Raw genomic sequence first — 144,179 nt, 5'->3', positions numbered from 1 at the left:
CTGGACAAAAAGCTGAAATCTCTTGTGGTTTCTCTGGAGAGTAACTCACTTTTCATGTACACCAAGGAGTTTCCTTAGGCTGTGGGTCAACAGAAATCTGCTTTTCAACTTCAAGACAGCTAAAAAAGCCAGGGATTGGGGAGAAGCAAAATATTTCTGAAAAGCAAAGGAGAAAAATTGATTTACCCATTACACTTCTGTCATTTGGTCATTGCCTGAATATCTCTGACTGGAAATCACAAAACGGAATCATTTTCATGATACCAAGGGAAAATGCAGTACCAAAGAGCATTATTTTGTGTTTTGCCATTGTTACTTTAATATAAATATATGGATTGGCATGGAAGGTGCTCAGAAGATTCTCTGTCCATAGCTAAGAGTAGAGTCTTAGTTATTGACAGAATGCATTTTGTTGATTCCGAACAGATACATTTCTATAATTTCAAAGGAGTTTAATCCCTCCTGCAAAAGGCTCTTCCCCAGCCTACTCAGTGTCTTCAAGACCTCCAAGGATGAGGCATCCTTCTTTTTTAGGTCCCATAAGTTAATCAAGGAAACTTGCTCTTACAACTTTTTTTAATAAAGGTTTTCATTCCTGTTGTTGTAAAATGTACTGTAGCAGTTTATTCTTTAGTCTGTTTTTCTCTTACAGCCTAAATAACTCTGTCATTCACATTGAAGTTTTGCAAACTTGGTAACTTTTAGAGTATTTACTGTTCTGCCTTGAGAGAGGACACAGATTTCATTCACAAAATGATATATCATCTTCTAGCTGGCACTTAGTCTTTTTTATAATACATATTTCTTTTAGAGAAGATGTGTAAATGCTGACATAACCTTCAGGTTTTGGATAATTTGGGTGTGGGTACTGGTGATGGTGTGAGGAGGAAGGGGTAGTAAAGTCAAAGGGAATGGTTTCCATTGATGTTAGAAGGCTTTACTTTCATCAACTCTGCTTTCAGTTAAAGCTTTTTTCCCAGGGGGTGTATGACCTTCTGTGTGCTGCTAAACAGCTGCATTGCAGTGCTAGGTCCCGGGTCTGCCTTCCTTGGGATGGACTGCTTGTGCCCTCAGTTTCAATGGAATGGCTTGTCTCTCTTTCCTGGGTGTTCCATAACATTGTAACACGAAAATGCCCTCAAGGCATCCTAAACTTTGCCAATACTAAGAGAAAAGAGGAAGGAGAAATTTGGTTCCTCTAAGTAGAACTAAAAGAGATGTGGATGCTTTTGCAGTGTTTCTGTGTTACTGTTGTCATTCTCTATGTCTAAAGTATCTTCCTGTACTTTAAAGAATAGCAGCACCTGGAATATTTTTTCCAGACTTGTAAATCTCCTTACAATTACTTCACTGACTTTTTTCCCTATATTTACCCATGACTTCCAGACAATATTTTTAGCTTGTTCTCAAGCTCACATTGATGTCTCTATGTGAATTAACTGATTAAAGTCTGTCATTCAGAATAAATATTTGGTTTAGGCTTACCTTTTCCCATCCTGCCAGTTTTTACAAACTGCAGCTTGTGTTTTGTCAGCTAAAGAACATAACTCCAAAAGAAAAAAAAAAAAAAAAAAAAAAAGAATGGAAATGAAATTATACCTCCAGTAAAAAAAAAAAAGTCATTTTCTAAAGTTCTAGTTATGCTTTGGTGTGCATATTTGCAGGGTGTTTGGGCAGTAGGACAAGCCAAGATCTGCAGATTAGCCAGCAACAGCTGCTTACACCAGCAAGGCTGGCTTGTGGGAAGTGTGCTTGTCCTTGGCTGAGAGAAGAATCACCACAGAATAGTTTGGGTTGAAAGGAACCTTAAAGATAATCTAATTCCAGCCCCTCTAGTTTGGGCAGTGATACCTTCCACTAGAGAAGGTTTCTCAGAGCTCCATCCAGCCTGGCCTTGAACACTTCCTGAGATGGGACAGTCACATCTCTGGGCACCCCGTGCCAGTGCCTCATCACTCTCATAGGGAAGAATTTTTTTCCTAATATCCTGCTAAGCCTGCCCTCTGTCAATTTAAAGTCATCACCTCTTGCCTGTCACTGCAGACCCTTTTAAATAGTCCCTCCCCACTGTCTTGTCGGCCCCTCCTGGTACTGGGAGGCCACAACTGTGTCATCCCTCAGCCTTCTCTTCTCCACAATGGCAGCGGTGCTCCATCCCACCAATAATTTGGTGGCCTCCTTTGGACTCACTAAAGCAGATCCATGTCCTTTTTGTGCTGGAAATTGGTGACAAACTGACTTGTTTCCCTTTGGAATGTATTTCATGCTGCTCACTATTTCTATGTCCTCCTGATTCCCAGCAGCCTTAGTGGTGTTCGCATGGTGTCCCCAAGCAGAGATTCAGCTGGCTTTGTGGGGTGCACATCAACTCTAAATCATATGCACTGAAGTACCTTCTGCAGAATGAGACATAAAGGAGGGCAGATTTTGCCTTCTGTGACTTTACACAGTTTATACACAGCCTTTTCTGTGGTGAGCTATAAGTAACAACAAAAAAAAAACCACAGAATGGAGCTGAAGCATATGAAAGACCTTATCACATTAAGTCATAATGAAGTGCAAAAATGTACATAGCATCTTGTTTGCCACTAAAGGGTATTGAAGGAGGCTCTTCTTCGTTTTTCATTCCTTCTCTGATCCCTCATTCCCACTAGGTGTTGGAGAGTCTGAATTAACTCTTCATAAACCTGTTTCCTTGCCTGGATAAAAGTGGTTGGGCAGTTGGCAGTCAGGTGGGAAAGGAATGACCTCTGTTCCCCTTTGGAACAGAGATCCTTCACAATGCACCATCAACTTGCAAGTCTTTTTTGGCTGTGGTTTTTTTTTTTTCCCTGCAGGGCTTTAAACACTTTTATGTTGGTGGGATATTTTTTTTTTCTTTTTTTCCTCTCAAGTCCTTGAGCTTGTAACTCACCTATCTGGACAATATTACCTTTGCCTACAATTTTACTTTTCTTACCTTGGACAGGTCTGCTTGATTTGTTTTTCACAGTTTATTCTCCCAACTCAGCAATTTTCTCAGAAGTTGGAGTCAAGGTTACAGAGCTGTGCTGTATCAGCTGGCCTTGGATTACACACAGCTGAACCCTTGAGATTACTGCTAGCAAAATGAAGACAAGAAGTTAATACAGCTTACTTCTAGTAAAAACCCCAGACAGTTAGGGATGAAGAATCAGAGACTGTTTCTTTCCTAGTCATGTAGCATCAAAATTCTAGTCTGATTAAATCTAGGTAATTTGAAGAAGTATCTTTTAATAAATTAGTCCTGAAAAGCAAAATAGGCCTGAGGTAATTGCTGTCTGATCCTTGATCTAGTGCCTGTTGGTGATGCTTGAAAAAGATTCTTGCCTTGCTCAGAGCTGAGGGGGGGTGCATAGAGTGGGACAGAGAAGTGATAATCATGGAGTCATGAGGATCCCAGTGTCATGGTTGTTTTCTCTAGGAACAATATCTCCTTAAGAACTGAAATGGATTATGCTATTCTTTTAAACTCTCAAGCTGTTTGCTAAATCTAGGCTAAGATACAAAGGGACCTGCAGCAATGTTTAGACACAGACAAATCCTCAGATTAATTTACAGAATGTAGCTAATTACACTGACAGCTTTCTTGCTTGCTTTTTTTCCTGTAGCTTCTGTTTGCAGTAGTCTGTGGCTAATAAAACTGTCAATTTTCTTTTACTTCAATAAAAGGTCACCCCCTGACAACAGCCCTGTGCCTCCTAACAGCTACTGCCTTTATTAATATTTTAAATGTACACAGTGATATTTCCAAAAGGTCAGACTTTTAAAAGACATAAAATGTCATCCCTAATTCTTTTCCCTCCCAGCCTAATTCTCTGCCTCCTCTTCCCCATCCACCATTTATATGTTCTATTTTAGGTACAGTATTTAGCATGGCTTGTGTTAAATCAGATAAACATCAAGTGTTTCCCTCTTGCAGGACTACAGTGAGGCAAAGGATAAATTTGTCACTGATTCACAGTCCAACAAGTTGTGTATGTGGATTCCAGTTCTGGCTGTAGCATAGATTCCCTTGAGTTAAATGAGTAATTTGTTCTGTCAATTCCTGATTTAAGAATGCATTTAAGCCAGTACCTACCTTCAGGCAGGTAGGGTCAAGAGGGTATCAAGGCTTCAGCTGTGAATAAGAGCTTAAACTTTTTCCTCCCTGAGGCTTCTCTTCTTCCCATCTAACAGGCAGTCTACAAAATGGAGAAAGTAATACTTCTAACCTCAGCTCTCTTTAGATGGCAATCTCTCTATTCAGAGTCAGGTTTTCCAAGTATATTTATCTAAACAGCAGCCTGCTCTGCCTGAAAGAGAATTGAGAAGAGAAAGCATGAACTTGTCTACTGGCCAGATCAGAAAATGGTCTCTTTTTCCATGAGAAATATGATTATTCAGGCCACAGAATGTCATTTGTTGCATCCTCTGCCCAGAGACAGGATTTAACAAGTCTCTAATTCCTGGCAAAAGCTTGATCATGCTGTTACTTTTTAAATTTCTCCAAGGGTAAAGATTGCCTGTTTTGTGGTGAATCATGGATTCTTCACTCATATTGCCCAATAGATAAGCAATACCCAGGCTCACAGAAGTCCTGGTGAATGAGTTACCGGATTCCTTCTGAAATCCTTTCACAGAAGTCTGAACTGCAACTGGATGATCCTAATTAGATAGCAATTCCTTTTTTTTTTTTTTTGTGGAGGTTCTGCTGACACAGTCTTTCATCTTCTAGACTGGTTATAACATCCACCTGAAAGCACTCAACAAAATTAATCTTCAGAACAAGATGAAGCATTGAGGAGCAAGGTCTTGTTTGGTGTTAAGTTAGTTCCTCTGCTTTTTTCCATGTTACGATTGCCTATGAAGATGCTTCAAGAGCTGATCTCTGACCAGTTACATCACATTTATGTCATCACTATTCCTCATTCTATCACATCCACTATTTTTTGAAATTAGGTTCATTTGTGTAGCTGATTATTTTGTAATGTTTAACAGTGTCCTGGATCAGACAATCCAAAAATAGAAGTGAAGGGCTGCTAATACAGTCATCAGTCTCTGATAATATATTGTCCAGTGAAGATCTGTCAGTGCAGGTACTGGAGGAAAAATGTGCAATGAACAGAGTTCAACTACAAGGAGTAGTTGCTGCTGTTCCTTAATGCCCATGACTGACTGACAGCAGATTGTTATTCAAGTTCTTCCTTCTTTCAAAGAATATAGTTAATTTTTCATGACAGTACGAGAAAAGTACGTTCTATGCTAAAAGGGACTAATGGCTAGTATCCATCAACCTCATTTTCCATAAGATGATAATTTTAAATCCAGCTGAGAGTCAGAAATAAGATTTTGTAAGCCTGCAATTTGGTTTTGGTTTGTTTTAAAGGATTAAGATGATAAAAAATAAATGTATTGGTTATGATAATGTAGTTCAGGTAAAAAATAGTATTTCCTGCTGTGGTTTGTACCTAACTTTGAAGCCTGTAAAAATGCACAAGCATCATGGCTGGGTTAAACATATTGCATTCTAACTAGTTGGATAGCCTCAAAGTTAGTTCCTCTGCCCTGAATGGTGGAATACTGATTTCCATAAGGAGGGGAAAGACTGTTGGGGTAAAGGACAGGCCACCCACCTTGCGTGTAATATCAGATCAGTGCACCTGGTGATGGTGAATTGAGAGTCCTGGATCAATAACCCTGTCAGGTGAAGGAGATTCAAACTTACATTTCTTGGTTCACAAGGGTATGTCCAACTTCAGGTCATAAACAGGTGGTCAGAGGCAGATGTGGAGATGGAAGGGCTAGGAATAAACATAGCATTGCTCTCCCAAAATCTGCAGTAAATACTGCTTAAAAGAGAGAAAGAGCAGTTAGGAGCCATCAAGTGCAAAAAGGATCTGTGGGCCCTTGTCCAACACGTGTCTGCTTCAGGCTACATCCAACTATAGCAGGCTTGGGGTGCAGGGAGAAAAATGTCATTAAATTGTTAACACTTGCTTCATTTTCAGTTTATTAGAGGGCTTGGGCAGCTCCCAGCACGCCCTTCCTCCTCCACTGTGCTGACTTATTAATACATTTTTAGGTGTTAAAGTCTCACTGTCCTTTTTACAGGGTTATTAGACACCTAGCTTGAATCATGAGTTTTCCTGGGTTTCTGTTGTGAACCTGAGCCAAAGAACTTATGCAGTAGTTCTGCCAGTTCAGTTGTGGGTAGGTGTGGTGCAAGTTTACTTTGGAAGCAATACAGAAAATTATTGATCATGATCTAGGGTATTTGGAAATTATACTTAGTGATTGGAAGCGCTTTGAAAATTATTTTGTGTTATCTTTAATCATGGATTAACAGCATAATGTGTGAGAAGAAATGCTTTGTCTATGTGAATTTTGGCCTAACAGTACTTGGGACCAAACGTTAGGGAACTGTTCTTAGTATTCCTTGGGGATGTTATAAATACCAGTGTGAGAATTTCAGGCCCTAAAATCTTCAAAAAAAGGAAGTGATGAATAGTGAGTAATGAGCACAGCTGGAACAGGACTGTTTGAAATCAGGAGCACAGTGATGTTTGATTGTGATTTTGGGGAATGTAATCTATTTGTGAGCTTAGCAATTTTAACTCCCTTGGGTTTTATAGCTCTACTGATTTATCTTTAACTACTTTGCTGGTAGTACGGTTGAAAATATATCTGTAGTGATATGTTCCTAATGAAAGCATAAATAGCTGAGTGAATGTGGCAGGCATGTTCCAGGCAGCAGCAATTTCTGAGCCTGGTGAAAGGTGGCAGTGACTAGAACAAAGCAAATTAATGATTAGGGATATTTTTGATCAGAACTCCTTAAAGGGCCTAATCTGGCGACAGCAGTGCTTTTGGCAAATGTAATTGTTATTGAACTGGTCTCTATTTTAGGGAAGGAAGCAAGGAAATGGGAGTACATAAAAAGTCTGAATAGCCTATGTTTTATTTTTTGTTTTTAAAATAATGCTTGAGTTTATTTTAGCTGAACTAACTTTTTCAAATACTTTCTTTAGCAAAGTCGTGAGTTTAGAATTGTAATTAAGTGTTCCATTTACAACTAATATTTATTTAAGTCTAATTTTGCAAATTTTACTTTTGCTTATCACTGGAACAGGTTTTGCTTTGTGTTAGGTAAATTGGATTTTGTCCATCTATCTGTGCTCAGTAAGCTGAAATATTTTTTGACAAATAAATTAATTCCTCATTGCAAAACTCTACCCACCTGCTCATCAAAGCCCAGGCATTGTCAGGTAGGCTTATCGATTAGTACTGCAAAACTGCTTAACAATTAACTGGGATTAATTCTGTAATCACTGTACCATGGAGGTGACAAGCACATTAATGGCCCTTCCCAGTCTGATCCAGAGTTACAACTCAGCTTGCCTTTGTCCCAGCTAAATACCTTTTACACTAATGCAGAAGGCCTTTGAGTTTAGCCTAATTGTTTTTCTGTTTATGCCATCAACTGTGCTAAAGGCTCACCAAATCCTTAACCAGTGACAGCTTCAGTGTAAGTTATCTCTGTGCACATGCACAGACTCGATCTTCTGTCTCCCTTCTTAATCTTCAGGGGTCCTTAATTGGTAATGTATGGGACAGTAGACTAATCAACACTATCAGAAAAACAGGCAATTGCTTCCTTTTCAGTTTGTGGAAGAGTTATATCTGTGTAGGCATCATTTTCTTACTTGGGTTTTTTCCCCCCCATACTGCTGCTTCTAAATAAACAGGCAGCTCACAACAAAAATGCACCATCTTTCAATTAAATCTACCAAGCAATGACCCACCTTAAGTGATGGGATTTTTATTTGCAAAAATGAAGTTCAGTGAAAGCTAAGGCCACCCATCTGAATGGAACAGCTGAGCCCATTTTACCTGTGGACAGATTTGGTCCTGCCTTTATTATAGACTTCAATGCTGTATTTACTAGTTTGCCTGCAAATTTATCTTGCAGCTGTGCTCATTGCTATATATTCAAAATTAATGAAAGCAAATACAATTACTGCAGGGCTCCAACAAAGGAAGGGCATACTCTTCCCCTTTTCCCACTTTTTAATTTTGCACCTACTAATATTTTTTAAAAAATAGACAGAACTCTTGTCAGCAGAAGCAGTTCTGTTATGTGATTAGGAGAAAAGAGGGATCTAAGAAAAGCAGACTTGAATAGAACTGAACTGATCAATAGAACTGAAAGGTTACTGAAAGCATATGTGCTCCTGGGTTTGAAAGCTAAGTCAAAATTTATTTTAGCCCATCGCACTTGGTGTACCAATGTGGAAAATGTGTTTGCTGCTACCTCCCCAAAAGTGTGTTCTGAGAAAGCCACTTGGGCAGGCACGGACAGTGACTCAATCCACAGTCACACCACAGTTAGGTCAGTGAAAAAAGACAGAAAGGGTCTCCTGTTTAGAGTTCCAGCAAGGTTTATTTTAGAGTCACACTGAAGGATTCCAGTGACAAAAGACGAGAAAACAACGCAGCACCCGGGGTTAAGTATGTGTGTCTGCAGCTCTCTTCACAGAGAGCAGCAGGCACAACCTTCCCAGGATTTCTCCTGAGGAAGGTAGTGAGAAAGCTCAGAGGAAGAAGAGAAAACAATTCTTATCGCTATTTGCTGCTCCTGTTGTTTGGAACAGGTGGAATGTGTTATGGAGATTGTTTACCAAAAGTGATTGATTAATTGGGCTCTGGTGATGGTTGTTTGGATTGATTGACCAGTTAGGTCAGAGCTGTGTTGTGTAAGGGGTCATGGGTTTTTGTTTAGTATAAAGTATATAGTCCAGTGTATAGTATAGCTTAATAAAGCAATTGTTCAGCCTTCTGAAATCCCTGGAGTCATTGCACATTATTCCCCATTTTGGGGCTCCCTGCTACAATAAAGTATGGGGTCAGGGGCAGTACAAGGGCAGGGCAAAGGCAGTGACCTATAGAAAACTGAGGTAGATTAACATAGTGCTGCTGAGCACCATGGGAGAAGCCCCTTTGTCTCACCCTAAGCTGAGGCATTCTTGTAACCTGTAGTAGATTCGTCCAGGGCATTACCCTAGAAGTTCTCCTAAAAGGCTCAAAGGTCTCCACAACTTGGTGTCTCCTTTGTTTGGAGATTATTACTAAAATGAGTCATTTCACTGTTCTATGTTCTTTTATTCTACTCAGCCACGTTCCTTATAGGAAACTCTGAACAGCTGAAAGCAGAATGTGGGGGAGAATGATCAAATGTCTGGTGATCAAAGGCTGAGGAAACAGTAGTTTAACAAGGAAAGAAGCAAAGCCAGAGAATGCTTTTGCAGGGCTCATCCCCGCCCCTGGCTCGCACAGAACTGGAACTCCAAAAGTCTGTACTATTATTGCTAAGTCTTAATAACCTGACTGAAGCCAATTTGAAGATTTCTCTGGAGAAAAATTCCCTCCCTGCTCTAGTCAAACCTTCTGTGCTGTAAAGGCTGTCAGAAGGAGCTTGCCCCTGTTGGATAAGTGATGTATCACAAACTCCAGTAATACAGGAAAGTTTACAAAGGGAAAACCAGAGTGAGAGGACTTTGAAGACTGCTCATCTAAACAGCAAATACTTGTGCTTTGATTCCCTTTGCATCGCTTGCCTGAAAACCAGTCTAGCTGAAAAATATCTAAAATAATGATCAGAAGTATAAGGTTTTGAGGTTTTTTGTTTTGTTTTGGTTTTTTTTTTACTTTTGGGGCTTTTTGCTTTTTCCTATATTTTCAGATTTTCAGGGTGCTGCAAACTCGTGGATGATGATGAATTGTGGTTTTATTTATGCAGCTAAACTGGCAGCTCTCTAGGACTAATTCTGTTATTCTGAAATTGAGCTGGGTAGAGCTGCAGTGTGATCCTACTGAGCTCTTTGACGAAAAATATTTGACCAAATTTATGAGATATTACTGTGGCATTTCCTCCATTTATAACACTTTGATTTAGTTGTTAACTAATGTCTCATTTTCAGGGATTCAATCTAAATTTTATTGGCAAGAATTACAATGCAGTTGCTAGATTGGGATGCACTTCATAATAAAGGTAATTACATTCTTTTACAGTATAGTGTCATATATTTTGGATTTCCTAGTACATGTATATTTTCACTCCTATCAGAATCTTCTACTTTATTGCTGTTCTGCCTCACATTTTTTTATTTCATGTATTTGATATGCTCAACAATTTAGTTATGTGTCTGTAGTGTTGCCACAGGTTCCCAGACCTACTTCTCTATCCCATGATATATCAGTATACTTACTTTCCTGGAAGGAGTTCAGCTTCACTCCTTGGTATATCATGGTAAATCACTGTGAAAGAATGACATTTTAGTGAAACTTATCCAGTCTATACATACCAAGTAGGACAACAAGAATTCACCAGCTACTCTGCTCCCTTTAGCTGCAAAACCAGTTCACCTTATTTTCCTTAAATATGATCAGCTTGGATACACATACTGTTGAATGATGGAATCTAGAGCACAGATCAGTCTCCCACTGTCATTTATCACAGATTCCAGTTTCAGGTCAATTAAAAATTTCTTCTAATAGCTGTAGCAGCGTGGGGTTTTGATGGTGGATGCTGCTACCTGTTTCCCAAAAAGCATCTCCTGTGGAAAATCTGCTTGGGTGGCCATTCAGGCAGAGCAGTCACGTCTACACACCACACTCATCACAGCTAGCTCAGCAAAGAGAGGCAGGAGGGCCTTTTGCATGATAAATTCTGGTGAAGGTTTGTTCCAGCAGCCCAAAAGGAAATCAGAGAGAAAAGACGTGGCCGTGTGGTGTGCGCAAGGTTAAGGATGGGGTCGGTGGCCAATGGTCTGAGGGCACAGGGGTGGCACCAAGGGCAGGGCAAAGGGCATTGGTCTACAAGGAAGATGGGGCTGGCCACCAGGGTTATCACAACCAGTGGGGAAACAGGGAAAGGAGAAACTACAAGAGTTTGGGACATATGGGGGAAGGAGCTGGGATGAATCCATGTTGCAAGGCTCCATGGGGGAAGTCTTCTCTTTCAGCCTGCGTGGAGACTCTGTGGTATATTCTTAGAATCTTGGATTTCCCTGAAGGGTTCAAAGGATTCCACAACTAGCCACTAGATAAACACAGAGCTAGAATGAGGACAATAAATGGGCTCCCTAATTGCTTCTGACAGTAGTCATTGCAGACCTGAGTCTATAGAAGAGGGTCCTTGAAGAGTTTTCTGTCTAGAGCCTGATGTGCTCTCAGCCTGTCTGCTGACCCCTTGCTGATCTCTGTATTATTCCAGCAGCTCAGAGTTAGTGTTTCAGCATTGTGAGGGGAACAATCAGGGCTGGTTCCATAAACAATCCAAACCAAGCAAGAAGCTCAGAACCAAATGTATCCTTGGAAAGAGATATAAATAATGAACAGCTTCATTATGGGTAAATAGGTATGGATCTTTTTCCTTTTTAGGTTTTTTTTAATAATCTATAATGGCAGCAGAGCCCATATGAACAGGTTATAAATTTCAGATAAAATGTAATGACATGACATTAAGAATTAATTTTTCTTTTTGAAAAGATAGTAAGCTTCAAAATGCTTGGTGGAATTCAGATAATATAAGTTTGAGCTCTGTCACAGCCTTAAAATGTTGCTACCTCTACATCACATTCTTTCTTTCCTGCATTTCCCACCTGACCTTCCTCAAAAAAAAAAAAATGTGGACATACCTGTAGGTTTTAGTTTAGTCACAAAGCTGAAAGCTGAAAGAAAAAAAATTGTTTGTCTCAAAATTCAAAGTGCTTTGCATTTTGAAGAGAACTAAAAATTTAACAGGAGAATTACTATCTATTTGAGGGTGACTAAGCCAATTTATCTAAAAAACAGCTACTGAAATTCTAAATTATAAGAATTTAAATTACATATTTCAAAATATTACAAGTCATAATACTGAAAAGGGGTTTTTTACTACTTTTTTTTAACATTCCTACTCACGTCACGTAGAAATAGCAAGGTGCTTTAGATTTCCCAAAACTCTTTTCCCCCATATTAAGAGACCCCAAATCATTTTTTTTCCCACATTCTTACTGTTATCCAGTGCTACAACCCACCTTATATGGTTCACTGTGCTACTGGTAGGTTACAAGTAACTCAGTTTTGTGTGGTTGGGAACTTTGGAAAGTGAAATTGAGCTTGGTGGGTGTTCTTTCTCCTTTTCTTTGTTTTCAGTTAAGCATTTTTAATCATTTCTCCGAGTGTAGTGCTCAGAAAAGTAGTGGATCATCAGCTTGTGCTGGAAACTGGTAAAATTTGTTTCATTGTTGTTTCATTATCTGTGTGTAGCTCTGGTGGGGCTTTCACAGGCTGACCTATGAAAACTTTTTCTTCTACCCTGACCTTTTCCAAACAGATGATGTTGGCACACATAAATAGTAAACTGTGCAGATGGGCTTGGTTTTTCTTGAATAGACTGAGAGCAACAAGTCTAGTAAGTGGTACCTTGAATTTTGATTTGAAACTGAATCCCCAGGAGTGGGAGAGTTATTTGACTGCTCCAAACCCGCTGAAATGCCAGCTTCCTCAAGAAAATTAATTTGATGGAGGAAAAAAAAATCAAGAATCTGCTATTATAGCTTGAAGATTGAACTGAGGCAGGCTTTGTCATCTGTGGCTGGCTAGGTTTCTTTCACGTTTGAATTTCACTCCTTGAAAATGCTGAATTAGCCCATCTGTTCACATTTAATTTTCCCTTTCTGCTGGGACTTGACTTGGTCTTCTTGTGTGTCACTCAGGCACATTTCCAAAGTGCCTACATCTAAAGTATTCATTGCTTCCTCCTGAAACAGTAAAAATGATGCCTGCTCTGCTTAGCTAACAACAGCCTCCTAGGATACCCTGTCGTACAGGGAACATCTGTCCCTGGAATGTGTGCATGCTTCATCTGTGCAATGCCTTTAGTGGTGTTAACTGAATTTTTTCCCTAAAGAATTAACTTTCTTCTGGGCAGTGTTGCTATCCCAAATTTTTAGTTACACTGAAAATATTCGCAGTGTATTTCCTTTAAGTGAAGAGCAATAAGGATAATCAACTGGAGCTTCCATGCACCTTAAACTAGGAGAAATTTTAAGCATCTACACTCTCCAATGACACTGCTGAGATGTCTAGGCCAAGTGTTGTCACAGTCCTGCCTTGTCTTCCTTGGGCTGCTTCCAGCCTGCTTCCAGAACTCAATTTCACCCCATCCCTTTGGTCTTAGAGTATTTAGCCATATGCTTCTCTAGGGATCCATAGGTTATCTGTGGATCACTCTGTACCCTCTGTCATCTGCATGCCTTACATCCAGCCTCCCCAGGAGCAAGGCAGCAGCTTCAGGAAGCCAGAACTGACACACACCTGACCAGAAGTTCTCCCACACTTGAGGATAAGTGTGGATTGAGAACTGTGTGTATGTATACTCTGGCACAGAGGTATTCTGCTACCACTTACGCTTCCATGGCAGTATGACAAGGCATGTATGTTGTTCACTAGGGTAACAAAATAAGCCTGGGTACTCTGTTCACTTAAATAACTGATCCATGATAATTTTCACCAATGTTGCCCTGACTTTTTAAGATTTTTTTTTTTAAGCTTTGTGATGTTTACATTCTTGTAATGAATTTTCTCATACACTTTTTGTAAATGACTTATTGTTTTGCATTCTTTTATGGAGGAGGAGAAATTTGATGAACTGTTTGTCCAGTGTCATTGGAGGGGTGGCACTTTCACCCTCCAATCCACTGTCACTTTCGAAAATCTATAAATGTTAGAATCAGTAAATAACTTCCCTTTTTTTACCTTGAGAACAGCAATGTGTGCACACTGTGTTATTTTGTGTCCTATAGTGGCACGCCAGTTCATATCTTACCACATCCTGGATATCAATATTATACCAGTTCCTGTGACTGGGAGTTGTCTAGCTCTACTACTTTGTTCCTGGTAATTAGAATGACCCCTTGTCAGAGCAAATGCTCTTTTTCTGCTGTTTTTTTTCTGTGCTCAAGCAGACACTTGAAGCCTGGGGACTGTCATCTGGGTTTCCAGAGCTGTGCTGTCAGGAGGCTCTGTGCTGTGCAGCCTCCTGTGCAGCCTGACTGCACATTGGCACTGAACCAAGGCCTTCCAGAACTGACAGCCATAGTAGAAGATGATGTATTATACCTACTAATTTCTAGATTATTGCACAGCAGTTTACCTATTTAAATTCTTCTCTGGGACTGGGGACTGCCGTGGATTTCAAACAGCTGTTCCCAACCATTGACACTTTCAGAAGGTAATAAAGCTAGCTGCAAATTGACCATTGAATAGCAGGAGGGAAAAAAAAATGTAGAAAATCAGCTGTCACTGTTGCACAGAAGGATGCCCTTAGTGTGAAGCAACAGAAGTTTGATTTCCTCCCTCTTTCTAGTGAGTTTGAATGTCTAAACTTCTCATGAGAGTCGTAAATTGAATTTGAACTTCTTAACTCCTGATCGCCAGAGTTTGTGAAGCAGAGAAGAAATCTTTAGGCATAGGCAAGTTCTCTTTCCTGGCACAAAGCACTATTGAATAAGTTACAAATAGGAAGCAGAAAAATTTTGCTTTTTAAACCAAAGTACTTGCTATCTGGGCTTTAGCTGTGTATTGCTTCCCAATTCCATTGCCATGGACAAAATGGGTCATTAGGTTTCTTTCTTTTTTTCTTCTTTCTCCTGGGAAATTTTTTAATTCTCATTCTGCCTTTTTACTCTTTTTACATACATGACACTAAACAAAGATGTTTGTGCCTTTTCTTCTCCATATAGCACTGAGGAGAGATGGATTTTGTGTACCTTTTTATATATTTTGAATAGACCCTATCCTGCTCATATAAATTGCAAAACTGTTTTGTTGTAGCTTCTGACAACCTCATTAGTTTGTTACCAGAGGCAGTTAATTACAAACCTCACAAGAAAAGCAGCCCAAATGTCCCTGTGTTGGTGCACCACTGAGAGCCAAAGTAAATGGGAAGAAACTAATCTCCTTAGTTTTTGGGTTTGGTTGGGGTTTTTTTTAAAGTAGGAATTAATGAGATAATGGAAAATGTTATATAAGAATTTGAAGAATATATGCCTCTCCTGTCCATCCTAGTTCTATACTTTACTTTTAGCTGAATCAGTCCATGAAGACTGCAGGATCTTGTGGCCTGTGAGAAAAATATTTCCCTACACATGCAAGTTTTCTTTGTGAATTCTTTCTGTGAAGAAAAAAAAAATGAAGCAAAGGCCTGAGCGATGTCTTTTAACAGTGCTGTTGTTTTAAAAGCCAGTTCTTGAGGAAGACTTGTTGGTGGGATGCATGGGAGTTTAGAAAACAAGCATGTGCTAATCTAACAGGTGTGTGATGTGGATAACTGCCTATTTTTACCAGAAATTGTAAGCAAAACATCCAGTTAAGATTTACTGGAATATCTGATGAGGGATAAAGTCCATACTGCTGTGCTAAGGTGTTTGTATCCCAGTTCGTGGTCTGACACATTTTCTGACAATCTAGCCTAATACTTGCTATATGTTTGCAGGCACACGAGGGAGAAGGTTACAAAAGCAAATTGTACACTTCTAAAGGTCATGTGCCCAAGGCAGTCTGTCCATCACTGCAGAAAGAAGCTCCACATTCCCTCAGTAAGGTTCTGTGCAGAATAATGCAGGACAAGCAGCTCCTTCCCTCTCTTCTCTCTACAATCCACCTGCCCTGGGACAATAGATGCAGCTTAAAGAGATTAACCTTCTTAGTTTAAACAGAGCATGGCAAACAGTTCCCAGAACATTAAAGTGACAGAATCTGGAAAAAAACCCCATGAAATCTTCATAAATAATAATGAAAAAAGTGAACTGATAATAAAGGCTTCATGCTTATGACTCTGAAGGCTGCCTTCTGCCCTAATGGGAAAGATAATTTGCAGAAGCTAATTTTCTGGGTCTATTTAAAAAAAAAGCCCCATAAGATCACTGATTATTTTTGCTGGAAATCTGTCAAACCACAACTGGAGTGAAATAATTACTTTATTTCATGTAGACCATCAAATAGTTTTCTCCACATTAATTCTCAGCCACCAGTGATGCTGGTGACATCTGAATCACTGACCTGGAAAAGCTCTGAAAGTTGCTGCCAATTCCCCAGAGCCATCCAGATTCCTTCCCAGTGAGAGACAATTGTATGGGAGACCAATTAAAATAGCATCTGTGAATTAAATAAATCTATAAAAAGCATCAATTTTTCTCTGCAATGTGCATGGAAATTAGCAGAGTATTTTTAAATAAATGCCTGATGAACAAATAAGCCTCTTTGGGGAGGAGGGGAGTAGATAAATGTCCTGTATCAGCTTGGAATAATGAAAGAGTAAATGATTAATTGTTGAAGGTTCCATTTGGTATAATTTGGGATTTTTGTGGTTAAGATTTGTTTCAAATTTTTTTACATAGTAAAAACTAAAAATCCAAATAATCTGAATGTCTGAAGAACAAAACTGGCTTTTTAAAATGTCCCTGCTAAATACTTATGGTATAATTTTTGCATTTTCCACTTCAGTTTGGAGAATCCAAATTCTGTATCTTTTGAGGAATAAAAATTCCTATTTCCCCACACAGCATTAGAGATCTTGTCATTACTTCCAGTTAAAAGAATGATGAATGGTGTCATTACTGTTTGATAGCAGTTTAGGATGGATTAACCTGCAGTGCTAAATCAAAATTCTGCAGACACCTACGGATGTATAAATTCTTTCTTTCTTTTCCTTGTGGTGATGCCTTTTGATTGTTCCTTAGACTATGAGAACTTTCCTAGTTTTCATGTAGACTCATAAATACATGGGTTGATAATCTAGCATAATTTTACTGCTGCTATATTTTATCATCACTAGCCTTGAGTTTTATAGATGTGATCAACTGCTATCCAGAGGTAGGTTTTGTGTAGTTTCTACCCAAAATGGATTGGCACAGGAGAAAAGGGAGCTTTGACAGGAAAACTAAGCCTTTACATACTCCAGTTTTTCACACTAAAATAGGCCTACTTTTACATAATTAAGTTATACAATTCAACTTTATATCTTGTAGCTCATATCAGTCAATTCAACTTGATATCTTGTAGCTCATATCAGTAATAATACAGGAGCAACAAATGCTCAGTATATCAAAGAATAAGCTTTGAATGTTCTAATGCAGAACTGCAGGCATGAAAATGGACAGTTTGTAGTGATTGGCAAGTCAGCTGGTGAACACAGGTGTTTCTGAAGCTCCTGCCTCTCTGTAGTTATTTGTCTTGCAACAGGCATTTGCCATAAATCCATTTTGATGGTGATCCTCACAACCTCTAATTTTCTTCCCTGCTCTCTTGCCATTTGCCAAACATGCTTGGCCACTGCTTGCCAAGAGAGAGCAACGCCCTGCAATATGGTCGTGTGTGTTATGCACCTAGAGCTAAGGCCCAGGCAGGTCTGTAGCAGATTGTCCTACTGCTTTTGGGGACCTCCAGAGCCTGCTGTGTGACAGATTTTCTAGGAGTTTGTCAGTGAACAGATTTGCCACCCACAAAAGTACAGGCTGCTTCATGCATGTCAGGTTACTTAATGTCAGATTTTTTGCTAGACAAGATGAAGGATAAATTAATAGGTTTACCTTGAAAACATTTCTTTGCAAATGTGGAAAACGTTATTTTTAAACAACATGCATGTTTCTTTAATGTTAGATTGCAGATGCTCTAGGCATTCTTGCACTCTTAAGCAGATAATTGGGCACAGGCAACCTGTCCATTTTCAAGCTATTATTTAATTAACTCTTCTTCCCCCTTATTAGATACTGGTTCTGGGAGTATTGTTCACCAGAAAATATCATTCAACCTTATAGATAAGAACTGCACTTAGACTATCATGTGTGGCCATTAATCTGCTAATGCTTATCTTTTTGGAAAAAGGATAAGCTCTTTTATCTCTACTCTTTGCTGCAAAGAGACATCCCAGTCTCTTTGCTTCCATAAAGCTCTTTATGGCACTCTCTATCAAGTTCTTAACTTCAACAGACACTGGGTGTTTTTAATGCATCAGAGCCCAAAAACTTGGCACCTGTTTAGGTACTGAGCTGCACTCTTGGAAAGCTTTGCTTTGAGGAGCACACTGAGCTGCTTGCAGCCTGGCACTGCTGTGGTGGTCTCTGGAGGTGTGTGTTGGACTCCAAAGGTTGGCAGTGTAGACAGGGAACTGCTGTGTTACTCTCATGGACCTGCATGTGTAAACTTGTGACTTTCTGTGTGATAAATTACATCTCTCTCATTCCATCTACCTTGGATGGAATTATCCATGAAAGGCACAAAAATTTTATGCCTTTCTGGCGGAAGATTCTGGTACTCCTGACGCAGTTGGGGTTAAACATAGAAGCAAAATGGTAATAAAGCTCTTTGCTTTCTGGCCCTAAATCACTACAACCCTGTGCCTGCAGTGATGATACTCTGTGTTGTTGTCCTTGTGTATTTGTACATAGAGAATACTCGTATCAACTTCTTGGTTATTCTCTTTTTTCCCCACAAGTCGCAAAGAACTGGAAATGTTCCAGTGCTTGCTCCCAACAACAACATCGTTAACCAGTCTCTATTTGAAGAGATTGTATTGCTGGAGTTTATTTGCTTTTTGCTGGAGTTTATTTGCTTTTTGCAGACATATTCTCAGTTCTTTCCAGGTCTTCATAGCTACCATTTGAGAAAGAGGAAAAAAAAGAAACCCATTTTGATTACAGCTATTGATCTTTAATGTTTGCTGCTCAGGTACAGGTATGCCTTGCGTACTCCTTGACAGACACTGAAGATTTATGGAGCTTGAAAGAATTAACCCTAAATTCAAGCTCTTGGTATTTTTTTCCTCCTCATTTAGGGTTTATTCTATTATTCAATGGATGGACTAAAACTAACTCCTTCAAACAAGTTCTTAAGAGCATATGTATAGAAATAGGCCTATCATCCTATTTACTCAGGGATGAAATCATATTAACATTTATACTTCATGAGCAAAAACATATTCTGTGCATAGGTTATGTGTTAGTGCCCTGAATGAAAGGTAATTTTTTTGTCCCGAGTTTCAGAGCAAATTAAAGCTTGTCCATGCTGACTGTTTTTGACTGATAGGAAGCCAATGGATAGATATTTTTATAGTATTTCTGGAAGGTTTTTTCATAAAGGATTACATATTCTATAGGGCTTTGCTGCTTTTCCTGCAGTATTGCTTGTTATTCCTGACACTTTCTCCACCACATTTTGCAGAGGAAAGGAGAAAACACCTTGTTTTGTGGAGAGCAGTGAGCAAGCAGTGGCCAGGAAGAGGGGAAACACATTCATTTTGGCCCTCCATTCAGCATTATGTCCATTCCCCCTGCATCTTTGGAATCAATAGCAAGGCTCTTGGGTCAGAGATATCACAAGATATCTACCTTTGTGGAGTCTAAATAAATTAGATTCATGATGTGTCATTGCTTGGGCAATAGGGATGCCACTGTACTACAAATGACTACTGTTCATTGAACTGTTGTCACCCTGAAAGTGAGTCTTTTCTTTCACTTTATTCCTAGTTCTTCTCATGGGACACAGTGATCCTCACTCACTATTCAAATAATCCATGCATAAAGTTAAAATCTAGACAGATAGATACCAGTATGGATTCAGCTCTCCAGTAACACAAATACCAATGTGCTTCCAGTAAAATTTCCTGAAGAGACAATTTCCCCTCCATCAATCCTTCATGAATTCCTCAACCTTCATTCCTTCTGCCAGTGGAAAAGTCCTTTTTATGTAGAGAAGTAGTTAAGATGTGCATGTATTGTTAGACATCCATGGGGCTTGATTAATTAATTCCCATACTATCTGCCATCTCTCATTCCAGAAATAAATTTCACAGTATCAGCTAAAGGACCCCAAAACAGCAAACGAAATGCTGAAAAATGGACATAAAGAGAATCTTTCACTCACAAAACTTACGCTGTGTCAAGTGGACTGTTGTGAGAAATGTGTGTGGCAATTAAGAATTGGTAGAATGTTAGACTGCCCAAAGAAAAATGTTTTTAATTAGCATTATTCTTCAATAATTTTTGAAAAGGGCATATTTGAATATTTCAAAATATTCATACAATTAAGTGCCTAGAGCCCTGACATGTTTAGAACTGATACTACACTCACATGCAATTTCATCTCTTTCATTTCAAGTTATCATTTAGGGATGTCATGCTTGTAAAGCCAGCAAGTATGTCTGCTGTGGCCTGCAGGGTGTTGAGAAAAAAATGTATATATTTCATAAAAGTATGTATGTGTGTGTGTATCTATCTATTTATATGTTTGTGCATATATATACACATATTTCATATTTAGATATGTGTATATACATATTATATTATTATATGGAAGAAATGCATAAAATATTTAGCAGGAGCAATTGGAAGCTGACAGTCACCTTCACAGATGTGGTGACAATAAAAGGTTCTAATCTTCTTTGCCAGAGGTTGGAGTTACGACAATGGGTGCAGATATCTTAGTAGAACTTGGAAAATTCTAGATTTAATGCTATTGTTCCTGTCAAAATTGTTGGAAGACATAGGTTTGTATGCTAATTACATTTTTATCTTTGTCATTCTTTAATAGTTTAGAAATGCCAATCAGTGATCACTTTTCTCAGTTTTTCAACATCTGTTCTTTTAATTAAATCCCTGCATGATTTATAGCTCATTCCTCATCAGCTTGTCCTCCAAACTGTTTTCAAAACCAGTTAATTTGTTGCTCTGTCTAAATAACTAAAAGGGAAGAAAAAAGGGCATAAAGCTTTCTTAATACTGTTTGATATGAACAGGTCTAAAACAAAACAACACTACCAAATCTACAAACACTGGCAGTACTGTCTCTTTGCTTTTGATGGCTCTACATCTCAAACGTGTTGGTTATTCTTCCTAAGCACTGTATCATGTAGGCTTAATTTCCTTGTGTAACCTGAACCATTAATCTAAAAAAAATTAAAATATTTCTTGCAAGATCATGTTTGAGTGATAATGTTGGTCAGCACAAAGCCCAACGCCCAGTCTGGTTCATTCCATTTCTTCTTCTCCAAAGCTTTGTGACAGGTTTGAATAGCAAAGGTGTCTTTTCCAGGACAGCAGAGGTAGATATCCATGCTCTCCAAAATCGCCAAAGTTTTTGTAACAAAAGTGTACAACTAGCTAGAGTTGAATTTATACAAGTATATAGAGAAATGTAGAAATGTCTTGCTTTCAAACACAAAGGCATTTCATCTCTTTGCCTTCTTTAATAGAAATGCTGTGTCTCAGCAAGATAATTTTTCTGTTTGTTTGTTTAACTTCTGCCTGTTGCCAAGGATTTTTTTCAATACCCATTATGTTTGTTTTCAGATTGTATAATATTTCTTTTTGCATTAGGCTGTTCAATTATGGCAGGCACACAACAGCAGTACAGGAAAACAATAAAGAGATTTTTACAATGTGGGTAAAATATATGAAAAGAAATACAATTTTTCTTTTTAGCAGCCTTTTATTAAGCCAGAATTTTCCTCCAGGGAACAAACAAAAGAGATCCTCACAGTCTATTGCAATGTGTATTAGCTGGTTGGGTTCATCTTTCATTTTGAACTTGCTGTGGATACAAATTGAAACCTTTCCAAGCAGCCTGGAATCTTTCAAGCCTCCCAAGACCTGAGCCTCCATCTGCAGCTAATTTTGCAGATGATTCATCTCTTGTCTTCAAAGATGATATGGGTGCAAATTATAATCACACTAAGTCATCTCAACTTTTGAGATGTTCAGCTGAATACATATATGCATCTGTTTTCTTTACAAGAGAATGAACCAAAACTTTAACACTTAATCCCCTGAGCTCTTAGAATACTGTGTGCTCTGTAGTTGTGAAAAACAGCCCAGTCATTTCTGTGCTTTTCCATGACTTGATGTCTATACTGAGTGCCAAGTCCATCACAATCACAATTTGTCCAAGGGTAGGGCATTTGAATTGCATGTTATAATGCAAAAGAGCATTTCAACAGATGCCCAGATTACAGCCAGAACTGAATCACAGCCTTACTGAATAATTCTGAGCCTACTTTGTGTGCTAGATGGTAAATCTTTGTCTAACATTGGGGAACAGCTGGCTGTTCGACTGGACCCAGAGAAAGTTCCTTTTACGTGAGGAGGACAAAGGTGTTTGCAGCTTGGTCTCAGTACACTGCCTCTCCAAACCTTGCCTTTCTACCACCTTTCCAGTTTTCCCTTTGGTATTTAGTGTACCTGCTGCCCCTGTCTCACCTGTGCTCTCAGACATTGGCTAGGCAGAAATATCAGAACAATGCTTATGCAGTTTTAATGCCAAGTTTAGGGTCCATGTCTGCACTTTTAAGCAGGGTGAATCTCCACTGGTTTATTTCATTGTCAACAGTGCCTGATCAGACCATTTAAAATGTTATTTTCATTTTCAGTCTTTACTTGTGTCACCTTCCTGTGTCAACTCTATTACACACCACAGAAGCTCTGAACTCTTTCCTCTTCCTTTCATTGTCACTTCTTGCAGGGTCTTTTCTCTGCTTTGGAGCTGCTCTTTCCCACAAGCTCTGTGCCTTCCTCAAAGGTGTGTCATGGACTGGCTCTCGGGGGATGGACTCACATGGGTCACCGCCCCAACCTTCCCCAGGACACAGCCTGGTGCATCTGACATCTCTCTCTGATTCTGGCAAAGAGCAGCTGCTGGTGGGTCACTTTTCATATAGCTCTGTTCAGAAACTCTGAGAGGTGTTTAGTTTCTGTTGTAGGGTAGCTTTGACTCTTTGTGCTAGCTTTCAGGAGCAGAATGTTTTTGGCTTCTTCATTATCATATATAATCTTAATTTTGCACACTGTACTTTTTTTGAAGATGCTGTGGATTCCTTCTGTGTTGTTGGGGTGGGTTTTTTCTCCTTCCTTCTTAGCTTTTCAGCTGCTAAAGATTTCCTTCACCTCAATGCTGCAGACAGCATGATCACCCTTAGGTGTCATCAGAGAGTTTCTGGTCCCATTCATCAGGGATAGAGAGTCCATATTAAACTGCCCTGATGATTTTGTTACCACATCAATGGTAAGATCTTGGGCCATTTAAGCAGTCAGGTTGCTGTTTCAGCTCCCATCTTGAGTGAGCCATTTTTATGCCAGGTTGTTCATTTACAGTAAATCATCAGAAAGTTGTTGGGACAAAAGAGATTTGCATGGAAACTACAAGATCTGGGTTTGAAATTAATATTTTCTGTACAATCAGCATTCTGGTATGGCATTCTGGTAATACCTCAGCTTTAGCTCCTTGTTGTCAGCTTCAAATAATCCAAAAATCTTTGCATTTCAGTTGTATTTGTGTGTACTTTTGTTTTCATATATGCAGAAATATGTGTGTTCTATACCTTATGCATGTTAGAGTGTGGCAAAATTATTGTTTCTCTTTTAAAAATATCATGCAGGAAGTATAGAAATATACTGATTTCACATATCTTGGTAGTTCTGTGTCCAGCTTACAGCCAGAAAGCACTAGCTTGTAACAGTGAAATAAGAATGCAGAACAGAAACATTTTGTATTAACTTGTAGATTAAATTGGTTGCATAGCAAATGTATTGCTGAGCTCTCCCTCTATTTGTGTTTCTGCAGTACAATATGACTTCTTAATTCACTCTGCCTCTGAGGAATGTCTTGTTCTACAGGAAAAATGGAGCACTGGGTAGTTAGTCTTGAATCTGCTGTTGAGATCATTGACTTAAGGGAGGAGACAAAGGAAAGGAGAGGGATCAAGGTGCTTTGGGAAAGGAACAGAAAGTTCCTTTTGAGTATGAGAGGCCTGTGAGCTGGGTATCAAGGCAACTGTGATCTGGGTCAGACACCAGTGAGACCAGGGAGCCTGCAAGTTGGCTCTGGTAGGGTCCCAGAAACCCACGATGAGGGAGACTACAAGATCCCTAAGCTGGGAGCTGGGGTCAGCTTAGTGGGATCTGTTTGCATGTGAGTGTCTCTTTGTGAAGCAAATGGAGGTTAAAGGATCCAGGGCAAGATGCTGGACAGGCTGAGTACCTGTGGCCAGTCACTGGAGAGGTATCTAATGTGCATGGAAGAGTGTTGGTGGGCCAGCAGCTGCAGCTGGGGAGAACAAGGATTGGGGGCAGGCTAGTGGATAGACTGTCTGAGGGCAGTTAGATACAGATGTGTAGATACATCTGTTAATATGTGTGTTAATATCTTCCATTAACAGGCTTTTATCCTGTTTAGCCAGAGAGGAAAACAAGAGGAAGCTGTTGCTGTTTGTGTGAGTGCTTGGTGTTTCTGTCTGCTATAAGCTGTATTGCTGGCCATGTACCTACACATCTATTGGTCTTACACCTGTGTTTTATGGGCACCAGTTTGGTATAGACACTACCTGTGTTTTATGTTATATATATAGACACTACCTGTGTTTATTCCTATTTGGAATAGACACTCAGCCTCACTACTCATGGAACCTGGGAACATGGAGTGCAGCAGCCTTGCCTCTATCTGACTAGTGCATTTGACAGCTCCTAAGCATGTTTGTCACAAACTCTATGAATGCTAAAAAGCAAAAAGGTATTCAATATATATTTTTCTATTGTGACTGCTGAGAAATAACAGTGGGTCTTTGCAAAAAAAGAATTGCATAAATTGCTTCAGACCTCCTGCAGCAATAATTTGCTGCACTGTTTGGTGGTCACTGAAAGGCTAAGCCAGAAAACAATATTCTGTTCTGTACAGACAAGAACAGACTGGATTTTTTTGTGTGTGTCATAACATCCATTCTGTAACAGGCTGGAAAAATCTGCTGGAAAAAAATTCTGATGAGGAAGAAAAGTTAGTTGGCTGAAAAAATGTTACTGAACAAACACACGCTCCATTTTGAAGCAAGTTCTTGTGCAGATGATAGACTGCCCTCAATTGGTACACTTAACTTCTGCTGACAGAAGTCCTGCTGCAACTTGCTTATAAAACATAGTGACAGAAGGCTCAGAACAGTCTTCCATGTTAACCCTAGTGAGTGTGTGATGTAACCCCACCAAACCAGCATGATGTCATTTGTTCTGCATTCTCTATGCATCTGTACCTTGGTTTCCACAGAGCTCATTTGAGGGAAAAGCTTCCAAACCTCTTATAAAAATCTAGACAGCAGCTCTTGAAATATGGCTGTGAATGTACTTTACAGGGCTCCATTCTATTCACTGGCTTTGTTTTTGTGATCTTGTTGTTTGGTTCCCTTTTGAATAAAAAGAAAAAAACATATTGATATTTCCAAACCACTACAAGGTTTAGTACACGCACACCCAAAAAAACACAAAACAACATTGCCATCAGAAGATGAACACCTCACAGAGCTCACTTCAGGACTTGACATCATCTAGACAAGCAGCTGAAACCTATGAGATGAGCTGCTATTCATGCCAGATCTGAAGCTCCTCCTCCCTGCTGTCAGTCTGATCAAGCATAAGTAATGTTGCATCGTGTCTTCTGCAGGGGGTGAGGGGTCAGGAAATTGGCTCTTCTTGCACTGGAATACATTTGGTTATGATCTGTTTCGAGCCTTACTCATTTTTGGGAATGGGCCATGAGTAGCTGTAGGTTAGGCAATAATTTGCTGACAGACTGGCTGTCAGAATAATCTGTAATTATGGTTTTCTTGGCCTGACTCTGATGTCTCAGCAGCTACTGTCAAGACCAGCCTTAGGTAGACAAATCACTGCTGTTGCACCATTGAGAAACCATTTCAAGTAACACCACTCTTACACCCAGAGCCTCCAAATGATGATACTGAGTGTTAGCAGGGGGGTGGCTGAGGAGGCAATTTGCATTTAGGAGCATTTGGTTGTTGCTTCTCAGGAGAGTCCATTGCTATACAGACCCAGGCTCCTCCTGAAACCTGAATTCAGTATGTTCATATCAAAATGTTTGTTTAGGAACATTTCAGTGGTCAGATAGCAGCAGCTGGGTTTCTCTTCTACGTTTTCAGGGTGTTCTCTCATCTGACATTTCTCATAAAAACTCTTTTCCACTTATCCAAATCAAATCTAGATCTAAACACAATCCCCATCTGTCACAACCTCAAATCCCGGTGTATCCTCCTTACTCCCCCTGTCTCAGAATGGGAAGATCCAACTACATTGTGCCAAAGAATATTTCCCTTGTTTGAGGTGTCCTTTCAGACTGTGGACTATTATTATTATTATTATTACTACTACTTCTACTACTACTACTACTACTACTACTACTACTACTACTACTACTGCAACATCTGCAGGCCTGGCTGTGCTGGGAATTGTAGTAACAAGGGTGGTGGCTCTCACCCATCTAATCTACTGTCAGACACAGGCAGAAAAAACAAAAGCTTGGGGTTAAGGTGGGATGAAGAAGTAAAAATTAGTTGTTTGACTGTGCAGCACTTGGCTGTTTATTTGCTAAGCTTTAATACTTTTAATACACATCAACATACATATCATGTTATGAAGGCATAGGGAAAAAAAGGAAAATTCACTCAACTGTTATATCTATGAATTTCTGGTAGTGTTTCAGAACTGTAAGGATTTTGTGGTGATTGATCAGTATTGCCTGAATTTTTTCCGCCTGTGGTGTCTCTGATAGGCATTTGCTGAATGATTTTTATGATGATGCTTGTATAATTCAGCTCAGCCATATTTTGAGGCTGCTGTTAATCTGATCTTGGGGAAAAAAAAAAAAGAGCAGTATTGCTTACTTCTAAAATTAATTTAAAGCTTTCTGAATGCCTGGATCACAAATGTTCCATATCTAATTACCCGATGTCCTCTTTCAGTGTGTCATTGTATTACTTTTTTTCCTCTTTTTAATATTATGGAAATGTAAAATAACTTGACCTTGAATAGATACCTTGTGGGGATTCCTTTAATATATGCAGTGAATTAGATGAATGCCCGTTGATAGCTGAAAGAATTTTAGCTCTGTAAGAGAGCTTTGCACTTCAGGAGAGCAAAGTTTCTGGTGCTCGTTCATTGAATTTTTATTAATTTGTAATATGTCAAATGAATAAGTGATCTCTCTTACTTCTGCTGATTAAAAAGTTCCATTAAGAACATAGATGATAAATATATATTATATGAAATGAACTGAGTTATAAATCTAAAATGTAGATGTAATGTAATTAATAAACCCACCTTTTCTTCCAACATCATACTCCATTTTTCTAATGTGTAGACACCTATTGTCACCTTAATTATTGTAAGGTAAGATCAACCTTAATTAATCAAAGGAGAGTAAGACTGTCTTTGTAATAGTTAATTTTTAAAAAGAAGGGGAATAGATGTATCTATAGTTAACACAGTACTTATAAATTCAGATATAAGAAGACAAGAAGATATACTAATAAACTGAGTCAGAGTAACCAAGCATGTAGTTGGGGTTTATGCTTCCTTGACACAAAGAGGGATAACGTGCTGTCTTCATCTCAGAAATAAATATCATTGTGTTGGCTGCCAGATGCACCAAGCAGAAAGCTGATTTAATGACTGGTGTGCAAGGAAGGAAGAGGAGAGGGATGCACCCTAAGATTTCAGAAAAATGGGCAGACGTCAAACTTATTGCCAATTTTTTGAGTTGTCTAATTCCTGTGTAAAATAGCTCTAAAATCATAAGCCAAGCCCTGCCACCATGTTAACCAGTTCAAGCAGTCAAGCATCACCAGGGTGTTAGAAGAAATCCAAAGCTTGCTTTTAAACAGCTCAGGTCTTGTTTGAAGTGCAGTGTTTGGGGTATGGGTTTTTCTTAGATGGATTCAGACTATTGATCCAGGGTCTGTTTTCTGTGAGTGAGCATTTTTAGGAAGTCATTAATTAAGCTACAAGCTGAGTTCCCTTCCTCCCTGTACAGGCATATTGGCTGCTGCTTTGGATTTTGTGAGATCCATTGGGATCTGAGGTCTTGCACCCCATGCATTTGAAGTTCCTGCTTATTCCCACATGAAATCTCCACTTGAGGAGAAGCAGGACCCACAAACTATGGCAAGCCTTGGAAGAGAAGGCCAGGACTGGCAACACCCTCATCCAAAAGCCAAAGGAAGCCCTTTACTTGCTTGATTTGAGAGCCTGGACAATGGAAAAGCAAATTCTGCAAAGGGCCCCAGCACTGATCCTGCTCACAGCTCATTAGTTCCCATGTTCCCCTGTCTGGGAGAATGGGTAGGACTGGCAATGCCACCTTTGTGTCCCCTCCTCACTCAGGTGTAGTGGGCTATATAAGGACTTGATAAATGGCATTCCACACCTAGAAACAAATCAGTTTACAATCCAGGATTGGTGGGAAAGATCTAATTTTTCCTTTTTCAGAGTGTGTGTATATATATTTGGGGGAAAGGGATGAGGAGAAGAGGTGAGTAAATTCAGACCTGAATGTGATGGGGATTTTTGGGTTGCAGGTTCATATGTTGGTGGTGCAGCCCTCATTTACTCTCACCACGAATCTGGCTGATTCTCTTTTCCTCAGAGTGGAGCTTGATTTATTTTATTTATTATTTTTCCACACAGCTTTAGTGCAGTGTTTTTGTGGCAGTTATGCAAATTATATGTCACACCACCACATATTTTCCACATAATTTGATCTGACCTTTAAAACTAATAAGAGAATTATCATTTTTATGGGTAATTTGTGTTTCATGGTACAAGACAGCAGGACAGGGACTGATGGGAAGAACATCAGAATGCAGGAGTTGTGTAGTAGGATAGTACTGGAGAGCCATAAGCAGGTATCCAGTATACAACTGTGGCAGCTCTGAACTCCTAAAGAGTAGATTAGAAGATACATTGTGGAATAAAGTTCCCAGAGGTGAATTTTCTTTCCAACAACTTTCAGTGAGCTCTGGCCTAGCCATTGTTCTTTTGGCTAATAATTGCTTCTAATACATGCATTGATATCTTGTAAAATATATATATGGATGTGAATATGTATGTGTTTTAAGTAGTGTAATACAGGATATTAATCTTTCCATACAAATGTTGATGGCTTATATGTCATGATACATGTGCATGTCTAATCCCACTTAATCACAACAAACCTCTTGCTGTATTTTTCTTAATTAATCAATTCTGCTGGTGAAACATACGTTGTGTAATTTTTCACTTTTTTTTCACGCTGCTATAGTCAACTTTTCTATGCATCCACCTGCTAAACTACTTGGAAAGACAAAATGCTAAAAGCAAACAGAATTATCTATATATTGTCTGTAGAACACGTGTGATTGCTAATAGGCCCATTAGCAGCACTGTAATACTCTCCTTTCAGCCTCCTTCCCCCTCAGAAAGACCTCTGGAAAGTTCAGAGTGTCAAGAAAATTGTTGCAGAGCTGTGATAAGACATGATGTTCAAGCAGTGAAGACTTCCATAACACTGGCTAAATGCCTTATTAATCTAACATGTGTCAGTAAGATTTTCTGTGTGTTTAGGATGATGCCTGGCAGGAGCATAGGATCTTCTGTGTGGGCTGTAGTTTGGGAAGAGGGAGGCACAGAATTCTTCTCCTGACAGAAAGGAGTGCACTCAGCTGTACTGGGAAGTACCTGTATGCAGAGCCCTAGGATGTGATGGGAGGGCTCCCAGATGGAATAATGTACACCAGTATTTTGACCATACTTGTCACTTCCCAGCTTCCCTCATGACTAACTTTTATATGGTATTTTTTCCTCTTATTGTTTGATTAGTCATCAACAATTTTGTTCTATTTTGCTCCCTTTTTGCCCTTTCCCTGTTCTTCAGTTCCTCTCTAGACTTCTTTCTAACAGATGTTTGCTTGTGCTGCCACATTTTGGGTGGGTGGTTCTGTGTCCCACCACAGCAGAGCCATGTGGAACTTCAAGTACTTGAACATGAGGTTCTGCTCTGAGCTTATCATGCAGTGAAAACCAGCCTTACATTGTTAATGTCAGATCAGAAATCAAACTAAAGTAAAAAATCACAAGGCATTTTTTGCATAACCTGAATAATTTTGCAGTTACATAAGACCTGTGAGTATCCTGTAAATACTCTTCTCACCTTGAAAAGAAGATTGCACCTGTTCCTCATCTTGCAATGCATTTGGTTCTTTTCCCACCTTCTGCTTCTTTCCTTATCTGAGTATGCTTTTTCCTTTTCCTTGACACAGCATTATCTTGAGGCTTTTCTTCGCATAAGAAATGTAACAAAAAATATGAAAACCATCTGACTTGAAAACAGAGGTACCCAGAAACTTCATGCCAAATTCCAGTTTTTTCAAGACAAATTACAAAAATGCTAAAATCTTGGTAACTATAGCAGCACAAACACCACCACTACAATATGCCGCAACAGATTGTTCATATGTCATTATTTTTCCAAAGTTCCTTGGCAAACGTTTCCATCAGTAAACAAGTCAAGTGAAAGAATTGTAAAATGGCCAGCAAAACCCCTCAGATCTTCTCTAGGTAGTGAAATAAAATTCTGCTACTTATCACTGTTATTGTGTTCCTCAGCCCTTCTTCTTTCACCTGTGCTGACAGACTGCAGTTGTCTTTGTTTCTGCCTTCCCAATGAGGCTTTTGTCTGTCATGTCACCATCTTCTTTATACTGCAAGTTTATCAAAGCAATGTCATGTCTAAATGTTGGGTCACACTCTCACCTGGGAAGAAAATGTACACAGATACATTAACTTTGTCAGAAAAATGACAAATTACATGAACTGCTGAGCTGGCACTGCGTGTTGTATGCAGCATGGCAAGCATCAATAGAACTGAAAAAAACATTAATAGTGCCAGTTCACTAACAAAATGATGATTCATATTTTCCCCATTATCTATTTTTCTTTGCTGCTTAATGTGCTGGTATCATCAGAATTTATTGTTGAATGAAATGCCTGGGGAACAGGCCAATTTATACTGTGTCTTAATGATGGGCAAATGCTAAAGGTTTGGGAGTTCTTAATTAATTATTACAGGAATGATCTCTTGAAGCTGAAAAATATGTATTTCTACCACTACCATGCTAGCACATAAGGCATTTGTAAAACTGGAATATTGGTGAGTTTATGAAAAAAGTAATCTGATTAACCAACATTTGAAACTGTCCTCCTGGGTTAGAAGTGGAGGAGGTTTTGCCTTTTACAACTACCTGGAATTTGAATGTTCCTTAAAGCTGTATAAAATTACAGTAGATTGCATTGTAACATTTGTCTCTTCATGTATTGAAATAACCTGGAAAACTGTTACATTCACTGAAACCAGCAGTAGCTTTGTCATGAGCTTTGAAAAGAATGAATTTCACTTCCAACTCTTAATGGTTTCACTTAGCACATTAGAAGAAGTTCTGGCTGTGCTTTGACTTTGGCATTGTCTGGAGTTCAAAGTGGCAGGGATGAGTGAAAAAAATTATATAAGAGAAAGAAATATTTCATCAAACACCCAATGTGATTTAAAAAACCTGAGAGATAAATGTCTAAATGTATCTTTTACTGATGAAAGGAAAAGGAGATATGACTGGGCACAGATGCAAAATATTGTGAATGTACCAATAGCATGTATCTTTAATAATAGAAAAAATATGATTTTTAAAAATATTAATATCAAATGCAGAAGAAAGAAAGGAGGAATGTTTTTTTTCTGGGCATGTGAGACAATGAGAAAAGTCCAAGATACTTAGCTATTTTTAATCAAAATGTATAAGCAAGATTTAGGACAGGGACTGGAGCACAACAGCCCTTGTGTCCTCTTTATGGCCTCCTCAGTCCTGAATTCTCCTTTCATGCACCTTCTTGGGATGGGGCAGTGAGTGCCTGTGGAGCTGACTGCCAGATGAGAAAAGCTTTTAGATTTGGGAGGGTTGCATCCCTTTCCCCCCCAGTCCCAAAGTGAGAATTGATTTAGTATTCCATTGCTCAGGAGGTGGTCTAATGGATATACTGCAGTGTTAAAGAATGGGCAGTCTTGCTGAGAAACAGATCTCCTTGTGGAGCCCTGCTGTAGTTTGCACAGGGCATGGGTAACTGGATATCTCATAAGCCATGATGTAGATCAAGTTGTGTGCTAAAAGAAAATGTATTTTCTTTTATTTCCCTTCTCTAAAAGAAATGTTCTGTACTCCAGAGTTGACTTTAGCTCTGTCCCCTGAATTAAAAGACTGAGGGGGCTCGAGGGGGCTCTGTTGTTCCCACTTGGCTGGCCACAGTTTTTTATCATAGCAGTAGCATAAGCAAAAGAAGTCATTAAGTCCAAGTCCTAGGCTGTCCCTTGATCCATTTTTAGCAATTTAACACATTCATCACTTGCTTTTATGCCACCCATCCTTAACTTAGCAAATGTGATGGACTGCACAGCCAGGCCTTTTTATCAGAGCTTTCAGAAAGATCCATCCATCCATCCATCCATCCATCCATCCATCCATCCATCCATCCATCCATCCATCCCCCTCAGTGTTTATTTCTCCTAGTGCCCTTTCTCAGGGCTCATTTCTCTCCGTGCAGCATCACAAAAGCTGTGCTAGGTGAGCTGAACTCTGGGTTGCTTAACTGCTGTCATGACCTGAGGCTCCTGCCCTCACTAGCCTGAGTTAATTGTGACAACATGAGCAGCAGGACTTAAACCCTAACTTTTCTTCAAGGAGCCTACACAATTCACACATAATTCCCATAGCAAAATAGAGTTGAACAGCCTGGCTTGCTCTCTTTCCAGCATTTATTCCTGTGTATGAAAGCAGTGAGTTCCCAACAGGCTTAAAAAGTCCAAGAGTACAAAACCAACCCATGTGTGACCTTCTGTTGATTTGTTCTCATCACCCAACAGGTGCCTCACACAGAGTTCAAACTAATAAATGCTGAAAGACAAAACTAACAACCTTACAGAGAAATGTTGTCAGGGACAACTTCTAATGCTCTCTGTTTTTATAGCAGTGAAAAGATGAGAGGGGAAAAAAAGAATAGGAAAAAGGCGGAGACGAGAGACAAAGAAGAAAATTCTGAAAAAGTTAGTTTCCCAGAGAGCTGCATAATGATTAACAATTCTTTTTTCAAATTGTAAGTGATTCCTTTTCAGTCCTGGATGACAATAGAATCATAACTTCATTAAAATTACTTTGAATAGCCTCATTAATGACACACAGTCTTGGTTTGTCCCTGCCTCAATGTCTGATAATATTTTCATACCTCCTATTGAATGTATGTTTAGCTTTGTCCTCCTCATTTGTACAATGCATTCATACATATGAGATAATCTTCTTTTGTTCTTGGATATTCAACAATTCAATCTGATGTTGGCAATAAAAGGGGGGTAAAAAAGGAGGAGGATAAGATGAAGGGTTTTTTTTCAGTTCAAGCCAGCTAAACAATGGAAAGGAAAGTGTATTATATCATCTGTAGAAAGCAGCCTAGTTCATCCAATTCTAGCTGCAGAGAGTATTTAGAAAGCACAGGCCTTAAATATGATTTATTGAAGTACAATATTGCCTTTATTGCACAGACTAGAGGCATTTTCTTCTAGAATAGCTGATTAACAGAAGAAGCTCCCTTAAGAACAGCTGCACAGAGTATTCCTGTCAAGCCTCTACCTTGTACAAATATTTTTAATTAATAGATGCCTTCATCAAATACAAGAAAAAATTAAGCACTAACGCTCACCAGAGACCCTGCTATTAGAGTGATTATTTTAGATTTAGTTTCATTTGCAGATGTCATTAATTTATTTTTAATAGATCGCTAATTTAGTTTTGTCTATTTCTTGTTCAGTTTTTGTCGATATTAGCAGGCTGTGCTTCCTTCAAAGCTTTCCCCTCCCTCTTCCTCCAGGCTCTGTACTCTCCACAGTGCATCTGTGTTTAAATTAGCTGGACTGCTGTAGGCTGAGATAGCGATTAATCTGCACATCTGCCACAAGAGAGAAGTTAACAGTCTAGCTGAGGGACTCAAAGCAAAAAACAGCATTACCACTGCAAGTCATCTGTTCTGTTTGGCAAAGCAGTAGTTGTGTCACACAGGAGCAGGCTGCCCTTGAAGTATCTTCTGTTGGAGTGAGTGGCAGTGGTATTGTTGTGCAGTACATAAACCTCCTTTTGTCAGCTTGCATTAACCACAGAATTGACTTGTAAGACATTTGTACTTGGGGAGAGAGGGATGAGCAATGTCCTGCCTGTAACAAAGGAAACATCAGTGCCACAGCACAGAGCAGATATACCAGGGCTGGTCTATTGGAAAACTACAGCAACCTGTTCAGTCCTCTGTTGCTGCAGCTCAGCTGCTTCTGCTTCATGGGTGTTCAGGCTTCTGCATTCAGGGTGTCTGTGCAAATGGACAGGATGAGTCCCAGAGCAACATGTCCAACAGCTGCCCTGTTCCCAGGAGCTCAAACAACCCTTTGCTTGGTGTCCATCTCAGCAGTTTTAGGCTTGTGCACACAAGAGCACTTCATTGCTATTTTTAGGCTAAGAAGGTTGGGGCTGTACAGCCTCGAGAAGAGAAAGTTGTGTGGACACCTCAGAGTAGCCTTTGAGTGTCTGAAGGAAGTCTACAAATCAGCCAGAGAGTGAGACTCCACAGGAGCTGTAGTGATGGGATAAGGACTAATGGGTTCAAACTGAAAGGGGAGATACAGGTGAGATACAGAGAAGACATTCTGTAGTGTAAGGGTGTTGAGACACTGGAACAGGATTTCAGTGTTCAAGGCCAGGTTGGATGGAGCTCTGAGCCGCCTGGCCTAGTGGAAAATGTCCCTGCTTATGGCAAGGGATTGGAGCTAGATGATCTTTAAGGTGCCTTCCAATCTAAACCATTCTATGATTCTATGTTTCTACAAATATGGTGTCAGGATAGTCAGAGAGGGAGATAAATCTTCTTTACCCCTTTTAGACTAATACAAGAAGTGAAGAAATGGAAAGTTTCTTTGCCCTGGTTTTGATCTGACAACTCTGATACAGAGGGATGGCACTCACTCACACAGGAAATTTAAGAGCTATGAGATTAAGATAAACCTTCTTTGTCCTAATTCTTTGTTGTTTTATTACATATGAGTGGTATTTCCTAAAGGGCGGTGCCATAGTCTGGTCAGCTCTGCTCCATTGCACTCAATACATACTTTAGAGCAAGCAGAGTACGCAGTCAACTACAACAAGACAAGAAACTACTGACTTTATGTTGATTGAGTGAATAAGCTTCTCCAGCAGTGTGTCTCAGTTTCTAGCTGGGGTTATCTCTAGATTTAATTTTAATCAGATTTCTTCTAAAAGGGATTAAAGAGTGCTGGTTATAGTGGGGACCATGGAACTTCTGCAAACATTTTCATTTTACTTCTGTAGGGATAATTTTGACTCTTACCATTCTTAGGCTGAATATGCACCAGCACCTGTTAGATTTAAGTGTTTTTCCTTGTCAGTTTGCTGTCTCAGTCAGGAAACTGAGAATGTTCATAAACTTTTCCAGACTGGATGGAGACAGATATTCAGAATTTTTAGACATGCTATTAGTAAGCACATCATAGTAAAAGAGGACAAATATTAATGAAAAAGAAGTAGTAAATTATGATTATTGTCTCCAACATCAAGATAATACTGGAATTTTTTTTCTGTAGTGTGTGATTTATTTTTTACTTCCATACATTTTTTCTCTTTTGCTTTTCAGTTTTTGAAAGGTTTGGGTTTTTTAAATATTAGTGTCATTACACAAAGTATGATTTGCTTAAGATATTTTTCTGAACATACTCCATTTAGAAAAACAGGATGCTTTCTCCAGCTGTGTTGTTACTTCTGTAAATGGTTCCTCCACAATAAATATTTTCCTCTCCCGAAGAGTATGAAAGCAGAGGTCAGAATGGTTCCCCTGTTTAAGGAAGGATAAGTGTTTTATGAGATTAACCTAACTGGGTGATCTGTGTGATCTTCCTGCACTTCTAAATTACCTCTTCCCTATGATAGCTGTTATTATCTCTTTCACAAAGACCCTCTGCTACACAGTTTCTTTAATAACCTATGCAATCTTCTTCCATTTAGGTATTGCCAAAGACCTGCTGGATTGTGGCACCATGAGAATCTTCCAAAACCATTTTTTTATGTAGGAATGAGATTCCTGTGGTTTGCCAGTTAATCTGAAATAGCCAAGCATAAGTACATATAGAGAAAAATCTACTCATAGCAACCTAATCTTACCAACATGCCTAAAATGAGCATAGGGATAAGTGTGCAGACATGAAGCCAAAGCATAGGTGCCCCTTTTGTGTCTTTTAAGTCAGCATCAGTGACATTGGGATGTTGATCATGAAGCTAAATCATGATGAGGAGGTCAAGGAATGCAGTCTGTGCATCCCCTACCTCAGCAACTGTGAAAAATTTCCCAATAGAAAGCTTATTCCTAGGCAGGGCTGTGAGTGACTGCAGAAACTCAAGAGCTCTGGATGTGAGGAGCACTTTTAAAGATTTTGATAGAGGATGAGATGTTCACTCCATATCTAGAAATGTGGTGCTAAGTCTGCTCACTTGCAGGCCAGCAGGTCTCCTAGCTTCAACTCAGAAACATAAAAAGTTAAGCTATTCTGAAGCAGATGGGAATTTGGAAAAAAGGGATGGAGACTCCAGGGAAGAATTGCAAGTTCTAGTTAAAGTGATATGAAAGCAAATTAAAGTAAGAAGAAAAGGTTTGACAGCTCCATTATGAATGCATTAGCTGTAAATATGAAATGCAGCCTGCTTAGCAGAAGCTGTGGATACTGTCCATCAAGGCTGGAATGAAAAGGTACTAATATTGATAGGGGTCTTGGGAATATTTCACAGTGACCTTTCCAATACACTTATAGGGAAGGATGTTACTTTTCTCTACTGCTAATGCCACGAGTTATTTTTGGCTACTAAGGATTTTAAGTTTCGTCTAAATGCCAAGGTAACCTTGGAGTATGTTAAGGAGACCTGGCTGTAGCTGTTCCTCTGTGGGTGATAACTCAGCTTCTGAGGAGACACTGTCAATCTCTCTATCAGCCCCACACGGAGATGAGAGTCTGTGAAGAAGTTGTGCAGCTTCAGCAGAACCCAGCAATCTGGACAATTCCCATCATCCTGGCTGTGGAAAACTCTTCTGTTTAAATAAATAACGTCCTACAAGGAAGAGCACATTGTATGCAAGATAATCTATCTCCTGTGTGCAAGATAATGAGACCATAGATTTTAAGAGTTGTTGAGAGTCTGAAAAGAACTTGATTCTTAGCAGAGATGGTGTTGGTGTTTGCTTGGTGAGTCCCCAGTGTGTAAACAATAAAATTTGCCTTAGGCTGCGAGCTGTGTCAAGTACTAGGCCAGGAGCAATTTACCTGTGGTTATTCACCTCACAGATATACTGCTCTTTAATACATTCTGCTGGCATATAAATGTGGGCTACATATTTTTCCAGAAAAAAAAGCCTGGTCATTGCTTTCTTTTTAATGCTGCACAAAAATACTTGCCCTTTGATTACTGCAGACTACTAACCTGCTATGCAGTACATGCTCACAAAAAATACACCTCAGTAAACACAAGATTGTATTCGTTTGCAGAAGAAATGTGAGTTTCTTATTCACTCTCCCATGTCCAAGTGTTGTTGCAGGATGAAGTGTCAGGATGGATGGAACCAAAAAGACCTCAGGAGTGTTGTGACTGTAATCAGTGTCACATCCCTGGTGTTCTGCCTGTTCTTGCTCTCCAGCATGTGGATGTAGTCTTCATCATCCTCACAGTCTTTGGCAACTTCAGGAGGTTGGATTCTGGTGAGACTCCGCACAAAGACATTCTACAAAATCATCATCTGTCTCTTCCTCTGATTCTGAACTCATGCTCATGTTTTACTTCTACCATGTCAAAAAAGAGCCCTTCCCAAGACTGAGGGAAAAGACAAGATGAGGATTTGATACCATGTGAACTTTCTCCAAAGTAAGTAACTGTAGATTTTTATTTTCTGTCTTAACAGACCCTTCTGCTTAACCATTATTTTCTCTTTCCTCTGGAAGCCCAGTTTTGTAAGCCTAGCAACTGCAGACTGAGAAATAGTGTGTTAAGGGAAGTAGGGAACAGCAGAAAATGTATTTGATACTTTTAACTTTTCCTTTCTCTTTTGACTTTAGCAATCGTGTTTTGCCAAGAATATTTGTTTAGAAGGATTACCTGGGCAACTTTGAGCTATAAATTCCTTTCAACATCTGTTCAGAAGAGTTAATAATTTATTTGATGTGTTAGTTGTGTGAAAGTGTTTCTGAGCTGTAAACATTTTTATCTGGATTCTTGATTTTTTCCTAGAATAGTTAATTTGAAACTATTTTTCTATGTAGATTGGGAAGTTAAATCTGAAAATGGTGAATTATTGTAAAACTTTAAGTCCATTCTAGACTAGAAGAGTTCAAAGTTATTCTTAATGAACTACTGAACTAATTTTTTTTTCTTCTGTTCCTGATCAGGTTTTCTATGAATGTGTTAATTGCTCAAAAATTCTAATATTTCTCACTTAAGAATAAAAGGAATTGTTATAAAGGCTTTTTATAAATCCCCTACTACTGGTTCTTTACAAATCTGGTAATTTTTTCAGGCATTTGATTTGTCTGCTTACTCAAGTCTTCTGTTTCTACACTATGATTAGATAATTCAGTTTTAAAATGAGAAAATCACCAAAAATATCTAACCCATAATGACTTGCAATATTACTTTTCAGCATGAATAATTATTCACTGACTATTTGCAAAGTATTTAGGATTCATAAACATCTTCAGGGCAACAAAACATTTGTCATGCAGATACGCATATGCAGTCGTTAATAATAAGCCACAAGTAATAACTGAAAGAGCTGACAGTGTTTATGACAAAATTATTCACTATTTTTTGTGGTATTCAGCCAAGTCTGCCTAGGCTTTATAAATAACTGCTGACTTAGAGATTCTGAAGGCCAGGCAGAACTACTGGGTCATTTTTTTTATTTCCTAGGTAATATTGATCAGGTATTCTTCCCTAGTTGTGCTGGATGATGATGATGATATCCATGTGCATTTATTGTTTTCATTCTGCTGAATATAGATGGACTGAAAAGTTTTAAATAAAATTTTTAAAAAATAATCTGGTATAGTAGTTGATGAGGCCTAATAAGAGAAAAGGAACATTTAGTACAGCAGTCACATATATAAATGTTGCAGCACTCAAGTCACAGTTAAAATTTTTCCATGTACAAGGTAGAATGGTTTAGAGACTTTCTTATTCCTTCTTTTTGCAAAATCGTGTCGAATCCTGACGGGAAATAGATTGCAGAGAGCAGTGACAGTCATTTCTCTGTAGCAAATGTGGTTGTTAATGGAAAGAAATGCAAGACAGCCATCTGTTGGCTCATGCAGAAACCTGTTTGGTTCCCAGTCCCAAGGCAGGCTGCCTGCAGCCCAGGCAGGAACGAGTACAGTGCTCCCTGCAAGGGCAGGTGGGGTTCGTGCACAGCTTGACTTCAGGCTGAGCACCAGTGCACTGAGAGGGAAATGTATGCCTGTGAAAATGGGTCCTGCTAGTGCTGCAGACACCTGGGACACAGGCAGGGCTCTGCCAGCAGCACTTTGCTGGTTGGACAGAGCATTTCTGCATCTTTTCCCTGATATATGGTCTCTTTGGGCCAGGTCTTATAAGTTCTTGGAGATTTATATCACACTCAAGATAGCTCAGCCAGCTTTGAAGGCATAAAATCAGCAGGATGGCTTTTGTGGTAATGTTGGAAACAGAAAAGTTTTAATAAAAGGCAAAATAACAAAGCTCTTTACAGAGAAAAACTGAGCCAGGTGCAAGAAGTTCTTGCCCCTGGTAAAACACTTCACAAAAGCCATTAGTTTCTTTGTTCTCTTCTTTTTCTAGTAAATTGCTTAAGCAAGACTTTTTAGCTCCTGTCCAATTAGCTATCCTTAAGTTTGAAGTGAAGTCCCCCAAGTCCTATGAAGTGTCTTTTTACCTAAGGGGGAAAAAAAATACTTCTAAGCTTTTTTTCCTTTTTAAAGAGCCAAAAGATAGTTTTGTCACTCTGTCAACAAAAAGCACATTCCTATATTTCCCAAGCAGCAATTCTGGGCTGCAGGACTATGTAGCCAGGTGCTATCAAGGGTGATGGATTCAGCACTGATGCACTTCCTGGGGTGAGCAAATGCACAGCTGATCTCTGAATGTGTGGCAGTGTAGAACAGGAGACTTGCTTATCCCTGGGCTTGTGGGACACCTTCAGATGTACATTGTAAAGAGCTCAGAAGTGAAGGTAATAATTTATCTTTAAATACTTGGGGTTACAGTTAAGTTTGAATTAGGTATCTTGGATTTTTATGGTTTGTAGGCTATTGGCTTTTATTAACAACCTTTGTCATCATACAGATCATGAAATGAAACAGTCAATAATTGGGTCTTTGACTGCCCCAGGTTTCCTGACACAGATTTACACAGATAAACAAGACTAGTCACATAACCATTGCCATTTGTGCTGAGGGGCTGACCAGCACATCTTTTTTTCCATCTGAGATACTCTCCCAGGCTTCTATTTTGAACTGGGACTATTTTAAACTATTCCAGGATCTGAGACCATTTAGGTAGGTTCAATTCCCAATAAAAAAGAGGTAACTTTACTCTGCTGTCTGTCTCTAGATTTTTTTATTAGATACAGACAAAATAGTGGATATTCTGGCTCTCCCTCTTACCACAGTGTAATGATTGAGCAGCTTATATCTCTTTCAAGTGACAATAACATGAGGGAGTGCTCTTGATATGGTACTGTGATGCTGTGTGTTTGGGCAGGGATTTTGTGAGCCTCTCACATATTGCTGCTGTCAGTAGCCAATACAGCTGCATGCTGGTACTCAGGATTAAGCTCCAAAACACAGCAGTTTCAATGGAAATTTTATCAGTGATCTTATCTGGCACAAACTACAATTTTCTAGAGGTCTCTGGCTCTTCCTTTTTTTTTTTTTTTTTTTTTTTTAATGGTCCCTGCTGTGGCCAGTTACAGTTAAAGCTAGGAAAAATTGAGCCACTTTTGAAAATCACACCCTATACATTTCTGAGCACAGATAGATTGAATTTCAATAAAAATTAGAGTGAAATAAATGGCTCCTTGTTAATTCTAATGTAATTTTAAATGGGTGTAAATTAATTTTGGGGTTTTTTCTCTAAGTTCTTCACATATCCTTTTGTAGATCAGTGAAATCACAAGAGGGGAGTACAACCTTTCTTGTGATCACCCACTGATGTGGCAATATACCCTTAATGCACAGAAATGTTCTCAATATGTACAGGAGGTAAATCTTGTGGTCTGAGTCCAAACTCAATGGACAATTCAGCTGGAAAGGCATTCCAGTCTATGTGTGTGCAATTAAATTATTAAAATAGGAATATTCCTCACATTGCTAACAGAGTCCTCTTACATGAGCACAAGGCCCCTGAAAGAATGGAAGGAAAAGGTTTACATAGTTTCAGGGGAGATGGCTGACAGATTGTGTGCTGGATTTGAGAAACTGGCATTTCTGCTAGGTAAGGTTTTACTCTTGCTTCATCAGCAAATCGTGACAAAAAAGGTCTAGACTGATTCTGATTTTGTTATATTTAATATGAATTTCATGACTTTGCCTCCATTTTAATCTATAAAGTCTGGATTTTTCCCTTTAATTTAGGTGACCTGGTTCTGAAATTGCTGACTGCAGGTCTCTGTGGGTATTCACTTGCAGAAGCTTCTGGGGAAGAAGGACTGATCCTTAATGCCAGAGGAAGGGACAATTTTTATCCTGCATGAATAACTTCATTCTCAGAGCAATCTGGAGTGGGATGTGGGAATTGATATATTGATTGTGTTTGTGTTGATGGCAAGGGAAAGGTAAGACAGCTTTGACAGACATGGTGATGGGGGATTTATGTTTGATAAAAGCTAAAGAAAACACTTAGAAATTTTGGAACATAACCAAACCAATTTCTTTAATAGAATGGAATGGTTTCCCAGGAATTCTGAATATGTTTGATTCTGTTAATAACCTTATCCAGGCTTTGCCTTTGACCCCGAAACCAAGATAAGCAGAAGGTTTTACCTTTGTTGCTCAAGACAGATGAGCTTGTTAGAGCAAGCTAACAGGTGTGGATTATGTCACTACAAATACAGAAGGGGAAGGTGACACTTGAGGTGTTTGCCTCTGGCTAGGTGTGTGAGGCCAGTGCTGTATTCCTATCTAGGCATAGCCTTTCTGCTTATCTTACAATAAATTAAACTGACTACTTGTCACTAGGGCTGAAGCAGCTTTTTTTTTTCTTTCTTTCTTCCTTTCTTTAACCCCAGGGTAAATAATACACCTTTGTTTTCCTGTGGTAAAGCATAGTGAAAGCAAGACACTTCTGTTTATAAGATCTATGCTGTGCATCTGCCTAAAGCTGACATATCTCTCAGTGAAACTGAAGTATTCTGACACTGCTGCTTTTTTTGTTTGTTTGTTTTGTTTAAAAAAATGAAACAATCCTACAACCTAGTGTGTGCTAATTACCCCACCTAAACACAGCATCTTGAGCAATGAATGCATTGTTTTAGGTGCAGAATTCCTAACATATGCTGGTGTGGAGGTTCCAATGCTGGCAGTAGAATTTCTGTCTTGGAAGTAGTCAATCTCCTCCCATAGGCAAGCAGTGTTCCTTCATTTCCTGGCTGTTACTCACTTGCATATTTCAATTTGATTCACTTACCTGGCATTCTGCTGTTCTCCTTCCCAGAGGTAGCTGCTCAGATTTAGTCACTTTTAAAGTGCTTGTCCAGCTGTGAGCTTCCTGTTTCACTGTCACCTGCTCTCCACTGAAGCAGATATGATTAACTTAGGACCAGCATTTGCTATCTCTGCACAATTTATCCTTCCACCTCAGAGCGGCAGCCTGAGATTTGCTGGTTTCCTACACTTAAATAGACAAACTCCATTTCCCATGATTCTTATTTAATTGTTTCTCTTCTCTGAATTAACAGGTGAGATTTTAACCTCATTCCTGTGTCACTCAGCTTCTTCATTTCACCGTACAAAGGAAAAAGGTCTGTATATCAATGTTAAAAAAAAATTTCTTAATTCCATTGCACTCAGAATTTCCTGACTATACTCTTAAAGTTATACTAGATTATTTTAGAGACTTTCTAGCACATAGACTCACTCTTGAAAGTTGCTGCCCATAAGGTTCTGTTAAAGGAGGGTAAAGCTCTAGAAATTCTCAGAGTTTGCATCAGGGATAAACACAAGGGAAAAATCTTGTCAGAATAAAGTCAGCTTCTCCCTTGCCCCCTACCCTTTTTGGTGGCCCAGGTTGGTCCATTCCTATAATGACAAGATAATTTCTACCATGCTGACAGTGATTTAAGTACAAATGTTTCTCCTGACTTAGCAGCCCTAGCAACTGGATCTTCTCTAGTGTATTGTGAACTCAGCGGCTGTGGAAATTGTGACAGTAATTTTTTTTTCATGCTCATGTGTTTTTGTTTTCTGCCTTATGAAATCGTTCATAAAGAAGAAATAAGGTGGACAGTTGTTTTAAGAAAACATTCTTGGGAAATTTCCAAACAGGTGAGATAGAAAAAACAACTTCCCACTGAAAGTAACTTCTTTTTTTTTTGCAAACGCTTAATAATACATATTCATCATGCTTTCAAAAGAGAATGGTGATGCAAAGCAAAAAAAAAAATCCCAGGACTCCCTTATAAATATTTTGGTTTCCACCTCAAAAATTCTTCCTTCTTGTCATGTCAATATTATTTTAATTAGAGCACTGGAGCTATTAAAGGGAGCATAAATAATTGCAGGACCATGTTTCATACACAATACCAGCCATCAGAGGTCACTACAAGTTCATTCATCCAAGCAGCTTTAAGGTCCTTTATTCCTCCAGTTTTGCATAACAGGTTTTTGCTAATCACACAAATGACTCTTCACATCTTGAACACCTTACTGGGTAGGAAGGTTCTAGGGAACAGAAGCTAATGAACACAAAATATATGCTTAGGCAAATGTCTTGGCTTCATGCAGTGTCCCAGGAAAAGCACCACTGCATGTTTGTTCTAGTTTTGGATGTCTAACTCAGCAGTTGACAAAGGACTGGAATGGGTGGGATAGCTACACCCAGTGCTCTTCCAGGTTTAGGTTAATTCTTGTGCCTCACTGGGCTCTGTTTGACATTAATCCTGCTGGTTATGAAGCTTAAGGTGCTAACAGTGGCCCCAGGACAGCTACAGCAGAAAGCCTACACCTTGCAATGTATTATTTCAGTGGCTCATTGGAGTCCAGTACTAATGGAGCACAGTGAAGTGCACTTCAAAAAAAAAAAATCTAAATACTCTTCAGCTAAAGAACATAAAGGTTCAAAGGCCATCCTCTTTGGATTTAGAAGTGATTTTAAAATATATTTATTAAAAATATAAAAAAAAAGCCCATGCTATTAACTACTAAAAATTGGAAAGCTCTGAGGTAAAAAAAGATTGAGGAAGTTCTGAATATTATTTTCCCAAACTGGTGCTTATTTTTGTACCCTGCTGCATCTGTTTCACTGAAAGATTTTCCCTAAGGGAACGTGAATAAAATTTTATTTTGCTATAGGGGCAGAGAGTGAATGTAAGCAGTGAATTTGGTGGTTTAATTCCCTGGTGCAGAAAGGAGCTGAGAATCTCCGTTATGAATCTGGCAGAGAATGAATTTGAATTTCTGTCTCTCACTATGAAAATGGTCTATCAGTTATGGGATCTTTGCCCTCTAGAGACAAATTGAAAAGGTAAAAAAGAAACAAAAAGGCAATTAGAGTGGGTTTAAGTGTTTAGGAAAAACTTGCTAAACAATTTTGGGTTTGACCCAAAAGAAATATTGAAACATAGGAAAAAATTTATGAAATATGATTGTTCATTCTCTGGGCAGCAGAAATAATAATGTGAACTACTTCTTATCTCTAACTAAGGTCTGAAAATGATATTCAAGTGTAGAAGGTCAGTTGAAAATTAAAAATGCAATTTATTAACTTGATTTTATTAGAACACTGAGACTTGGTCTCAGAGGGTAATAAAAATTACAAAATGCTGCACAGCCAGAATTACCAAGGCTTCAGGTTCAACATGGGTCTCACTATACTGGTTGTTTGTTTTGAAGCCTTGTTCCCACAGCTATTTATCATCTCAGCTTTCATTAAGATATCATGATTTTATCTTTGTGCCTGTAGAGGACCGTATGAAAGTAGAAAAAGCACTGTAGTCAGTTTAAAAGAAAAAAAAAAGCACTACTAAAATGACTAAAAGTCATTTTAAAAGAAAAAAAAAAAAAGGCACTACTCTCACAAAGTTCCATTGTTTCAGGAGCTGGAACTACAGGAAATAAAAAAACATTAGATCCTGCTGGACTATTGATAAAACTGTGCCAGTTGCAATGCTGAGTATGGGAAGAGAATTTTCTCCCACTATCTAGCTCGAATGTCAGCCCAGTAAATACATATTAAGAGAACCAGCTTTGGACTGACTAGAAAGCCTTCCCAGCCCTGGTGATTGATTTGGGACATACCAGTATCTAATAAAATACAGACCAACCATTATCATGTATGCTGTGAGGTCAGAAGAGAGCCTTTAGCATGGCAGTGTCCTGACTTTTGTTGCCACATTGGCTACTGTTAACCCAAAAATCTTTGCTTTTTGCTGGTGTTCATTCAGCAATAATTACCTGAGTCATACCTTTAGGAGATTGCAAAATAACTTGTATTTTACTGACAGTGATGCTGAACAGCAGAGGTACAACATGAGGTCTTAGGAGGGCCATGGCAGCCCTGGAAAGAAAACTCCTTAGAATCCAAACTAACCACGTTTAATAATCATGATCTGAGGAGAGTTATGAGAAGGGTCAGGAACTTTGGTGTAATTTATAAATAATTATTTTCAGCCTTAACTTTACATTGTGAACAGCTGTATTGATTTGATTGGAAGTGTCAAAAGTATGTATGGAACTGTAGGAAGGCAAGGATGTCTGCAGGAAAAGCCTTGGTGTTATGGGAGTGACTATTTTGTTAAAAAGACCTAAGTTAAAGATGGTCTGTGTTATCAAAAGGTCATGATAGTGAGGTTTGAATTCTTGTGAAGTTCACTGACAGTTCTGATTAAGCTTATGTGGGAGGGAGCAAATGTGTGGATGACTTTCTTCCTGTTCTATAGTATATGAAATCTGGGATATATCTTTAATTACTTTCTGAAGTTAATTAAACTATTTCTCTAAGCATCATGTGTAAGGTGGGTTTGGTCTGAGACTTCTTGTGCTTGGTGTCAGGGTTGATATCTAAGTTTCTTATCAAGTTCAATAAGATAGTGAATTAAATAATAAGAATATAAGCAAATATCAACTAGGCCTAGATAGATCCAAGTATAAATCTTCATCTGGACAGAGTGCCTGAAGTCAGCAAAGCCCTGTAGAGGCTTTTGTGTCTTCTTAAAGAGAAAGTCATGACTCACTGCAAGAGTGATTAGAGGATTTTTTGGTTTCCTCTCTAGATTTGGGTTTTATACAGAACTGATGATTGTGTATGTGGGTATGGGTTTGTTCATTTGTCTTAAACATCACAATCTGGTCATGAGTAATTTTGAACATGTTGCAAAGGTGTTACATTTCCCACTGTTGAGCAATTCTAGTTACATCAGAGAATTTTTCTGAGATCCTTAAGTAAAACTCAGATCACTGATAGAGCCCCAGGCTTTGGTCTAGGAGAGTGCTACACTGTCTGAGTAAAACTGTCCTAATCTTGAATTTCATTATTCTAATCTTGAATCTAATGATTGTCAGTGTCTCCTGGCCTCAGAAACCCAGTGATAAAGATGTAATTGTCACACTGTGTTAAAAGGCTAAAACATTATCATAATTCTGAAATTCTTCCATGACAATGAGTAGCACATCCTGTAGGCACATGTTGATGGCAGTTGGCTCCCAGGGCAGCAGAAACTGGTCCCCATGAGCAAGAGCTCCTGCCAGATCTGTTCCACCACTGCCTTACACAAAGAGAGCAGTCAGAGGGCCATGGCTCAGCTGTCTGCATTGCCAGGACCAGAAATCTTACGAGCCAACCTGGCTGCTAGGACTGGCAAAGGTTGCAGTTTGAAGCATGGCAGATGCTGTGGGAAGGAGAAGAGGAATAAGGGCTTTTTCCTGGCTTTTCTTTCACAGAAGTACAATAGAAGGTTTACAATAGTAAACCTCAATCTAGAGAATTTCTCTTGACAGTTCTCCAACCCTGCTCTACTCCTTTCCTCTATCCACCTGTTTTCAATCACAACAGTCTATTAAACCTTCCCCCACCCTGCTGGGGTGATGCTGATCTGTCCTGCACAGACTGGCAGGAGCATCACAGCCAGGCCCTGTGGTAAATGGGATGAGCTGAAGCTGTGGACCAGCAACCAGGTGAAGACCTTGCCGCAGCACTGCTTTTGCCATGGTGAGTGCATGGCACTGTGGAGAGGCTGGGGTGGGGCATCCATCCAGGTCCCCCATGGTTGTAGCATGGTCCAGGGAGCTGAGGTGGTACCAGGAATACATCTGTCCCATGGATGAGCATAAGCAGGGAACCAGTTCAGGCAGTGGAAATCCTAGCAGAGCCTTTACTGCTGAGTATTTAATTTTTGCCTGTCTCAGTGATAAGTCATGAGTCACCTCTGTTCCATTTTTAGCAGATAAAAAGAAGAGAAGGAAACCTTATGCAAAGAAACTGTAATGATGCAGTAACTCTATGACATCAGCTGCTGTTTGCATAGCAGGTGAGGAGAGGAGCTGCTCCAGGTAAGAGACAGTTTCAGATGTCTGTTAGCTGCAGTGAGAGTGCAGGAGCTGAAGGACATGCACTGCTCTCAGAGCAAGCTGTAGCTGATCACTTGATGGCTTGAAATTTTAGCAGCATTGAAAAAGCAGCCCAGGAGCTCTACCTGTGTAGAAAAGATTGCTTTGAAATCCACCGCAAGCAATAGGCTGCTAAATATGGCTGTGATAGTTGCAACAGTTGCCTCCCCAGCTAAGGGATGATAGGTTTGATAGTGGAATGACACCTGTCTAAAAGCACTCTAAGGCCCAACTTGCCCAACTCTCCTCCAGTGATATGAAATATGCTTTGTTTGAATAGGGATTTATTTCAAAAGAGAACTGGAAAATAGTTACATTTGATTCCAGTTCTTTACTGAGGTCTGACAAGCTTACTGTGCATAATATTAAATTTAGAGATTACATGGAATATAAAAACAAACATATCACAGGAAGGAAACTTTCGTTTTCTAGTGTCTTGGCAGGAGAGTTAAAAGACTCCAATAAACTTGAGGGGGTTTAATGAAAATCTCTTGTGACTGAAGCTGTGTTGAATAGGACCTACTGCTCTGGGAAATCTTCAATTGATTTTATTTCATGGTTTATGTACCAGCTTTGAACGGAACTCTTGGAGTTGTAGCTCCTGAAACATGGCAGTGTTTCTGAAATACCAGACTCCTAAGCTTGTGCTCCTAAAGCTTGTGTAACAAATGCAGGGTGTTTCAGACTTCTGCACTGAACCTTTAATACAAATAACTTCAAGTAAGGAATAACATTTAATCTTGTTGTCAAAATGTGAAATATAAGTCTTAAACCAGCTTCAAAATACACTTTTCTCAGAACTCATGGATTTGAAAAACTCTCAAGATAATTTTGGACAGTTGCCCTTCCTGCATTTGGCAACGATTTCTAGAATGAATTTCTCAATTCTCATTCCCCCTTTCAGTCTCTCATCTGACACTTGGTGCCTCTTCAGAGCTCCATTGACTTCAGTGAGGCATGAAATTGAGAAAGAATTGTAATGAAGTCTGCTTAAAACAGAATTGCAACTGTTTGTGCCAAGCCATAGGGAGACCAAACTCTCAATAGGCAAAAGAAATTATCCCCAAGTGAAAATAGAAAAAACTTGATCTGAAAAAGCTTTTGAAAGTTTGAATGTTAATAGTTAAGTAGGTAAAGTGAACAGTATTTTGGTTTCTTCCATCTGTTTGACAGTGTAGGGTAAAAATATCTGATGTCAACCATAGTAAAGTGTCATGAGGCAAATGAAAAGTATAACATTTTTATAAGGCAACACAGCTACCACCCCTTTACCATAACTGGCAAACACAGGTTTTGGAGTTTTGTTTGGGTTTTTTTCTCTCTCAACCTGTACTTCCCTAAGAAATAGGATGAGCAAAACTGAAATGGTGAATAACAGAACTGTAGGCAGTGGCAAAAGGAAGTAAGTCTCCAGAGAGCCCGTGTATGGAGTCACATTTAACACAAAAATCTAATTCTGTGGCATGTCTTGAAATGATTTGTTCACTGGCAATGGGGAAGGCAAATAATCTACTGTATCATGTCACTAAGTTTAGTAATGCTAATAAAAAGGTTTTGAAGCATAACTACTACTTGCATGGGTAGGGCTATTGACCTCACTGGGTCTAATTCAATGAAGTGCTTCATTGAATGAGTAAGAATTGCAAAACAGAGCCACTTGTTAGATTAAAAAATGGGGTATTTTGCAATGCTACTTTTTTTTTTTTTTTCCAACTGAGTAGCATTGTGAGTTCTCATCTGGGCCTGCATAAATCTCATGCTTCTGGAAGCACTGAAAAATTGCATTACAAGAACAATAGGCAATAACTTTTAACTTTTGTGTGAAATCACTTCATAATTTCCTGTTCAGAGACTGACATTTCATCATTAAACATAGGTTAAAACCATGTCTGTTTTGTTCAGTTTTATTAGTAATAATAATAATGAAATTTGTCTACCTGGTTAAGTATCAGTTGTGTTAATGTTCCAGTTGTTTGTGGTGGAGAATGACTTGTCTGAATCAAAGTGGTGATGACACAGAGAAGGAACAGATGGCACAGAGCTGCCCCTGCTCCATTCATCATGTCCAGTGGAAACAATGACAATACCATGCTGGTTCTCAGCAAATGACAGAGCTCAGCAAATTAATCAGCCAGACTGGCAGAGGTCTTGGAAAAAATAAACTGAAATCTGCCTTGCACGGCTCTAGAGGTTACATGGCTATGGATCACATTGCTGCTGAAAGAAGTCAGTAGAGAAATGTCCCACTAAAGAGATTTTGCCTCTACCTAGTGTTTGTAAAGTGTTTTTTTAGCCTTTGCCTTGGCTGAGAACTTGTATTGGCATCACTGGGTCTAGCTATCTAAGCTTTTTTATTTAAGGAGTAAGAATTGCAGGTTCAACTTTATGAGAAATTTCCACATAAGAGTGTAGTAATGGCATCAGCCTTGAATTGCAAAAAGATATAGCAGAAGGCACACTAGGCTCTCTTGTGCTTGCTGCTGGATTTTTGCAGCAGGCTCTTAGGTGTGATTTTTTTGAATTTATGTTGGTTTTGTCTGATTACGACATTCTAGTCAGATTTATTTTATTTTTGTATCCAAAGATAAGGACAAAACTGTATCAATTGTGCAATTTATGAAGCCTTAATCCTTGAAAGGAGGTAAAGGTCACAAGTTCTACAACTGTCCTGAGGTTAAGTACAGATTCCTAACCAGATTTGTGTATCATATACCAATCAGACATTTGTATCAGAAAATCCCAACAATTTCCTGATGCTAGGAGTACTCAAAGCTTGTTGACACCCAGATGCAGTCAGAAAACTGGTTCTGGTAATATTGCCTAAGAAACCAGGCTGACGGCATCTTTAAATGCTTAAGGTTTTCAAGCATTGTCTTGTCATCTTACTGTGCCCCATGAAGAACAAGGAGTGCAGAGGTGTCGAGAAGCAGCTGTGCCAGCCCCAGGGCTCTGCAGGGGCTGTGTGGAAGTGCCAGACACAGAGGAGCCCTGCCTGCTGTACCATGCCCTGCCCTGTTGCAACACCGGTTGCGTGCGTCCACCTGTGCCACGGCTCTGAGTTGCTCTAGATTATTCTCTGACCAATATCAAACCATTTTGTGTATCCTTCAAGTTGTGCAAGGGCACTTGAAGGGCTCTTTCAGTATTGGTATGCAGTTTAATTTCCAGGGCCCATCCCTACTCAATCCCATGTGTGTTTTGCTAGATAGGGTGTAAAGAAGCAAACACAGATAGGGGGTTCTTCCATGTAAGGATTTGGGGAATTTAGTCTATAGCTGGTGCTGGTGAAATGTGGATGACTCAAAAGATACCCTGGGGGTGACTGACCAGCTGATGGCTGGTCCTTGCTCTTGCTTTGTTGTTGTGGTGTCTTCCTATTTGTTCATGAAGTCTTCTACACATCCAAGGCAGAAATTGCCTCCAACATCCATGTGTCCACATACACCAAATATAAGTCATCAATGGCACACAGAATTTATGAGGTGGATTTCTGTTGTAAGGGAAATGCTTGTGAGAATAAAAAAGGTGGTTTTTGCTGTGTACTTCATTACTGTCATGCTCTGCTGCCAATTTGAACTCTCCTAGAATCTTGGATTTTAACAGAGGAATAGATTTGGATTCCCAGTTTCTTCAGCTCTTGTTTGACATCGGTGTTTGTCCACTCAAAACAAGCATAAAGCTACCTGGTGTCTTTGTTCAGACCCTTATTATTTCATGCAGTATGTAAATGGGAATCTGTCATGAACTGAAATTATCAAGGTCTTGCCATTAGATTGCAAGAACATTTCACAACACTGCTGTAAATAACTGTACCCTAGGATGAGCAGGAATCCTACGAAATCCTTCCAGCTTATGACATGACACTTTTCTGGGATGAGCTCTCATGCTTTCTTGCAACTTTTTTTTTTTTTTTTTAATTAGTAGGTAATGCAGTACTGCTATTATAAATGGCAGTACTGAATCCAGTAATGTTATTTTGAATGGGGACATTGTGACCACTACAATGACACTGCATGTCTGACTGGGCCAAAATCTAATAGAATGTTCTGTCCCTGCTTCTTGAGTGCACCAGCAGAGCTCAGCCTTTTAACCTGTCCTGTGTAACAATGGAATTTTTAGCAGAAAAGATTTTCTTCAAACACTGAGAGACTACTTAGAGCCCTACCCCTCTCTGTTCTCTCTGCTCTGCTGCTGAACCTTGGCTAATTAAACTGCATATATTTTACTTCACTTTTGCACCATACTCCTCAGCAATTTGTCTCAGAGCATTTAAAAAGGACTTTTCTCCTGATTTCAATGTGAGTTAGCAAAAATGCAGTGGTGTTAACAGGATGATGAAAAAGCAAGGAATAAAACCTAGAACCTGGGGATTCATAACCTAGAACCTGGGAATCCATTGATGGTTTTCCTACAGATTTATAGTAATTGTAGTCACATCTTGGAAACTTTATAGCATTTTTTGTAGAACATGGTGTGTGGTCTGCTGGTAATCTTAGAAATTCACCATCTTCTTGTCAAAGTATGAAGAATGACCAGTACCCAAGCCACAAAAGAGAAGTGCACATACAATCTTAGTAGGATTGGTGTCCCCTGCAGTTAAATACATGCACAGGTACATGACTGTACATTCTTGTACAGTCAGCATAGCAGATGATTTCCTCCCACTTCCCAGAAGGATAAAAATAAGGTGTTGCTAGTGGTGGTTTTGGTGTTGCAAAGCAGACAATTACTGAGTCCTTCCTCCAGTGTCCAGGCAGCACAGATGCTCTTACATTTGAGTAATAGATTTAGGTGCAGGTAACAGGTAACATGACAGATATGTATCTAGAAGCCTGAGTAATAGATGAGATGGCTTTGAGTAAGATAGAGTTCTGAAGGGCACAATGATTTTTGGGTTGTTTTTTTTTTTTTTTTTTCTGTTTTGAGTTGGGTTTTTTGGTAGGTTGGTTTTTTTGGCTTTTTTTCTGCCTATTTTTTGGTTTGGGTTGGGTTTTTGTGGAGTTTTTTGTTTGTTTAGGTTTTGGGGGAGCTTGGGCAGGTTTCTTGCGGGGGGGGGATTGTTGTTGTTGTTGGGGTTTTTTTTGTTTGGTTGGTTTTTTGGGGGTTTTTTTCTTCAGGAGAAGTACCACATTCTGTTTACAGATAACTTTTGTGTATTTGGCCAGTCTCATCCCTTCTATAAATCTTTTGCTCTGAATAGGATCAGAGCAGGAATTTCAGTCAGCTTCTAGTGGTATTTGTTTTGTGACCCCTGGCTTTTAGGTCATGGTTAACAGATATCCAAATGGGCAGCTCTTCTCTGGGTTTATTTTTTAAATTGCTCATTTAAACTCATATTTAAATGTGATATTTTTTTAAATTCCATTTGTTTGTTATCTTAAATAATATACACATCGAAAACTAAAATGACCATAACACATTCAATTTGCTATTTTATTTGTGTAAGGACACTGATATTTCATGGGTCTTGAAACAGATAACAAGAATAGACTTAGAGCCTGGGACTAGCAACAGAATTTGCATTATCTGAATTGTTGTTTTAACTGGATTCCACTTCCCTCATGAACTTAATTGGGGAGGAAAAGAAGAGAGATATGATATGTTAATTTTATTGCTTTGTGCCTTGAAAGGTGCAGAGCCTGTTGGGAAAAGCACCTGGCAGAGGTGCTGGCTGGGACACAGGAAGCTGCTGAGGGGAACAGCCCTGCTCTGGTGAGTGTCCTTGTCTTTATCACAGCAGGGGGAAGATGATCAGTGACTGACTGAGCAAATGGCATGTTTTACAGGAGTTTGATTTGCTGTGACAATCAAGGATACAATTCCCAAATGAAGAAAGCTCCTTGGTGGGAGAAGCTTGCCAAAGAGAATGCCTCGCCTTACCTTGTTCCATTTATCAGCAGCCCGAAGGGGATAGCCGTGCAGGAGATGTTACCAACCATTCTTCCTGCAGGCTTATCCTCATCTCAGTCCCCTTTTTTCTTTGAAAATATCAACTCTTAGCCACTTAAGACCAACAATCCATTTTTCCACTAAAATTGACATTATTATATTCACAATTCATTTCTCAGTGAGCTATACTTACAGATGCCTTAATGAAACCTAAACAAAACTGATTGATACAGAAACGAAATATTCTTGCTTAGGAAAAGCACCAAAAAGATAAAACTTTTAAAAATCTGATTTCTGATGGTGAATCCTGTAAAACTGTGAGGCAAAACATTTTGGCGTTTTAGTGCTTCTGTGTCATTTTAATCAGTTAAGGGGTTATTCTCTTCCCCCAACATACTACAGTCTTATTAATTTAGGTTTAGATCACTCTTAAGCAGGACCCAAAATTATCTAGTACATTGACAATATCTCACTTTGCAAATTACTTCAAAGAAGAAAATATATTTTAGCAATTTAACGTGTCTAAGATAAGTTTTCAAAACCAATACAGTGTATTTCCCTGTGTATTTTCACAGTGGTTTGTTTAACATTTCATCTCCTGCATTCCATGAACTCAAGTTCTAGGCTGCTCTTTCTGCATATAACTTACATTTCATTGCCAGGATGGCATAGCAATTTTTTCTAATTAAAGAACTTCAAGTATTTTTATTCTCCCAGCCTTTCCTCCTAAGTGTTTTTTGAAATTGATATTATAATAGAGCCTTCCTTTAATCTGTTTCCACACTAATTTGAATTATTTTGGGAGGAAGAGATTGTATTAAATGCTACCAGAGATATTTCTACTTTTATTTTTTTGTCACTAAAATCTGAAGCACGAGAATTTGACTCAGCAAAGACCATATATGCATTTTCAGAATTAAAAACCTTTTTTCATAAAAGAAAGGATGTATGTTAGTCATCCTTAATAGTTTCATGTGTGATTAAAGCCTTAATTGTTTTAAAACTAAATTAATCAGCTTTATAAAAATCCATTTCCCATTCATTGTAATAGCATGTCATTTATCCTACTACTGGCCAAACTGAGTTTAAAGGGACAGTTCACTCTAGTGAATAGCTGTGCACGTGTCTGTAGTATCTAACTCTAGATACATTTTCATTTTCTTACTAAAACGCTTTTCCATTTCTTTGCAGGTATAATGCTGTGTCAGCCATGCTACTCATATAAGAAGAGATCAAAAGAAATGTTTTGACGTGTTTCTCTGCTTTACTCAGGACAATACTACTTGTTTTCAGCTAATATACTCTTAACAAGATGAACCGCGTCATTTTACAGAGTACACTGTTAAAATTTTCAAAACATTTTGGCAGTTTCTATGGAGTGACCGCTCTCCACACCCAGCGTAATTCGGAGGAAAGAAACAAAGTTTCTTCCTTGGAATTGTTCAAGAGGTAATGTGTCTTTAAGTGTCTCCGCCTCTGAATCCACCCACTTCTTGATAGCTGCAGCAGCCTTGTTGACTCACAGGAGCCGTGTTCATGCAAGAGCCAGCAAGGAGCAGTAATTTTCAGAGAATTTAACAGCACACCTCCTGCCATGTATTTCACATTCTAGCTTGCTGGGACTGAAGCTGTATGAAAGAAAGTTTTATGTTTTGAAGAGATTGCAAAAGATAGTTCCTCCTCTCATCCTGGAAAATCCTGACAGACCAGTTGGATACCTTTCAGGCCTTAACCAAGAACTTTATCTTCTCATCCCACTGTCTTTTTTACAGTAGAAAGACCCGAGACACCCTTAAGAACTGAGAATCTGACTAATTTAAACAGATGGCTAATCCCAGTGCTGTGTGCAATGGACATCTACATCATCATCATCACCAGAAACAGAATAACCTCTTAAAAAGTGGAATATCTAAGAAAAATGGAATCACTAAAGGAACGAAGGTAAGGTTTAATTATTTACCCTAATTGCCTCAATATTGAAAACAAATAGGTAGTTGCAACATTACTTATTAGGCTATTTTTATGATCATCTTAGTGTCCATTGAACAGTTTGTATGGATAAGGCTTGTGTGTTAATTTGTAATCGTGGGACCTAATGCTGCTTTTGTCTCTCCTAAACTGCAGAGAGAGTTGGGAATGCTCATGCAAATGCTGTTGATCTCATGGACTGACTTAGTGTCTAGTTCATATCAAACACAACAAACACAAGTAGTAACTTCCTTCTAAAGCCTAACCGGTGGTGGACTTGACTTGGCAATGTATTAATCATTAGTGGAAAGCTGTTTTGTCAGCTTCAAGCGTGTGTGGAATACTTTTTGAAATGTGATTTGTTGTTGTACAAGTATAACAACAAAAACACATAGGCAGGCAAAGGTGCCTTTTCATGGTGTTTACATTTATGCAGGGATGGCATAGCTGATCCCCACACTTTACTGATGCCTGCTATCCAGCCTTGGACTGCTTAAAATCCAAGCCAGTTTACTTTCTATTTTCTTAGGCTGTTCTCTTTGAAGCAGCACTTCTCATACAGGAATGTTTTGTAGAACTGTTGGCATGTAACATCCTGAAGAATGAACAAATCTAAAAGTGTACTTTTACCAAAAGAGTCCAGATCTTAAAGGTTGTCTCTCTGTGATACCTGTTCTGACTGGGAGCTATCTGTCTGTCTTGGAATGTCCTAATTCCGGATCTTGATGTGATCATTAGGAGAAAGTCTTGTAGTGACTGTAAGAGGGCTGGCTTTACAGCACGGTGTGGCAGTGGCAGGGGGAAGGAGAAGGGTGCTCGTGGAGCCTGTGTGCTCACCTAACCATCCCTGTTCGGTTAGGAAGCTTTAGACAGGGACTGTGGTGAGGGCTCTGCTGTTTTACAAATAAACTGCTATCTTTTATCTTTCCCTAAATGGGGCTCTCACACGCCTTAGCACTCTAATGAGGGCACGCCCAGTGTCATGCTTAATGGTTGTCTGGCTTTAGGTGTCTCCCCTGGTATGAGTATTTCCCAATCACTGGCTTGTGTTGGGTGAGGAAAGCAAAAAATCTTGCACAATGTTTGAAAAAGGCCTTTCTTGGATTCGCTTCCAGAAACCTAATTCAGTATCCTCTTGCATATCGCATACACCTCCTCATCATTTTGTACATTAGCTATTTGCCACAATGGGGTTCTAAGTCTTTGCTTTCCACTTGTGACAGATTTCAAGGACTAAGCTTTGCCATTCAGTTACTGTTAACCAGCTGCAAATAAGTGATTTTGAAATCCCAGGAGGGCATTAATTAGTATTTCCTCCTTAATAAAAAAGAGAAGTAAACAGGTAGAGAAATAATGACTAATATTACTGGGCATGAGCAAAAAAAAGGAAATAAATATTGGTCTGATGGCAAAGAAATGAGGAAATATTATTAGATACACCTTCAAGATTAGTGAAGTCTTACAAGTACCACATGGTCGGAGGAGAAAGTGTTTTTCCCTGCTGTGTGACATCTGACAGTAGCACTGAGCCACCTGTAAATGCCATCCATGGCTGAGGGAAGTGGTGAGGAAGTGAAGGCTTAGAAAGTTCAGGAGGCTTATCAAAGGCAGATTTGGTAAGTCTGGGTCGAGCACCATGCTCACAATTACATACCATTTCCCCTTTCTTCTTGCTCCAAACACAGAAAGAAGGAAACAATAACAGACAAGAGTCCTGAATGAACCAGGAATCTCACTCCTGGCAGGAATCTCCCCATTCCTGTCTGGTCTGTTTCCCCGCCCCAGCTGCCTCACCCTGTTCAGTGCTTATGCTTGATGCTATTTTACAGGAACAGATTCTGTTCCTTCCTCCCTGTGCTGTTCAGGAGCCTCACTGCTGGAGGTGTGCGCACGCTCCTCCCTGTGCTCGCACTGGCCACTCCTCGCTGGGGTGTGCTTCCCACTTTGCAAGCTGGGATCTGAGAAGCAGGGAATATGGCAGCTTGGTGCACAAGGAAGCCTCCACAAGGCTTCTCTTAATTCCAGTCATTCTTCCTTCTTTCTCTTTTGCTCTTCAGCCACCTTGCTCCTATTTCCCCTAACACTCTGACACACACATTTATGTACTTTACTTCCCATGCAGTAAATTAATTGATCATTAAACACCTTATATAGCAGAAATATAGTGCTAGTGTATTCAGGGGACGTGACTGGGGATGCTGTTTCTAGACTTGTGATAGTTCCAAAACTTTTGGGCTTAGTTACAGCTGTGCTACTTTGCAAGGAGGGGAGGAAGGAGAGATGCTGTGGTTTGAGAGAGGCAACTAGTGCAGAGACTGCAATGAGTGAATGGCACAGTGATGGCTTCTAGGCCTATCCAATTGTCTGACTGGAACATCAGGCTTTGCAGCAATCAGCTCTATAAACCCTTTTTTTTTCAAGGGAGCCCCCAGGAAGCACTGGCTTCAGGAAATGCTGGCTTTGGACACATTGGTTTTGAAAACACTTGCTCAAGAACAATGTGTTTTGCATCTTAAGAACATTTTGTGTGTCTGTGCGTGCTTAATAGAAATAGAGAAGCAATTCTGATACCACAAAACCCCCCGGGTTTCTAAAGGATTTTGTTTAATGGGTTGGGAAAGGTAATTAGGGATGTTCAAATGTGGGGGAGAAGGGAGGCTCTCTGCTTCTAGCAATCTGTGGCACACCAAGGACAGAAGGGAGGTAGCTGAGTGATAAAGAAGCAGTGAAGCATCCTACCAGAAGAGAAGCTGTTTCTTTTGGAGAATTGCTGGAGTGCTTTGGGGTGGGACTGCTTGCTCAGGTAGCTTCTGTGATTGTTTTAAGTCAGATTCACTCAATTCTAGCTGATAGCACAGACTCTCCATGTGCTAATGGACATCAGGCTTAACCATGTCCCCACAGCCATGCTGCATCCTGGTATTCTTTGGAAGCTGGGCCATAGTAAGACCTAAACTGTGGGAGGTGGGTTGTGGACCATGTCTTCCACTTTGTTCATGGTTTTAACAGAGGCAGATTCTGGTTCTTTCAGAATCCATAGTCTAGAGTTGCCTTTGCCCAAAGCACAATTCAGTACTAACCTATTTATTTATGTAACTGTATTGGCCAGGAGAAGGTATTTTCCTAGTGATGGTTTCTTTGCTGCTATATTGCTGTTGATTTGGTACCAATAATAGGGGAAATTGTATTTTTAAAGCAATAAATATGTTTGTCTAGTGGAATTTTTTTCCCCTTATAAAACACATGCAACAGTTCCATTTCTTCAATAGATTATTTCCTTGGATGCTTTAGCCTGCAAAACTTTATAAAGCTATTTGTAAACTCATTATTTTTATGTTCTGCACTGAGAATGGCAGGGCTTGGAAGAAATGTGTAGTCAACAAAACTAGAGGCTTTTCCAAGGATTTCAAGCTCCTGCATGAAAGCAAAAAAGAATCTGGGATGAGATCCAACGCAGTAACATCTGCCCCACTTATCTGATGGCCCAAAAAAATGTGATAGTCTCCAACATTTGGAGGGTCCAAAATTCAAAAGCTGTTTCTCTTTAACTCTGTCCTGTTACATCTGAATCTCTTCCTAGCTGTTCTACTTAGCTATTTGGTTCAATATTCCAGCATCCAGTCTCAGTCCCTTCCATGCTCTTGGCACCCTGGTTTCTTCCCTCTCTTTTCTGCTTTCCAATGCCATTTATTGCCTAATGATGATCTTAAAGAAAACATTGATTGTTTAAAAAGAGAGTCATTAAAGGAATATGCCATGCAACTGTTCTCATGGCAGCAACTTTCTTGTATGCTGTAAAGGCCTCCTGTAATTTCTTTGCTCTCTCTTCACAAATGCGGACAGCACTTCAAGTGTTTTTGCAAACCTGGTGTAAGTGGGGCATTTTAGATGCATACTCAATATAAATGTTAAAGAGTCTGGTAGGAACAGAAATAAACTAATTCCCACAATCAAAGTCAGGCAATCAGGGTTATTATTAATAAGAGAAGAGCAAGGAGAGAGGGTTAAGGCTGATCAGACCTTTCCAGCTTTTCATGGCTTTAGTTGTGCAGCCTTAATGATCTACCAACATAATAGGATTTTTTCTGAAATATCTTCCTATTTTGACATTAGTTTGGGTAAAAACAAATTGAAAGGAAACTTCATTGAGTCCAGCCTGTTTCACTTGGAGCAGCTCAGCATTTTGGGCATTTTTCATTGTGCATGTGTTCATGGGAAGTGCAATTGCAATTTTTCCTCAGGAAAAAGTTGAGATTTGGTTTTCAGTCAAATTCTCTGCCACTTAGTGTACCTGTTGCTTCAGCTGCACCACAGATACAATCTCCTCATCCTCAGCTCCTGCCTTCTTTTCTCCTTGGTTTCAAGCCTGAGAAATGTGTTGCTTTGCACCTGCCCTCAGATGATAATCACAGGTCTCAGATCCACGCCCTTGTTTCTGTCATCTGCCCTGCTATGTGATGAGCTCAATGCATTGGAAGCAGGAAACACTGGGGACATCTTTCTGCAGCCGAGGTGTCACCACTGTGTGGGCACATGTAACAGTCTCTGACTCTTGTAGCAATGCTTTGAGCATGTTGCATGAGACTTTACATGCAAGGCTGAGATTTTTCACATAGCTCAATATATAAGGTTGGTCTGAAGTCATTACCCTCTTAACACCTGGAAATCTCTAAATGCAGGTAATTAAATTTTGGAAGGTAAGGCCTTTACAGAAATAGCAGATAGTAATTTACTTTGGCGTGAAAGATTCAGCACGTCGGGTCTTTAAGGTCAGCCTCCTCTTAGCGCAGTAACAGCTCATCCTTCTACTCATGAAAGCAAGGAAATTGTTGGGAAACTGGCTTAGCTACACACACATAACTCATGGCTGAGCTCCAGTACAAAAATAAGCAGTATACAAGAGAGAGAAACAAGAATGGCCTTTGAAAGAGGAATTTTGAAACATTCTGGGGGCATGTAGCAGTGGCATTAGGTAAGCCAAAGATCTCCTGGAGTCAACATTTGCAAGGAATATCAAGGGAAACAAGAACAGATCTTACTGCTGCATTAGTAGCAGATGAATGAACAATTGTGTCTCATCAACAATTGGTGTGGATCACTTAGTGACCACAGATGCAGGTAAGGTGTACTCTGTGCTTTCTTTGACTCACTTTTCACGATCAAAATCGTCCAAGCCTCTGTGATGTCAAACTACCAGCAGTGAAAGAAGGTTGATTCAAGGATCTCTTGAGAAATGGCAACCTATACAAGGCCGTGGGATCAGGAGGGAAGCACTCATGTGTGGTAGGTGATATCACAGTGATCTCACACACTATCAGCTTTGGAAGCTCCCAGGTGTCAAAGATCCCTTATAACTTAAGAGAAATGTCCCACCTGTGTTCAAAAGGCAGGTCATTTCTAGCAGAGGTTGCTTCTGGGAGCACAGAGAGGAAGGTGATTCGGAACAGCAAGCAAGGATGTACCAGAGATAAATAAAGTTTGACTGACTTTGTCTTCTATGTGACTAGATTTTTCTATGAGAGGGAAGTGAGAGAGGTCACCTACCCTGACATTGGCCCCACCACCCTCATGTGCCACTTGGGGCATTACGGTCTCCATGGGCAGACTACTGTGTGGGTAATAAGTGGCTGGATCATCAGGCTCAGAGTCTGGTGGTTAATGGTTCATACTTGGCCTGCAGGCTGGAGGGGTTTCACATGTGTGGAGAGCGAGGGGGAATCAAGATATGGGGTAACAGCAATGGGACATATGGAACCTTTCAGGGCTCAGCTGGGCAAAACCCTGAGCACCCAGCTGGGAATTTGGTGTTGACCTGCCTTTTAAATATGAAGATGAAACAGAGGCCATCCAGTCCCAATGAGTCTGTGACCTTTCAGTGCAAGGAGGCAGCATTTCTGTGGTGAGTCAGCAGCAGTGATCCAAAAATGGATGGAATTGATGCAGAACCTCAGTCAGGCTTCTATGAATATTTGCCTGGCAAGCAGCTTATTTGTGCTCAATAGAGTTAACTGGTAATAGAAAGCCATGGTGTGGCTTGTGCTATAGCCTGCCTGTTTACATCCCTTCAGCATGAGAATTAATTACCTTTGCAAGCTTTACGTGGCAGTCTGGCTTTCAGAAACTAGAAAGGTGAAAAGCATCTTCTACCTGCAGTGTCACTGAGGGATGTGGCTGGATGTGTTCCATTGTAGAAGCAAGTTCATTAATAATAATGAGCTGAATGATAAGGTAATGGTTTCTTAGGGCCTGTTTGGGTCTCTGTGTGAGCTGGCATATACAGGACCTGGGGATGACCACAGAACACGGAATGAAATGAAAACAGTAAATTTATTTCCATTACCTTGTCAAACTAGAGATCCCCAAAGCAGCACCTAGGCAGACCCACATGAGCAGGGGCACCAGAGAACTCAGTTCTTGCTCAGTCCTTGCTAGAGGATCTCTGAACCTGCTGTTTTGACCTGTATTTATTTCAGGGGCTGTCCCAGGTGGGGATGACCTCCCTGCTTTGGTCTTTACCACAGCAGGGAGGGAATCTCAAGCATGTTTGATTGAGTGCTTGTAAGTCTATCTCAGGCCTCTTACTGAAACACAGACATTGAACTTAGCCAACACACAAAGCTGAGCAATGTATGTGCTTTTCTACCCCTCAGCTGAAGATCACTTCAGCGTGTTTATAATTCTCCTCAGCAATCTTCTGTTATGTTCCCACAGTTTCTATAAAATCTGACTTTTCACCAGAAAAACGTTTAGCATCGTGCTGCTTCTCTCACAGCTTGCTCTTTGCATGTGTGCAGTGGTGTTTCAAGTCCTGGTTTATAGGGTACAAGACAACCATAAAAATCCTAATTCATCATGATATGCAGGTCTGTTTCTTCTGCCAATAGACATATGAACTCTCTCGTGGATTTTTGGTTTTTTACTTTCCTTTTAAAGAAATTTTTGTTGTGGCTAGGACTGTAGCATTAACCAGCAAAGCAGGAAATTAAATTTCCCTACAATGACCAGTGGCTCAGCCAGAGAATTTCTGCCATTCCTGGCAGCTAATTTTTCCACAGAAAATATTTTGAGAAAGCAATCCAGCCAGGAATTTTGTGAGGCTATTGTCTGAGAGTTGTCATGGTGGAATAGATATGGAATATGGAAGAAAAACACCAGTTAAGGAGAAGAGCAGGCAGCAGGACCAGAAGTGTTTTGTGCCAGACTGAAGAGGAACTGAAATTTTTGCACTTAAAGATACATGAATTCAGACAGATGACCAGAACATTCTGGGATATACCTTTAGTGTAAAACTGTGAGGTGAAGAGCTGAATTTATAGGGTGGATGCCATCTATATACACCCCTGCCTTCAGAACAAACTAATATTTAACCCATTCTGGCCAGGTGTCTTCATCCCACCTGAAATATTTTGAATTTCTAGAACATTCAGGGTAGATGTAATACAGTAATGCTTTATCTGTTCTACTGATCATCTCAGGGTTTTTTTGGAAGTCATTCAGCTGTACCTTTGCCTTTATTCCTTTGATCAAGCACAGGCATGTGCTCTGTCATTTCCTCCTCTTCCAAAAAATTTGGTCTTCTCCATCAGCCTACCAAGATGTGAGGGTTTATTCACTAAAAAAGTAATATGGAAAGACAAATTTGAGATGCAGAGCTGAGACTTGTAGCCATTTCAGCTGACATGATGCTGCACTCTGCTTCCTCCAGGAATTTTCATTTGAGTTTCTTCTTCCCTGTTGCTGCTGCTGATTCATACAGCCTGAAGAGCTGCGGCACATCTCTCCATGTGACTCACATGTAGCTAGCTAAGACTTCAGCCTGGCTAATCTCACAGCCCAAAGCTGCCAGCTTACACCTGGTATCACAGCAGCCAATTTGTATGTTCTTGAGCTTCCCGGGCCTGTTCTGCAGAAGAAAGCCTCAGTCTAGCTTAGAATTTCCATTTCCTGCCCATTTGTTTTGTTTCCACAAAACTTTGTCTTCTGAAAGGAACACTTCTTCCCCTGTCATCACCAGGTTGCATTTCCTGCAGGTAAAGGTAAGCTCCAGCCAGGTTTTTGTGCACACTGTTGTGGGGGAGATCTGTCCAGATCAGCCACACTGCTGCCTGGAGAGGGCAGGACACAGATGTTTGCACCCAGTCCCAGCAGCCATGTGTCAGTGACTAGGGATTTGCATGAGACCTTGGAGGTCAGAAAATACAACCTCAGAAATAAATTCAGGACCACCTATGGCTGTCACATTGTACCTCATTGTCAGCCATTCCCTGAAAGAATCCCAGCCCCAGAATCCCATCAAATGCATTTCCTGCTGACCAACCTCAAAACTTTGGGTGCTACACAGATCCCTACACCAAACTACAAAACAATTCTAAGTGAACAAGATTTTTTGAAGGCATTTCATGGTCCAAGAAAGCATTTTGAAAAATCATGTTTCCTCTGCTTTTTGAGATAATATTCATGCAAGTTTCTGAGTTTGAGTTTTTGAACTTCCAACAATCTCTTGACATCAGTCATGCTCAGAGGGAATGTTTTACTTTGTCTCTGGCACAAAATGTGTGTCTGCAAGTTTCTTGGCTCTTTATAGATTGCTCCCCTGTGCAATATTTTCTTCACATCACTGTTACATAAACAGCTTGTCTGTTTGCATATGTGGGTGGTAAAAGTGTCTGGGAGGTTCTAGCAGATATAAGGGTGTGTTAATCTTGAAGGGGGGAAGCTTCTTGGCTTTTGATTGTTCTGTTTTGAACAGAAATTAAACAAAACTCTTCATCAAACTGCTTTGTTGCAATCTCCACCCCTTTTCCTCTCTTCTCTTCACAATCATCCACACCTGTGGGCCTTATCCTTGGCTTTCTACTTGCTTTAGGTTACAAAAACCTCTTGGGGAAATAAGCCTTTAAGTATTGGATTGGTGCATCTGTGGGTAAATAAGTAGTAAGGGGTGTTACAAAGTAGTTTCTCATTTCTCTTTGTGTAAAACCCAGTTTTATCCCACATAAGAAAGAAATTACTTTATGAAATGATCTGGCAAGAATCCTATGTGGCCAGAACTTGTCTATTGTTACTTTTGGGCTCTCAGTACATATTTTAACAATGTCTTTTCAGGTTGAAGTCAGAACCTTTGCTTCTTAAATCTATTTCTTACCTATAACCAAACAGGAAGTACAGATTCCAAAACAAAAAAATGTGTTTGCCAAAATCTACAACTTTTAAAGAAAAAAGTTAGTATTTTTGTTTTTCATTCTGAGACAAGTATGATCTTGATATATGCCAAATCTAATTGCTTTTTGTTAAAGTCTGTTTTCAAGGGTTAGAAAATGTATCAATTCCATAATTCATGTCTATTTTCAGATGTGTATTAATGGTGTGCATAGTGGGAAATGTGGGATATGCTGTGAGCACTAGCAAGTTAGCAAAATAATTATGAGGTTGTGTCCAGAGACAGGAGACTTGTGCTTTGGGAATGGAGGTGCAGCTTTAATAAAATCTGTTTTCACCTTGGCTTGAACCTATTGTCCAAGAAGAGGTGTAATTTATTACCTCCCTGAAGAGGAATTAGTTGACCTCCTTGCATCTCTTACTCACCAGTGAAAGGTAAAGAAATAAAATTGTTCACACTATGATTGTCTTGAGCCAAAGATATTCATGATCAAGAAGGGTTTCAGGGGTGCTGTCCTTTGTCCACATGTCTATTGTAAGGATGGGGAGCTGAACAGACTGGCCCCTTGGTGCTCTAGCAGAGGATTTGTTGTTACAGCAGCAGTTTTCAGCATAAAGTAATGTCTGCAAGATCAGTCCAGCTCCCTGCCTGTACAATGTCTTCCAAAGCACACCTGTCCCTTTCCAGCAAAATGTTTTCTGCACTTCATTAGTGTCTTGGCTCTTAATAAATTTCTGTTGAGTTGAGAGAAATCTTGTCCTTGTATTTTCTTCCTCATCACCTCTATGATTTGGTAAAGAAATCACAATAGGTTTTGTAGCAGAGATACATCTCTGAAGTTTATATAAGTATTAAAGTCAACAAGACACTCTTGTAGTAATAGTAGGACAGTATAGTGTGATCAAGCATGACAGATCAAAAATTTGTTCTTTTAGCTTCTATCTCATCCCTAACCCGAAGTATCCATTCATTTACACTTTTGAAAATCTTGTATTAACTTCCTTATGCTTCCACCACAGCATAATTAAATCAAGCAAGTCAGAAGGTAAAAATTAGCTTTACCTATCAACAGGCAGAAAACATTTTAAAATTTGCAGAGATAAGGGGTAACATTAGGAGGTTTTTACATCTGTGATTCCATATAACCAAAGACCTTTCGAATTCTTGCATGTGGGCTGAGAATCACATGGGTTTATTTAAGTAAATTGAAGCATGATTTCAATCTGTTCTTTTGGGATCATTATCAGAGACTTGGGCTTTTTTTACTGTTTCAATGTATACCAGCTGAGAACCAGTGTTGTATGGTGGTGATTTTATTATAAAGATGTTAACATCTATAGGAAACAAAATTTCAATCAATGGCAAATTATGCAGACTCTTAAAAACTCAGGTAGGCATATTTGGTTTTATTCCCCACTGAACACTTTGTAGATGTCCAAAATATATGTGATCAGGGAGAGGAGTGTTAAGGAGAGGAAAAACCCCACCTACATAGTTTGGGCTTTCAGCATGGTAGCATTATAAAATCTTGGCTGTTTCCTAAAGAAACAAAATTTCTATAGTGATGCTATCTGTCTGTCAACTCGTTAGCAGCTTGTGAACTCATGAGCCATTTTCATATCATCCACTCTGTGCTCTAAGTGGGCTTTTGGACACATGAGAGAGGCCCAGCACCTTCCCTGCTGAAATCATAGAAGCTGCAGTGTGAACTCATTCCTCCAGTGACCTGGGCAGGCTGCAGCAGGAAGGAGATTTGACCTATGCTTCAAATAAAAAAGAAGCTTCTGTCAGTGTTCCTTTATTTTACATGAAAGCCAACACAAGACACACATTAACCCAAATTCATTATTCCCAGAGCTCACACTGCTCTGTTCACTTCTGCTCCAACTCGTTTCTGCATGGTGTGCATCTTACCATTGCATTTCTCAGGAGTTCTTGTAGTCCATAAACTTTCTGAGATAAAGACACTTTATTTTCTCTCTACTTGTGAAATCCTTGGTACACAAGAGATCAGTGTTTATTAAGGGTACCTTTATTCACAGGGATTTTTATCCAAGTTTGCCACTTTTTCAAATATCAGTGATTTGTCATCAGTATTGTGTAAAGCAGTCACCCTCATGTTCTAGTTGATGCTACTAAGTCAGAATGAAGTGTGTTTTGGTGTCTTTTCTCATGGGACATTTCTGTTCTACCAGTCTATCTAACAGAAGAAACTTGAGTTCATGTTAAAACTGATTGTTTTTCCATATCCACTTCTAACCCAGTCAGGTATCAGTTCTTCATCTTTAGAGCAGCTGATCCAAAGGGGATCACACTTGGAGCTTTGCAGTTCCAAACCCATCGTTGTTGTCTGGCTGGTGTTCCTCCTGTTCACAAGGGCTGTGTGATTTCAGTTCACCTCCTGTTGATCAAGTATTTCACCTGCTCAGCAGCACCATCCTCCTTGGAGCTGTGTTCCAGGACACCAGTTCAAAGACAGAAATGCAAACCTCTCACTCTGTGACAGGTAATTTGTGTGAGCTCAGGCTGAAGGTTGATGGACAGGCGTCTTAGAGGGCTTTGAGTACTTCTAGCTTGAAATTACCATGAACATGATGAGAATAATTTGTTTCAAGGCTGCACACAGAATTACTAGAATAGTGTGGAAAAACTTAAAGCTTTTAACCAGATATCCAAGAAGGCTTGTGCCTTTAAAATATAGCCTAAAGAGACTGACAGACGAGAGTTTGAAGGTTCTTCAGTTTGTTTTTTGGTTTTTTTTATTGAGTGATTTTTTGCTGGAGAAGCTAATCAAAACATCTCTGCACTTTCACACTTCTCAATAAGTAACCAGCATGGTTGAGTGACAATAATTTGTTCTCAGACTCCACTGTTTGCTGCTTATTCCTATATTTCTTTTTTCTAGCCCTGGACATCTTCCTGATTTATGTCTACATTTCAAGGCTACATTTAATCACTACTGCACAGTGTGTGGCATGCTTGGCTGTGCTACGTCCCCACTTAGATACATGGCCAAAAATAAAAAAAAAAAACATTTTCCACAGGAAAATGTGGAAGGAAATTGCAGGGTTTGCAATGCAGTATTTCAGCAGAGGTAACAGAGATGGGCATCCATCATCTGTAACAAATGATATTTGCCAGCTGCACCTTGTTGGAATAGGAGACAGCTTTATCTATGAGATTGTGGTGATAAAAAGATTTACCAAGTCCAGTGATAAATCTTCTGACACAATTTCTTGAACCTTGTGGTAGAGGCAAATAAACCAGTGTTACTTTCTATGCTATTGGATAAAGGAATATTTTTCTTAACTTGAAGCAGATGCTGGAATCTTGTTTCTTTATTAGCTTCATTGAACCATGGTTAAAACAAGCTGACACCCTGTGCTTGATCTATTCACATTTACTGGCAGATCACTGCAAAACTGAATAGGAGATGGTGCTTTTGGAGGGTTTTTTCCATCCATATTGTTCAACATGTAAAGTTTAGCAGAGCTTATAAACAGCAGTGTTTTAACAACAGTGTTTTAGTTGAGTAGGTAAAAACATTAGCAGTGCATTGAAACGCTCTGAGTTTTGAAAAGAGAATTCAGTTGGGTGGGGCAGATGGGAGGAATAAAAAAGTGTATACACATGCAAGGCTTTGAAAGGGAAGGATGTCTCAAACGCTGACAGAAGTAGGTCTTTATGTATGGATACTGGTCACTTTTGCCTTAGAAAAATTAATTCTCAAGCTACCTGATATCTAATTTACCTAATACTGGTTACTTTCATATTAAGGGTGATCATCAGCTGGATACCAAGCTGCTTATGCCATAAGCATGTTACAACTATAAACAAACTCTTTGCTTTAGGTCCCACTTTCACACCTGAGAAAGACCTACTTGGAAATGAGACGCTCATGTCTGCAGCAATTTGTAATTATTTTACAAATTATTTCGTATGTATTTATGTGAAAAACACCAATCACTTGTTTTTAAAATTTTAAGTTTTACAGTAATAAAATAGTAATATAATTAGAGTAATAAAAACTTGGACAATTAGGATTAGGATGATATGAAACAAGAAAAGCAAAGAGTTATGGACAGTCCAGGTACTTCTTTCTGGGCAATTTCTTTCACAATTTTTTAAAAAATATTTTGTGTTTAATATTTAATTATCCAGGTGTCAATATCAGGGACAAGGAATCACAGTTAAACTGTTGTAACTTGTGAAAAATGTGTATTTTATGATTGGCTTTTCTCAAGTATTAAAATGAATATTATATGTGTTGTGTTAGAAAGTTATGCTGTGTTAATTTTCCTAAATAGAGTTTTAGGTTATAACATAATGTTAAAATAGAAACTATGCTATGTAAGATACTTTTTTTAAAAGAGAGGAATGAGGTTCTTGCACCGAGATAGCAGTCAAAGGACACTTGAATGTTTGAGAGGAAAAGAATGTATTGCTCCATTATCAGGAGAAACGAACTTCTTCCTGCCTCGCTCAGCTATGAAGATGCTGTCAGGATCCAGAGGAAGAAGCTGACACGGCCCAGACAGAATCCTGTGTTTGAATGGAATTGATGCATCATGGGTGAGGTGTATGAACATGCAACAGGCTGTTGCTTTTAAGGGTTAATCCTCTGTTAACGTGGGTCCTTTTTCAGGCTTATGTTGCCCAGAAAGAGGTACCCGGACTGTTCCTAACTCTTTGTTTTTATTGTCTCATATTGTCCTAATCCCAATTGTCCAAATTTTTATTACACTATTTATATTACTATTTTAAAAACCATTTTATTACTATAAAACTTATAAAATTTTAAAACCAAGTGATTGGCGTTTTTCACCGACTGCTGCTCATTTCCCAGAGCGGCTCAGCGCAATCTGCGTTAGCGAAGGGACAAGAGCTCTGTCCAGGTGCCAGTGGGCCAGGCCGGCTGGAAATGAGGGACTCAGATAAAGCAGCGGGCAGACCGGCGAGTCCGGCCGGCTGGGTTGTGCCCAGCTGCTGTCAGCAGCGCTCCCAGGGCGGTGGGGCTGCCCCAGGGAGCGAAATGCGCTCTGAGAACTGGGGCAGGGCCGGGCCGGCTGCGCCGGGGGTGCCGGCGTGGCCCCGGGCTACGGGGGAAAGCCAAGAGGAGGTGAAAGGTGGACGGGTTGAGTCTGTGCCAGGTGATCTCAGCCAGGGTGACGGCGAGGAAGCGCAGGGAGGAGTGGTTCAAGGAGGGGAAGATGGAGATCTGCAAGGAGCTGCAGTCTTGAAGGGAATTGTGAAAAATGTGTATTTTATGATCGGCTTTTATTAAAACGAATATTATATGTGTTACGTTAGAAAGTTATGCTGTGTTAATTTTCTTGAGTAGTGTGTTAAATTTAGGTTATAACATAATGTTAAAATAGAATCTGTGCTCTGTCAGATACTTTTTTTAAAGAGAGGAATGAGGTACTCACACCGAGATAGCAGCCAAATCTTTCAGAGAAAAAGAATTTATTGCTCCATTATCAGGACAAACAAACTTCATCCTGCCTCGCTCAGCCCTGAAGATGCCGTCAAGACTGACCAGACAGAATCCTGTGTTTGAACGGAATTTATGCATCATGTATGAGGTGTATGAATATGCAACAGGCTGTTGCTTTTAAGGGTTAATCCTCTGTAAACATGGGTCCTTTTTCAGGATTATTTTACCCAGAAGCAGGTACCCAGACTGTCTGTAAATCTTTGTTTTTTATTGTGTCATATTGTCCTAATCCTAATTTTCCAAATTTTTATTACTCTAATTATAACCATTTTATTACAATAAAACTTCTAAAATTTTAAAAACAAGTGATTGGCATTGTTCACAGGAATTGATTTTCTTTTTGTTTTTCATTCTTCATAAATAGCAAAGAAGACTGTGAAGTGGGTAGCGGCAGAATCAGAAATCATTTCACAGCTAGCATGTGTATTGACTAGTGTGTAGTACTCAGAAATTAAATACTTTAGTGTTGACTGAAGGTTTAGTTAAAACAGAACAGCTGCTACTGCCAGCTCTCTATACTCCCATTAAGAAAATTCTAGCTCTTTTGTAACTGCTTGCAATACTTTTCTTCGCTTTGTCTGAGTCTGTAAAAGTACTTTAATCCATTTTGTCATACATTCTTCAAAGGTATACTTAACTTTTTAATAATTTTCTATCTCCAATATTGTAGTGTTTCTGGGGAAATGTGGTGTCCTCTGCACCATGCTGCATAAGATAGCAAAAGCAGATTTGAGGGCTGTGTGGGACTCAGATGGATCTTAGGAAATGAGGATAGAATTGTGAGGGTTTGTGTAGGAATGCAAGACTTCCACATTATTCTACTGAGATTTGTAACACAGGAAAAAGTTGTTAGCACTTAACTCAAGTTCACTACAGAGATAAAGGAACATATATGGAATTTCAAAATAATTCCACAAGGCTTTGCAAACTAAGTGGTCAGATTTTTGGAATGGCTCCCACAGAAAATAATTTCAAAATTCTGTGGTCTGTGATCCTCTCTCTTGACGGTGCAGGAATGCCTACGTCAAATATTTTCCATTCCTGGCGTGGATTTATTCCCCCAGAGGTTCTGTTTTAATGTAAATAATCTGTATGGTGTGATGCACCTGAGAGAAGATACTTTCAAGATTTTGCATTCCATTCCAGTCAAGACCTTTGTGATAATCTGAATTGTGGGGTTTTTAAACACAATTACCTTTTCTTCCTGTATCTTCCTGTATATGCTCACTGCAGTGTGTGTTGCATTTTCAGTTCTCTTGGAGTAGGAGCCAACCTTACTCCTTGGCTGATAGAATCCCAATTTGGATTCTCCTCCATTGGTCAGTTTTTTAAAATGAAATTCTGATCTGTTTTGTTCATTAACAAATAACAGAGGATACTGGATTTTACCCCGTGCTTTGGTTTACTGGGATTCTGTCAGAATAAAGCAGAAATGCATTGGTCAAGGCAAACCTTTAAATAAAGTACTTAAAGGTACTTTAAGAATCTATGTTTTAGAATATTTGATATGAAGCGATATCATCTCTTGGCATGCTTTTGTCTGGCTCTTCCAAATTTGGCATGACTTTTTGCCTGGTACCTTTCAAGGTCTCTCAGCCATTGCATTTCACTGGCCATTTCTGTATCATTTTCACACAACAGCTCCATGGACATGGCTGTTCTGAGCACTGGGCTTAGTCTGAACTGCCTTCATCCAAAAGAGGAAACCTTTCATTCACTTCTCTCTTGACCTAAAGCTAGAGCTCATAGAGCACTTCAGGCATTAGGCTCTGGAACTGTTTTTCTGGAAGCAAGATTCATTGTTTTTCAAAGTTCTTGTTCTGATGCCCCCAGCTGTGCTTCCCAGGTAGAAGTTGCTCTTTACTGGGAGCTCATGCTGCCTTAGCTGCATTCCCCATTGGGAAACTCTGGATTTTCCTCATCACCTCCTGGGGGGCAGCTCTACCTGAGTTTTGTTCAAGGGCTTCTACTGTCTTCCACCTAAGCAGAATGCAGACAAAAAATTATGGTGTAGGAAGTGCAAATAGTATTTTACTATACTTATTATCTTCCATCAGCATTAAGAGATTAGCTTTGATCCATGAAAATAAAGAAAAAAGAGACAATACTATCTAGTACGAATTTGGTCCTCAGAGGGGGATATTCTTGAATTATCATGGTTGTTCTGCATGTCCTGCTTGCCATTCTTGATTTTGTATCAACTGATGGTTTTTGCACAGGCTGATGTTATTCCATTTGTCCATAAGGGAGCTGTCAGGATGGGCACATAAAATTTCTTAATTGTTATTAATTTCATATTGAGTATGAGGGGAGGGCCCAGCTTTCCCCATGGACTGGGAAAGAACACAAACTCAGGAGTTATCAGAGTATACTAATACTGTTCCAGAATTCACTGTAAAGCATTATGTCTGAAATCCCTAAACACTTACCTACACGAGTGTCTCCTTGGACAGATTTTGCTAGGAGTTTCTGTCATGTCAGGTAGTTTGTTGGGGGTTTTTTTTCCCTATTGTAGCTGAACTTTATTAATTCTTAATTAACTGATTTCTACCATGGAACATGCTACTGGGATCATTTTGCATATGTGGACATTTTTCACAAGTCAATTATATTTTTCTCTGCTGTTTAGTAGGCTGTAAGTATCCTCCTCTCTCAGGGGAGCTCCTGGACAAATTAAAGTTGTTGGAACAAATTTGAGACCTCTCTCCACTGCAGTTGAGAGAGCAAACTGGGACCTTTTGTCATTGCTTATTATTTGCCTCTTTGCAGAAACACATTTGTAGCAGTCATTATAGAAGGGTACAACATTTCTCTTATGCTCAGTTTTGTATTTTGGGGGTTTTTTTTGTTTGTTTGTTTTGCAAATGTGAAAGGGTAGAGCTAAAACATGAAGTCTTTTGAAAAAAGTTTCTTTATCTTCTGTGAGAGCTTTTACTATTATTTGCTTATCATGTATAAGTTTCAGCAATAACTTCTTTCAGAAGTAAGAGATTACATTAGAAGTCTTTTTAAATCTTTACATTTTATTGAGCTTTAAAACCATGTTTCATTTACATGAGCTTTCCTTTTGGATTGTGTTGACAAGAAATCAGATGGGTGTCTAGGCATCTTCTGTTGCTCTTGAAACATCTCTGGTAGCTCAGGACAGTGTGTTCTTGATCAGAGATTCTAGATCCTTCTAGATGACCCTGCCAGTCTTTGCTTTGCCAACTATTGTTGCTGTATCTCTCTACTTTCCAAATTTGATTGATAAATTTAATTTTAAGCAGAAAGTCTGTATACCTGTTTCCTTCTTCAGCATCTATGAATCAGAGGTTCCTTCTATCTGCTTACATTTCACCCTCTGAAAATACGTACCAGCTGTTTTTGCAGTTCTCAGTCATTTCTGTTCCACCTTTCATGTCATAGTGAGCTTTAGGAACATGAGGTAAGTAGGAAAATAGGACATGAGGCTTGAAAGAATTTTGAGATGTTATCTAGTCCACTTCTGCAAATCACTTTTATCCAGGGCTGGTTTTCTACTGGAATATCTTGAAGGCTCTTCTGGAGCCTCTTACCTCATAAGATGTGTCACTGTGTTTTGGGGTTTTGCTAAGTCTGACAGCACTGCTTTCTTCTTTCCTCTGATAGACAGTATCAGCTTTGACTTTACATAAAATGTCCCTACTAGAGGTTTATATCCATCTTAAACACCTCCATTGCTCTAGATTCACACTTAACTGATTTTATCAGTACAAAGTTCTTTCTAATACCTGATTTAGATCACTTTGGGTGATGCTTAACAGAGCACAGATTAGTGTCTTTCTTTTGCAGTTATCTTTTACATGTTTGAAGACTCTTAGGATGCCAGTCATTAGGGTTTTCTCTTCTCTTTAAACCAGACAATTCAGATTTGTTCACTCTTTCCTCACAACTTACTTGACCCAACTTTATGCTTCTTTTCCCAGTTCTCTCCATTTGGTTCACCTCTTCTTTCTCAAAGAGCAGTGTCTGATGTTGGATGGACATTTCAGCTGACACCTGCATTAGTACTGCTTAGTAGCTCTAAAATGGTTTGTCCTTTTGCCCTTAACATGGGTTTCTTAAGAGATGGCTGTTTTTTCCCTAACTCCTTTTACTTTTAATGTTGCTTCCTGCTACTTCTGGGTACAGTTATGCTCTCCTGAAATCTGTGATTCTGCTGTTCCATCTCCTGCTTTTCCTAAGTCCCTTGATTTCTACCATTTCATGATCAGTATAAATGAAAGCTTTGAGTTAATAAACCATTAATGTCTCCTGAAATTTCTTCCAAAGTGCAGCAATGTGAGTATTGTCTTCCAATTTGCCCCATGGCAGTATGGGAAGAAATAATCATGGAGGTAAGGGAAAGATTTGTCAAATGCCTGTAAGCATTTTTTCTCACAAGCAGTGATTTCATGTTGTTACATATCCAGCATCTTCCACCACCCTGGAACATCCCAGCTTGCCTACCACATCCTTTCTTTCCAGAGGGTCAAGAGGCAGAATGTGCTGAACCTTGTTCAGACCTAAAGAGATGCTGGTTCATGGCTTATTGCAGTTGTGCTTGTGTAATTCACTCCAAGAATGGCTGAAGAGCCAAGTTATTGCTGTCTGGCCTTGAGTTCGGGGATTTGGATCCCTTTGCACTGTCAAGGTCACATTTTCCTGAAGCTTTTAGAAGAGTTGATATCATGAAGGTCTAATCAGATTTGATTGAAATTGCTCTGGGAGCTCAAAAGCTTTAGTAGATGGGTACTTGCAGACAGAGAGGAGACATGAGGGAGTAGGCCATTGTTTTCTTAAAAAATAAAAAAGTTAAGATTCTTCAAATGCAAAGGCTAATTTTCAACTTTTTTGCTATGCATTTGAAAAGGTGTCTTCCTTTGCTGAAACAACAAAACTTCAGTCACCCCTTTACCTCAGTAACCTGGCGCCTGATTTTTGTCTCTTGAACTTCTCCTGTGCTTCTTTTTCCTAACCCTCATCTTTTCAGCCAAGAACCACAGGCTCTAGGTGTTTACCTCTAGGTAGGCATTGATCAGTACCTGGTGGGGTGAGGACTTCCCTTTTTGTCTGTATCTAGGGTGCTGTATCTGAGGAGAGCATTTATTTATTTATATAAATGCTCTCCTGTTTATATTTATTTATATAAATTTATTTATTTATATAAATGCTCTCCTGTATCTGAGGAGAGCATTTATTTAAGGGTGTTTCCGCAAACCTGGATAGGTACAGAAGGTTCAGATGACTGAAAGCCATCAGGTCTCATGTTCAGTGTTATGACTTAGATAATTACTGGAACAATTTATAAAGAACATTTCAGTGTACAATGCACTTTAAAAAAAACCCATCCATTTATTTATAGATTTTTTTATTGATCTTCAAGCAATTGAAGTAAAATGAAAAATTTTTGAGCTCTGATTGAATTAGTCTATTTAATAATAGTTAATATAACAATTAAATAGCAATTAAGAAGTCATATAGGCCAAGATCATCTTTTCCAGTAGTACAAGACAGAAATTGAAATTGGTGGGAAGAGGAAAGAGCCTCTTGCAGAACTGTTGTACCTGGAGGCACCCAGTTGTGAGTTTCTCATAGGTGTAAGTGTGGGCACTACTTAACCATAATAATTTGAAACTGCCTTTTCCTGATAGCTTTCAAACAAAAAAATAGCTTGAGCAGGATGTTACTGCTTCTGTAGATTTTTAGGTGAAAAAGAAAAAGGTAATTGGTTGTCACTGGTTAAACTATGTAGCTTTTCTACATTAGGGAACAAGCTGGTGAATCTGGGTTACTCTAGACTGGGGTTCTCTGAGGACACTTTGATGATAGGTGGGTTGACAGCCTTCATCATGCTGTTAAATTAAATGGTGCAGAGATTTGATCACATGTACCAGTTGTGATGCTGGCTTTGGTGTAGGACAACTGACTTTAATTAGCCATGGTCACTGCTACCAAGTTGCCTAATGATTGGCTAAATGAGCTTTTGTCTTCTTGCTTAAAACATCTTTTATTGTGTTTGAAGGTGTCAAGCTATTAATTTTCTTAACATGTTCATAAGGATGGGTATTGTCTTCACCTTCCTCGAAATCTTCTGTCCTACAAACCTATATGCTGTGCCTTAACTGAATTTATTCTGATTCTTTTTTCACCCTAGGACTTTCTTTTGATGCTGAATTCTTATCCTAACTCAGAGATGGTCCTTGTCTACCCAGATGGTCATCTTCCTACTGAGTTTTTAATCCCCCTGTCTGTCAAGCTAGCAGCACAAATTTGATTGCCTCTTTCTCAGCTGTTCATGAGAAATTCTGCTTTCCCTTTTGGGGATTTTTGCTATGGAATTTCCTATCTCTCTCTCGTCTCCATCTGTGCTATGTCAAGATATTTGTATTTAAATATCATTTCAAAGTAGTTAATTACCTTGGAGGAGGTAGCATAAATCCAGCTAAACTGATTGCATTAACAAGATTGGCAATGACTTTCTCTTTCATCACATTTTTGAAATATGATAAGGTACTCCTTGCAATCATAGGAATGTCTTGGAAGGCACACAGTTTCAGTTTAACTTGTGCATAACTCTCAGAATGAGGAAAATAATGTGCAAATTATCCTAATGATATGCACCTTTCACGTAAGAAGTGTGAATGCATGTGTCCTCCTTTAACAAGGTCATTGTGACTTCCAGAAGTCTTTATCCAAACTGTTGCCATAATCTTAGGAATGAAGAATGGCCTGAGACTGCTTCTGAATGTTTATTTGGCATGATCCAGCATCCATGGCCACGTCTATTCTGATAGGGAGTGTGTGTTAAACTCATTAAATCTGTGCAAAATCCTGGCCCTGTTTGAAGCTGTTGTGCCATATAATAAGGAAAGGTCAGGGATCCAATGAGGATTCATTATGCTAGTTACAGCAGAAGATGAAGCATTTTCTCCACAAGGGAATTTTTCATGAAGAGGAATCTGATAGCTAACTAAAACATTTTCTGGTTCAAAGTCACTGTGTAGGAAATATGTTGGAGTTGGTGGATTGCATCATGGGAGCATTAACTCAGAATCCACACTGGGCAAAATCGTTAGCAATCTGGTTAGCACATCTTGAGAATCTTTACACTATTGCAGTCTTCATCCCAATAAACAATTTCATATCAAAAATGTATGTGATATCCATAGGATTAATTTCTAAATGCTAGATCACTTCTGGAAGTAGCTTCCCATATCAGCAGATCATCACCAGTCATGTGTAGAAACTGGCAGCCTTTGAAGTGATACCACTTCGTCATCATCTTGTCTGTTTGTGTATTTTTAAAGCCAAAGCCATAGGATAGGATGATCAGGAAATATTCTGAGGCAGCTAAGCAGTGTGAATCCTGTAACTTACCCTGAGCTTTGGAAACATTAGCAAACACTGCAACTTGACACCACAAACTATGTGGGGATTGCTGTAACCCAGGTGTTTCACCCACTTCTCTCTGATTCCACATGCCTGGCTTTCTGCTCTGTAATTGCTGTAAGGTTAGGAAATAGCTTTTAGTGTCTGTATCTCTCTGGGTAATGAACTTCATTGTTTTGTCTCTAATAATTTAAAATTATTAAGCTCTATCTTTGCCCTTCTATTTACATTGAGTCACTTTGAAGTTTCTGGGAGTAATAGGAGAACAACAGCTGTATAAGACAATCCTGTAACTTTTTTTTTCTAGAGTTTCCTACTATTGCTTGAAATGTACAAATGTAAAGCCATTGGGAAAAGAGTTTGCTGTGCAGATTTTTTATCCCCCATATACTGGTTGATGTAAATGCCTTAGTTACTTGGTATTGGGTAGTAGGTGGTTTACATTGCAATTTATGAACCTTGAAGTTCAGAATAGTGTTTTCTGTGATTTTTCTCCTCTTCATCAGATTGCATTTTCATGGTTTGCAACTGGGTTTTGTCCTGAGTCTTTGTGCATCAGTCTAAGCTTCTGTGCTATAAAGAGTTACAGCTGGCTTTTCTTTTGACAAGCACTGTGGCATGACATTCAGCAATGTGCAGTTCTGCCTGCTGGATTAAATTCATGCAAGATGAAAACACCTGCTGATGGTCTCTGTAGGTTTTGCAAAAATTGCACACAGAAGGCAGTTTCTTAATAGGGGAAATTAAACATTCATTGATGCTGGAGTGCATGTTGCTTGTAACGTGTGCAGTGGTAGAATTTCTGATATATCAGATAAGACACTAAATTAATATAAATATCTTAACAAAATCTTACAAGACTAGGATAAAATGTGTACTTTCTGTGTTCATATTTCTTCTTGTTTGGAACCCATGCCACTGTTGAATGTTCTTCCTGAATGTTATTTATGACAAAGTCTTCTGCATCCTCCCAATCTCTTATACTGCAATCATAAGTTTCATTTTAGCATCAGAGTAAAGTGTTAGCCTGAAAATTATACAGTATGGGTATTTTTTTCCTCATTACATAACAGCATTTCACAGTATATTCTAATGTGTTTGTCACTCACATCTGTATTTTCGTAGTATTAATGTCCCAGTCAGCCTTGCAAGATTTGTGTATTTGATGCTGAAAGAATTGCTGCAAGATTAAGATGTTGTAGTTTAATTTGTGTTCAGCTGAAAAGATTAGGCAAGTCTGGAAGGTGAAGATCCTGTCTTTTCATACCTTTGTGGTGTTTGCCTCTAGTGTGCTGTCTTGAAGAGAGGCTCCAAGTTTTTAGTCAGCAATTACATGACAGTTCATTAACAAATGAAAAGCCATTTCCTGATGCTTGTGAAAAGTGTGGTGAAGACCTGGCCTTCAAACAACCCTCAAACAGCAGAACAAGCAGCATTTGATACAGTTTACAGGGAGTGAACTTCTTAGAGTTTCTGAATTGTTAAATCCTAAATCTCTGCAAGTTCAAGAGTACATGGTTTCCTAAGTTATTTTAAGGGTGTCCTATATTTCCTAAACCTTCTGGAGTGTCTTGGAGATTTTATTCCTAGTCTTTATTGATTGTATTACTATCAGGTGTCTATTTTTTCTGGAAACTTCAGTAGAAATCAATCATCAGTCTAAACAAGGATTCTGCAGGCACACTAATAACAACCAAAGCTTTTTTGGCTTGGTTGCTACTTGTAGTTTGTGTTGTAGCCACTTTCTTGTGGCTTTGGCACATTGCAAGAGGCAGTGACCTTCATTTTAGCATTTATAAGTTAGTTTCTAAGTTGTAAGTTAGAAACTTATAAGTTTCACAACTACTTTTAATTTAAGTCTTGTCTCTATAGTTTAGTAATCTATGAATTCCCTGTGTAGCTGTTTATGGTTTAGAAACTTGAGCCTATGAGGTCTGAAATGTGTTGTTACAGAAAAGAAATCACTGATTTGAAGTGAAGGATATCACTGCCAGTAAGTGGGCAGATTTATGAAGTAATCTAAATTTGTGTCAATAGTATATTCATTACAGGGAACTTCTGCTTTCATAATTTCAATTTCCTTCTTTTTTCTCCTGGGAACTGCACACAATCACCCAGATTCCTCCAGTGTCTAATGGATTCCTAAGTGGTTTTGGGAAAATGTAGTAATTGTGACTGTCAACATGGTGAGTTTGCACAGAACCTGACAGTTTTATTCTTTGGGGCCCAGCTGTCTGGTGACAATGATCTATAGGAGACAGAATTGCACACCAGACCCTTAAAGTTGTGACTATCCAGAGGCAAGTGCTAAGTGGGATTCAGCTGGATTGTGCCCTTCCCTGGGCTGAAAATGAATCCTGTAGTGCTCCAGAAGATTACAGGCCTCTGTTGATCCTGTCACTCATTTATGTCATCATTTATGTAAATATTTATATTCTTCCCCATGTGGCTGTCTCACACATCCTAGGACATCTAAAATCATCTACATTTAGGGTCCTGTCCCAGATGCTCTTCAAATGCTGGGGAGGAAACATCTATTTACAACCAAACTGTCTGCAAGCAATCAGATGTTGCATTACAATTATGTCTGTTCTCCCATGGGTTTTTTGCTGTGGGAGCACACTGTCCTAATTTGCATAAGATTTCACTGTCATCTTGTAGGTCTGTCAGATATTGAGCAAACATGGCTGTCACTTGGTTCACAGTTTTCAACACCTCTCTCTCTTCATGTGCATATCTGTATGGGGAGCATTATGGAGATCAGTCAGCTTGCATTGTTTTTTGATAGGTGATATACAAAAACTTGATAAAATCTGGTCCAGAAACATACATAAAGTTACATCTACCTCTGGATCAGATTTTATTCCTGGCAGGGAACTTTATTTATAAAGACTTTATTGTTCTCCCAATAATTTCATTTCAAGGATATACCTATCTGCACCTACTGCTGCTGTATTGGAGGTGCATGATAGCAGGAGAATATGTAATTAGAACTTGTCTCTGTAGAACAGATTTGCATGAAAACATGGGGTTTTGGGGCTCAGTTTCCTTGATGCAGCTCCACTCACCCAGCATACATGGTTACCTCTTTGCTGGGGAGTTACAGCCAGCACACAGGTTTGGTACTGTGGCACTCTGTGCTGTTCAATTCTTCATCCTCCCCTCGGTGCAAATTTGGCTCATGCCAATCAGCACAATTCCAAGGGCTGCAGGACCTAAATGCAATGAAAAATTATCTCCTAATTTTAACAGTAGTGTGAACAAATATGTAGGCATTATTCATGCTATTGCATAGCTATCATTTTTTTTCTTTGCTAATGAAAATATATTTTGTAACTATTGCTTGTAAAGGTGTTGCCAGAAGTGTGTTTAATAGACTTCAAGATGAGTTTACATTATTATTAGAGCAAACTATTTCAATCAAAATCGAAATTTTAAGTGTGTCCTTTATATTCAGTATTTTATCCTGATGTCCTTTCTAATAGCACTCAGATTTGTTGTCAGAGTTGATTTCTCCATTTGAAAAACTGAAGGCATTTTGGAAGGGGTTCTTCATTAGGGGAGAGTTTTGAAATACTACAGCTAATGGGAAAGTGGGAATCTAAGAGGTATTGTACTTAAAGCTGACTTTGCTGCATTGCCATCACTCCTGTGGACTTCCTCGGCATCAAAATCTTGCTGCAAGGAATTCTCTTGCTGCAGTATCTCACTGGAAACCAGCTAAGCAGAGGATCAGCACACAAAAGTTGCATATTCTGATTGCACTTTTGGTTTCCAAGAAGCTGATGAAATCCTAGACTTGTAAAACTCCTTGGTAAAACACCCATTCTCTCTGCATTTCACCCATTGCCTTTCTGTGTTGAGTGTCTTTAGGTTGCACTAGTAGATTCCCTGCATTTGTGCCTGGAAGGTAAATGTACTCTGTGGCAGGCCACTGAGAAACTATTTTGATTTGAGATGCCAGCAGAATTTTTTTAAAAAGCCAGTAAATTGTGGATTAACATATCACAAGAGGTATTTACTCAAGATTTTTAAAGGAAGCCAAAGATGAAGTTGCTGAGTAACTCTGGGCTGCTGTTTATGTTGCCCTTTTTGCCAGAGAAATTAGTGGTTACAAATAAACAATTTTTGAAAAGCTAACCAGGGAAATGCAGGGAATGGAGTCCCCCAGGGGTCACTCTTTGGACATGTGCTCTCATATTTTCATCAGTGGTGTGAAAAAAGGGGTGAGGAGAAATAGATGACAGTATGTGTTGACAGTACAGAATTCTTCAGGTTGCTGAAAAATTAGGCCTGAACAAGAAACACTGCAGAAGTTTCATGTGGTAGTGTGTATAATGTTGACAAAAGATCTGAAAAAAATGCAGATCTCTAAATGAAAACCAAATCATTAATTGGAAAGGAAAATGGTCCCAAAAATGCACAAAGAGTAGTGTTCTATAAATTTGGTCTTTTTGCAACATCTGAGGAAGGATATATGTAATCATAAGAGGTGAAACTGTAAACTGTGGCAAGAAGGCAAATAGAATCTTAACAGTCTTTAAAAAGCAACAGAAAAGAAGACAAAGCATCAGATTTATAAATCCCTCCTGTGCCCTCAAGTGGGGTATGCAATTTAATTCGCATCCTCTGCATCTCAAAAGGGTTTTATTGATTTTTGCAGAGTGAAGAGAAAGTTGAAAATGAAAATATAGAATTTTTTAATTTATTTTTTGGAGTTGAAATCCATGTAAGGACATGGAGACTGGACTAGAATTATGTAGATTAAGATTCTTCTAGGTTGGGAAGAGACAAATGGAGAGGCAGAATTTATTTAAGTATAGAAAATTATGAGCTGTGTAATTGACTGAGTAGGAAAGCACAGCAGTCAAAGTAAACTGTCATGACACTCTCAGGTAATTTCATTATAAAAAAGGAAACACATTTTTCCTGATAAAATGAATTATCAAAAGTCACAATTTATTTCCCCAACATTTTAGGTTCAAAAATGATGAACACATTCATAGTTATCCCCTGATGACTGTTCCAAGGTGATAAGACAGTCTTAGAGTCATAAAATCTCAAAGCCACCAATTACTAAAGTTGGAAGGATATATATGTTTTTTAGAATCTTTGCCCAACCAATTGCTACAGTTTAAGGCATAGAGTAGAAAATGTGCTGTCTCCTGCAGGTGTTATTGCAGGTAATAAGACATAATTCAGCAGAGCATCTGCTGTGTAATGGTGTAACTAATGGTCTCTGAATCGTTTCAGGCATTTGTAGGAAATCTGCTGTATTTGATTTCAGTGCCAGCAACAGTTGAATTACATCTCCCTTCACTGTACAGCTGCTGTTCTAAAGCACAGTCTACAAATCCACCTTCTTCTTCTGAGATAAAACTGTATGATAACATAGAAAAAGTCATCAGTAACGGAGTGCAAAATGACAACTATTGCTTCACTGACCAATTCAGCCAATTGAGACTGGCTGAAATTGAACATCCACATGATGTTCAGTCAATCAGTCATATACCCCATGCTTGGATCAGAAATGCTGCACAAAAACATCCCCACTACCACTCTCCCACTCTCCAGAAGCAGCAAATCCACTTGTTTTGATTATTGTTTCTTGAGACTCTCTCTTTATTTATTTGTGGCACTCTAGGGTTCGTTTAAATACTCTTTGTTTTTTTCACTTTATTTTTAGACAAGGTGTCACTGTGTTTTTAGAATTTGTTCTCCCAGCCTTGTACCAACTGTTCAAAGACTCTTGGGTTTTGTCCTTCATAGCCTGGAGAATGTGGGACACATCTGGCTGCACATTCTTCATACTTCACTTCTATCTATGCTCATTCCTCCCAGCTGTTTCAGGACAGTGACAGTGGTTACCTGGTTAAGTACTGTGTCATACTGACTGCATCAAATGGCACCTGCTGAAATGAGAGTTCCACAACAGCAGAGTTTTGTTGTGGAAGAAGGATGTTACAGTGCAGAAGTCTGATAGGAGCTCTCCTGTTCCTTCACCAATAAAGTTTACAGCAATAAAGGGTTTCTTAATAAAATCAATGAAGAGAAACATCATAACTCTCTCCTCTGGGCTCAGGTGCATTATCACATCATCATAGCTTGATGCCAATTGATTCAAGAACATCAAACTACAATGCCACTTGAATTTCCACAGATGACCATAAACATGCTCTTAGCCCATGGCAAATGTAAAGTAATAGGACAGAGCTTAATCCTTTCTGAAATATTTGCTTTATCTCATCACTAGGTGCACACAGCTGTTGTGACTCATGTGAAATTTGACTTCACCATGTATTTAACTCATACTCATAAAATGTTTTTCATGGTAAATAGGTTGCCCTTAAAGAGCAATTAGCTTGAGGTAGGAGTGCATGTGTATTTCTTCAAAGGTGTTCCCTCACATGGTGAGAGCCAGTCCTGCATTCCTTCTCCCTTGCAGGGCAGTAAGTGTTTCCAAAGTCTAAATGTGCTTCTGTTCAGCCCAACCAGCTTTTTTTTTTCTTTTTTGTGTTTCCTTAACAGCCTTTCTATTTTCTCTTGTGCCCAACAATGCTTTTCCTTTTTTCTTCTCTTTTTAAATTTCTTTTTCTCCCCCAAAACCATTGGGGAATCCAGTGATTGGACCAGCAAGTTACAACAGAAATCTAAATCCTGTGAGGATAAAGGCATTTAAATGCAATATGAAGATCAATAACATTCTGTCCTTACAAGTATAGTGAATTGGCAATTGTTCTTAATATGAATATTCTATTTCAGCTTGCTACATTACATAACTAGGTAATCTACATTTTTAGTTCATCCTTCCCACAGGCAGAAATGTATTAATGGTATTTCTTCATATGCTGGCAGTTTTGCTTGATAATATGTCTTGGGTATTTGTTTGTTTGGTTTTGGCTTTTTTTAACAGGGCACTATTTTTTTCTGGATTGTGTTTTGTTAATTTTGAATTAGCAGTTTGGCTGTTACTCGACAGTATGTGTAAAGGCTATCATGTTTTGCAGAAATAAGGGAGTTACCACTCTTCCAAAGAATAGATTGATGAGCCTATTGAATGTGGCAACTGAAAAACTTAGCTTCTTTAATTTGAAAATTGAAATCTCAATATATTTTAATGACAAAATATTTTGTCCACACACTGTTGTAAATTTCTAGAATTTGCTCACAATGGGATCACTGATTCCAACAAGCAAGGCTGTCTGTGTGTCTTAGTTTTTTTCTTTACTTTTCCTCTTCTCCATTTTGTCTTAAGTAGCCTTAGAATTAGGGGAGGTGTTACTGAAAATAGGATTAAAAGCATTTGTGAAATCAGAACAGAAATAGAAGGCAGGGATCATAAGAGTTTTGGATTCTTTCTCAGGTCTGGAGAGCATTGTGGTAAAGCTGCCCTATTTTAGGCAGGATTTGTTTTATATAGGTTAGTTGCTGCAATGGCTCGGTTACCCAAGACTTCCAGAAGCAGTCAGGGATAGTGTAGGTGAGCTTTCAATGCTGCCCTTCCCTTTTTATAGCTCTCTCTTGCAAGACAGAGTATTGTGGTTTCCATTTAATCACCTTTGAAATAATTGTCCAATTGCACAATAATACATAGCCAATCTTTCCTAAGTTTCATGTGTTTCAAAATAGACAAGGGAGTGGTGTTGAAGACATCTGCAGCTGAGGACATGAGAGGAGGGAAAATGGAAGATACTTGTAGTGGTCAGTAGCAACTGCAGTGTTAAAGGTCCTCTTCTTCAGCTGATATATAGTGTGAGGTCTAAATGTCTCTCCTAATTAGAGAAAAATATTTTCCCCAAGGTCAAAGCTTTGATGAGATTCAATGTATTAATCAGAAATTTCTGTTCTGTTTTTTTCAGAAGAATGGAGTATCAAACGGAACCCTGTACAAAAAAACATTTATTGAGCACTTTGAACAGGCACCCATGTATGTTGCAGTTTTTACTTTCGTGGGGTTTGCAGTGGGAACAATATTTGGCTACCTGCGAGATTTTATGAGAGCCTGGGGACTAGAAAAACGTAACATTGCTGCGGAGAGAGAACAACAAAAAGTATGTATGAAAATGTCTTTCTGCATCCACAGCTGAGTTTTCCTCTGGTTGCAAGTGATTTACAACAACCTGTGGGAGTAACAAGGCAGTAACAACTTTCATTTTACAGAACGTTGCACAGGGCTGAGAGGAGTGACACACCCTGCCAGTGGAGTTGTATGCATGTGCATCATTATGTACCTACATTTATGTAAAACCATCATTTTTACCCATGTTCACCTCATTCTAAGAGTGCCACAATACTCTCAGCAAAACAGAACCTCAGTATATTAGATCAATCCACAGAAAAAGAAAATTCATAAGTGCCTTATTGTTGAATATAATCATCTTTCCAAATCTCTTCAACCCCAATTTTCCTTTGTCCCATCTGGCTATCTGTTGCTATCTTTCACAGTGAGGAAGTTCTAATTTTATTATAATTGAATTCTTGTAACTCCTAAAATTTTTTCATCACATATAGTTCCAAGTGAAATTTGCACCTTAGAAAGATCAACTGCCTTCTAACTTTGTTTAAAAATTTTGGTTCCTCCTTCTTCTCTATGCAGTTTGAGTCATCATTTATGGTAATATCATCATTATGGTAATAATGAAGGAAAAGCATGAAGAGTTTTACTGTTTCTCTTGCAAATAAAATTCCTGAAATTGTTTCCTATTTTAGATTTTCAAAGATGCATGCTGAACTTAATGAATATTGCTTTCGATTCACTTCATGATCTGGCCATTTGTTAATTCCAGTTGTGCCAGTTAAATTTTTTTGTCCTTCACTATGGATTACATGTTTATTTAATTTTCCCACATATGTTAACTGCACACCCTGTTATTTTATCAGTTTATTGTATGCAGTGCCCAGCGTGCATATTTTGCTGTTTCATACAAAGCTTTGTTTAAATTTAATATCCATAAATTAATTATACTTCTTTAAAAGTAAAAGCCGTGGATATTCATTAATTCTCAACCAAAAAAATTGCCTTAAGTGGATGTTCGCATCTCCACCCTAGGCCCAAATCACATATATTGGACTAGCTTTTGTCTAATGTATCCAGCATTTCATGAAATGTAGTGAGTTGTTTATCCTACTTTTCTGCAACCTGCTCCACACATAGAAAACTGCTCAATTTGAAGAAATTGGTTTCTTGATTTTTTTTTTTTTTTTCCATTCCCAACTTTCAGGATATATAGGGAGAGTTAGACCAACTTGTTTACCATTTCAAAAAAAAAAACCAAAACCTGACCAACCAAAAAAAAAGCCAAAGATCCCCCAATCTTTAAACAGCAATAAAATACTCTACCCTCTAAGAAATACAACATTGTATTTTAAAAGTATTATAGTAAGTATATTAAAAGTATTATAGTAAGTATATTAAAAGTATTATAGTAAGTATGCAGTATTGCTGTTTGGAGTTGTAAGTGACACAGCACCATGTGGCTGCTGTGGCTCTCTGTTTATTGATGAATCAGTTTTTCCTTGTTAATAGGAATGACTTGGGTACAGAAGGAGATATTTTCACAGCAACATAACCCTGTGCATGTTTTCAAACCAGGATTTTGTGCCACTTTATCAAGATTTTGAGAACTTTTACACCAGGAACCTCTATTTGAGAATACGGGATAACTGGAACCGTCCCATTTGCAGCGTCCCTGGGCCGCAGTTTGACCTCATGGAACGTGTTACAGATGATTACAACTGGACATTTAGGTGAGTCATCTTACACTCTGCTGCTCTCAGCCTCATGAGCATACTCCTGACACCTCTGCAAAGCACAGAAAGTTGTGTCCAGATCCTTGTCTGATATCCATGAGCATGTTTCTTTCTGCAGTCAGCACCATGCTGACAATCTGACCTTTTTCTTCTGAGTACTTGTTTGGAGATGCAGTATAGATTTCTAACCCAATTGCAAATGGGTTTGGCTGTGTCAGCACAGACTGCTCACACACAATTTATGAACACAGACCTTGACTCTGAATATTACAACAAAATTTGTTTTATCCCTTGGTTAGGTTTTATATCATAATTTTTTGCACTGCATGAATGTGGCTTCTTGCCTTCATCGTAAGTCTTTGGCAGTGGGTTTTAAGCAGATTGCAGCTTGAAAGTTTTGGTGTATTGCAGCTGAATTATACAGCTATGGGAATTCACAGCATAGACAATGTGTAGGTTGGCTATATTTGAGCTTATTGAGAATGTATCATATATGTGTTTCCCATATTTTCATTAAGTTTAAGTTCTGTGTGTGTATGAGAACACTGGTGACTTAAGGGAAGCAGTTGACAATTTGCTTGAAAAATTAATGTCTGGAAGTTGTTCCTTAAATAAAGTCATAAGTTTGTTTGTTTGTTATTTAAATCCATAAAAGCAGCCAGTGATCCCACACCAGTATATTGCCATCTACAGTGTGACTTCTAGAAGGCACTCTGACCATGAAGAAGTACTTAGTTAGGAAAAGAGGAAGGCTAGAAAAAAATTTGATCTGTTAGAGTATGAGGATTGTAAATTTGCAAGTAGGAACTGGACACTGGAACAAAATTTGGTGGCAAAATCTGGGGATTTTTTTCTTTTCATTTGGGATTGGAAGGAAAATTGCACTGTTGTTCAAAATTTGCTTTAATTACAGGTTTACAGGAAGGACTATCAAGAATGTAATCAATATGGGTTCTTATAACTACCTCGGCTTTGCAGAAACAGATGTTAATGCTTTGAAAACTGTGACCATAGAGTTAGAAAAATATGGGACAGGAGTCTGCAGTACCAGGCAAGAGATGGGTGAGTAAACAGAGAGATGGCCACCAAAGGTCCTGTAACTATGCTCTTCTTCTCACAGATACCTTAAAAGAATTTGATATAGAGAATTTTAATCACATCAGCAATTACTTGTTTCACAATTAAAAGAAATGCTGTGTTTTACTTGTTCTCACATGAGGGTTTTTTCAAAAGGAAAACTAATTCTGATTTTTGGAAAAGCTTAACCAAGTGTGTTGTCTGCTGGCCTGGGATTTTTAATGATGGAAACACACACACATTGAGATTTCAACAGTTTTTCTGGGGCAAATACAGCTGCATCACAGATTTATATCAGTTACCACACACAGAGGTTTCAGCTTAGTAAAATGATCTTTTGCATAATATTTTTAATCCCATTTTCTAAGAATGTATTGGAATGTTTTATGAGATACTACTGGCACAAAACAGAAATTTCTAGTTTGCCATTAGCAAATAAATTCAGGCAGGCTCCATCTGACATTTTTGGTTTTATCTGATTGTCTGCTTTGTTAGTTTGTAGGCTGCATGCAGTGTTACCTTCAACACAAAGCCTTGCATTCCTTATGGTACAATCGTCTTACATTTAAAACAAAAAAGCAGTTTCAAGCCAGAGAAATGCAAGGGGAGGTTTCTCTTCAGGGTTTATTTTTCTTGGGAGTATTAAAAAAAAAAAAGTCTTCCCAGAGTGGAGAAGTCTAGAAAAGATTTCTTTTTTCTAGTCCAGCAACCTAAAAAAATTAAATTTTTTGTCTTCAATGTAAACTATGTTCTTCCATAAATCTTACAGAAAAAATACTGTATTTAATTTAGTTTTTTTATTTAAAGTCTCAATTTCTGAAGAAAAAGTAATGCAAACTTTGTGATCTGCTTCTTATCTCCCCACTATGGTTTGATTTGCCAATAATAATTATGTCAGTGACACCACTCAGAGAGGCTTTACAGATTGACTCTACTTTCCTTTTGTAAGTGACCCATCTGGTGACTGCAATATATTATTATTTAACCTGAATTGCATGCTTGAAAGTAGTCACCATTGCTAGTCCTTTGAGGTATTGAAGGAAGCTTTCTCTCTTTTTCTCACAGATTCCATTTTGTCTAAGAACATTTCAAGTTGTTTTCAGGACATCTAAGATTAGGGCTGGTGTTCTTTATTCTGTAGCTTTTGCTGATTTTTTTACTGGAAGATTTATTCTTTAAAAAACAAAACAAAACAAAACAACAAAAAAAACACCACCAACCCAACTTATTAAAAGATTATTCTGTGTTCAGATATTAAAAATCTTATTAAGTAACTTCATCCCATCTATCTGAGAGCTGATGTATAGAGATTTCTAGGGTATTCTCTTCATCTCAACTCCTGTGCTGTACTCAAAATTGTCTTGACTGATTGAGCAAGGGTTTAGATTCATTTGAATTGCCTTCACAACAGTGCCATGAACTGCATCAAGACTATTCACAATGCAAGAATGAGCTGAAGATAAATAGCAACCTAAAAGCCTTGTGAGTCTCAGTCTTTTGGAAGGGGATTTTGGAGAGCAGCTTGGACAAAGGAAAGCAGGGTGTTTAGGCCTGGCTTAGCTGGTGTAACTGAGCAGTCACAGCAGTTTATCCTGGCAGGTAACAGAGAGGGTGAGTTTGTGTGCTCCATGGAGAGAGGTGGCTCCAAGGGCAGGGCTGAGCAGTGGCTCCTTTGCTGGTGCTGGCTCTTTGGAGCCTGTCTGCCACCAAGATCTGTATAAACAGCCTCTTATCCATAGTGGATACCCCCTTTCCTTGTTCCTTTATGTTCTTTTGCTCCATTCTCATCACAGTGAACAGAAAAATTCTGAGAGAGACAGGGAAGGGTCTGAACGAAACATCTTACCTTTATAAATTATCATTTCTCATCTTCATCTTAGATAAAAGGAACAGGATGAGTTTGTTTCTGGGCAGATCACATTTCAAAACTTCTGTTGTTATTGTGTGTGGAGCTAAAGTGTTTTGAAGTAGAAGTGCAGTGAGCTGCAAGAGCCAAGGCTGTAAATTGCCTGTAGGGTTCTAATCCAAGAGGGCACTTGAATGTATTTTTATTTTCAAGCTAATTCACTTTGAAAGTACTGTTCTGCTTGTATGCATTTAAGTGTCTGGCACATCTGAGTTTTACCAAGATCTCTCTCTAAGCAGTGGTAGCTCTCTTTCTGAGAAATCATTCCACTATTTTCCGAGGATTTCAGATAGAGAGTAAAGCAAAGAGGACACAAATGAAAGTAATGTGAGTGATGTTTGAAAGAATACACGATGGTAAAGCTGTCCTTTAGTGTCTTCTGCCTACACTTCTCCTCTTAAAACTATGGAGGCTGTGGAGAGGGCATACAATGCTATCACATCAGAATGCTGTTGCAGGTAGTTTCCTCTTAGAACAGGGTTAGAACTGATGAAAACACTGGCCGACCTTCCTAGACTTATCCCCCATAGAAAGAATTAAGGCTTTTCAATCCATTTTTAAATCCATGCTCTTCTTAATTAGGATAATGATAAATTACTTTCTTACTGTGATGGTGTTATTTCAGACACATTTCTCAGGGCTTTATGGGACTTTCAATGTGAAATAAAAATACTTCCCTTTTTTTAAGACCAAGCTAGCTATTAGCCCTCAGGAGTAAGATTTTGAAGTTATAAGTGGTTTATCCATGGAAGAATTAACTTGCTGTCCCACTATCAGAAATCAAAACACTAGAAATTACTAGAAAGTACAAGAAAGCTAACCATAGAGCCTCAGTGCACTACTGCATCAAGCTGCTGGTTTTTATTGTCTTGAATACTCTGTGCAGGTCTGATCAAAAATATTTAGCAGAACTGGAAAGTGTAAGAGAAGAGCCACAGGGATCATCAAAGGCCTCGGCTTCTGGGTGAAGAACTACTGAGCTTGCTGTCTCCAGCTGTCACAAATGCCTGTCATCTGTCTCAAAAAAAGAGCCTAAGGGGAGAAATTACAGAAATTTTCAACATAATGTGTGATGTGGAAGAGTGGTCAGGGTTCACTGTCCTTTCCCACTATCAGATGTACAGGACATTGTATGAAGCTGGTAGAGGGTTTTCACTGCTCTGGCAGCACTGGAGGCTGCCAGACCCAAGGAGCTTATTGCTGCTGTGAAAAACATGTTCATTCTCCTGTGAAAATTAAAAAAGTTTAATAAAGGACAACAGGAGACAAGGACCATAGAGCAAAGTTTGTTACAGCCAGGTGCATCTTGGCACTCAGCCAAGAGCACACTGTCACCTTTTGGGACACCCCTTAAATATCTTTTCCCTTACATCAGCCTGTTGCATATTCATAGACCCTTATGCATACCCATAAATTAGTTTACATATTGTGGGAACTATTTTACATGGCCCCTCCTCGGTTCCACCTTTTTAGAGCTTGTGTGTCTGTCTCTTGGGTGTGATTTTGGCTGCTTCTTTTCACTTCCACTTTGGGCCTTGGTCCACAGTCTTCAGACAGCAGATGCTGATAGTTGGAATATCAGTAGCAGGGTCCTCATCTTGTGTTCTCTGGATGCTATCCCATCCAAGCAGGCTTTAACACAAGCATTTTTACATTTTTAACACAAGCGTAGCTATTTCACTACTATGTCTAAGCTTAATTAACAACAGAAATAAAAACTATATCTTTGTAACAAACTTACTTTAACATCACACATAGAGAATCCATTTTAATATTTGTGAAAAGCCAATATTATAATATGTATCTATAACACTGCAGATACCAGAACTTCACACTCCCTTGTGTTCTAAGGGACTGTGGCCATGTGTGCAGAGGAGCACTCACTGATAGTTAATAGAAATACCCAAACTGTACCTGATTCAGGATATCCTTATGAGCTCTGAGAGATGCCAAGAGAGTATACAGAGAGATCTTCACCTACCATATCTGAGAAAATTGACCAGGGGTGTTATTTAAATTAAAACAGCTTTTGTCAGCAGCAGTCTCTCCTGTAGGTTCAGGAAAAGGTAATTTTTTTTTTTTAATTTCTTTGCCTTGTTCATTATACGTCAATAAACCAACTGGGACATAAAAAAGAAGTAGGAAGTTTTGGTTTTTAGGAATAAATGTTGGGTCTAAGAAAATGATTCTTGAATGTTGAAGGATTAAAGTAGCCATCCAGTACCCCAAGGTGGCTACAAGAGAGCTTGAGAGGGATTTTTTGCAAGGGTGTGGAGTGACAGGATAAGAGGGAATGGCTTCAAACTGACAGAGGGCGGGGTCAGATTAGATTTCAGGAAGAGATTCTTCCCTGTGGGGGTGGTGAGGCTCTGGAACAGGTTGTCCAGTGGATGCCCATTACTGGAAGTGCTCAAGGACAGGCTGGGTGGGGCTTGGAACAACCTGATCTAGTGAAAGGTGTCCATGTCTCTGTCCAAGGCATTGGAATGAGATGATCTTTAAGGTTAATTCCAGCACAAACTATTCTGTGATTCATTCTATGATTCCATAAGTAACTGGACACCAACTGTGCAACTAACTGGAGTGTTGGGAATGTTAGGGCATTCCATATAAACTGCCCCACAAAAATATCTCTACTGTTATAGGTATTTTAATTTTTCTCTCAAAAGTGTTATTTTTTAGCTTAATAAAGCTGCCAGCACATAGGAACCTAAATAAATATGAAATAGCAAGTGTTCCCCTCCATATAATAATAAAAATGAAAGAATGACAGCTTGAACATAAAGTCCTTTTTTTTAATGGCTGGAGTGGGAGTTAGCTACTATTACAGGCAGATTCAAAAGCCTTTTCTCTGAGCCCATCCTGTTGTTCAGTGTTTATAGTCAGCCTTTTCTAAGCAGTGTGAATGAGAATTATTGAGAAACGTGCAAATTAGTTTCCTGCTTGCTGCTTGCAGATGATAACACAATCAGCAAAGTTACACTTTTTTTTTAAGATAAGGCAGATTATCCTAGGGCTCCAAGGGCCAGACTGGTGACAGGACTGTCACATGGACAGCCAGTGCTAACAATTCTCTGTTTATCTGACTCCCCAGTGTTCCTCATGGAGATGACATTCGTGAGTAACCGCAGCAAACGTGTGATTAGTGCTGCTTAAGCAGCCAGGCAGGATTCCTGCCTTTTGAAATACTTCTCCTGTGATTATGCCCTGGACCAAAAAACAAGATGGAGCCTGCACAGAACACTTGCAGGGTGATTCACTCTGGAGGGCATGTTAGGAGATTACCCTTTAGCACCTAACTTGCACTCAGTTTTAGGGCTTTTTCTTCGTTTGAGGATTTTTTTTACGTTTGATTGTGATCTCATTTCTAAAAAGCAGATCTGAAAATCTGTGCCAACATTTAATATACAAAAGTAGCTCAAGCTCATTCCCCTCCTTCCACTGGGTTTTAAGGCCTAATGTGAATTTCTAGCAGCATTTTAAGAAGATAAAAATACTTATTTGGCCATTCTTTCTTTTATACTACTTCAAAGCTTTAATTAGGGCCAAGGCTCATTTTAAACAAAATACCCTACAAACATGAATAAATGTTTCATTTTTCAGTTTGGAGAAAGAGATAAAGAACTCAATGTCCCATAATTTACAGTATCCAAGTGGGATTTTAAGGAGAAATAAAGCCACAAAAATGAGAATTTGTGTGCATGTATATATATGTGTAGATATACACATATTTCATAATCTTAGCTATTTTCTGATAGGATATGGCATCAATTAGGAAACAGTTCATGGAAAGAATTCTCTTTTATCATGTCCACTAACATCCTTTTCCTTTTTGTACCTACCCTCTCATAAATAACTAATCCAGCTTACAATCAATTTATAATCATTGGGTCAGGTTTGTTCCTTGTATTTCACCATTGCAAAAGTATGCTTTGTAATGCAGGATTAATAGTCTGGATAGCCCATCTTCTGGCAGGTGGAATTGGGCTTGTTTAATACCTAAAGTATCTCTGATATGTGATACTATCTGCATGCAAATATTTAGATATGGCTTTGGCATGAAGATGCTGGATTTACAGTGTAAATTTTAACTTTGTGTTTTTCTAAAGGAAAAAAAAAAAAAAAAACAACCAGGAGATCTAAATTCAGCTGGAAGTTCTGTTAAAGCTAATCTACTTTTTGTCCTGAGAATCACTAAATTACACAGCTACATTATTAGATTTATGACACCCAGAGCATCTTTGTGGTATGAAAGCCTTGTCAGTTGGTAGCAATGTTAAGAAAACTTGAACATTTCCTTTCTATCAAATGATTCATCAAAACCCCCTTATTTTGGGACTCTTCTCTGCACAGACAGCGTTAAATGAGGCAACTGCATAGCATTACTGTGTGCTTCTCTCCCTCTCTTTCCAACAAGTCTCATTCTACAAGCTGAGGCTTTCCTCTGCTGGTGGGTCTAGAGGACAGTGATACCATCTGCACCATCTGCTCTGGTAACATGGTGTAAAGAAATAATATCATTTCTACAGCTTCTGTTTCTTCATCTTGCTATTAATAACTCATCCAGTCTTGCTTTTTGTAAAAGCGTGTGTGTCTTTCAATAATACAGGTTTTTTCATCTCTGACAAGCATCTTACCATGCAGTGTGCTCATCTGACACAAGTGAGTTTGTGACCTTGAGTTTCAGATGTGACAAGGAAGTTCAGATGTTTTGTTCTGCTCCCCACCCTCCCAAGGATGCTGCTGACAAATCCTCATTTTCATAGTGTAATGGTTCTCAGTCACCTTGGTGAGTCATGTCAGGGATGCACAGGTTCCCAGCTGTTCTTTTTTTCTTTCAAGGCCTTGTTGCTTGTATCAGTTTACTCTTCCAGCTTTTGTTTAACCTGAGGGGAGCAGGTGTTTCCCTGTCTTCTTTGGGTCTTAGAATTCCAAACATAAAATTCTATTACAGGATACTGCTGCCAGTGTTCTGGCAGTTCAACCAGTCTGTCATTAGTGTAAAAGAACCTGAAAGACTGTATTGGGCAGACTAACCAGTGGCATAAACCACCTTGCCCAAGCTGAAAATGCCAAACTAAGTCATGACTCTGTGGATCATGGGAAGTCCATTTTCCAGCTTTCTCTCTCTACTAGTCTGGCAGTGACTTTCAGCCCAACAGCATAGGTAAGTGTATGAAAAAGCCTGTCAAAACACAGTGTACTTCGTGTTCCTTGTCACCAGAGTGCAGTGGCAAGTTAATGGAGGGAACTGGGTCATCAGATTTTGAAAAGGAGGGGATTTGCTGTGAGAAGTGTGGGAATCTGTGGAGGTGGTTCCCATTGTGAAAGTCCACTTTTGATATGATCTGTGATCTTAATACCTATATTGTCTTGGATCACAGTAACTCCTGCTTCATTGTATTACTGACAGCTGTTCAGCAGGGAAGAATAACTTTCAAAAGGATTTTGTCTCCTAAAAATGCAGGTACCTTTCTCTTTTTTTGTCTTAAATCTCTCCTGGTGATTTGGTGTACATTATTTACTTGTATCCTCATTTGTTGGGTCAAGCTGCAGTCAGTCAGTGGGGAAATTCTAATGTCTGTTTATAGGGCAAGCATGTAGATTAAAAAGTAGATTAAAAAGATATATCTAGTATATCACTTTTCATTCATCAGATCATGATACTGGTCTTTAGTCTAGCACAATACAAAACATTTTAAGGGCCAAGCTAACCTTACTTGACATCTCTAAGGTTGTATTTAATGAAGAGCTGTGTAATTACTGCCTTTGTTATGCAGCTTGAGATGCTGAGATGTTTCAGCTTGTGCCAGTTCCTTTGGATCAAATTTGCATCTGTCTGGTAGTGCTGTTTATGCTTGTCATGGTAGTGGCTGTTACCAGCTGGGAGTGCTAGTGGACAAGCCTCATCCCAGTAGCACATGACTGACCCCTTGTTTCTTCCAGTGGAGAAAGGTGATTGAAATGATGCCATTTGTACAGTGTCCAAGGGCATCCTGTGTAGAAATATCTCCTGATATGATTAAATAATTGCATAATTATATGCTTTTTCAACTCTGTTCAGTGTATACAGCTGTCATGATCCTCCCACTGACAGTACTGGTGTGTGTTGTATTGCTTCTGCAACACCTTACTTACCACCAACAATATTGCCACAGTAATTAACATGATTCAAAACCAGGGCTCATTTTGCAAATCTTTGTCATTTAGGATTTTGTTTTGCTAACCAGTTTCAATTTGTATTCCAGGATCTGTAGGCAACAGTGATGTACAGTATCATCTGCATTCACACTTAGGATTAGTAAATAATAAGTAGGAATCAGTCACTAGCAAAATGAGTCATTCTTCACCATGACAAAATCAGTAAAACTAGGTGCAAAATGTGCTATTCTTTTGTGGGTCATCTAATAGGAGCTTTAACAGAACACTGTATTGAGTCAGGCCTTTCCTGTTTATAAGAACAGAACACATGTGATGCAACCCCAAAAAGCAATTTAACTCCACCCCAGTGGCAGACTTATCCCTGGAAGAGTCAGAGACAATTGTGTCATGCCTTAAAATGCCTGCCTTGCAAAGCACACACTGCTTGCTTCTCATGCTTCCACAAACCTTCTAATTCAAGCTGTGACCACAGTGTGCTTGGCTTTGAGCTTCCATTTCAGACTTCATCTTCTTTTGGTGTGCTGATAACCCTGGAGTGACAAAATAACATCTGCAGGGAACACTAAGGCAGCTGATCCTGCTGGAACTCTTAGTTGTCCATGGCTGCTGTAGGTTGAAGACTAGATGGGCCCAATTTGCAAAAAATACAGAATCTCAGAAATACATGCTGAGTCCTGCTGGGCTTACACCTTAAGGGAGATTCTTACCCACATTTCCAGTGAGCAGCTCTGAAACTCTGTTTTGTGTTTCATGGAACCTGGGTACTAAACAGCGGCTGTGTGCAGAGGCAGCTCGTATCCTCGTGTGTCTTGGGATGTACACATTCAAAAAACAGCCATCCTCAAGGAGCTTCACACAGACTCAGCTCACACGTAGTGGAGTTTCTGCAGAGCCACATTTTCTGTGTCACATTACCTAATTCTCAGAGCACACAGACAACCCAGCCCCAGGTACATGCAGTGTGATACTGCAGAGTGCAGACACTCTTGAAGCTCTGCTGGAGGAGGCTCAGGTTTAGCACAACCCAGGAAGGCTCTGGCAAAATCTCGGCAGTACTGCTGTTCTTTACTGTCCATGTTATCCAGGTTTTTGAAGAAGCCACATGATCTTTGCTCCTTATCTCCCTGATAGTTGGAGAGTTACCTGCCTGCCTGATAGATATTTGTTACAGTCTATTTCCAAATGGATGTCATTCTTACTTGAGATATTTAGTGAGAAAAAATAATGAAAACACTCCTTCAGTGTAACCAGCTGACTTATTGATATTGCTGATACTGTTCTCTTGACATTTTTATTTGATTTTTTTTTAATGAGCTCTGCTCCATGATGAAGGTAAGATCATCTTCCTGACTCATCATTCTTGTTGAGACACTCTCGCCAAGCTTTTGCATTTCTTCCACTCATCTGCCTCTTGTCCATCACAGTGAGCACAGCTTTCTTGTTCCATCCATTGTAATTCACTTTATATTATTGTGCCATCAGCTTGTGCAGTGCAAGTGAGGTAACATATTCACTTGCCTAATTTTTTTCTTCTGTTCTCTGATTACAGCCTTATTCATAGGGGAAATGCTCTCTCAGAATCCACAGGCCACTCTCTTTTCTTCCCCACAGATCATCCTGTAAGAGTTCCTTCTGCCTTGGTCCCTGCAATGCACAGCCAGGCAACCAAAGACTAGAGAGCTGGCAAGTTGAGATGATTCCTTACTGTTCAAAGCTATCTGTTATCTCAGTCTCTTAACACCACTCTTTTGTTTGTTTGCCTTCTGTATTTTGTCATCCTTCACTGTGAGTTGGGCAGGATGGATACTGCTTTTGTTGGATAGTTGGAGAACCTTACTTGTTTGCAGATTTCAAGCACTAATATTAGATAATTAATATCCAATAAAGAAGAGTCTCTAGTTTTGAGTTATCATTTATCTTTGCTGTTGAGAGGAAAGAAAAAGTAGAGTTGTCATCAGTCATAGGGAGTGGAATAGCTTTTACCTTCCAAAGCAGAAAAATATGGAGAATGCTTTTGTTTTTATATCCATATAAAATCCTAATTAAGAATTTTGTACATGTATATTGACAGACAATAGAAAAGGAAGAATTCTGTTGTCACCCATTTTTGTTTTCACATCTGCAGAGAACTCAAGAATGTCTAAAATGTTTGTCCCACATTTCCTACAAAAAGAAGGTATTTTTGTCCTCACTGCAGGGGGGAGAAAAAGACAACAAATTAGTCTTCAAAATAAACTATATCAAAAGTTATTGTGGGAAAAGAAAGCTTTTTTCCATAGCAACTGCTTTGCTGCCCTAACAGCAGCAGTATTTGTTAGCATTAGTCACAGCTGGTTTGCACCTCTTGCATTAGCCCACATGCACAGGATACAAATGGAAAACCCTCATCAGAACTTAATGTCACGTAGCTTAATGGCACACTTCTAGCCTGTTCTTTTGTATGTTTTGTGTCATAATAACTTTCACAGTTCAATGAGATTTAATATTCCCTGTGCTTAATTCTGCAGGCACCTTAGACAAACATGTAGAACTAGAGAAACTCGTGGCCAAGTTCCTTGGTGTGGAAGATGCTATGGTGTTTGGCATGGGCTTTGCAACTAACTCAATGAATATTCCAGCCCTTGTTGGAAAGGTGAGTACTTCCTTCAGGAACATGTAGAGCAATCATTTATTAATTGCTGTAACTGCTGTTGCAGTACTCTGGGCTTTCAGTGAGTGGAAAGGCTTGATCGAGGAACAGAGCTTGGTATCAGGAATGTGTGAGTCATAAAGCTGATGACCTTGTGACCTTAAATATGCTCCTTTATCATCTGTGATAGCACTGAGTGTTGCTATCACACATTCCTCACATCTGCTTAAGGATCAGTGATACAGCTCTCTAGCTCCTCTTAATGACGTTTCTTCTCCTTAAAAAGTAACCAAATGTTAAATCCCAGTCCAGGTGTTGTGGGATGAAGTACTTAGGCCACTTGCTGAGATTTTGCCCAGCTTCCTGTGATGAAAGATGATGATTAGGATAGTTTTTACAACACTTTGAGAAAAGGAAAAGCACAGTGCTTAGTGTTCCAGCTGAACAGAGCTCCAGCCAGCCCTGCAAAGAAAGCTGGCAGCAAGTGCAAGTCTAAAGCTGTGATCATGTTACAAAAGTTGGGTTCTTGGTGCTGAAGGGACCTCCTCTCCAGTTTGGCGTAGATAACTCAAAGAAATCCATCATCCTGTCACTGGTAACTGTGGACATCACAAACAATTGCACTGTGCTGATGGCTGGAAAATGGGTAACTCCTCCTTGGCTTGTCCAGGTGTGGAGCAGCTGGAAGTGTGCCATGTAAGCACAAAGCATGACCTCCCTCTTGGTGGAGGTAGAATGAATTCAGTTTGTGGTGTATAACCAAGACTTCTGAAACGCCAGCACAGAGGTGAAGTCACTTCCCTCTCTGTTGAAGATGACTGCAGCTTTTGCAAGATCTCTAAAATACAACTGCTGGGCAGGGAGAGTTGCTTCAGTCATCCAGAACATGAACTTCAGTCTGCAGCAGTGCTGGAGAACTTCTCCAGCAGTTTCAAGGGGAACAGATACAGAGAATTAATGAAGGTAAATTTATGAAATTGGAGATATGCAGTGTGAGATATGCACTTGTCTTAGCTGTATAATAATTTTCCCTCCCTTACCTGGCTTCGTGTAGAGATTCAAGCCTCTGTCAGAGGTGGGATAAATATAAGTGGCACAAATAAAGATATTAATTTATGTATTTTTAATAAATAAATATGTTTATATATATATTTGAAAATTCGGTATGTATTATTATATATATTACAAATATTATTCAACTACCCTAGTTTGAGAGATTTACTCCTATGTTTTCCTCTATAATTAAGTCTAGCAGCTACATTTTCTTGTCAAGCTGCATCTACACTTACGGTTAGTTCTTCAAACCAGTCTCTGTGGAGATTGTGTGAGTATCTCAACCTAGGTCTAATCTATGATTCCAGAATAAGGTTTTGCTTAATTATGTGTAATGAAACACAGCAAAACATGTTCAATAGAGAGCAAACAAGGGTTCAAACTTGAATTTCAACTGTGAGTCCTGCCCCTTGTTAATGTAATAGACAAATTTACTTCTCCCACATTTCTATTTTCGATTCTAAAAACAAAATGAATTTTCAACTGAGTTAATTAATAAAAAGTATACAGCAGGTCAACTCTATATGCATTTACCAGATAAAGACTCTGGTTCCTAAACTTCACTCACATCTTAATGAAGGTGGGACTGACAAGGTATCAGTCTCTGCTCATCTCATTTCTGCAGTCCAAAGGGCTGATGCCAGGCAAGCCTCAGTATTACTTCTCCTTACACTACTGCCATAGAGCCTTTACATGTGGGGTGGTGACTGCATTTTCCTTACAGCTCAAAATGGGCTGTAAACAGGTGATAGAGGAAGCAACATTGCCTGATTTTACTATATAGAGTCAGTGTTTAACAGGGTTATTTGCTGCTTTCCAGTTACAGGAAATATTGGGCCCCTGTGCGTCACCTGGGAATGCCTGAGAATCTGATCCCACTATTTCAGCCTTTGCAGTGCACCCCTGTAGGAATGTGTCTCCTGTTGACAGAGGGACAAAACCATTTTTTGTCTCTTAAAAAAGGAAAAATCTCAGAAGTTTCTCTCCTCGATTAGGTAAAAAGACACCTCATAAGACCTTGGGGACTTTATCTCAAACTTAAGGATAGCCAATTGGACAGGAGCCAAAAAGTCCCACCTGAGCAATTTACTAGAAAAGGAATAGAACAAAGAAACTAAAGGCTTTTGTGAGGTGTTCTACCAGGAGCAAGAACTTCTTGCCCCTGGCTCAGTTTTTCTCTGTAAAGAGCTTTGTTATTTTGCCTTTTATTAAAACTCTTCTGTTTCCAACACTACCACAGAAGCCATCCTGCTGATTTTATGCCATCTGAGGTGGCTGAGCTATCTGATATAGATCACCAAGAGCTTCTGAGACCTAACTCAAAAAGAAACCCTCTATCACACCCTGGCCCCTCCAGGAAAGTGGCAGAAAATTCATTTAATGTTTAATCCTTACAGTTTAATTGGTGCAGTGCTCTGTCACAGACACGTGTGTATGTTGGCACACACATGCACACGAGCCTGCAGCCTCCCAGTTCATGCAGATGCTCATTGCACTCCTTCTCCACAGGGCTGCCTCATTTTGAGTGATGAGTTGAACCACACTTCTCTCGTTCTCGGTGCGAGGCTTTCCGGTGCCACTATTAGAATCTTCAAGCATAATAGTGAGTATTGAAGTTGGAAAACTTTACAGGCAGAGTTACTCACACCTCAAAGGCAAGAATGATTTCTTTTAATGCTTACTTTGCTGTCAGTTGCCAGATGATGCTTTTGTCCAGGCAGGATGATCAACTGTTTAATATTATGACTGGTTTCTGATGGGAAAAATTAATAGTGCAATACTATAATTGCTCTTGTGTCTTTTTGACTTGCTGAATGACTGTGTGCTGCCACTAAAGTTTCATTGTTATTGTCGCTGTAGCCCAAACAGTAGAAACATACTTTAAAAACATGCCTGTTTCCAGCAGGTTCAGTGAAACCAGAATTACTTTAACATGGCATTCCTTTGAAGCAGTTACTCTGAATTCCCAGGGATCTAACAGCAAAGTTGCAGATGGTTATATCAACAGCATCATCCCAAATATTCTTTGAAATAGAATTTTAGTCTAGAAATCACAGATGAACTTTGCAATTGTATAGTTATCTTCTAAAATGCTCATGCTCTCTAACTTTTATTTAGTTAGTGCTGCTGTGGTTACTGTCAGAGATGTTGGGACTGCCTTTGCTGTTCTTTTCCCTTATTCCCCATTACAGTTCCCTTTTCCATCCTCACTGCTGCCAGCAGGCAGTGACTGCAAGAAAGAAGCTAGTGTAGTGGTGAGAAATCAGAAGAGTGGTCTGGTTACCTTTCTTAATGGCCAATACAATCTTGTCTTTACTAAGTGTTGCTTAAGGGAAGCAAAAATGAATTATGCATATGCTGTAAAAGGCCTAAGGATGAGTTGGAATGAAAAGCACACTATAATTATACTATAAGATGTTGTTATAATTAATATCAATTCATAATTTGGGCAAGAAGCAATTTCTGAGGATCATTCAAGGATTAAAGACCATCTGAACAGGAATATTTTTACAGAATTAAGTATTCATAGAATAACTGTAGCATACCCCAACATGGTCCACTTCCACAAACCTGGATATGCTAAGCATGATTGCCACACCAGTCTTTTCTCAACTTTTCCTTGGTTTTGTTCAAAGCCTTATCCCATTCAATCAGGTTGCATCACCTCTTACTACCCAAATCCAAACACTCTCAGCCTCTCCACCCACCTCTGCTGTGTGCAGTCCAGCTGGCTTCTATCACTTCCAACATCAGCAAATATTTCAGTCTGAGGACTATGTTACTCTCAGCTGTGAAGATATCACCTGGAGCTGTCATGCTTGCTTTAAGGAATTCAGTCTCTAACCATTCCTCAATATTTCATTCCCCTCCCCAGAACCTCATACCTAATCAGCTTCTGCTGCACTAATAGTAAATTAAAGCTGATGCTCTTCTGAATAATGGGTGAGCCTAAAAGTAATAGTGAACTACCCAAACAGCACTAATCTAGCACTGGAAAATGCAGACAGTTCCTTTAAGGATCTTGGCAAACCTCAGTGGAAGCCCATCCAAGTTCATTTGGAAAAACTCATTGGTTTCAAGATTAAAGATCTTATTTGCCAAAGACAAGATTAAAGATCTTATTTGCCAAAGACAGCCTTATATACCATTGCTGGGACATCATCTTAGCTCACTTCCAAAATGAAACTTTGGGAACTTTTGCAAGTACTGTTTGGAATTGAGTGACAGCTTTTGTTGTCACGATTTTGTAGTCTTGAGCCTAAGCTGCATTTAGAGAGAGCTTCATATGCCCATGCTTTCTCTCAGTGCACTCTGAGTCTCTCAGCTGTGGCTAGAAAGTTGTGTCTTTTAATATTTCCTTAACCATACCATGAGTTACACATCACTAACAACTAAAATCACACATGCAGAGATGTATGTAAGTGCCTTTTGCCGTGGGGGAAGTAAGATGTGTTTTGGAGGAGATAGCAGTAGAAAGCATAACCCAGCAGGGCTGCTGCCTTTGTAGGATGCAAGCTTTCACCCAAAATGGAGCAGACAGCCTTGTGCCCTCTGAGTCTGTCAGGGAGTAGTGGAACTCAAGTCAGTACAGCAAAAAAATTAAGTACCAAAACTGTATTAAGTAAGTAACCAAAAATTCCAGCTTGGGTTGGGAGGGTTCTTTTCAGTTAGACAGATTTTGTTTTGTTAGACCAGAGCTGTGTTACTTATGCTCCCAGAGTCATTCTTGCTCATGTGTGGGTATGTGACACATAGAGGCATGCCCAAATGGTCAGACTGTGCTTGTGCTGCTGTTGCCATGCTTAGGAAGAGGAGAATTGAGCCCTGCTCCATGTCACACTGCTTGGTGTGAATGCAGGGTTTCTTGTGCTGTACTGGCCCTGTGCAGGAATAGAAAACTTTGCACTTTAAGCTACTGCTTTAAGATCTTTAATAAGCATTGTTTTTACCACCGGGTTCTGACAAGAGCATAAAGCTCTCTCCTCTTTACTTTCCCTGCTCTGTTATGGAAAAACTCTTTGTCTAAAGAAAAATGATACAAAACTGTGTTCTATGATAAAAATATTTCGCAGAAAAGAGAGTAAAACCTACCATTTTAAACTTGCTATGAAGTACCTGCATCTTTCAAAGGTTGTACTGTAACTAATTCTGCAAAACTATTACTTTACCTCAAAGCATGAAATCTGCAATAGAGGATTGATTTGTCATCTTTCAAAAGCAAATAGTTATTATTTTTTTTATTAAAAGACAAGAAAGAATCTCTACCTATTACCTTATATATGTATAATATAGTTCTTATTCTTACAAAAGTTAATGAAGTTCTATTTCAATAAGTGGGTAGCTCTCTTAGACATTTCACTTTCCATAAAACTCTGTATAGCTTTTCTAGAACAGACAAAATCTTTAGACATCTATGATTTTCCTAGGTGAAATAAAAGGCATCTGGTTATCTTTCCTTTCTGGCAAAAAACATTGCATGGCTGTATGAGAAGGTTTGCAAGCCCTAAAGTGAATAATAGAAAAAAAAGTGCTGTGGACCTATAAGTCTGTTTTTATTTGGACATAGGAATGTTTCCTGCATCCTGACAGTGAACAATCCCTTCCTTGTAAACAGACAGGAATTTACAGGCCTGGGCTGAGAGAAATGCACAGGCACACACACCTGTAGATCATCTGTGTGAGAGAAATGTAAGAGAATATTCCATTTTAGCCCCATAACTGAAACCTACTGAACAGGGCCTTCCCTTCCTGTGGGCTCTCATTAGCTCTGTCCCCAGTCTTCCCCCTGCTGAGGCCATTGCAGTATTGGCACATGGGTTTTGGCCTCTAAGGGAGTTTTTCTGTATCAGGCATTTGTGGGATTTTGTGGCTGCAAGCAGCAAAGTTCAGCTCCATAGGGCCCCTGCTCTGAATCACAGGTCATGGGGATTTTAATTTTTTTTTTCAATTTTATTTTTAGGCTCTAAGCAGTCCTAAATGTATGCAGTGGTGTTTTAGTGGACTAAAATCATTCTGATCTGCCCATAAAGCACCTGCCTTTTGTCTCCCTTGCTGTGGGGAGGACACCACTCAGGATGCCATTTCCTAGGCAGTGTTTTTTTTGGAAGATAGGACAAAGCTGCAGTGCTGCACTGGAATTCAGGCAGCAGCACAGTCCAACAGGCAGTGTGCAGTAGGAGAAGGTGGGATGCTAAAACATCTCCCCACCACTGGGGCAGTAGTGGCCTGGCCTTGGTCAGTTTTTTTGCTAGGAGGTGTCTGATGTTACCCTCACCAGCTTTGGTCTCCAGGGAGTCTCTCCCACCTTCCCCAGGTGACAGGCTTGGGAGTCCTTCAGTTAAATGGGGCTAAACTCAGATGGTTTTATTTTCTGGCTCAAGGAGAGATTGACTGTAGGTTTCTGGCCCTTTTTTTTTTTTTCTTTTTAATTTCTAAGGCAATCTTTTACTAACACCATACATTTAAAAGCCTTTTTTCAGGATCTCTGACCTTTATCTAGTTAAGTATTAGCCAAAATCCTTGACCCACCAATAAAACCTGAAAAGCAAAACCAAATATTTAACCATTAATCAGCCTGTGATTTTATCTAAGTGGTTCTCTCACAGCAGTTCTGGGTCTTATACTGGTATCAGGTGTTCCTTCAGTGAACAGATGAGGGTGTTATGGACTGATTAAATCCAAGTGAGTTCTGTTCTTACCAGCCTGTAAAAGAAGGCACCATGCAAGGCTTAGGATTTGTTTATTCTTTCTAATTCTACTACATTTTTCCCATGTAGCATCAAGCAACTCAACTGCAGTCCTGTTTTCAGGTTTAGATTTGCAATTGCCTGAAAAGTCAGTGGGAATGTTGTGACAAGGCACAGAACTCAGGCCATGGGGGTAAAAATATTTGCAGTTCTCTTCATTGCAAGGCATTGCATTCACTGAGCAGTCAGAACAAGTGATCCTATGAGGAAGGCAGGAAATTGCAAATCATAACCAAGGTTATGCTTTGGCGAGGTGAAAATCCAGCCTGTAATCTGGTGCTTGAATCTGCATCTGAAATGACAATCAGGGCAATACATTCCTAGCTCCTCCTTATGCACCTTTCCAATGTTGTGGAAGTAGTAAGGGATTTTTTTTAGTTTCTTACAGATCAAGTAGTTGACAACAATTGTGTGATGCAGGTGTGAGCTGTCCAGGTTCCCATACAAAACTCAGCTTCCAGCTTGGACAACAATTGTGAATTTATGTTAATCCAAACTCTGGCATTTCTCAGTCTACTCAGTCCGATTTCTGTTTTGCAGTTAGATAATAGTGCCATGAGGACACCTTGAGAATGCACAGCTACCTGGAGGAGTTGTGGTTAATGATGAAGGAACTTCTAGGTGGCCAAAGACCTTCATCTTTCAGAGCAAATATATTCTCTAGCTAAAAAGAAAGAAATAAAAGGGGAAAAATGTGGAAAACTAAGAGCAACTAATTAAGCAAGCAAATAAAATAAGGGGGAAATGAAAGAGATAAATAAGCAGGTTAAAATGGCAAAGAGATCTCTTTGGTTGCAAAACTCCAAGAGTTTGTGGTGGTTTAGTACAAGATAGCTCCTTAATTTTTTTTTTTTTTTCAAACTGTGTAGGTAGCCCTTGATTTTCAGAAGGGAAGCAGTGTTACAGCTATTACAGAGCAGGATGAAAGGCACATTACCCACTAAGGTTTTGTGCTCCTTGAAGCCTCTGGCCACTATCAGAGACAAGACTTGCCCAGATAGGTGGACTGCAGCCTAATGCAGCTGGGTGTGATTCCCTGTGACACACACCGACGCTGCCAGGGCAAGGAGACTGGTCTGTCCTGCTCCCTGCACGCTGTGTCTGCAGTCACCCTCTCAGCCTTGAGAAAGCCACATCTGCCTTGCCAAGTGTGCACAGGGAGCTTTCTTGAGCCATTGCCCTTTCCTTTCAGAGAGATTGGTATTTATTGAGGGGCAGGGAGGGGAGTCTCAGACTGTTGCTGTGGCTGCAGTGATCACCACTCCCACGTTCCAAACAAAGATATCTGTGTGTAGCCACGGGGTCTGTGATATCTGTCAGCCACCTTGCATGAGAGTGCAAAAGGGGAGAAACTGAAAATCAGAGTTACAAGCACAAAGCAAAAAGAAGAACATGACAAGAGTCGCAGCAGGCTGTTTATTTCAATTAAACAGGATTCAGCTGACATCACACAGGAGGCTTCCAGCCCACACAGGGGAAGGGTGATGACATCCCTAGCATTGCAGTGTAAGGACGAGGGCCTCCAGAAGCCTGCTGTCCCACCTGCACTGCAGGCAGCATGACACTCTGCCTGCCCAGGTTCAGACTTGCTCCAGCCCACTGGCAGTTTGTGTTCCTGGTATTACTCTTGAATTAACTGTGAGAGATCCCAAACAAGGATTATGCAAGGTCCACCAACCCACTGATAGATCCACTGTCCCCTCTTAGGAAACTTTATCCTCCATATCTGGGGAATATGCTGTAAGGAGAAGGTGGAAAGTGAAACACATGGATAGATTTGGTTGTGCTTTGACTGATTAACTCTACCTCCAGGGCTGGTGAGCAGTTGTTGGCCATTGCTGCTGAAAACCTTGGGCTGGTGATGGTCAGACAAGGAAGGACTGTTATTTTCTCTATAACTGGTTATTCAAGATGGACTCGAGCAGCTCATCATCTTAATATCCTAATGTCTCTCAGTCTAACTATATTTAATGAGTAAATAATTTGATATCTGAAAGTCATCTGGGGTTGTGCTGTTGTTTTTCCTGGCATTCAGTATTTCCTACTTTCCGAAAAGCTTAAGCACAAGCACACAGAGCACTGTTTTCACCTTGAAGAACAGAAGCAGCCTTTTGTGGGGAATACTAAAGATTTTCTTCTTTCTGCCTGTTTCCCCTTTCCAAGTGAGGCAGTTAATAGATCATTAAAATTCATTTGCACATGAACAAATTATGTGTTGACTATTACAGGCTTCAGAAAGAGTCACACATACGTGTTTTTTCAAAATGAGATGTCAGAAAGAAAGTGAGATAGCCCTGATCCTGCAAACAGACTGTTCTTAACCTGTACTCCAGCAGGACTATATGATGTGTAAAATCAGGGAACCTCATCCCTTGCAGAAGTTCTGCCCAGTCTGAGGTCTCATGTTCCACGGTAGTTTGGACAGAGGACCTATTCCACAGCCATGTATGTTTTAAAACAGAATTATATACATTTCACTTAATTTCCTCTCCTTTTTTTTTCTTTTCATGGGCATGTGCTAAAACAACTAAATCTTCAAGCCATGCTCTTAGCTTAGAGGCAGAATGGCTTTTCTGAAGTGAAGAGCTGATCTGGACTGAGACATAGAACACTGACTTGAAAAACCCTGTGTGATTCAGAAAAGGGGTTCAAAGGTCCCAAAAGGATTTAGAGGACACTGACATCAATAGAGAATAATTTGGTGGAGAAAAGGGGGTGTCCAAATTTTAGTCTGAGATTTCTGTTACACTGAGGGAGCCCTTTAGGAGGAGTTCTAAATATTATCTACTTGAAACAAAAGAGAACGTGAGCAGCTGCAAATTATCGTCTTGGTTTTAACTTTCCCATAGAAAGCAGCAAAGAACTTTGATTTCCTTGATTGCCATCTAGTGGAAAGTGTGCTGTCTGCATTGCATTATTCCTAGCAGCATTCTCCATCCTGGAGCTCACTGAGGTGTGCAGGCCATTGCACCACTGGAACAAGGGGCAACTGATACTGCCCATGCCTATTTTGTGCTTTGTAGAGTACAGCAGGGATTTGCTAGGTCAGGTGCAGAGTGGCAGCTTGGTTACTGAGAACTGCACCTTCCACCAACATCACTGAATGTTCCTGGGAAGAGGTGAGGCATCAGGATGTGGAAGGGTTCAGGTCATAACCTGGCCATCTCTCAGGGCACAGGGTACTCATAATGGGCAATTAATGTGCAATGGCTCCATTCCCCTAGGGCAGAAACCGAACTGTGGGTCAATATTAATATTTCTAAGGTGTATTTTTTTTTCCCCCTCAGGACAATTCATTTTACACATTAACTTTGTAGAAGGTTGTATTAACTGTGTTAAGATGTGCTGCTGAAGCAAATGGGGTTATATTGTGGAAAAATGCCATTGATTTTCTCAGCCCAGAGTTTGAGCTGATCTGTAATGTTATTTGGGTATTATGAGACTCTACAGAATGTTCATGGAAAATATTTTGAAATGCCAATCCAGATTCTGAAAAGCACCTGAATAATTCATTTTGAAGAGCGTCCATTCATCGGAGACACCAGAATGCTGGTGCATTGAGAGTCACATTTGGCTTTTCCCTGATTTCTGTGGTATTTTTTCTTGCTTCTTCCATCTTCTTCAAGATTTCAAATGGCTTTCCTTCAAGGTATTTTTTGATGACCTGCACTCAGCCCTTAAGGAAGCAGCTAAGGATCATAACCTTGTTCCAGGGCTCCTTATATTGAAGTCCTGCCAGTGCCAAGCATTTAGGCACCAGATTAATGCATCCATGCCATGTGCTTGTATCCACCTGCCTCTTCCTTTCCCATCAGAAACCTTCCACTTGTTTTCCTTCTTGAGGAGGACAAGACTTCTCTTGCTGCCATCCTTATGTGCTTCATGCAGCCTTGTCAAAACCTTTGCTGAAGAAATGCTTGTTTTTTGTGAGCTTGTGGCTGGAAAGCAACCAAAACTCACGACTGAAGCCTTGATAAATTATGAGTATCAGCAGCCCCTACACAGAACTGCTGGCAGCCTCAGTACTGAAGCAAAGTAATTCCCTTTTGCCTTTAAATACAAATGTATGCTGAGTATTTCTAGAAGTTTCCCAGATCAGGTGCATATCTGGAAGCCTTTTACAACTCTTCCTGTCACTAAATTGCATTCACACCAATGAAAGGAATTGTTGGGTCTTGCCTACTAATAAAAGAAGTTTATCTTTAGGACACTTTTTTTTTTTAATGTTGTATTTTTCTGAATAGGAAAAATAGCAGCTAAGAGAAAATGGAAAGTTCTTGACAAAAAACTGTTAATGTTTTTTCCTTCCTCCTTTTTCTTATTTTTAAATAAAGATATGCAGAGCCTCGAGAAGCTGCTGAGAGATGCAATAATATATGGACAGCCTCGCACCCACAGAGCATGGAGAAAAATTATCATCCTGGTGGAGGGCATTTACAGGTATGCTTGTGTTGTAGAAAGATGAGTATTCTATCATTTCTGAGGACAGAATGATGAATTGAGTGGGGCAAACTCTGACTCTAGGTATCTGAGGGAAATCTTAATGAGAGTGGAAGTTGCACTAACTTTCTGTGATCTCATGAATGTGTTGATTTCCATGATGACAGCCTGAACCTTGTATCCTGTAGCTCCAATTAGACCCTGTACATTGTTCTGAATGTTGATTTAGAAAATCACAGTTGGGTGGGAGATGTACTGAGAGCAAGACAGGTAAGGTGATGTATGTTGTGACAGATGTGATAAAGTTTGTGGAACTATAGTTGGTGAGGAGTTCTGCTGAGTAAGAGTTGTTTGTTACACATGGACAGATCAAAAGACAACTACACAGAATTAAGCTCTGCATGCCCAGTTCTTGCCCAGTTGTTGAAACCTTAAGCTAAACTTAGGTTAAGTGATATCAGCACCTTTTTAGTAACTAGTGCTGGATCTAATAGACTCACACTTTAACAGGAAAATTGAAAGACTGGCTTTCAAAGAATTATATAGTGGTATTTAACATAGCCCTAGTCCCTGGAGGAATTCAAATGAGAGAAGTGCCTTTGAGAATGCATCTGATAATAGCAGCTTCAATAATACAATATAATTATAGAGCACCTAAGTCAAATAGCTACACAGCATGGTGCAGCTTTTACCCAACCAGAAAGTCAAACAGTCAGTGGAGTTGAGCAGTGAAGCAGTGGCACCAGCCAGGCTCATCACCCTGGGCTTCATCCTGGCCACTGCTCCAGTCTGGAGAAGGTTGCTGGGAAGGCAACCAGGGCACTCATGGAGGAGGAGCCATTCCTGGGCAGGAGTTGGAGAAGGGAAGGGCCAAAGAAGCAGGAGTGTGAACAGAAAGAGGGTTTGCAGGGGTGTAGGCGAGGCTAGTGCAGTGATGACAGGAGATGGGGGAGCAGGACAGGGGTGGTTTGGGGAGTAGCAATACCTGCCTCAGAGAGAAAGAAACCAGAGCCACTCATTCACAGGGCACGACAGGGTTTATAAAAGTGACATTAAAACTTTCTATGTGGGGATTGTATCATGTGTTGCTGAAATACCGCCAGTCTCGATGGGCAGTCACTTACGCCATTTTACTGCAAAATGCTGGCACAGCTTGGCCAATTAGCTTTTTATTGGTAAAAAATCTTCTAGGATCTCATGTCATCACAACTTCATAGTTGTCAGTGCTTTCTTTTTGCCTAACATTTTCCATCTGCAAAGAGACCAAATCAGTCCTTATCTAAACACCTGTCACTCAGAGGTGAAACAGGATCAGCAGATCAGCTGATCCAAAGCAGGCTGAACGTGTCCTTTCAAGCAGAATAAACAGAGCAAAACTACAAATAAACATTGCTTGGCACTACTAAAAGAAAGCTTGGATTTAAGGGCTTTGATCACACAGAAATTAAGTGGACCACCAACATTTTACTGACAAATGTTCCCTGGATCACATGGCTGGCAGAAAAGGCTCCAGCTGCTGAGCTTTGTTCACTTTTAAATCCTTTATCCTGAATATTGACCACTAGGGAATGAGAAGGTAGACTGGTAACACAGAGGTGTGGATCAGTCCAAGAAGTGGAACAAACCCACTGTCAGCTATTTAAGTATACTAACTTGTAACTGTATTTCCAGATTTATGTTTGGAGTAGAGTTTTCTTTCCTGTCGTTTTATAGTTCATTCTCAAATGAGCTTTAATTCACCAGAATTCAAAAACCTTCTGTTGGAATGCAAAATAAAAGCACCTTAAACCTCAGAATACCTACTTAAAGGAACCATAAAGCTCCTTCTGCTCCATAAAGGCCAAATAGTGTTAAGACCATTCATGCCCTGAGTGTCTATGCTTCTGAAAGGCATAAGGTCCTGAAAAAACAAAGCTCAGGTCTCTAATAGTCTCTCATTGGAAACTATCCCTAGCAGTAGCTAGGTTGGTGTGTTGGTTGGTTGGTTGGTTGGTTGGTTAGTTAGTAAGTTGTTTTCACAGTCTAAGCAGATCAGAAATTGGAGAGTGTGGTTTGGTTGTAAAGGAAATCTGCTGTGGCTTGAGTGAGGGCGAATGCCACCATGTACCACCTCGCTGTGTCCCTGCCGCCGCTGCCAGCCCAGGCCCCACGGCACTGCCAGGAGCAGGCTCACAGCCCGGGCACTCTGAGCCAGCTGGTAGCTAAGAACATTTCATATGCAAAAATTAAAAAAAAAAAAAAAAAAAAGCTGGAGAAGGACAAAGTAGAAATGCTCTTACTCTTTTCATGTGTATGTTCTTTCCTTTCTTGGCCCGAGCTTTTGAAAGACTAAAATTTTCCAGCCCCTTATTGGCTAATGATAGTTTTCTTGAAGGTTTGCCAAATGTCAAATTAACATTCATCACGAGGGTTTAAGAGAAGTTAGAGTGCAGTTAATGTATTCTTCTTACAATAGTTAATACCGTTTGTTTTTTTTTTCCTTAAGTTGTGCTTCAGGGAGAGCAAATATAGAATTTAAATAACTTGGTCAGAGCCATTCTCCAAGTTAAAATATCCTGATTTGCAAGTTTGGCCTGGCAAATTTTTACAGAAATGTTTTTTCCAGAGATGTAAAAGAAAACACTAGGCTTTCCTTCTTTAAAAAAATACTGTTATATGGGACATCATAGTCCTAGCATGGCGAAGTTTATGGTATGGAAAGAAATTTGTCTTCTGTTTCCATTAGGAGTATCTTAAAGTGTTTACACTTACCGGCTGGCAAAATTTGAAAAGGGTCATTGTTAGCCAACATGAGCATTTCTGGAAATCAGACTTGTGTTTGGAACCATAAACCACAGATTTTGCTTGGTTGCAACTGAAAGCAGAATTGGCCCCTCGACTTGGGAAGCACTCAAGCTACATGTCAAATAAATAGAATTAGGTATATTTTTGTTTGCTTTTTAATGTCTCTATTATCTTAAAAAGAAAAAAAATCATCAAAAGTAAATATAACTCTTAGTGAAAGCTGGTTTTTAACTTGGACCAACCTAGGAGCAAATATATTCAGTTTGTGTTCCAAACTGAGGGAGACCATCTAGTCATCAATCTTGACTCCAAAAAGCATGAACAAGTTTTGGCAGTAACCAGGGCACAAGTTAAACTGACTTGCTAAATAATATTTTTATTATTTGAATTCCAGCTAATGTTTTCCTTGGCTTCTACCATTTCCAGTTCAGGATTAATCAGTTACTGTGTTCTTACATGGTTTGTGGTAGGTTTCTGCTCTCTTCCATGCATATTTACTTGGGAGTCAGATAGGCCAAGGCTCAGGCAGAAGTTATGGAGCATCAGAAATTGATCGAAACAGATTGGTTTTCATTTGTTTTTTCCTTACTTTTGGTTTAATTTGTGTATTTTCTCTTCCAGCTAAGAAAATAGCTCTCATCAGTTAGATATTGTCCAATGCCTTTTCATGTGCATTAAAAGTTCCTTGGGATTCAATGCCAGTAGTGTAGGAAATTAAGCAGGGATTTTTTTTATTTCCTGGGAATAAGTGACTGGACTTCCAGAAAAAAATGAGGTAACATTTAATGTCTTTGGCCAAGGACCAGCATTAAAGGTTAAAATTTCTATAATTTCAGTGTTGAAATGGAGTTGTATTTGAGGGCAGAGTTGAAAGATTTCCTTAAAATTATTACTTTAAACTACAAAACAGAGATTGTTGTATGAATGTACAAAGTTTATGTAAGAAAACAGCGCCTAAAGTAACTGTTAAAGTGGAATATATATGTTGTGTGAGTAGCAGGCCAGGAAAAGAGAGATTTTTCCCAATTACAAACTAGCCTGAAAGGGGAACAGATAAACTCTTCAGATGTTTAAAAGATAGTGGTACTCTAGAGCATGTTTAGAGATGAAGTAGATAAGAGGTGGAATACTTGTAAATTAGTTTTCCTGACAGAAAAATAAAAAAAAAAAAAAAGATGTGGTACCATAGTAGAATGTAGAAACCCTTTTCCCAAAACGTTTCAAGATAAACTGGGCAAAAACCCCATCAAAATTGTGTCAAGGGTGAGCCTGTATTCCAAGTGAAGTGACCATTACAAGCACACACCTCCTGTCTCTCGAAGCACCTGGATCCACAATTCAACACCTGCATCGGGAAGAACATCAGTGCTTTGGTGGGGATTGAATCAAGTTCCAAACTGGAGTGTTCTAAAAATTGAGGATTATCTCCTCACATCTGGAAGTACATTCAAAATGAGTGTGTTCTGACTCAAGTTTTTGTGCCTGTCCACCACACAAGGGAGATGAGGGTCAGCTGCAATCTAGAAGCTTTCCATCCCTGCCACCAAGCTAGGAATTTGTGCTACAAGACAGGATGTCATACCATGTAATGAGAACACCTGGCCTGGGTAGAGCCAGCTCTAGTTCATCTGGGGTTTTTTATATTCCCTGTGTGCTTGAGCAGATCTGGAAACAGATCTATACATTTGTACACAAAGCTAAGAGACGCAGCCAGAGTGAGACAGAACCAGTACAGTTCACTTCTGGCTCTTTGGTTTAAGCTCACTTGACATATTAAACATTTACTGGAGGATTCAGTAGACTTTCCATTTGGGCTACTCAAGGGGTTATGTGAAATGAGCCTTATCTTAAAGCAATTCTAGAGTGGTGTGCATATCACTAACCATCACTCAGGATCAAAAGAGAGACCAAGACTAGAGCTGGCAGCAAAACAGTTCTCATCTCTGTCGTCAGGATAGCTGAGACCTGTTGCAATGGCAGCACAGAACATGTACATGACTCCAGCAGCACTTTATCTGTTCCATGGACTATTGCAAAAGGACAGACTTCAAGGCCACATTAGGACCTCTGTCAACTATTGCATTTTTGTCAGCCAGCATCTTTCAAGAGCAGCAGATCAAAACTGAAACTGAATACAAGTGCCTTGTTTTGCTAAGCAGCTTAGAGTTCCAAGAGAAATCTCCTACTCATATGAGAAAGAAAAGTGTTCATTAATCCTTCTAAATGGTTAAATCTTGCATCAGCTATGTACCAGCTTCATGTATTCTGGGATTCAGCACAACTTTCCTTCCATTACACAAATACCCAGCATTTTTAATTCACCCTTTTTTATTCTTTTTGAAGTTAAATGCTGTCTCTCCTGCCTGAATCTCCATTAGCCACCAAGCCTAATGATGACCATATAAATGTGGAAAAACTATTATTGTCCTTCTGTGCCTGGCTGTTGTGCCCAAGCCTGCAGGAAGGTGGAGGGTGGGATTGCAGTTTGCAGAGGTGCTCCTTGGCTCTCTCTCCCTGCAGACCCACCAGACACAGCTGAAAGCTGCCAAGCCCAGCACGTCCTATGGTACACGTCCAAGCACATCCAGTGCCTCAGTGTCATTTTAGCTGACTAATGCTTTGACTCTGGGCTATGTGAGGACTGTGGGCCCTGCCCTTGTATTCACTAGGAAAATAGCTGTGGTGGCTTAAATTGCTTCTCCCCCAGCTGCCAAGTGCCATTTGGGAAAAGTGAGAAAGCCCAGTCCTCAGGAGCTTGCAGTACAAGCCCACCCTTCTTTGCTGCGAGGGACTGTGGTGCCAGCACACAGTCCTACAGCTGCCTCTTTGATGGCTGGGCAGGACAGAAGGACATGATTTGCCAGCAGTCAGCAACAGCCAAAAATATGCCTCCAGGCACACACAGCCAGGCTCTCTGAACCTCCCAGTGTGAACAGCACAGGCAACCCTTGTCCATGGCTACTCCCCCATGCTGTTACACTAATGGAGACTTGTCTTTGGGCAGGTCTCCTGCAAAACTGGAGACCAGTTTCCAAGTTTACTTGGGAGACCAAAGGATGAAGAAGGACTAAAATTGTGAGAAATTTCCCGAGTGCTAAAAACATATCATGCTCCTTTTGTGGTGCCAAACTTCCAGCTGCACAGTACAAGTAAAGTGGCAACAAAGCAGCCTGTGAAAGCCATTGGTCCAGGATCCGAAAATTTCCAAGGCACCACTGATTGCACTTCTCTTTTGTACTTGCTATTTGGGACCAAAGTCCATGTTTCTGCTCATCTGAAACTCGTTGCAAGTGAATACACCTTAGCTGTGGGCCTTAGCTGCAGAGCCCTGGATTTTCTGGCCCACAGTACACTGAATTTGTGTTTGATCAGAAGTTTTTAGCCTTAAAGACCTGCTTACTAGAGCTAGTGGAAGAGAACGTGGTTAACTCATTATGAAATGAATACTGAGTGCATCTGAGCATATCAAAGCATAGCTGTGGTCATCTCACAAAGGTTTTCAAGACACAAATCTTCACAGCAATGCTCTGCATATGTCATCTTTATGGGATCAGAGAGCATTCCTTATTTATCTCCCTGCACTTTCATTTTGCTGGACACCTTCTCTGTGCCTTCCCATTTACTGACATGACCACCAACAGTGCAAAACATCATCTCTTCCCATTTCTATAAATCTCAGTACACCATTAATCACAGAATCATGGAATGGTCTGGGTTGGAAGGGACCTGAAAGCCCATCTTGTTCCAACTCCCCCTGTCATGGATAGGGACATCTTCCACTAAACCAGGTTGCTCAGAGCTGTATCCAACCTGACCTAGAACACTGCCAGCTATGGGGCATGCACAGCTTCTCTGGGCAACCTGTGCCAGTTCCAAATATTTTGGTTTTCTGCATGGCTGTAAGAAAGTAAAGAGAAAAGGAATGGAAACTTTATTTTTTACTTTTGATTATTAGGTAGCAGGCTACATTTCCTAAAAAGTTCATATCGAAGCAAAAATTGGCAAGACTGGATTTCAGCTGCCTGTTTTAATCCCTGATTGTGTGAAGACTGGGAATGCTTAGAGTTTATGGCACCAGCTGTGGGTTTCACATGGCTCATCTCCAGTGTATGTTGGACCCAACTCCTCTGCACCAGATGAATTTGCTCTAGAGCTGTTATGCCCAAATATTGCCACAGTAGCTGACAATGAAGTAAGCAGGGACCAGACTGAATTATAGCTGTTCTTTATAATATTTGTTTTGTAGAAATGAACTGTAGTGTGCTGCTTAGGGTAAGTATCTCCGCCTTGCTTTACACCTTTCCTTCTCTCCTCTGACATGTTGACAATTTACAAACATCCAAAGACTTTTTTGACTGGTTTTCAATGTTTGAATTCTAAAACCATTGAATTCTTTTGTACTCACTTGCAAGTGGAAAAAACTGTTTAACTCTTTTGTACTCACCTGCAAGTGGGAATGGGTTGTGAGTTTGGGGTTTTTTGGCTTGTTAGTAAAAACTGAGATTCCAGAAGAACTTTGGTGGACTGAGGTAATCAATGACTATGTTTTCTGTCAGTGGAGGGTTTGTTGTTCACCCCTGATTCTCTCCATGAGCAGCATGGAAGGGTCCATCGTGCGCCTGCCAGAGATAGTCTCCCTGAAGAACAAGTACAAAGCATACCTCTACTTGGACGAAGCTCACAGCATTGGTGCAGTGGGAGCAACGGGCCGAGGAGTTGTGGAATACTTCGGGATGAGTCCCAATGATGTTGATGTATTAATGGGAACGTTCACAAAGAGCTTTGGCGCAGCTGGAGGATACATAGCTGGCAAAAAGGTAAGAGGAAACCATAAACAATTTCACATCAAGGGTGTGGGAACTGCTTTTGTATGATGCATGATATTTTTCAGGATCTTTTTGAACAGACTGCTTAACACGAGCGCTGTTCTAAAGTTAGCATCATTTTTGCTTGGATCCCAAATGCACATCAAACAGTCAGACTTTCTTATTTTTGTCTCATGTTCATATTATGTAATTTGCTTGAGTTGGATTATTCTGTGCCACTCTGATGATTGTTGTTTGTCTTGGAAATGTTTGGACATGTTGTGGTTGGCTAATATACTTCCCTACATTAATTTGCATGTGGATTGCTCATTACTTTGTTTCACATTTGTAAACAGTATGTGAAGCAATATTGAGAGATTAAAACCACAGTTTCATCCACTGATAATAAAATTCCTAAAGAGTTGTGAATTGACATAGTTGCATTTTTTAGGAAAATGGAGAAAGAGGTTACTGGGGGCCTTTTGCAATAGTAAATTCTGTGTCCTCAGTTGCTCCGCATACATTAACAAAACAACCTCTTGCCAACAACAGATGTCAACAAAAAGTAGAGCTGAGCTTGCTTTAACTGGGGGTGTAGAAGAGAAAGCATAATCAGCACCATTGTGAAATGTCATTGGTTTTGTTGCTTGACAGAGAGATCAAATGGCTGCTGATTATTTTCTCTTTTCATACCCAGCTGAATGTATTTTTTAAGCAGTCTGCTGAATGAGTGGGAAGCCTGTTTATTCAGCCCATATGGTTGTTGTCAGGATAACATTAATAAGGGTAGCCTTACAGTAGAATAAAAGGGCTATAAGAAAGTAGAAACTGTATTTCTTACTGTCTTTTTTGGGTTTGCCCCTAGAGATCTTAAAACCGAGTGTCATAATATATCAAAAATCAATTTTCTTTGTTTCCTTGGCTTCCTGAATTTTAGTTGTACATTTATTTCTTACCAAAAATAATGTGGGTAATGTAGCTAGAAAGTATAGAAAGATTAGACTTCTGAAAAGGGGTCCCATGTAATTTATCCTCTAATCCTTGGGAGGTTTTTTTTCAGTGAAAAAAGGTCACTCTTTTCACACCTATGTGTCTCACTAAGCGTTGCCTCAGGCTTAGCAGCCTTGGAAGGCTGGTCACCCATTCACCTACCTATGTTCCTTTCTGTAGCCAAAAACTCAGAGTGGTGCTGTTTATTCTGCATCAGCTGGAGCCCAGAAGCCTTCTTAGCTTTTAACCAAAACAATTCCAATTAGGAACCATTCCAGTTAGGAATACAATTGCAATATGGCCCTGCATAACCTGTCTAAGGTTAGGTAAATCTTTATCCTCAGCACTGGAGTTACTGCCTAGGCTCACACAGTATTTCGGTAGTGTTTTGTGTTACTCTCACTGGATTTTCTTTTCTGATTATATTTTTTTATCAAAGTCAATTTTCAGGCAGGCCTCATCCCTTTCTCACTAACACGCGCTCAACTTTTAGTGTGGTAACTGTTACTCTGATATTTTGCACTAGGAGATATAAGTTGTTACAACAATGATGGCCTTAGTAAGATCTGAATTCCTACTGCATGCTTGAATTCAGGAGAGTTACTGGTGTTTTAGACATGCCTACAGCATATCAATGGTTTTTCTAAGAGGACAGATTGTGTTCTTAGGAAATGTTAAAGCAATTATACCAACTCTGACATGACTGTAACCTGCCATACTGATTGAAAGTTTTGATTGAAAATTTATGTGCTTACAGACAAAGATAGATCTCAGTGAGGTGGCTTTCCTGGGCTAGGTCATGTAGCAGAGGACCAATACTGATGTCATATAGCCTTTGTTTCATTACCAGAGGGGAACTGAGCAGCATTATTTTAAGTGTGGCTGTTAATTGGTCTTGAAATCATTTTGGCTCCTTTATAATAAGTCTGAGCACAGAAGTAAACATTATTCTATTCCAGACTTTTGTTTCAGCTGTAATTGTCCCACTTAGATGGTAAAGCCTTTGGACCTGCCTGATGTTTCTTCAGGCGTGTATTAACAGTGGCAGTCAAGAATGCAGTCCAGTAGCTGGTGAAAGATCCTCTTCCTTTTGCACATTCCCACTCCTGCAGTAGTTAAGAGGGAGATCTGCTGTTTGGTCAGCTCAAAGCTCATTCATGCTTTGTTTTGCTTGTGTAAGGACCTTGTGGACTTTTTACGAACTCATTCTCATAGTGCTGTGTATGCCACGTCCATGTGCCCCCCCGTAGCAGAGCAAATCATCAGGGCAATGAGATGTCTCATGGGACTGGATGGGACAACACAAGGTAAGCCAGCCTTCCTTCCTGCCTTCCTGCCTTCCTGCCTTCCTGCCTCCCTCCCTCCCTCCCTTATTTCAGCTGCCACCAGAGTGTCTCTCTGGGTGCATGCACAAGCAGAACATCATCCAGCAGCAAAGAAGTATTGCAATAGCAGTGCAAAAGAAATAATTCTTATTGTAAAATTAATACCCAAATCATCATACTTCTAAGGGCTGGCAACGCTGAGGTTTTTTCCACACTCATCCACATGCAACAGGGATGGAAATATTTTGGAGTTCTGGCTGTGTAGTTGCCAGCCCATCCTGCTTTGCAGCAACAAATTGAAATACATAGATTTCCCTAGGAGTATATTGTCTGACTTTTTAATGAGTTTCATAAGCATATGACTTCATTTATGGGCTGGGTGCTGTCAATTTAGCTTCTTTGTCAGTGTAAACCTTCAAAATGGCAAGCAACTCATGCATGGTGCAGCATTTCAGAACAGGTATTCTATGTTAAATAATAGTATGAGAAGATGATTATAATAATTCCTACCTCACTCAGGCATCAATTATGGTTTCCTGAGCCTAGTTTTGTACTACATTTTGTCCCAAAAGAATTGACTGCTTGGTGTCCTGATGAAAAATTAGGTGTATTTCTATTCATCTCTTGAAGTTGCAGATGCAGCTATTGTCCAATCCTCCGTGTGACATGCTTTATCCCCTGTGTGATGTTTTATCCTCTGTGTAATGTGTTTTCTATACAACAAGCAACAAAACAACTGTGACATACCTATCTGTTACTGTTTCAAAGCAATGCTGATATGTGTTCAGTATTCTAGGACCTAAATCCCAACACGGAGAAAAAGTGATTGAATTTGTGTAGTTTTCTTCCAGGAATGCCTGAGAGTCATGATATTCTTTAACATGCAGCTGAAGATACAGATTCTGCTCTGAAGTGCAATCTCTTTTATACTGGTCCAGCAGTGCTATTTTCTCTTGCAGAATTAATTCTGTATTAGTCCTCCCTGATAGATATGACCGAGATAAGGTGGGAATGGAAGAGATAAAGGGTAGATGAGAGCAGGTAAGATACTGCTGTGCACTGTTCTGTTGCAAGGCCCTAGAGGGCTGCTTCATGAAGCAAGGCTATTAATGAGGCCAGATTTTACAAGACCCAAAGTACAGAAGGAGGGATGGAGAATCCAATCCCAGTGCCAAATTCTGCTGAGTGCAAGGGCAAAAGGCAGCAAAACTCCAGCACGATGAGAAATCGATGCTTTTGTCCTTGTGGCAGAGAAGCCAGAGCATAAACACTGCTTCCAGCTTTAAATTTGGAAGGTCCCGGTTGCATGTGCTGATGCCTGCATGTGTTGGGGGTGAGAGACGGTCTCTGACATCGCAGTCGTAGCCCGGGGCTCCTGCGCTGGCGTTGCCGTGAGAGGGCGGTCTGACACAGCCTGCCCGGCGCTCGCAGATGCTCCGTGTGAAACACCAAACATGCAGAGCATCTCCCGGCCTTCAAAGCCTGTTAAAAATGCTCCTCAGCTAGCGTGAGTCTGCATGCAGTTCAGTGCGGGATAAGAGGAGAACTGGGTTCAAGATGGATATATTTAAGATGTGCGTGTCTGTCTTAGGTCTACGAGTTTGAAGCGTTTTCTTTTCAACAAGCAGTGTTGTTTAATGAGACAGTGTTTGGATTTCTACACAAAATAAGAGCTTATTAAGTCTTCTGCAAATCTGTTATGAAGTAAATTAGTGTTCTGTCAATTTTTTTTCAATTGTCTTGTAATATGAAATGCAAATGAGTATAAAAACAAATGAATAAATCATATATCACAACTTAGACCATTGCACAAAGGCTAGCAAGCTGGCTGTGATGTGTTAAAACGTTTCTTGTCCTTCTGAGCCAGACTCATTATTTTAGTCTTCTGGGTTTTCTTTCATGTGGGCCTCCCCTCATTAGGCTGTCTTGTGGACTACAAAAAAACCCCACAAGCCAAAATATGGGGGAAAAAATGCTGTGCTGGACCACACTACATACAATGCATTGCTTTGGCATTGGAGAGAGGAAGGTGGTGGCTTAGAAAGGAGCAAGGAACAGAAGGGAGAAAGCACTGTCTCTCCTTAAATATTTTTCATTCCAAGGACAATGACCTTGGCAGAGTTCTTTTGGTCCACTGTCATGGAAGATGGTGAATCCTGCATGCAAGTGGTTCTTGTGAGAGCGTGAGCTGTGGAGCAGAGAGGTTTCAAATAAACTGAAGTTGCTGCAGGGCAGTGCTGACCATGTGTTCTCTGGAGGCCTCTCTGATCCATAGAAAGAGTTTATTTTGCAATTTATTTCAAATAGCATTTCTTCCCACCCGACAATTTGGGGAATCCTTTATAAGGAGATGTCCACCAAGGGCTTATCTTCCAGAGGTTATTTCTCTAGGGGGTGAGCCTTGCAAATATCACTGGGAATGTGTTAGAAAATAATGAAATTAGAGTTTGCTAAAAAGTTCCATGTGAATTAGAGGGTGCTTGTTGCAAAGAGGATGAAATAAGGGGAGAAAAAATGTGTTAACCCAGCATGTTCTTACATCTGAACTTTGTGACTCCTTGGCAGATTAATAGGCAACTGAGAGAAGACTGACTTGGTCATTTAAGTTCCACTCAGAAAAATCTTTTTTTTTTCAGTCTTCTTCATTTTCCCAGCTATAAGATTATTACAATCTCTTGAATTTCTTGCTGGTTATTCTCCACTAATTTGTTAAGCAGCTGATTTAGAAAAGAGTGGCACAGATGCAATTATATAGTAGGTAACACCAGAGGCCAGAAGTGCAGATACTGCTTGTGTATCCAATTGATTCCATATTTTCCTCTCTAATTTTCAGTTAGTTAGTAAGAATATGGTTGTTTGGAAAATGATTCAAGATAGGCATTTCCAGGACAGGATCAGTATAGGGGATGCATGACTGCAGGACATGAATAGATGTGTATGGGCCCAGGGAGTTCTGCTTCATCACAAGGAAGGAACAAGTTAGCACCTTCAGAGTAATTCTGTGAGACCTAAACTCTTCAGCTGGAAATTACCCACAGCTGGTGTCTGTTCCACACTGAAAGGTGTAAACATGTGGGTCTGTCCCACATCAATATTTGTGATAGTTGTGGGACATCAATGTCATGATGATGTCACTAGGAGGATATTACAGAGCCCACAGCCAGCTATTGCAGTTTCATTTATTTTGCCATGTTTTCTGTGGTGGCTTGAGAAAATGAAGGGTGAGAAATGCTAATTTAGGAGAAGGTAGTAGCTCCCTCAAAACTGATATACAGCATTGTTCCTGCCCAGGAAGGAGGAACAGGTTGAGGTCAATATTACTAGTATTCCTTGAGCAACTATATCCAAAGAATCAGAAACTGACTACAAAATATGCAAACGTGAAATCAAATTTTTAGTGGAGTCAAAGTCCTGTTTTTCTCAGTGCTATGTTTTACAGAACTCTGAAAATCAATGTCTTGTAGAACAAAACACATTTGTTCTTAGTACCATAACATCATAGACTCTTTCATAGTTTCTATAATAGAGTTGTTCAAAAGTGTATGAACTTCTGGCAGCTGTGTTTCCTCTTGTAATGTCATAAGGCAGCAAGTTCTGCAGTTCAGCTCATGTAGTCTATTTAAACAAAAAAAACCCACCAAAATCATTTCATCCCTCTTAAGCCTTTGTGGCCTTTTCATCTCAAATGTGTCTCTGCCCATTTATTAGGAAATATGGGAAGCAGAAGTTCCCATGGCATTTACTTTTTATAATTCATAATATAGACATTCTTTATGTGTTTTCCTCGTGGCTTTCTCATTACACCACTGGAGATACCTCAGGAAACTCAGCAGCTGCCTTAGTGGTTTTATCCCATGATGACACTGGAGTTGACTCAGAGTGTTTGGACCCTGCACAAATTTGCAAGTACACTTACTAGCATGCAACACAGCCCCTCCAGCTGTGACCTCAGACCTTTTCTTCCTCCCCACTTTCTGCATGAGAATACTGAAAGCATATTTTACACTTAAATTTGATAGGTATAAAATAGAACCACCAGGCAGACAGAGTTAAAACTGCTGTTAAATCCAAAGCAATTTTTTTGGTGACTAATAATAGATTATACTGGTATAATCTATAATATATAATCTATATATTATATTTAATCTATAATATATAGATTAAAAAGCAAATTGCAGCATTTGTAAAGGAAACATTTTTTCTGTTTAATGCATAGCAAACAATAATTCACCAACAGAAGTGGACATTTTTTATGTTTTTATGGGATGCTGAAACATTTAAAAGCTTATCCTCTGGAATCTACTAGTAAAAGATGTTTTGTTAAAAGATAATTCCTGAAGTTGTTTAGATTGTGTTTCTTTAAAATGTTCATTTACTTTGCCATTTGTGCTGCTTGGTTTATCTTTTTGGAACTACTTGTTTTCATTTGTGTTTTTAGCAAACTCTTGAGCTCTTGCATTTGAGCTCACTCAGACTGTGAGAAATGGCAGAACGCTGCTTTCTGTTTTGGTTTGGCATTAAAAAAAAATTGTTTTAAAAGGTTCCTTTTAAAGATATTTCCATCACACTCAGGTTTTTTGTATAACTGGAGGACCAGCTCCTTAAAATCAATTTCCATCTTCCTCTGCTATCTGTCCTCAACAGTTTTTAGGAAACATTAGTTTTGCTCTGTGAGGATCCTCTGTAAATTCAGAAACCTTAGTTCCACATCACTATGACCTGACATAAACCAACACTGGTGCAAGAAAGTGCAGTCTTGTCCTCAGTTTCTCCTCCCCCTGCCCATCCCTTTCCTCATGCCCCTTCTCTCTGTGCCAGTGTGAGAGTTCATGCAGCCATGCAATGAACTGAATCAGAGCACTGATGTAGCTGAGAAATAACCAACCCTCCCACTAAATGGTTAGCCCACACCCAAACTGGTTCCCAGAGCCAATCTGCCATATGGCTCCAGGAGTCCCAGTGTCAGGACTTGAGCAGCTGTAGCCAAAAGGAACAATCCATTTTGCAGCAAAATAAATCTTTGCCAATCTGGACTGATCATGAAACTATTGCTGTAAGCTTTAAATCTGCAAGTGACTTAGCAATGGACCCTTTGGACCTGCTCAAAACAGCTTGCAGAATCAGTCATGCCAAATAAAGCCTGTCTTTTTCAAATTCTCATTTTGCTTCTTCATTCAGAGGGGATTGCTTCTTTTAGGTCCTTAGCAAGCAGAATGCTTGAACCCTGGCTTAATTGAAAGGTAATATTCCCAGTAAGGAAGTGGTTACATTTCAAGCCCTTAAGCACATTTATTCCGTTTGCACAGCATTGGCTCCATGACTGGGGCTCCCAGTCATGGCAACACTGGAGATATTAGTGATGATAATAGGCTGCCACAATTATTGTTTGTCTAAGGTGAACATCACAGTGGATGATGAAACAGAGCAAAATTCTGACATCTTTGCTCAAAATGAGGGAGACATGCTGTTCTAGTGCAGACACTGCCATGTGATCCACCTGCCATGGGACATCAAATGTATCCATGAAGGTTCAGTGGATCTGAACAAGCAGGGGCTTTGGACTAAGAGTGTTTGCAGTGATTTGCAACATCTCTGAGGATAAATCAAATTCTACCTCATTTGCAGCCACTTTTTTCACATTTAAATATATTTTATATAAAAAGCTAAGCCAGTGCTGCTATCCTCTGGTAGACCCTGCCCATGGATAGATGTTCCCTGTATCCTGACATAAGCATCAGCAGCAGGATGGACCCTTCTGTGATTGATCACCTGTGCTGGGAGGAAAAAGGGCTCAGCCAAGGCTGTCCCTGCACTCTATACTTCATATAGATAAGGTGCTGGGTAGGCAGATCTGACTCATTTGAGAAATAAAATACAAGTGACCAAATCTTTACAGTTTTTCTCCTTTCTGTGTGAAATTGCCATTTTTCTTCCCTTGATCTTCTCTGAAAAGTGTTTTACAGCAGTTCACAGGTAAAATAAGTCCTTAAGGGATTATTTAGCAGCTGGATTAAGTTGAAATTACTAGATTTCTAGTTAGCATTAGATTGTAGAAGTAAGTGTCTTCACTTCTCCCCAGTTTGTAGCAAAGTTATTTTTTATGAAGATTGTTTGATCTGAGAACATATTTCCTTTAGGCACCCCTGTTTTATAGCATTCTATTTGTGATTAATGCATTTAATGCATTCTACTTGTGATTTAATGCACGTGGAGGTACATGTGTGTTACTCTTATAACGGAACCAGAAGAAAAAAAGGAAATCTGTTTAGTGGGAAAGAGCTATTGTTTTCCAGGGTTTTTTCAGCCTATGGAAGATTGCTTTTTCCTACCTAGTTGTTAGTAGAGGAAGGCAGGGAGTTGAGTGCTCCATCCATGGAACACTGACACTAGGATGTACAAGCTCAACTGTGTAACTAATTATCTAGAAATACCATATGAAACAACAGCTGGAGAAGATTAAAGCAGGTGGATTTGTGTCTTGAAGAGTCCACCTCCTGCCAAAAACCAGAACGGTGTGGGGTTAGCTTTGCTGGCATGGGCTCAGGAAAAATATCTCTCCTTCACCTCCTACACCTGAGATCTTGATATGAAAGGCTCCAGGTTGCTTATTCCTCTTTTCAATAGACTGAGTCACAACTTCCAAGGGTTGGAACAGACAGGAAGAGTTCAAAGGTGGAATGCTTGTGCAGGAATTGGACACAGGCAGCTTCTCTGCTCATGAGTATTTTGCAGGAGGCAAAAGCAAACATCTCTGGAAGAGGAAAACAAAGTTTTGTTTTAGGGAGCTGGTAGTTTTACTGCCTCTTTTGCTGCCTGGATAAGGTTCTCAGCTGGTATGAACAGCAGAGTTCTGTTGAAGTGCATGGGGCTGTGCCAGGTAAAGCCAGCCTAAAATCAGGCCCTCGGGTATGTAGTCAGAATGCCTTCCTGATGTCAGGTGCCCTGAAAATGTGTGACAAAACTTCTGCCAAGACTCTTTAAGTGGCTCTCTTAAAGAGTTTGTTGCTTCAAAGAAATTTTGAGCAACTGCATTTTATTATTTATCTCTCTCTCTTGCCTTCTTTTTGTATTTTTCTTTCAACTAAACCATATTAATTTGAGCTATAAAGCTTTCTAAAAGCCTGCATAAATTAATCAGCTAAAGCCAGCAGTATGCAATGATCCATGTCACATAAAAATATAATCAGCATTTTTCCCAGAATTGCCGACACCTTAGAACTTTGCAGTAAACCAAATATTTTTAAAGTGGTGCAACCAAATGAAAACTCTACATTTGCCAGTAGAAGGTGAATTGCTGATGCAGTAAATCTGCTTTTCTTGTACCATCCAGGCAATTAATCCTTTATTTCAGAAAAATTCCCATAAACCAGCAGCGTGAAGAAAACTTGTGAAATTTGGGAATTTTTTATCGTTCACTTTTCTCTCCTTCTGTCCCTTCTTAATTTAGCCAATAAGAAGATATAGAGCACTTAATAAAGTTGTTCTCAGCTTTAGCTGAATACTCTGGAGCATTAGTGTGCTTAGTTTTAACTAGAGGAGTGCTGGTATTCCCTGTCCAGGCTGGTTTTTTTCCAAACATATGTGTTGTGGTTCACATATTTCATGGAATATAACTCTCTGGATATGCTGCATGCTGTGCTATAAGCTCTTTGCATAGACTGTAAATCCTCAAGGATTTTGCAAAGTAAGAATTCTGTAACACATATTTACTGTCTAGGGACCTGAGCCTCTAATTAGTCCTTTGGAGGTAAATTCATACACTTACATAGATGCAGGCATATTCTTTTAGCTCAAGAATCTTCTTGGCAGATTTTCACTCAATAAATATTAAAGGATGCGAGATCCCAGCCTCAGGAATCAAAGAAAATGCTTCCTAAATGTAGTGCTTTTAGTTAAACATCCCACAGTGAATTTCAACTAAGACCTGATTCTAAACTGAATTCATCACTCTTAATCTGCAGTGTGGGGGGAAAATCAGGCCAGTGAGACAAAAATAAACAATTTGCTCAGATCTGCCTCCTTATCTGATGTTGGAAGGTCCCATGAAAGAATGAAAAAGAGTGTTGAAATACAGCTACAAATTTTAATGGTTTTATTGCTCTTATTGGGACAGCATATAAGAAGTCTGCATATATGATGTGTGTCTGTGGTCTTTGACCACAAAACTTAACATGAGAAAGGAAAGTGTTGACATTTGGTAAAGAAATAGGTTCCTCCCAGCCACCCACCCACAAATACAGAGTGTGTAGCAATCGTCTCCTAATGTGCTTTTTTTCCCTCCAGATATATGTGAGTGCTCTGATCTTTTATTTGGCTCTTTAGTGCATCCCTGCAAATGAAATTAGTATTCTGGGATATTGCTAAAACATCCAAGTGGCTCTTTTGCATCAGCACTGGCTGGCTTGAAATGAGCTCCACAGGGAGCCTTGAAAGGGGGGAATCACAAACTGTTTGAGGATGTAGAATCAGGAAAGGAAGATTAGAAAAGGAAGAGGTGTTTGACTTTTGGGGGGATTGCCTGAACCTCCTCTTTCAGCTCTAAAGTTTCCTTAGCTGGAGTCTAAATTTCCAGCACCAAAAATGAGCAGAGACAAAACTGTTCAACTCTGGGTCCTGCGCATATGGTTTGATAAATAGCGAACAGCACAGCCAGGAATCCTGCGTGGCTCACACTGTGTTTCCAGCTCTGTGGTAAACACATGAATAGAAAGGAGAAGGCAGCAAGGCTTCAACTGCACTCGCCAAGAACATCTGCATTTATGAAAAGCTTTCCCTAATTGAAAATCTAGTAGTTTCAAATGCTTTCCAACTGAGAGTTTGGAAACTCGCTCAGGGGCTGCTAAGATAGCAAGAAACAGCAGTGGCTTTGAGCGCTCAGTTCAGGTTACTCCCCCACCCTCCTCCTCCTAACTTGGACATTGAGGAGGTGCTAATAACATCTTTACAATTTCTAACAAGGGAAAAATTCTCTCTGTAGACTTCACCACATTATTCTGTAGTTCTCTAACTCCCTGTCCTTACCATCATCTCCCCTTCCCTTCTCCTCCTCCTCAATACTTCCTCCTGTTTCTTTGAGATCTACTACACCAAAAATATTTTTGGAAATACCACAGACTATTGTTTTTATTAGTGACTGGAAAGCTTTGTAGTAGGATGCTTTTGTGTTTCATTTGTTTTCCTTGCTCTGGCACAGCTGTTTTTGCTTTAGCAGCATTAGAGAGATAGTTAAACTATTTGTGGCCTTTTCTAACCCAGCAGATCTCTTCCACTGAGTGCTTTAAACTGAATGACTGAGACTGTAAGTAACAGGTTGTCTGCGTGGGCAGTTTTGTGCATAAAGTTACAAATGCACTGTTTTTATGAGATCTCTTAATTTGTTCAAGCAAAACACTGAACACTGTGAAGCAAGTCCCAGTTTCCCTATAAATTTCCCAGCCAGAACACTGGCAGAATCTTGACTCTGGAGGATACAGAACAAATGAAGTAGTAGATCTTGTTCAAACCTACACTTGTTCAGAAATATTAATGTAGAAGAGGTTCATGTAAGTGTGCTGATCCCCACTTCAGGAAAGAGGGCAAAGGAAGAAAAGCCAGAGCAGATGTTGGGGGCAGAACGTGGTCTGAGGACAAATCTGCCAAAGGTGACATGTAGCTGCTACAAACACCTTACTGGCCACTGTGATTACACAGAGCAAGAGGGGGAATTAGGAAGCTGGCATCCAGTCAGAGAATAGTGACAGCAGAAAGGGGTAAATGAAGAATGAAGCCAACAAAATGTAAAGTAAAATGAAAACATAAATGGAGAGTGAAAATGGAATATCTGTGCAAAGGCAAAGGGAAAAGAGGAAATGAGTTGCACTGGAGGTTTCAGTGTTCATGTCTGGTGGCATAATGTAAGTGATATTGAAAGTATGGGCTGATGAACAGCAGGAAAATTAAAGTCAAGGGTGTAACTGTGTCCTGCTGGATCCCAGTCTTACCACACATTCTCACCACCTCTGCTGGGCAGACACAAGCTGCTGAACAGTGATTTGGTTTGGAGACTCCATCTGCATAAGGGTGGATTGGCAGGTTTTTTCTGGCAAGGTCAGGCAGATGCAGACCTGGCTCGATTTGGCTGTGTGAACCTGAGCTGGCACTGGGCAGGCATGTGGGTATGGAGGAGGTGGCACCATGCCTGTCAGCACCTCCCAGCACTGCAAAAGCAGCACGTAGATCAGCTCACTGATTGGAGAAAAAGCAGGTGGAATGGTGAAAGGCCATATTATATCTCCTACTACAGTCATGTAGAGCATGTTTCTTGCCTCTTTATGCGATGGGTTGGGAAGCAATTGCACTTGTCAGAAACCACCTCCTTTGTGGCACTGCAAAAGAAATGGCTGAAATGTCTTTTCAAGCACATTTTTCTCTGCTGCTTTTTGTCTTTTTTTTTTTTTATTAAAAATAATTGTTTTCAACTCTCCTGTCAGTTTTGGTGAGGTCCCATTTGTGGATCCGTGGCTAAATGAGGCCAGGGACATTGCAGATATAATAGTCAGTTATGTTGACAAAGAACATACTCAATTTCCATGTCCTGTCTGCACTACTTCTCTGTAGGTGTGTGTCATCTAGCAGGCTTTATTAGCACAACAAAGTCTAGGTAATTGTCCACATGTCTATCCCCAGACAGGGACTGTTTCTGTCCATGGAAAGACGCCTCACAAGTACAGGAGTATCAGCATCCATCCTACACTGCCATAATAATCAATGTAGCTGCATTTGGTTCATGCCATGGTTTTCTTCTCAATCAGATAGCAATATTTACATTTCAGCAAACCTGTTACCCCCAGCCCTGATTCTTGCCTGTGACTGGACTCCAGTTCTGACCTTTGCACTGACTTTTCTCCTGACTGGCTCGTTTCAGGGCTCCAAAGAGTGCGTCAGCTGGAGAAAAACACAAGGTACTTCAGGCGAAAACTGCATGAAATGGGCTTCATCATTTATGGCAATGATGATTCTCCTGTTGTCCCCTTGCTCCTTTATATGCCTGGTAAGATAGGGTAAGTACTGAAAAAACCTTACTGGCAAAACAAGCACTATTGAAGTTTGTGGGTTATTTGGTACACACTGCAGAAGATGATGTTCTCTGTGGTAGGTGCTTCCCAGGAGAAACATACACTGTAGTTTGAATTCATCATTTAGTTCTGTCTTCCTTTCGCCCCTAGGTTTAATTTTGAGTTGTTCCAGATGTCAGAATTTTAAAATTTCTCTCTTTTCCTTTTTTAACATGGTCTGTAATAATACTTTTGATAACATTTTGAATTTGAATTTTTTTTGTTTGAATTTGTAATTATCAAAGGAGACACATTGCCTTTGATGTATGAACTGGTTTAGAAGGGTGCTCTTTTTTTCCCCATCTGATCTTTGAATGGTCCTTGCATGTTTCACCATTCAGGTGATCTCAAGCAGCACTTGTGCACTGACTTGGACACAGAGACCAGAAGTCAGTAGTAACATAATGGAAGTGTTGAGCTGTAGGGAGTGTTTGCAGGTAGCTTAGTGTGGCTGTGGGCTTTAGGTCTCATTCATGCCACACAAGCCTTCCTAACTAGCAGATCAATTGTGAGAGGACATAAACCATCACACAGATTGGTTTATTCCTATTAGTGTTCAGGAACCAAGAATTTATACCTTCCACAAGCCCAACCTCTTCCATCCTTAGGGAATGTGAATGCCCACATGGTTTGATTTGTACTCAGAGACTTCCATTGCCATGAATGAATCATGTCTGCCTGCAGAGCCCTCTGTGCCATCACATTTCTGGTATTTGACACCCACTTGGCTTCATGAGCTGCTAAGCAGCAAAGAATCTCAGTCCTGCTGGTAAATTTCTGGCTTTTAGGGAAATCAGTGGGAATAGTCAGTCAACTGAAAACAAGATTTTACCTATATGTGAATATTTTCTGTCTGTGTTCAGTTTATTTGGGATAACTTATTTTTGATTTTCCTCCTTCTACTTTTTGTCTCCTTAGGGCTTTTGCCAGACGCATGTTAGAAAAAAACATCGGGGTGGTCGTGGTTGGGTTTCCAGCTACTCCGATCACAGAATCCAGGGCTCGCTTTTGCGTGTCAGCTGCACACACACGGGAGATGTTGGACAAGGTGAGTGCAGCACATGTCCTGCCCAAATCAACTTCAGGTGCCAAGGAGGCTGGGAGAAGCTCTGCCTCTGTTACTTTGAATCTCAATAATTCATTTTTATGTTTGTTTTTGCGGCCTTGGCACTCGATCTTTAAAGGCACTTGAGCCTTATACATTTTATTTTCTGAAATAAATTATGAGGCAGTTAACTTCTTATGTTCTTCTATTTCTAATAGTGACCAAATCTGTCATCACTAATAAAAACCTACATGAGAAGCACAGCAAGACAAAAGTTAAATGCTACGTCAAAACTATCAGAGTAGGAAACCTGAAACTATATGGAAATAATTGAAAATCGAGTTTTCCATACCTATAGTTCCATACCATATTTCCATGTGTTTCTTGAACTGCAGAAGTATATGGGACAGCCTTGGGGGTACAGGTGGAAATTGCAAGCAGTTTTGGAACTGTTTGAGCCTAATCAAGTTTAATTGGTGCTGTCTGGAAAGTCTCAGTTCTGTATCTTTCTCTGATATCAGAAATACCATTAAGAGTGTGCTGAGACTTCCATCATAAACCTCTGTTCCAACGTGGAAATATGTTTAAAATAAACTCTTTGAAATTTTTCATTTCCTTTTTTTGCCGAAGGTGTTTTTGGCCTGGCTTGAGATACTTTCATTCTCAGAATGAGCCAACTTAGAGGCATGAAACAAAGAGGCTTAACAATAAATTTCAGGCTTTGCTTTTCCTCTCTTTGCATGAGTGTTGATAGTCAAAGTGAAAAATCCTTGAACATGGAAAGGCATTTGAGTTAAATGTGCCACTGGTCCATGCAGACAAACACTGGGGCCTGCAGAGAGCTCCTGAATCTCCTTTTGCATCCTGAGATACATGTGGATGTGGAGGCTGGAGCCCTGCCCTGCTGAGGAGCTCCCATAGCAGTGTGGGTAGCCTTAAAACAACATCAAAAACCTGCTTTGCATGTGTGCAGTGTAAAATTCCTGCTGCTTTTAAAGGTTCAGTAGTTACTAACAAGGTACAATACCAAGGTAGCATCTTATAGAACAGAGCATAGCTATATTCTTGTGTTGGTCCTTACCAAATTTTGCTGTTTGATTGTGAGGATTTTGGCTTATGTAACTGGTAACAGGCAATGCAGTTGATCTGAAGATTTATCTCTTGAAGTTGCTGCTTTGATTTTCTTCCTTTCTCCCCATACCCAAATGTCAAGCCCACCTCATTTTTGGGCCATCATGGTGCATTCACTTCCTGCTTCCTGCACCTTGCTGCTTCCAGGGAAGGTCTGACACTCCTCAGTCATCACTGAACATGCTGTGCTTTTGCCACAGCACTTGTGGCACTCTTACAGCATGGGGGAATGGAAATGCCCTGAGTTTAATTGCTTGCAGAAGGGAAGCTTTAGGACAAAACACTTTGTGGCTGTGCCTAAACCCAGGGTAACAACAGGTAACAAGCACAATGAAAACATTTCCCTTTTGTATCTCAGCCTGGAACTAAAGAGAAAAGATCCATGCAAGGGCAAGCTCCCAAGAATAACTTCCTTAATGACCTGGAAGCTATCTTTCTGCATAAACCATTACTAAATTACTTCTTTTTGTTCTAAATTACGTTTTGTTTATGAGCTTGTTTTAGTGGCTTAACAGAAAGAGGCTTAAAATCAAAGTTGCTGTTTCCTTCTTTGATGCCAAAAAGTTGGCTGCTCTTGAATGGAGGTCAGATGCTGCAAAACACTGAGCTGCTTTCCTATGGTACAGAATCCCTCAGCTACTCTTTGAATCCACTGAGTGCTGGGGACACAGCTCAGCAAATTGCATCACAGTATTAATGAACAAATATTTGTCCCTGTGATATATAAAACAATGGCATTCACTAAAATACTCTTAACCTATTCAGACTATTTATGCTGACTCTGCTCAGCACTGTGAGCTGAGTACTACCTAAGAAAATGCAGTGGCAACTCCAGTCTTTGGGAGCTACAGAGGAATACTGAAGTATAGCCTCACACATTTCTGTTGCACATGCAAAGATAACTTTTTATCTTGGTTGTTACCTCTCTGTGCTTTTGGGAAAAGTAATTTTTTTTTTATCTGTGCTCAATTAATGTACTTATTAATAAACCATCACCTACTGAAGGAGTAAACTCCTGAATCGTAGATGCTGTTGTACAGCTACAACTTCACTGATGTTCACTGTTGTAGACTGAATGCAAAATTTGCCCATTTGTCCTTTAGTTGTTTTTTTTAATAATCTTCTTGTTCTGCAGTAAAGTAAAGTTGGTAGAGGTTCATTTCTTTTCCAATAGAATTGACAAAGTCTCATGGTCTTACAGGTGTTGAATGCTCTGGATGAATTGGGTGATTTTCTACATCTGAAATATTCCCGGTATTCCAAGTCATCTCATCCTGAACTGTATGAAGAATCTAGGCTTGAACTTGAAGATTAAGTTTTCCACCCATGAAAAGAACATTATGATGCTATGAAAGGGCGGAAAACCCGAAAGCGAAACAAATGCATTTCTTCCCTTCTGTGGACAATTTTTATTTCTCAGTTAATTGAAAGGAGGGGAAGCTCAGGTGTTGCATCACGTTGTATCAAACTTCTGTATTCAAGAGACTGAAATATTGATACAGATTTGCCTCCCCAGGAGATCTGTCCTTTTTAAGGTATTTTTGATGCAGAATGAATGCATCCATTGATCCAGATGCTAACATACAGCTTTTGATATGGCCCTTTTTTATGAAGAGGCTTCACATAGTCTTAATTGTGACTGAAATAATAAAGTTTAAAAAGTTAATAGATTCCAGTGTAATATAGCTGAGCTTCGTCAGTGAGACTGATCTGTTAAAGAGATAAATCGAGACGCCGGTGTGGACTGCTACAAAGGAATGAGCAGAAAGTGACTTCTTTAACTAAGTTGCACTATCATGCATTTCTCCAAGGACAAAAAGTGTTAGAAAAAGGCTAATGCTGAGAACAAGAAAAGTAGCCTGATGAGATCATGTATTTCTGACAGCAGGTTATGGGAAAGGGAAAATTCCTTCTCTCCGCAGACCTTTTCTCGGTCACCTAAATGCACTCTAAACTCTGAATTGTACAAAAATTTGGGCTTAAACATAAACAGAAATGCTTTTCTGCCAAACTCATTTGACCTACAACCTATCACATCTTATCGCTACCTAAGTTCTTCAGCAGGCTTGCTCCCTTTTTGTGGGGCAGTAGTAAATAATTTTAATAAACATTTAACTTTCCAATAAAAACCTTGATCAAAACAGTCAGATACTTGCAGTTCACAAACTGCAGATGACATTTATGGGCTCATTCCTAAGTTTCTTGAACTACTTATGGGCCTCATAAATTGACTAACAAGTCCATAATGCTGAAGCTGTTAGTTATGCAGAATGTGAAGTTCAGGATACCATAAGCAGTTCTACCACCTGCTAAACAGAAAACTCCACCATTTCTATACATGCAACAGTCATCCATGAAATAACATTTCTTGAAATATTTTTGTCTGTTTTATGCATGTCAGGGGTTGTTCTGTCCAGGGTTTTTTTTTTTTTTTTTAGTCTTTTGTTTTTCTAATAATTATTGTATCTTCTGAAGAGGAAGATGCCCTTGTCCCCTTGTCCTCTGCCTGAGTGACAAATGCTCAAGGCTACCTGAAGGAATTGTTCCAGCCAGCAGTTTCCCTGCAATGCCAGCAGCCACAAGCATCAGGGTTGTGTGGGCTGAGTTGCTGGAAGGAGATTGGAGGCTTTTTCTTTTTTATTTCTTCCCCCAGCATTGAAAAGCATTCTGCAGCTTTAAGAATGAGCTCCAAACAATTCCACACTATCAAATGTCATTGTAAACACATCAGATGAGAGATGTTTAGCTTTCTGTTGCACAGATGTACCACACTTTCATGTTCTCTTGAAAGCTGTGGTGTAAACTTAACCCACAGCTGCAATATTAGATTTAAGAACAGAACAATTAAATTGTGGAGTACCAATTACACTATATTAGTCCCTGCTTGTTAAAGCAGCTTTCAGGATATAACAAGGCTGACTGATTATGAGGGCCCATTTTTTGTTGGATTTTTGTTGTTGTTGTTGTGCAAGTTAATAAAAATCCAGTGGTGCTATAACTTTAAGAATTGATTACAACACATTCCGTAATCCCGAATGTCGGCTTTAGGAAATATTTATCAAGGGCTGGGGGAGGACTGAGTGGTGTGTCATGTGATTCTTCATGGAAAAGCATTGCAGAGTTTCAGGGGAGCTGTGTTTGTGGATAAGAGCAAACTCCCTGTATAAATATTTAAATACTCAAGCACAGGACAAGGAGAAATTTGGAAACTTCATCTGTGAGTAATCTGGCAGTTTGTGGTGCACAGCTTTGTTACATGCAGGGTGAGTGCACTTACTGTGAAAGGAGATGGGTTGAGAAATTTCTGCAACCTGTTCCTTGAGGAAAAGTACTGGATTTGATATATTGCTTTTTGATCTCTATTGCTGAACTTCTGTGGCCAGATCCTCAGTTGACTTCTGACCTTCCATTTTGGGGTATACAGCCACAGTTTATATTTCAGCAAACATTATTACATGTACTGTTGCAGGCAACACATTATTTCCCTCAAAGAGAGGCCTGAGATTGATTAAACTACAGAGTGATCACTTTCTGTACCCCAAAAGGGGAATGTTTGCAGCCTAAAGCTGAATTCTTCCTGCCCTCAGAACATTACTCTCACTCATATTAAGGAGACAGGACAGCTATTTTTTAGAGACTGTCAGTTGATTTATTATGTGCTCTCTTCTGATTTCTTCCATCCCTTACACACTAGAGAAAATACAGACTGACTACCCCTGGGCTTGGGGAACGGTTAGGGAGAGATCTCTGCTCCACTTGTGCAATAATAAAACTCCCAGGAACTTCTAGATTTTCCTCATGAGGTTTATAGTCTGGCACTTGCTTTTCTAATAGTGTGGAGTTTTTCCTGGCTTACTTCAATTTTTATAGATTTAGGTTGATCAGCATTTGAAGATTCTATTTTAGCTGGGGTCTGAAAAAATCTGATAAGAGTACCCATTAGGGAATTTGCACCTCTAGCACAGGATCACATATTTCCTAGAATGTGCTCCCTCTTCAGGCATGCGTGTTCTTGGAAAATATAGTTCTCTCTAATTGCTTTAGAAGGTTTTGAAGAGCTGCCTTCCATAAATTTAAAAAATGTTCAAGTTGTCATATTTTAATCCACTGGATACATTAAGTACAACTACACTAACTTTTTGGGGGCAAGCTGCATCCTGTTATCTTATGCAAAATCTTATGCATCCTGTTATCTTCATCTCCTGAACTTATCAAACTTGTCAAGGTGGTTCCCCCCCTCCACTTCTGTCTTTTTCTATTGTTCCCTCTGTTCTGCTTGTTCTCTTTTGGGGGAAACAGGCGGCTGCAGTGGACCTGAGTGCCACAGTTGGCTTTCTAGCCATAGCCTCACTGCCTGCTTTTCCTGGTGTTCTCATCAGCTCTTGCAGACTTTAATCTTTCCTTTTCAAGTAAAAAAGTTTTCTTTTTTTGCTGATAAATTCAACATGATGTTGATAAATTCCTATGATGAACCAAATCTGAACTGCCCAAGCTGTTGAACCAAGAATGGGCTTGTTCTGTCATTTATGCAAGTGTAGATCAGGTTAAGTCTTCCTTTGAAGTCAATACTGTTGGTTTAAAACTAGTACAATTAATTACTAGTACAATTTGCAACTAGTGCTATTTAAAAATAGTACAGTTGTGAGAGGAACCTGTCAATGTGAGGTGAGGTGAGCTGCCTGCATTTGTTTCAGAGGGTTTTGAACACTGGTGTCTCTGGACTGTTTCACAGCTGCTGCTCTTCACAGGGGACCAAGATATGAAGTGGATCTATTTAAGGTAGGATTTCAGCTGGGTTTTATTTTCTTTCTTTTTTGCAAAATGTTTGGTTGAAGGTTGAAGGTATGTTGCATATTTCCCTGTCCTGCTGTGACAGGGAACAAAGCAATGATGTAAGAAAAGCAGTCTGTACTAAAGGTGTTTATGTACTTTCTAGCCTACTTCAAAATCCAATGGAGATTCTCTAACACATGATCTGCTTTCATTTGTGCATGAAGTTTAACTGCTCTTCAATTTAAAACGTAGATCAGGACCAAATTTTAGAGAAACCACGCCACCAGGTGAGAAATGGCAGATGTCATGCCATGACTGGCAGCTGAACATTCGAGCCTCCAGATGCCTTCAAAAACATCATCTAGGTGTTTCCCTCATTTACTCACACATCCAGGGTGGTTTGTGCTACCTGCAGATCAGTCACAAGGTAATGAGAACTCACTTTATCCATTTCAGAGGCAGAGCTTCAGCCTTCTCAAGCTGGTCCCAAAACCACCATCCACCTGACCACACAAAATAATAGTTCAGCACCAGGAGTCCAGGTTCTGAGTCAGGCTGGTTGCTCAGCACTTACTAAAGAGGGGAGTGTGTTTCCACATATGTGGCATGTCACTGACAAGGGGCATAAGGAAGCAAAGATAAATGCACATCTATCATGTGCTAACCAAATGAAAAGCCCAAGTGTAGCAGCACAGGATCTGGAGAGATGTGGTAGACCTGGAGACTTGGGCAGGATCCAGTTGTGTACAGGGAGCAAGTGCAGGTTCTGATAACAAACTGCTGCTTCTTCTCTCCCCACTTTGCTCTTGGAACCAGTCTTAGAGGTGCAAAACTTATTATCCAGCATAAACAGAGCAGACAACTGGGGATACAACCATCATAAAGTCACCTCAGGACATCTGTGCTGGGGTTCCTACTTCCATGTGGGAGCTGCTTTTCCAGCGACCCTCACACCAAGGACACAGCTGCTCTCTGAGTGGCCAGAGCAGGCAGGATATTTTTTATTGTTCCAGGACCATCTATTTACACTTTTGGCATTTCCTGATGTGCTGAACACCCTGATGCAAACTCTCTGACTCCCACTGCATACTCCAATGCCCATATTTTAAAATCTGCTCAATGAACCGCTGTAACCTAAGAATGGGAGCTCTAAACTGCTCTAAACAAGAGACCCAGTTCTGATCTGCCTCTGTTCTGCTGAGCAATTGCAGATGAGAAACATTAGTGTTCCTTGCCTCATTTCTATCCCTCTACAGAACTCTGATAGCAATCCTAATTTGTTTGTACAACAATAAGTTGAACTGATGAGAAGAGCTAGAGTGAAATGTTGCTAGTATCTGAGTGATCTTTTAATTTCTAAACTCAGAATTTCTCCATTAATCCTGTAAAAGTCATAAGTACTCTGTTTACGAGACCTAGAGTATGAAACAGTACAATGATGAAGACTAATTATAAATCATAGAAAAAAAATTCTGGTAAACAGATTCCTTTAACATTTCCATTCTGTGCAGGCTTTGTCAGTGTCTTACGACAACGATGCCAGTTGGATTAGAAAGCTTTTTAAAATGTGAATCTATCTTTTCAAAGGTTTGTATCCAAGCCTTTCCAGTTTGTTAAAATGTAATTAGTGTCTGCTTGTTAATATAATGTTCATTGATTTTTAAAGTACACAGACTTCAAAGCTAGAAACAAATAAATAAAAAGAGGGATAATTCAAACCAGAATGGAACAGCTCGGACAGTTTTACTCTTTTTTTGCCAGGATCCCGAAGCTGTTTTGTTCAAACAATGCCACAGTTTCAGTGGAAATGTGAAGATTAAATCCAAACCCTGCATGTCAGCTTTTTTTGTAAATGACTATCCAGGATTTTAATAAAATGTCCAACCACAGAAGATTATGTTGCAGGGATTTTTATTGTCTAACAGCTTGTGATAGTCTTCTGTTTCTCTAACGTGTATTATAAACCAGTGTACCTAGCAAGAATCCATGGAATTTTGGTACCTAACTCAGCTATGCTCTTCTGAAGAAAAATTTGAAAGGGACAAATGAGGAAAGGGTTCACAGGATGATGGATGGTTGCAGAGTCTCCCAGTTTCACATTAGGGTGATGGGGCACAAGATGGAAGGTGTATAAATACAGAACATAATTTGACCACACTCATGGACAAAATGATGTCAGTGCAAAAAAGACAAGTGGACATAACTTGAAATTCAGCCAGAAATTCAAAGATGTGATTGAGGAACACCCTGAGGAGAGAGCAGAAGCAACACTAGCACTCCACTCCTCAATAAGAAGGTGGCCTTGAGAACAAAAAGATGGAAAGGGATATCCACAGGACAACTCCAGCCAAGGGCAGGAGAGAGGATGAAATTAGCTAGTGTGGGAGAGATGATGCTGAGCAAAAAATTTATTCAGCTAGAGAAGGAAGACAATTCAGAGGCAAAGAAGAAAGAAAGGGAAACTACCCCCCAAAGACCAAATGACAAGACAGTGGAGACAGCCAGGACTGAGGCTCCACAGCAGAGAATGAAGGGGGAAATCAAAGACAGGCATTTTCACACGAGAGGGAGAAAAGATCCCACCACACCAGTGGTGTCCACGGACAGGGGTGTCCATGGCAGCAGACAGGTTCCTTGGTGGTTTGGAACATGGGAGGAACAATGTGGAGCCAAAAAGCAGAGAGATGCCTTGTTCTTCCATGAGTAGGAATGTTAGATGTGAACCAAGGGCAAAGGAAATAAGGAAAACTGGTGGAATTAAGGATTGTCTTCTATTCAGGACAAGTGATACTGTGGAAACAGGTGAAGAACCCCAACAGAGAGAGGACAGTGCTTTAAGTTAGAGATGTTCTGGGATTTTCTTCCACAAAACTCTTTCAGTCCCAATGGAAAATGATAAGCTAATAAAAAAGTTATATTTCCTCAGAACTAGCCCTGTGAAGGAGGCTGCTGAGAGGCAAGCAGCTAAAGCAGATTCCTCTGAGGGCAGGCTCCATTTGGCTACTTGTGATACTTGCCTTCCAGGACTGAAAATTGCAGTGAGTAAAGCCAGCTTTCAAGGGTAAAACAGTGAGAAACAGGCACAAGAACCCTGTCTGATTTTCATGGGTTTTTACAGATGGGTAAAGGAATATCCTGGTGGTGAATATAGCAAGGGACCATGGACCCCAAAAGAAGAAAGGAATACTGGCAACAAAGTATTCATTCTGTGCTGGTCCCAATACATGAAGATAGTTGGGTTTTTTTTCCTTAAATGTTTTGGAATTTGCCATTCACTTTAAACTTGCAGATTTGATGTGTGATGCCATCCATGGTGAGCACAGAAGGAGTTCAGCTGTGTGGTGATATCTAAGCTTTGTACACACTATAAGTGTTCTGGTCTCTATCTGGTCTTTAAAAATTAAGAGGCCACCTAAGTTTTGAAGTGGCTGCAGAGTCATGCTGGACAGTACTGACAGGAGATGTAGGCAGTGAAAACACTTTGCCAAGTGGTGAGAAAGAAAGTGCCAAAGGACAAAGGGGAATCACTGAGTTCAGGATTGCCCAGTTGCTTTGGAAACTGCTGTTTGTAACAATCTCCTGGTCTGAGTCTTGTTGAGTCATCCCATGAGGCTGCAGACATGGCTTGGCTTAAGCCATTTCAGTAATAAATCTCTTTTACCTTAGTTTGCTTTGACTTCCCCAAGCTATGGATAAAAGCCCCTCAGCAGGCAGACAGGAGATTGAAGATCAAAAATCACTGCAAAGTTTGGGTGATGGCAACTTTCAAAACAAAGATGATGCTGATGACCACGAGGGAGCAGCAACTGCTTTCTTTGATACTTCTGAAGCCAGCAGGAATATTTGTCCATGGAGTAGCCCATGGATGCAGCACGCTGAGTATGTTTCTCATCTACAATTGAATCACCAGCAACCAAAACAACAGTCAGTGAAGAGTGGAGAGATCAGAAGCTCAGGATCTTCTCTAAGTCAGATTTTAATTTCATGATCATCTTATGGATTTGCATCTCAGTGATGTCACTGGGGAGAGTCCTGGGGAAGAAGGGTGGGCAGGGAAAATCTTCTTGACCTCACAACTTATGTAGTCTCTCAGTCTGCAATAAGGAATAAGCTCAGATCTTGTAGGCACAGGACAAGTGGCAAGGAAAAACAATGCTGTGGTAAGAAAGCACCATGTCAGAGCTCTGAAACATCTACCTGAGAGAAATGGTGCAAATGAAATGAAAGCAAATTGTAATGGGACTGCTGGCTGTAAAAAGAGAGGCAAAAAATTGAGTCATGACTTAGTGAAGTTTACTGCCTATGGCAGCAACAAAATAATAATATAGTCAATATATAAAGTCAAAATAGTGTCAAAGATTTGACTGTGAATGTGCCCTGAGGATCCCAGTGTGGTGGCAGAGCTGTGATGAAACACAGCCTGCAGCACTGAGATATACACAGAATATGGGTGAGAAACCAGGAAAAATAAAAGGCAACTTTGGAAAGACTTCAAATAATTGAGGGGAGGGGAGAGAGCCTGGATCCAAACACCCTAAAACTAATTGATACAGGGGAACTGAAGACCTAGAGGAGTAATCAAGGGCTTGCTTAGGCAACACACAGGGGAGATTTTCCCATGGAAGAGAAGTTGTAGGGTGGGTCACAATCAGTCAGCAGAGGATTAGATAACACACTCAGGGGAACCAGGCAGGGATAAAGTGATGCTAGGTGTGCAGGGTTGGATTTGAGGACCCACAAGGCCCTGTCCAGCTTAATCATCTACGATTCCATGCAGACAGCAGTGAAAGACCTCCATTGTCTCCCCGAGAACTAATTTTGCTAGGTATGGGCTTAGGTCACGTATTACAAATAGGTCTCTTTTATGTAGGACTCTGGTTTGGAGTTTGCAGTGATTGATGGATTCATTAAAACGTCATCACTGCAAGGGACAAGAATTTTTTGTTTAAAAATAAATAAATGACGACAGAAACAGCCAAAGAGCCTTCTGCTTCTTTTTTTTTTCCTGATCCTCCCTGCAGCTTAACATACTTCAGGAGACTAGTTGGTGGCAGAGAGAGGAGACAGGATAAGAAAGGATTAGCAAGGGATATCAGCATTTCTTAGATCTTTGGCTACCTGGTCATTCTTGAATTCTACCTCCCAGTATCTTTCACTTTGTTTTTCTGAATGTCATGCAAGCATCATTTTGGTGCCTAATAATACTTCCATTCTGATGTCCCATTCGGTCTGGAAAAGGCACTTGGCCAAATTCTCATATGGTTATAACTGAACTTTATTGTACAGATGTGAGCAGAGTTGCACTTGAAGATCCAGCCCACTGGATTGCTGCTTGTACAGCTGCACTGCCTTTTTCAAGCCAAATTAGTCGGTATAGAAAGATTTTCTCCACAGAATCTGGCTGTCATCCTTGTGACAGTATGTTATATTTTCAAGTAGATCCCATGGGCCAAATTAATTGTACTGCTCTACTGATGTCAGTCATGTTACCCCAAGTGTGAATTTGGCCCCATTGTTCTAAGGCTAATAGAGGAGGTTTTTTTGGTTTTTTGGGGGGGAGGGGTTAATGAAAGTGGATCATAAAATATTCTCAGATTTTCATCTGGTTTTGCTTATAATAATTATGCTTTCCCAGAGCTGAGTAGTAGAGAAAATATCCATATTCTCCAATGCCTGGTATAAACTGCAGTACTTGTTTGCTGCAGCCCAAGACATGGGCTAAGGACAGAAGTTGATG

At 39.7% G+C, this 144,179-nt stretch overlaps 1 protein-coding gene across 1 annotated transcript; it reads left to right on the top strand.

Annotated features, from left to right (window-relative positions):
- Positions 1-55,539: 55,539 nt before the first annotated feature.
- SPTLC3 (serine palmitoyltransferase long chain base subunit 3) lies at positions 55,540-134,998 on the top strand (the record flags this gene model as incomplete). The annotated part of the gene is made up of 12 exons (XM_084202159.1): positions 55,540-55,656; positions 85,592-85,783; positions 87,325-87,479; positions 88,396-88,544; positions 99,135-99,259; positions 101,819-101,912; positions 110,391-110,496; positions 117,878-118,097; positions 120,256-120,382; positions 131,304-131,439; positions 132,412-132,541; positions 134,871-134,998. 12 exons carry the CDS (start codon positions 55,540-55,542, stop codon positions 134,982-134,984), a joined length of 1,665 nt encoding a protein of 554 aa, XP_084058285.1. The 3' UTR covers positions 134,985-134,998.
- Positions 134,999-144,179: the final 9,181 nt, after the last annotated feature.

This window comes from Fringilla coelebs (genome assembly GCF_963513975.1).
Source record: "Fringilla coelebs genome assembly, chromosome: 3".
NCBI lineage: Eukaryota > Metazoa > Chordata > Aves > Passeriformes > Fringillidae > Fringilla > Fringilla coelebs.
The sequence above is the reverse complement of the archived record's forward strand: the minus strand, read 5'-3'. Positions and strand labels throughout refer to the sequence as shown.